The sequence below is a fragment of the Brachyhypopomus gauderio genome, chromosome 17, assembly GCF_052324685.1.
Source record: "Brachyhypopomus gauderio isolate BG-103 chromosome 17, BGAUD_0.2, whole genome shotgun sequence".
Classification (NCBI taxonomy): domain Eukaryota; kingdom Metazoa; phylum Chordata; class Actinopteri; order Gymnotiformes; family Hypopomidae; genus Brachyhypopomus; species Brachyhypopomus gauderio.
In genome coordinates, this window is record NC_135227.1 from 15,010,337 (window position 1) to 15,152,796 (window position 142,460).

Below are 142,460 nucleotides of genomic sequence, written 5' to 3' on the forward strand. Positions count from 1 at the left end.
CAGCCTATGATGGCCCGGGAACCCCATGACCTGGCCCAGTTCTGAAACGCTTGGAAAGGTTTCAGAACCGGCTTGTTGACCATTGCAGACTCCTAAAGACAATCTTTAGTACACGCGTGTGTGATTTCTGCAGGAACGGCCTCTTTTAGACTGTTCTTTTTATAAACATGATACAGGAAGCCTTTAATTGTGTGGAGTGAAATGAGAGTTTGAAGAGGGTGTTCAAGAGCCAAACTGCCAAACACCGTCTAAGCCTACTGCATATACACCGTCTGCTTTCTGTCTGCCTTCCTGTGTGTGAAAACAATGGCTGTGTGCTTGGAAAGTGCACGTCTTGTTTTGTGTGTTTCATGACCTAATCATAACTACTGATTTAATCATTGTGATGGCGGGGATTATCTGCCTAACTTGTAATCATAGCACCACGCAACTCAGCACAGGCCAGTCTGCCAACAGGCTAATCAGTTCACATCATCCCCTCAAGGAAATAGTCAGTGAGAGCTTTTAGCCAACTGCTTCAAAGCTATTGTTACTAAATGATGAAGCCCAAAAATTCTTAAGCCTGAAAAGTACTCTCCTTGTGCCTTAGCCAGTAAAAAATGTAAGAATATGGAGGAGAGAGATGGGGTCCTTCACATTATTCTCCCCAATGCCATGAAATGTGCAGCCAATTCATCAATGAAGACTGTACAGGAGAGCAGGACCTGCTCAGTGCATCACTGACCTTGTAGAAGGGCAGCCGAAACCAGAGTGAGAACACTCCAGAGCAACAGGGTCACTCTGCCCAGAGACACTCCAGAGCAGTAGTGTCACTCTGCCCAGAGACACTCCAGGGTCACTCTGCCCAGAGACACTCCAGGGTTACTCTGCCCTGAGACACTCCAGAGCACCAGCGTCACTCTCCCCCGAGGCGCTCCAGTGACACTTGTCTGCTTTTCCTGCTGCTCATCTCACAACTGGCCTTTTGTCACTTTCCTTGTCCTAACTCCGCCTCTCGTGAACAACTGTGGGAACAATTACCAAGCAATGCAACCTGGAGATAGAAGAACAACACAAGTGAATTGAAGGCAAGACGGATTAAAGGCTGAATGAAGGGAGATGTACATTTTTTCCAAACTTAAGTGTTAAATGAAAAAATGTTGCTTTTGTAACGTCTCAAATTTCTAATGTGATCTGCCTCATTTGGGCTGTGTGGAAGTGCTTGTAAGCATTGTGGATGCACAAAAGATGCAAAGAATGGGGGTGGAGCCCAAAGACAACCGACAAGCCCACAATTTAAGGAGGCACTGAGTTAATGGACAAACTAATGGAAGAACATTACGTCCTACTTTTTGATATTGATACTGTGAGAGTTTTGTCAATTCATGTGAATTGGATTTTCAAAAGGTATATATGTCATTTAGCTTTGGTGTCAATAAACCAATATTACCATAGATCTTAAGGACACTTCATCCATGAGATTCCATAAGCATTTGGAAACAAAGCATTAGCAGGTTTTAGACTGTCAATATTTCAACGGCTGTTATTTGTTATAGGTCACACAGAGCACTCTGTAGTAATGAATTATTACTGCCCGGATCTTGCTCTGTACACGGCTCCAGTTGAAGACACAACATTACAGATCTCCGAACACACTACAGACAGAATCAAGGGTGTAAAATTTGAAATTAATCAATTAGGGTTGTAAAGGTGGAAAAACTCTTACCTAACACCAAACATCTTGACAGATGGTGCTTCCCCTTTAATGCATCCACGATAAGGTTTTCACTTACTGCCATGTGTATGCGTGGATGACTGTGCGTGTATGAGAGAGCTACACATGGTCCCAGAGAGGGAGCTCTCAGTACTGTCAGTAAGGCACTGGTAAGTAAAAGAGTCTGAAAGACATTCATTGATTTCCAGATTCTCTAGCATGTTCCAGGGTTGCCTGGGTAAAGCAAAATTACAGCAATGCAAATCAAATACCAGCACATTAACTGTGGAAGTGCTCCCCCCCTGGGAGCCAGAGACACCTTCCCCCAGGGACTGTACATTCAGTGCATCCAATCAACCTGGTCCTCTACCCCCACCACACACACACACACACACAAAAGCACATTCTCACATGCCAGCACTGTGGAGGACATTTTGGTCACAGACCAAAACATTGTGGAAGCATTTCTCTGGTCAGTATGTACCACTGCCTTCTGTTACCTCCTGTCAGTTCTGTAAATTCGTAATCCCACCTTAACTCACATCTTTTAATGCACAGTGTATAAAACCTCCCAACACGCTGCTCCATTGTCATAAATATAAGACAAGGACAGTAAAGACAAGTACCCACTACACTCCATCAGAGTGCTCATGGGAGCACCATTTTAATCATGGTCGAAAAGAAATTAAAATCTACTCCCCCTACATCCAATCAGCAATCTAATAATCATACATTATTCATTTTTCATAATGAAAATATTTAAATTTAAGCAATACATGCATACTACTGAACTAATAATAGAAAAAAGTATTTTACTTATTCTCTTTAGTGCAAAGTTGTGAAAAGCAATACAGCATATTGTTTGTTATAACCACATGAACCGATTAGAAATAACCCCCAGTGTTCATTATTGCCATTCTGAAACCTCTACAGTAAAACATCACATAGTCAACAACCAGTGAACACACTGATGGAGTCACAAGCAAGAGGAAGTCTGGGAGATTTTTCACCAAAGTCCCAGTACATTCATTAAAGTGTGTTTTCATTCAACTCGCTTGCTGACGCCTTCAACATATTCAGTATTACACTGAAGGCAGCCAAAGACTTCACAAGCTGTCCAGCTCACGGTATTTATACGTCTTCCCTAGAGTTCACAGTGGTGTGAGAGACTAATAAAGTAACACTGACAAACAAGAAAAATCCCCATTGTGGGTTAGCATTTGATGTCATTATGCTTACACCAGAAGTGGAACTATTTATAGAAAAAGACTGAGCATGGTCAAAAAGGGTGGTTAAAATGCATTTCCTTCGTGCCTACTTCACAGTAACTGCTAGGGCTGGTTCTGTGATACATTAAAAATACATTATACACGATGCATTGATGAAAGGAGTAGCTAACTATGCTAAGCGTTGTCCCCCTCACCCCATTCAGTTTGGAAGATAGCATATGTTCCTATTATCTCTGTTATTATTAAGCATTAGAATTACCTATTATTTATTTTGTCTTAGTATTACAGAAATTGTTTTGTGGTAGTGACAGTTTTGATGCATCTCATGTCATTACCAAAGGCCAAAACAAACACACCATTTGGATTCAGTATGCTTCAGTCTGTGCTTGTGTGGGGATGAGTGTAGTTCACAAATTCTCCCCTCACTTCCAGAATACATAGAAGTCTTGAAACAGTAACTGGATGTGCTATTATAACTACAAATCTCTACTCAGCATCTGTCTTCTTGCCACCATGGCAAAAAAGACTTTTTTTGTCTGCTCAACAAAAATGGATACCTCTCCCCACACGGTTCTCAATCAGCATTTTTGTGGAAGCTAAAGTGCCGACAAGGAATTCCAAATTTACCTTTGCCATTCAGTGTGGTCATTCATGCGGCGTATTCAGTGACAGAATAATGCAAGCAGTGACGGCTGCTCACGGTGTGCTGCTCGGAGTGTGCTGCTCGGAGTGTGCTGCTCGGGGTGTGCTGCTCGGAGAGTGCTGATTGGGGTGTGCTGCTTGAGGTGTGCTGCTCAGAGTGTGCTGATCAGGGTGTGCTGATCGGGGTGTGCCAATCAGGTTTTGCTGATCTGGATGTGTTGATCGGAGTGTACTGATACACTTTTGCTGATCAGGGTGTGCTGATGCGGGTGTGCTGATCGGGTTTTGCTGATCTGGGTGTGTTGATCGGGGTGTGCTGATTGGAGTGTTGTGGAGTGTGCTGATCTGGGTGTGCTGATCTGGGTGTGCTGCTCTGTATGGCAAGGGGGTTCATTTGAATTTCTTTTGGCTCCGCGTTAAGGAGGTCTGCTGATGCTGCTCGTGTGAAACCTTCTTCTGTCTTCAGAAGCAACTGACTTATCTGGCTGTTGGCTCTCCTGCCGGCTCTCTGGATGGCAGACGTTTCACACCGAGCAAAGCTGTTTTCTATACGGCAGCCACCGATCTCTTTGTGGATCACCCACTTGAAAGCTGGCGGCTGAGGAGAATCCACACAGGGCCTTCAAGAGGGGACCAGCACACAGGGCCTTCTAGAGGGGACCAGCACACAGGGCCTTCTAGAGGGGACCAGCACACAGGGCCTTCAAGAGGGGACCAGCACTCAGGGCCTTCAAGAGGGGACCAGCACTCAGGGCCTTCTAGAGGGGACCAGCACTCAGGGCCTTCAAGAGGGGACCAGCACTCAGGGCCTTCTAGAGGGGACCAGCACTCAGGGCCTTCTAGAGGGGACCAGCACTCAGGGCCTTCAAGAGGGGACCAGCACTCAGGGCCTTCTAGAGGGGACCAGCACTCAGGGCCTTCAAGAGGGGACCAGCACTCAGGGCCTTCAAGAGGGGACCAGCACTCAGGGCCTTCAAGAGGGGACCAGCACTCAGGGCCTTCTAGAGGGGACCAGCATGGCAGCGGGTTTAAGACTTGGAGCCGGCCCGTGGTCCCAGTCTGCCTCTGCGACGCTATTTATAACAGCGGCTGGAGAAGAACAGGCTGGGTTTTCATAGCACAAAGCACAGGAAAAACACAAGTGGCCCACCAGAGACACACTGAATTGCTTCTTATAGTCTGGCTGCCTCACCCACCCCCCAGAAAAGACTGGAGCCGTCATGGGAGACTACAAAACTACTGAGCATTTTGATACATTATATGTAAAACTGTTTTGGAGTAATCTGCTTAAGCAACAGAAACAGCTCTCAAAACAGCTCTCTCTCTCTCTCATGCTCTCTTTCTCTCTCTCATGGTAATGTTGATATGCATGGATATAGGCTTGAAGCAGGTTACCATTCTCTTACGATTGATATTTTAATGAGTCTTTTGTTCTGATGGCCTCTCTCCTGTAACAAGATTCACCCACTTAGACCGGGCAAGCATTAGTCCCTGGTATAACCCAAGAACTGGTTCACATCACCAATGTGAGCAGCGTTTTTAAGGAAGCAGAGACAAGGCTGAAGTAAGCGATTTCCAAACATTTTATATACATGCATTGCACATAACGGTCTCATTTCACTGTATTCGCATAAAGTGTGAAAACAGGTGACAGATGTGGCGGAAAGAATAATACCATTCTCTCACTGGAGTATGACTGGAATTTGGTTAGCACATCTGACAAAACCTGTGTGTGATATTCCCTAGCTTTGAACGTGTTTTACATTCAGTTTTTACAATTCGTGAAATCATGCATGAATAAAAAAAAGGAAAAATTTATATATCGTGGATGATTTTAACATAATCTATCTATATATCTATCTGGCTAAAAGGTGCCTATAGGAAAAGCAAAACATTATAAATGATGCCCTGTCTTCTAAAATCAAGTAATGGACATGTAATTTTTTTTGTTTGCGGGAAACTGGGATTTCGTCTCTCTCAATGTCGCCACCTTAAAATAAAACACGCCCCACGGCAACGCTGATTGGGTGGACGCTCGCTGCTGCGTTTTCCTATTGGTTAGTGCCGTTCCATTGATGCGCCCTCCACCTTTACTTTGTCAATTTTCTGGGCTTTCATTGAACTGGCCGGTGAACTGTAAGAGTGTCGGTCGGTCCGAGACGGCGCGAAACGGCAACTTTGTGTGCACGAATGAGGCAGACGTCGTCGGCTCGCTTCACCGTCTGACAACCCGAGTGTTTGGCTCTAGAACTGGACGGACGAGGGGGGAAAAGCCGCAGCTGCTACCGCAGGAGAACCGTACCGTGGCGCCGTGGGCACTTGACTCGTTTCCCACTGATGTTCCCGGTCGAGTTGATATTTCGATACATTGTTGAGCGATGATCGCGCTGCAGGACGCTCGTCCTTTTATTTCGTGAGCTTTGTCCAGATTTCTGATTTTTTTTAACATCACAGCTGTGGGATTTATCTGGGAGTTTTAAACAAAAGGAATAAAAATGCCGGACCAGATTACCGTGGCGGAGTTCGTGGCCGAGACGAATGAAGATTATAAATCTCCCACCGCCTCTAACTTCACCACCCGGCTGTCTCACTGTAGGAGTACCGTTACGGCCATGGAGGAGGTGAGCAGCGGCGTAACCCCCCCACCGCCTCGACACTTTAACACTCACTAACATGGCACAGAATTAATAATCATTTCATAACCGCATTTACTCTCGGAACTTCAGAGTTGTTGAATAAAACGGTTCATACTCTTTTATCTCCTCAGAAACGGTGGTGCTACCACACAAAGGGAATGTCCTTTGGGTCCTAGTTTTAATCCCACGCAGGTTAAACCGTTAGTTCGCACCACCTTCGTCTCGAGTTTAACGGGTTTAACTCTGAATAAAGTCACTCGGAGTTAATGAAGCCTCGCCCCGTCAACGGGTCAAAATAGCGATTCTCAGCGCAGTCGGCGGTACTGTTATAAGACTTTCACTGATCCGATCCTTCCTGGTGGCTCTCCATCTTTTTAAAGCTGCGGATTCAGACGGTGGTGCTCCGAGGAGGGTGAGGAGGCGACTTGGCGTGAACCTCCTCACTGTAGCAGGCAGTATGTGTCAGGTGCTACACTGGGCGGACACCTACCCCAGTTGTCTCATGAATGACCACATTTACTCCTCATTCAGAGTCTTGCTCATTCTTCCCGTTGACAGTTTCCACTGGTTGTGTCTTTGTTTGATTTTGAGCAGAAATAGGACTGATAGTCTTATGTTTGGACAGGTGTTTCTAAAAGCCATACTGAACCATGCCAGTAGAGTTGTTACACCAGTGTTGGTCTTTAGTTGGTCATGTACATCAGCGTGAAGCTTATTCAACCATTATTTAATTATTTCAATAGAAATAATTTAAAGCTCTTGTAGCTAAATCTTGACATTTGTTTTTGTGGAACCATCAAAGTTGCTTTCCCATAGTACCTGATGTTGAATAATACACCCACGAGACATATAAATAAATTAAGCCAAAAACCAAGTTTGCTATTTGCTGTGTCTTTCCACTGAGGCCCTCAGGAAGTCCGGCCTGGGGTGAAACGATTGTTTATGCCTTTCCTCCTCCCATGTGCTGTGGTTTCAAAAAAAAAAACAATAAAATTTTCTTTTTTGTGCTGTGGGCAGGGACGTGACGGGCATAAATGCAAACTGAAGCAAAGCCAGTTGGTTTGGATTTTCACTTAAGCACTTGTTTCTGTCCCCGTCCAAAGTGTCCCCCTGACCTCGCTCTGGAACGGACCAGGCCGGCCGTGTCGTAGGAGAGCGCCGGTGCCTGCCGGTCTGCTTATGCAGTACTCCATTAAGGACATGGGAAATGCTTCCGCATATTGTGCAGACGTAGATCCCTGGAATCCCAGGAGCTTGTATAATGTGACACGCATGAGTAAATCCTGCACTGGCTGTTAGGATCTGTGGCTCCCTTCTCTTTTGTCATTTAAAACTCCGTTCCTTTTAGTCTCAAAGGACCTATCTGCTTCTTTCATTCTTGTTCACTCTCTCTCCCTCTTTCTTTCTGCCCCCCTGCACTGAATCTAACCCCCTAAACCATTTAAACTAAATGGCCCTAATGCACTAAGTGTTTACTTTTATAACATGCCTACACCAGTTGACGGGCTGAGGTTTGATGTTGTAAAACGCATTCTCATCAGGGGCCTTTTAGTCATCTCCCAGATGAATGTCCGATGAAGGATTTGGCTTGTCTGTGAGGATGAACGTTGGCTGAGCCATTCACTAGGTCTGGTTTCAGAAATGTCTCATTCTAAAGTCACCTTTCAGAGCCTGTGCAGATGACTGAGACTTGAACGAACAGACACTCTCTTGTAACACTGCATTGATGCTGGTCTTTGTTTTTCTCCTCTCGTTCTCTGTGTGTGTGTGCTGGGACTTCAGGAAGAACAGTGCGGCTATACTCTCGATCATGCCGTCCACTAGAGGGTCCAACATGTGAGGCTGTCCAGTAGAAGGTCCAGCCTGTGAGGCTGTCCAGTAGAAGGTCCAGCCTGTGAGGCTGTTCAGTGTTCTTTAGGCATGGCAGGCGTCCTTGTCTTGTTGCAAGGTGAATTAGGGTTAAGTGGCCTCTGGATCAATAGTCATCTCTGCCTAACATGATTTATAAATCATCCCTTTACAGCAGTGCAGCTTGAGAAGCTCTGGTAAGATGATGCTCCCCACATCCCAGAGGCTTTAGTTTCATTTTATTGCATATCGTCTGAGGTGGCGGGTGCTCGAGGTGGTCAACAGCTATATTTATTTATTATTTATGAATTTATTTTTATTTTAATGCTGGAGGACTTTTATTAAAGATTGTCTAGGAATGATCATCATCCTGGCTACCCCCCAGCCAGTCAGAGCTACTGTTCGGGCAAGCGCTCTGCTAGAAATACAATAAGCGTTTCTTCCTCTTGTCCGCAAAGGTCTACAAAAATATGCTTCAGATTACCAATGGAGCAGAACAGACCAGGGAGGAGTGAGCATTCATCTGCTGCCCTGGAACACGGGGTCAGATGAACAGCTTTCAGACCTCCATAGAGGCTTTCCAAATGTAGACTCAATCTACACCCCCCACCCCCCTTTTTAAAATTATCACTACAGGACGTTAAAGGGAGCGATGTATCTCAAAGTCACCTTCATTCGTTCCAGAACGATGTTAAAACTTGTGTTATATTTGCTGCTCTTCTGCTGATGTGACTCTGGGTTTTTTCCCCCGTTTGCCGGTCACAAGGCGGTGGGATCCTGGCATCTTCATGTTGACGGCGGGCCTGCGGGCCTGCGGGTTTGGGGATGTGCCTTATCAGCTGCTCACACCAGCTGCGTGGCTCTGCTGCGAGACAGGACGCTAGCAGCCGTCCACCACCTACTTCACGAGGAACGCCTGCTTCACACCTGCACTCCCTGCTCACTTTATTAGGTCCTTCTGTATCGTAGGGGTCATTCATAGTTAATTACTTACTTGTCGGGTTCTGACCACAGAACCACTGCTGACCTTGTATTGCACGGTATCGACCCAATCAACATTTGTGATCAAGCGGGTGGTGCTTGCGGATTCATCAGGACCAAACTCCAAGTGACCGCCATGGGTGTTCCTAGGGGCTTAGGGTTCCAGTTGAGCCTCGGTCCTCAGAAACCTCAACATGCAGGTCGCTGGCCGGTCAGGTGGGGGACACTCCCCCCCCCCGGGGTCAGTCTGGGCCCCACACCCTGCAGCGGGTCACGGGAGCTGGAGGAACAGCTGCTCCCTGGAACAGGTGGTGGTGGGGGGGAAAGTTTTAATGAGCACAGAGGACCGGGGCTTGAAGAATGGCTAAGCAGTTCTGAGTCCCAGTTCTGAGTCTGAGAGCATTGTGACCTCTAGTACCAAGACGGACATGATGGGAACCATGCCCCCCCCCCCCCCCCCCCCATCATTCTCACTGAATCCTGACTTAAACACTGCTGTCCTTACTGACACGTACAGGTTTCCTTGGAAGGGGGGGGGGGGGGGGGGGGGTACTAGCCCCAAAGATTTGCTCACAGACGGACTCCCCTGACTACATGCTATTGGATACAAGGCATCTGTATCCAAAGAACCCACTGGAGCTGTGGGACTGTGCAAGTCCTATGAATTTGTGGGCATAATGGGCATTGATCTGGGAGGGGTCAGGAGTTCAACTGACGTAATGTTAAAACGGGGCAGGGAAGACGTCTGATTGGGTTGGGGTTTGTCACAGATGATCATTGAGGAGTTCTGGGCCGTCAGACAGAGCCTCTTCATTAGTGAAGCCCTTGTGTTGCCTCTCTGCAGCGTCTGTGGAGAGTGTACGTCCCACAGGTGCCCTATAATCATGTTTTGTCACTTTGGCTTACGGGGGCAAAGTGGCGAGGTCAGGGAAAGGTTACAGAGGTCAGGGACAGGTTACTGAGACACGGCACAAGGCTGTGGCAGGACTTTCTGAAAGGTCTGGTTTGCTATGTTTAAGAAAAGGCTCGTTCTCGGGCTGGTGACTTGCAGAAATGCTTACAATATGACACAGGCCTTTTCATACGTTTTCAGTTATGTCAGTACTTGTGTCTGCTGTATTTTTGTGTTTTTTGCGGCTTGGATTGGCTGATTTCCTTGTGTGCTGCAGCTACAGTATCAGCTGGTGTTGATACAGGTGCTTCACCTGCACAACTGACGGCAGGTTGAACGCATTTCGCTGTTTTACAGACAAATGAGCAGGTGTTCCATATGCTTTGGCTTATCCTGGACTTCATGGTTTTATCCAACACCCCCCCCCCCCCCACCCCCCCAACCCCAAACCCTCCAACAGGAGAGCAGATGCGAGTTCATCTCAGTGTTGTATAAAATAGCGCACCTATCACCTGCATGTCTCCGGGTTTGGCAGCTCCCCACTGCAGTTCAGCAGCAGGGCTATTTTTAAAAACGCTTCTGAATTTTTTATGGAAGTGGTGAGTCTGCAGTTGTCTGCCGGGCGCCGAGGCCCCCAGCCCCTGTGCTCCTCCCTGGGCCCGGGCGCCGAGGCCCCCAGCCCCTGTGCCCCTCCCTGGGCCCGGGCGCCGAGGCCCCCAGCCCCTGTGCTCCTCCCCGGGCTCGAAAGCAGGTTCTCTGGGGCGTGCGGTGGCCGTCCGACTCCCGTGCGACTTCAAAGGGCCGGCGGCTGTGCGCTGTGCTTCAGAAGAGTTCACGTGTAATCGCTCGCACGGGCCTGGCTGCCAGACATCCGCTCTCGTTCTCGAAGAACCTTCCCAGGTAAGGGCAGTGAAGAGGGGCCGTCTGAAGCGTCTCAAGGGGAGCCCCACCCCCAACACAGACTCAAGGGGAGCCCCACCCCCAACACAGACTCAAGGGGAGCCCCACCCCTAACACAGACTCGCTTGCCTCCTCAAACCTCTTGCCCAATATCTGTGTGTGTGCCGATGTATCATGATAAATGCCACAATTTTAAAGTGAATTTGACAGCTGGTTTTTCTAGTCAAAATAAGGGATCCTTGGCATGGGTCTGGGAGGAGGCCCTGTAGCTCTGTTTACTATGTCTTGTTGTTTTGGGAATTTGCCAGTGTACGTTTACTCTTGGATTTGTTGATGATTTACTTGGGGGAGGGGGGGTGTTAAGGAGGCGGGGCTGAGAGGTGCTGAGAGCTGTGGTTTAGATGCCTGAGTGCTCTCATCCAAGCACATTTGTTCTTCATTTCCTCACTGAGTGCGTTTTCATCACCCCCCCTGCTGTTTACAAACTTCAAGCCACAGTCGTGCAAGACTAGTGCATACTGCTGAATGGCTGCTTGTTCTGACCACACTCCTGTCCCTGCCCCACGCCACTGGTCTCAGTGCGTCTGACACACTCTGTGTCCAGTCTATGGGTATAGGCATGCACATGTCAGGTGTTCAATGGTTGGGTCATATCTTATATCAGATTCAGTGGGAACCCTCTTAACCAGCTGTGCCGGTGTGGTGTTTGTCCACGTGGCTAATAGTTCCTGATTGCTCCTGTCACACCCTGAACTTTGGCAATGCGCAAATCTTTAAAGGTTTTATTTAGCCACTGGAAAAAAGCATGCGCCATCATAAATATAAAGTTTTAAGGGAATTATTCAGTGAAAGTGGGATGGAAATGATGTAAAAACCTTCCCAAGGAGGCACGTTTGGTGAGCTTCACGTTCAGGTTCTCTCACTGACGTGCTCATGCATGTTGGCTTTACGGTGTGAGGAGCCGTCCGGACATAAAAGAGACGTTTCCCTTTGATGTGGCTCCTGGGGGGCTGAAGGTCTCCCTGACAGTTAAGTTTCTCTTCATCCCAAATGGAGCTGGCCATCGATGTAAGACCATGTTGTGAGTGGCGGGGAGCACCCGAGGGGGCGTCGCCTTCACCAAGCCCCTCCTCCTCCGCTGCTTAATTGCTTCACTGTGTGAACGGCGCAGATGTACTGAAATAGTTTCCACAGAAAAGCTCCAATGCAATGTGTGTTTTTTCTGCTTCTCTCTCTCTCTGGCACTCTCTCTCTCTCTCTCTCTCTCTCTCTCTCAATCTTTCTTTTGCTCTCTCTTTCACTCTCTTGCTCTCTTTCGCTCTCTTTCGCTCTCTTTCGCTCTCTTTCGCTCTCTCTCTCTCTCTCTCTCTCTCTCTCTCTCTCTCTCTCTCTCTCTGGTCAGACAATGGTGTCTTTGTTGAGATTAACCGTCAGAGCTCCACTGAAACACAGGCCAGTGAGTTCCAGTCTGTGGCGTCCTCTGTCCTTGGATGTTAGTGATGTTCTAAAGATGTGACATTTGTGTAAGTGTGCACACATACGAGGGAGAAAGTGACGGGATGTTAGGAGTGTTGGAGGGGTGGAGGGACAGATTTGAGCTCAACTGAGCACCACGTAAACAGCAGCCCCCCCAGCCACAATCCCACGCAGCACCTCCACGTGTCCTTTGTAGCACACGCACGAGCAGATGCGGCACGTGAGTGGGCCACTACCCCGCTACCCCGTGGCTGCATTCCCCATCACACGTTGGTTTCAGCGGTTGGACCGGTCGTGCTACGCCTAAACCAGCTGTGGCTGAGGTCATGGTTTCAAAAACAGAAATACATTTTAAAAAAAGCACAGATGAGCTAAGAGTATGATAAAAGGAAAAATAAACCAACAGACATTTCGTCCCTTTGAGATCCGTCTTTTACGGTCGCTTGGTACAGCCGAGGCCCGTTGGACTTCCAGGCCAAGCCTGCATCAGCCAGCTGCAGGAATGAAGCTGTGTGTACTGAGCAGTGTGTTTAAATGGGCTACTGTGAGCTAGAACCCCTTGGCATTATTGTTGGCCAGTTTTCAGTGCACCAGAGATGTTCTTCCCAGGAGATGGTGGGCCGGTACCATGGAAGGTGCAGGAAGGGGCTGTGGGTTTGTGTGAGTGGATGTATGGATGCATGAGGGCAGATCCTTTGTCGCTGCCCTGTCGAGCGTACCTGGTGTTGACAGCCGGGTCTGGGCTTATGGAAATGGTGGTGTGTGTGAGTGTGTGTGTGTGTGTGAGTGTGAGTGTGTGTGTGAGTGTGTGTGTGAGTGTGTGTGTGAGTGTGTGTGTGTGTGTGTGTGTGTGTGTGTGTGTGAGAGAGAGAGAGAGAGAGAGAGAGAGAGAGAGAGAGAGAGAGAGAGAGAGAGAGAGAGAGAGAGAGAGAGACAGATCGAGATCAAAAGAGACAGGGAGTATTAGATCTAAATAGACCTCTGCTGTCAATTCAATCAACCTGATGGAAGGTGTGGCCCCAGAGTGGATGGGTGGGGAGGTTTTAGCAATCACGGTAATGGACCATACACACACACACACACACACACACACACACACACACTCCACATCTGAGGCGATACCATTCTTTGCTGTCAGTAGCCAATGTAAAGCATTTTGAAATGTCAAGCCTGTATTTGTTCTGAAATTCATACGGTTCTCCCACACCATGTTATGGCTGACCCATATCCCACATGTACTGGTCAGATAAACCCTTGGTCACCTCACCGGACCAGGACAGACAGGCACTTTCCTAGACTTCCTGGACTGGAGAGAAGTGGATGTGTTGGAAGTGGATGAGAAATGTCAGCTGTTTAACCATTAACTGACACCAGGGGTTTTGACCGATCAACACTGTTAAACAGTCAATAATCAGTCAAGTCAATCAGCAGGAAAAGACAGATATTCAACATTTGCTGAATAGTAAAAAAAAAAATATATATATGTATATATATAGTACTTCATGGGAGCATGTCAAAATATGCATGTTTGAAATGTAGTTACTATTTATTTGAATAAGTTATGCAATATTTTCCTACGTGGGAGATCTTCGCCATTCTGCTGGTTCTGACCAGGACACTTGGTGCCGCTGGGTTCAATGTGAGCTTTGTTCTCCTCTGTTCTGTTGTTGATGCTGTTCCACATGTAAAAATAAACCCATTCTTCTGGAAATAAAAAAGCCATACTGGTTTTGTTTATAATGAGACACAGACACCTGTCCATTCTAAATAATACATTTTAATTTGGACGGTTAACAGATAATGATTTGTTAATGATTGGTTAATTATCAGTTAATTATCGGTTAATGAGCGTTGGCTATTGGTCAGCAAATATAATTGGAATGGGCATCCCTAACGTAAGCTGCATTTTGCCATTAAATTCCACTTTATGCTTCATTATTGCAGCTGAGCCCCATTATAGCAACTCTTTTACAACAACCGAGAACGTCTGCGTCTCTGGTTGTGTAGACGGTCGTTTGGCCCAACCAGAGAGACCGAGCTGCAACTCACACTGAAGCACATCGTCTCATTACACTTGCTGTTCTGATGTGGCTGGTCAAAAATAAACACATTTGTGCTTCGCAAGCAAGCCCAGCCAGGGACGTTCCTGTTGGTGGGACGGCTGACGAGCCCCCAGGATCCCAGCATGCCCTGCTAACGAGTCCTCCCCTGCTGGGTAATGTTGTGGGCCTATACTGCCTGGAGGTGCGACACACACCCTGTCCCCTCTGCCGCCGTGTTCCCTCCTCTCCAGTCGGCCCCCCCTGCTGGAGGCTGCCGGGTTTCCCTTCTTGCCTGCCGGGTGTGGAGCCGTGTCTCTGGGACGCCCGGCTCCTGTGGTCTTCAGCCCCGGAGGCTACGGCGGTGCTGGACGGCTCTCACGCTCCACAGCCGCTGCTTTCTCACGCTGTGGGGAAAGTTCTCCACCCAAGCAGAACATCTACCCAACTCGCTGAACCATAGATGTTAATCAGTTCTGTCTCTCTGCCTGTACTGCAGTGGGTAATTACATTTTGGGCTACGGTTCCTGTATGCGGTTCAACAACATTCAACACAACAACAGCATCGGCCCTCGGCGAGATGTTGTGGGCAGAGGGAGTGGCCACGTGTTGCTCCGAGGATGAGAGGTGGGACGAGGATGGCTGGCATACTGATGCAAATCGGAGGTCAACCCCGCCCCCCACACCCCCGACCCCGCCCACCGACCCCACCCAGGTTCAAAGGGAGCGGCTCCGCCTCTGGACCGTCGCGTGGTCTGAGGGGGAAGGAAAAGCATCCAAAATATTTCCAGCTGGCACGGCCGCTCGGTTTCCTCGGCACGATCTGAAGGGGCGGGGAGAGCCGCGCTAGACATGATGTCATCGGATAGCTGCGAACAATGGGGGCTGGGCTATCTCAGACCCCCCCACCCCCCCACGGCCAGAGGCCCCTGGCTCTGTTTATCCTGGGGAGCTTTCCGTCTTACTCGGAGAATAACAAATGCAAGACCAGACCTGACACTTGAGTGGGTCGGCAGCGATTGTGTGGAATTCGCCCCTGACGTGTTAAATCGAAACGTGTGAATAAAAATTGCGAGGCAGTGCGTAGAATGGTGCTCGGGTGTCAAATCTCCGGGCAATGCGGCCATATGCAGTGCCAGGCGGCACACACGTGCGACCTGCTTTAGCTGGCTGGTTCAGAGCTGCTAGTTGTGGTTGGCTGGTTTCACTAGGGCTGATGACCAGAGGTTGAAGCAGGATGCTAGCAACCCCGCAGACAGGATGTCTGCTGGCATGTGTAATGATGGCTGTGGAGAAACGCTTCCTTCTAGGGAAGTAGAAATGTATTTGTAAATGCCCAAAATAAAAACAACGCGCATATTATTTAAGGGCGCAAACTTTCCAACATCGTGGTGATTTTCACGGGTGCGTAAGTCGGCCATTCAAGCGCCGTGTGTCCAATTTAATATGTGCCAACATCTGCCAGGCTATAAATGACCAAATAAATTTGGTCATAGGATGGTGAATTATCAGCACAGGAAGCCTGTTCACGTGGAGGTATGGAGCGACCCCGTGACCTCTGGCTGAGCCATGGTCACCTCTGTGATGCTGGTCTCTCTGGGCAGCAACAGCACAGATGGCACCTGACGTCACACATGCAGGACCTTCATATACTCATCCGACTCACCAGAGGTCAGCTTCTTCTAAAAACACAAAAGCAAGAATACTACGAAATCTGCTTTTTTGTCTGCAGTATTAGTTCTCTGGGTGAGCTGGTGGCCAGCCCTGGGAATGTAATTCTCTGGCTAAACAGGGCAGTCCTGCTCCTTCACTGTAGGTGTGGGAAGCTTTTAGAACGAGGTGGGTGGGAATCTGCTTTCATTGTGTGACCACAGAAGAAACGCACACACATTAAAAACCCACAACCTGAGCATAAAGAGAACGCGAAACCCCCCCTTCTCAGGAAGAATGCCAGTGTGTATGTGTGTGGGAGGAAGAAAGAAACGGAGAGGTGGCCCTCTAAGCTATTGTCTGGCTCCTGACTGATTTTGACCCGACTTGACACGCTTGATGGATATTAATCATGTCTGCTTAATCCGTGTCTGCAGGGTGGGAGCCCTAGCTCATGGGTCCCTTGGCCCTCCCGCTTATCCTCCTGTCTCTCTCTCTGTCTCCCTCTCTATCTGTCTTTCTCTCTGTTCCTATCTCCCTCTCACTCTCTCTGTCTGAGTCTCTGGCTCAGTTCTGGTCAAGCTAGCTTTATTGGCATTTATACTGCATCAGGTACCGTTTGCCAAAGCAAATAGAATTGGAGCTGAACACGCTATTTGGAAATAACAAAAATGGTTTTAGAATGTTTTAGGAAGTAACACAATAATAAAAGTAAATAATTGTGAGGATAAATAAATCACAATAACAATAAATTAGATTAAACCAAATAATTCCTAATCGTAAGTCTCCCTCTTTCCCTCTTCCCCGTATGTGTATGTGTAGTCCTTAGTGAGTTTTGCCTGGTGAGACGGTTCTTCTGGTATGCTCTCAGCGCAGGTTTCCAGGGTGAGAGCGTCATGTGGAGATCCCTGGCTCTGCTCCACAGCCCACTGGCTCCAAAGATCATCTCAATCACGTCACTATGGAGACTGTGAGCACACCAGGCAGAAGTGTCCGCTTTAAGAGCTGCACAGGTCATGCGGTACTAACCTGTTAAGTGCTAACCTCAGTCCATCCTGTCTGCCTCAGCATACAACTGACATGTCATGACTTACAAGTGTGGAAAAGTAGATTAGTAGTGTAGGTACTGAAATCATCTAGAGTCATGAATGATTCAGCGGCTCGTAATTTGACAATATTTTTTCCTGTGTTGAAGAGGAGGTGGAGATAAACACTTGATTCTCAACTGTGGGCAACATAGTGTAACATACGTACCCTTGATACATTAGTACATAGTGTAACATACGTACCCTTGATACATCAATACATAGTGTACCATACGTACCCTTGATACATTAGTACATAGTGTAACATATGTACCCTTGATGCATTAGTACATAGTGTAACATACGTACCCTTGATACATTAGTACATAGTGTAACATACGTACCCTTGATACATCAGTACATAGTGTAACATACGTACCCTTGATACATTAGTACATAGTGTAACATACGTACCCTTGATACATCAGTACATAGTGTAACATACGTACCCTTGATACATTAGTACATAGTGTAACATACGTACCCTTGATACATCAGTACATAGTGTAACATACGTACCCTTGATACATTAGTACATAGTGTAACATACGTACCCTTGATACATTAGTACATAGTGTAACATACGTACCCTTAATACATTAGTACATAGTGTAACATACGTACCCTTAATACATTAGTACATAGTGTAACATACGTACCCTTGATACATTAGTACATAGTGTAACATACGTACCCTTGATACATTAGTACATCTATGTTTTTTTGTGGAATAACATTTTTAGAATTTGCCCGTGTGAGATTTTAGGGCACATTGCTCATGTAAGAGTTGAGACGGGACTTTAGGGTGGGTCCTTCGTTAACTGGTCCAGACTTACTGGAGAAACTTCTCACCATTGATCATCTGATGAGGCTTTTAGCCGGTCTTGCTAGGTAGATAAATGGATTGGGGGGGTCGGGTAGCCCTCCAAGTGCCTGAGTGGGTACAGTGTGGAGGTGTAAGATGATGCTACATGAGGTCTCGGTCTCGGGTTACAGGGAGACGGTTGCGATGGCGTCATTCTGTCTTGCAGCACTCTGAGTGTGATGCTGTGTGGGGCTCTGTGTCCTCTGAGGGAAGGGTTAGAGCCGGCAGGGAGACTCTTCTACACACAGCTGTACTGCAGCTTTAATGAGAAACTTTACATTTCCTTTGTCATCACTTTCTCACCAAGGCTTGGAAACAGAATGTGTGTGTGTGTGTGTGTGTGTGTGTGTGTGTGTGTGTGTGTGTGTGTGTTGAGAGTCAGTGATATTGTTGCAATGTATGGTACAGCCAGATGGACTGAATTTATTCCAGCAGCCTGTGCGACGTTCCCCATCTCATCCTCATCAAAATAGAAGTGTTAATAGTAAAACAGAAATCTAGATCTAATCAATATTTGATATGACCATCCTCTGCCTTCCAACAATTCTTCTGTGAAGACTACTTCTGGCCAGCCTTCTCTGACCAGTAGACAGGTGTGTCTGGGTCCCACTGCTTCCTGTCCGGTCTCAGCTGAAGGCGTAGCTGGACATAGCACAGTAGACATGGTGTATCTTTCATCTGCTACACTACGCTTCCTTGGCCCACCACTGCAGACACCAACATGGCCTGTTTCTTTGTGCTTCTTCCAAAGAGCTTGTGCAGCACATCTTGAAACTCGTCTGCTCCAGTCTTTGGCTGGGAGAGACGTTGCTGGTGCAGGAACCTCCTGGTTTTGTGCGCGCAATGCTGCATTACCGGTGACATGAAACTGTTTCCCACACCCTCACCGTTGCAGCAGAGTTTTAAGCCTCCTACAAAGCTGTTTCTGTTTCAACTGTGTTTCAACCTTCATATGAAAAATGATCATTATCACCTCTTTGGTATAAGTGGTTAATCATACACCTGCCTATTATCTTACATAATCCCTGACAAGTGTACACAGAAGAACTGGTGCTGTTCTCAAGGTAAAGGGTGTTCACACCAAATATGAACTTGATCTAGATTTCTCTATTGCTCATACACTTTGCATTTTGTTTATTGACAAAAATAAACAATTACCACTTACACTTTTGAAAGCATTCTTACTTTGCAGCATTCTGTCTGCTTAAACCTTTTGCACAGTGCTGTATATGTGGCATTCTCTTTACTGTCATCTCTGGGCTGTTGTTTATAGTGGCACCTCACAGAAAGTTATCTTTGGGTTCTTTGCTGGGTTCTGGGTTAGGTTCTCTTTGCTGGGTTCTGAGCGGTGAAGGCTGGAATAGGGGGGTCTGGGTTTGTGGCTGTGGATGTTCGCTCAGGAATGTGGTGTTTGGAGGAATAGGGGGAACTGTGTGTGTGTGTGTGTGTGTGTGTGTGTGTGTGTGTGTGTGTGTGTGTGCAGACTGTGTGAGGGGCTGTAGGACAGTGAGTGTGGAGACTGGGATGTGTGTGTGACTCTCTGCTTGTTCTCTGAGTGCAGTAAGGATGGTGATGGGGTGTGGAGGGGGGTGTGTGATGGGGTGTATTAAAGACAGGCCTGCATTATGTCCCTCAGATAGCTGAGCAGCACAAGTTATTTTTGTAGAGTTACAGGAAGCTCTTTTCTTTGAGGGTTTGCATGTAACGCTGAATTTAAGAAACGTGTTCGTTGGGCTCATTTGCATTGCAGCCTTTTAGCAAAGACCCCGCACCCCCGTTTATTATACACAAGGCATTTCATGATTTAGAATTTATATAGAAATTATATAAATTAATAAACGATCGTTCATTTGAACTTGATAATTGAACCCGACAGATACACATGGTGGACTCATTTCTCGGAAAGAATGAAACTACGCCTTTTGTCTGTATGTATTATCTTTTTCATGAATTTTCTCTCTCTGTCTCTCTCTGTCTCTCTCTCTCTCACACTCACATTCTCACACACACACACACTCTCTCTCTCTCTCTCTTCCACTGCGTAGGCCCTGGATGTGGATCGCAGTGTCCTGTATAAAATGAAGAAGTCGGTAAAGGCCATTTACACCTCTGGTCTAGGTGAGTGTCTCCACCCTCCTCCACCCTCCACCCACACCACCCGCGGGATTTCTAGTCATTCTCATATCGCTGTGGCATGTTCCCTCGGTTCTTATCGCTCTGCTGCTAACACTTTGAGTTCACGTGCGTGCGTGGCCCCATACACGTGACCCAGGCCGGGTACGCTTGGCTTGGGGAGCAGCGGTGTTCTGTTTGACAGGTGTGCTCTTCAGGGAGAGTGGGGGTGTGGGGTGTGTGTGTGTGTGTGTGTGTGTGTGTGTGTGTGTGTGTGTGTGTGTGTGTGTGTGTGTGTGTGTGTGTGTGTGAGTGAGTGAGTGATGCAGAGAGCTGGCGTGAGAAGGCTTTAAGATCCTTTCAGCTCCATCTGCTCCTCATATGGTCTGTGGAATCATAGAGGAACGAGAGAGAGAGAGAGAGAGAGAGAGAGAGAGAGAGAGAGAGAGAGAGAGAGAGAGAGAGAGAGAGAGAGAGAGAGAGAACGTGTAGGAGTGATTTTTTCCTCACTCTGCTCTTCACGGTGATAGTAAGGCTTCTAATGAAGTTTGAACATGCAAGTCTGGATTTAGGCGCATTGTACCCACCATGACACCCTTGAGGTCTGTCACAAGTGTGTCACTCTCTGTGGTATGTATGCATGTGCTGTGTGTATACACACACACACACACACACACACACAACAAGACTCGACTCTACTTGTGCTGAGTTAGCTGGTGATGTGTCAGTGCTGTTTGTTACAGCTGTGTGAGTGCGTCCTGGAGAGGAAGTTGTCCTCCCAGTCCCTTTAGTCCCTTTACACCAACACTACGTGTACTGTTGAGGCCCGACACTTGTGCTCAGACAGCTGAGCGGGACCCCGCCCTCCACCTGTGTGTGTCTCACACTTCTGTGCCCTGCAGTCGGGATTCCCGGAGCTGCTGTCGTGTCATTACTCATTTGCTCTTCTTTGGAGATTGCGCTCTGCCTTTGACTCAGACGAGACAGAGGAAGCTCGTGTGATTGGGTAAAATAAACAAACAAACATAAACAAACCCGGAGCCACGCTGTAAGTCATTTTCCGCTGACTCCTCTGTCCTGAACTGCCATTTAAACTTCACTAGTGTTAATTTCACTGGTGTGAATATCACTAGTGTGTTGGTGCTCCACTGTGGAGCCAGGCCGTAGGTCTGGTGTCATTAACATTCCTGCAGTATTTTCATATCCGATGGTTCCGCTTAAAGCTTTACTCACAAAGCAGAAAAATCCTTTATAGTCATATTAGGTTTCTGACCACTGTAGCTAAGATGCTTTTTGGACTTAAAGCAAGTATTTGAACAGTTGCTTAAGAACAAATGCAAGATGAGAGCCTGTTGAGTAATGATTTAGAGGAAAATAAACTTCAGTTCAAAAACTGTGGCCCTGCTAAAAAAGGACTTTGTACTGGCTATCCACTTCCTGCTGAAATAACCCAGGACCCTACTAAATGCAGACCTGAGCCATTTGGGTGTGAGCCTGGTCCATTTTACTGGGCACAATTATCAGGGTGGGTGCAGTTCTCCTGTTCCAGCCGAGTGCCGTGGGCTGAAGTGAGGGAGAGGAGTTGCCCAGCTCAGGAGAGGCGGCTCAAAGTTGTTTAAACCTGGCACCAGATGGCCAGGGCCATCATCCCTGACCCTGTCCAGACTGACTGTGCATCTACGGCCCTGGTTATCAGACTCTGCCCAAAGACGAGGAGTCTGATGGCCCCGCAGGACTGCTGAGGGGGTTGGCGGGCATGCAGGCGGGTGTGTCAACATGCCAGGACTCCCACGCATCATGCTGCAGTGCAGCCGGAGGATACGGGTTTTCCGTGGGGGGAATGATGGACACGGCCCGAGTGGATCATCAGGAAAGGCTCGTTTTCAACAGGGCTTACGGCGCCCTGTTTGAATAACCATAATAATAACCGAAATGGATGAACCTCAGAAAGGATGGAGGGACGCAACCCTAAATAAGTCCTGGCCCATGGAATAAGTGTTGCCCCAAAATCTCAGTCGAATTATGTAGAATCGGATTACAGAGATTGCAGGGAAACAAGAAAATGACCCTGCATCTGTCACTCTGATCCTGCTGAAATTGAAGTGCTATTTAATCCTTTTAGATATTTTTAGATAGGTATAGTTGATATTCATATATCTGAGGGAAACATAAGCTGTTTCAAAAGCGTCTAGAAAATGGGCCCCTTTTCCACAGCTGCTCTGAAAGCTTTTCTCGCTCTTGGCTGTTTGTCATAGACTCTTTAAGGAATATCGAGTCACTATCACTTCAGTTGAACGGCAGAATGCTGTGACTTAATTGGGTTTGGCAGGTGATAAATTCTAGCCTCATTCCCAAGCCTCTAGACTGCAGTAGATTAGATCAAAGGGAGGCCGCTTCATTGAGTTGAAAGCTTCATTTCGCTGGGCTGGTTTGGTATAAGCTTCATCCTGTGAACCTTCAAAACTGGCATTGGGTCAGTAGGCAAGCAAACCTCTGCCCGGACGTGACATGGAAACGCTCATCTCGAGAGTGGCGAGTCACTTCGGCTGTGCGAGCAGGAGTCGTCCTCATCGTGGTGGGAGTGTGGGCTTCACTGCTCTGTCAGGAGAGCCTGGCGTCATGTCTGGTCATAGGTCATCTGAAGATAGGTCAAGCTACCATGTGTTCTTTCCATCTGGGAGGCTGTCTGTGGGCTCGTCTGCTTCTTGAAGGATCCAGGGCGTTGGGAGTGGAGCTGTGAGCTGAGGAGAACTTTCTGGACTCTCTTCGTCAGCAGGAGAGCTGAAGGAGGTTTTAGACCCGTCACTCCAGCCCAGGGATTCCCGGAGCTGCTGGAACCTAAACATTAAGCTATGAAGCCGGTTTCCCAAACCCAAATTAACCTTAAGTCTCTTTTTACATAGCAAGCAGGTGAATGACTTGTGAGTGATGTTGAGGAGAAGAGAACAGCTCCTAGTCCAGAAGCAACAGCAGGAGCCCAAAGGGCACAGTGTGTGTGCTGTTGATTCAGTGCAGAAGCAGCCAGTGTCAGACGGACAAGGACACTTGGGCAGGGTAAGGGAGAGAGACATAGAGACTGGAGCACCACCATTTTGTGGCCCGGGTGTGGCATGTGTGGGGGTGTGGCCTGCATGGGGATGTGGCCTGCATGGGGTGTGGCCTGTGTGGGGGTGCGGCCTGCTGGATGTGCCTGCCCAGTGTGTCAGCCCAATCACGGATAGCCACACAGGTTGGCGGTTGGCACCTAGTATCTGAGGCCATAGGCTCACAGATAACATTAGACCTGTCATGATTTTTACACAATTGATTGCGATTCCTAATACAGGTAACAAAAAACTTGCAATATATGAACATGATTTCATGTTGTTCAAGCTGCAAGCCAATTTGATCTTATATGTGTCTTTATGACACTGTCTCAAAACGTTTTGATTTATTAAGTATTCTCAGCTTTCACCTAAGACGTGTGGCCGTGGTGTTAGGTAACCCTACACATCACTTATGTGTACAGCAGGAGGGAAGCTCCCTGCACAGCACGCCATGACACTTCTGCTTCCGAACACACACTTTTGTTTTTATCTATCATACATTTTGATAATGCAGTTTATTGTCCAATTATAATTTAAGCACATGAATTCCATTTATTCTATTTTCCCACTTTACTGTTCAGTTTGTTGATTAGTGTGCATGTTGTTTGTGTGTATTATTATATTATTTATAGGTGCACAGGCATACTACAGTAGTTGAAAAAATATGTATAAATTGTCAGAAGCACTTACTTGTATGGCGGTTTGTAAGAATGCACTGACCATGACCGGTGTTGATGATGACGATGGGGGTGATGCTTACTGACCTGCTTTTGTGTTGAGACAGAAGCCACATGCACAAATGTGCTGCAGAAAGCTGCATGTGCTTCTGGGAAACGTAGTCTCTTAGGGGAGTATTGACAGGACGTGGGCTGTGGGCCCCCATTGTGCACAGTTTCTCTCCCACACATCATTATGGCCCTCGTTTGCACTGCCCCTATGCACAAGCTCCTTTCTCCTGCCTCCAGAGATCCTCCCTAAGGATCATTTCTGTATATGAAAGGCCTGAGGGGGATTGGCGGCGACTGTGGCTCGGAGGCTGGGTTGTTTGTTTTAAACACGGGCCTCTGGAGTGCACCGCAAACAGGTGTCGTGTCCACATTACTTACACAGGCGCCCCTCCCCCACCGGGTGCGGAGTGATTTAATGGCCAGTGCTGCTAGTGTTTAGTGCCTGTGGTAGTTCAGGTTTAGTTAAGGAAGTAGAGCCCAGGAAACGTGCACCACTTACTGCAAATGAATTGATGTGAATGATTATTTAACGTGCCTGTAAATTCCTCAGGGCTGTGCTGTGTGTGTGCACGTTCTTGCGACTGCATCCGCGTGCGCATGTGCACGTGAGACAGAGAGAGAGAGAGAGAGATAGACGCTCGAGGCAAAAAATGTTGGACCGAGGCAACGCGCCCGCCGAGCTCCGATCACTTAATTAAAGACAGCTGAGCCTCCGAGAAGCAACGGGCTCGTCTGTGCCAGGAAACGGCGGCTAGCGCGCACGTGCGGCTCCCCGAGGAACGATGCCGCGCCTCGCGCGTGATGGCAGACCTTCGAGGGGCGCTTGAATAAACGAGATAAAAAACAAAAGTTGAGTTTAGCTGCTCGCTGGTCGTCAGGTGTAACGCTAAATCTCGTCCCGCCTGGTTCATTTTACTAGAATTAAAGGCAGTTTGTCCTCCCTCACAGGTGACCTCGTGCGTTAAGTCACCTTAGAGGAGAAGGGATTAGTGGCGGTCAGCACGACACCTGCTGCGTTTGCAGATCAAACAGAGCCACTGTTGAAGCTGTACACATCGCTCGGTTTGCTTGCATGTTTCAATAATACAAGATGTTTTTTTCCCAGCTGAGGGGTGGTAAGTCATTATCTGTGTTCATTCTAAGATGGGACGGTTTTAGTTTCCAGGGTTCTGAGATGGCCCAGAAGCACTACATTCTGCCCCATTTCACTAGCTCAGTTTGTTTTTTCCAGTTTATTTTTTTCCTCTGGACACACCCATGTTTTCCTGCTCTATACAAATAAATAGAAAGATGAGGGTGAATGGGGTGTGTTCATAGAAAGGGAAAACCTGCTCTGTGCACCGCTGTTGTGTCACGGTGCCTGCACTGGGCTCTCTGCTGTCCTCTTAGGGGGAAATAAGGTATTAATTTATTTATATGTACTACTTTTCTAAAAATTTCATTTGGATTCTTTTTTTAAGTCCTGCTGGAGCCCTTGAAGCGCCTGACGCCCGCGTGCTTGCGTTCTGAATGCTTCCGCGTGACTGAAGTCTGCGGAGAGTGACGTGTTTGCCGTTGCGTCTGGCTTTTAATGAGCTGTGCGCTGACTCAGAGCAGAGAAGCAGGTGTTGAAGGGAGTCAGGCCGCTAGCTTGTTCACTCGCCGTGTGGAGCGGAGCAGCGTCCCAGTTCTTCATCTCGCAGGAATGGCTTCTGCGGCTGTGCATCACACCTCGTCTTGCCCTTATTTGAGGGGATATTTTAGAAGAAATCTTAACTCATTCCTTCTTCTGAGGATTTTTAACCCCAGACCGATTCACAGGGCCAGACCCACTGGGTTTATGGCCGTGTTTATGGTCTCTCCCCAGTCCCCTGGAGTTTTTGGGGATGAGTGAGAGAGCGAGGGAGGGAGTGAGTGAGGGAGCGAGTGAGGGAGGCAGCAAGCAAACCCCAGACAGTGATTGTCACTGAACCTAATGAATGTATCATTCAGCCTGAATGAAAATCCTGAAGACCATTAGCATCAGGGTGAATGCTGTAAATGGCTTTATCAAGGTCCATCTCGGGAATTGGCAAAGGTGTGTTAACTTGAAGTGGTAACCTCTGTAAAGGACATTGATCCTACCTGGTGATGGAGAATTCTGCCTATTACTAAGCCGTTCTTATTATATGTTAATGAAGCAGACGTAGAGTGCACATAGCAGTACTTGTGAATCCTGCAGGTGTTGTTGGCACCTATACACACACACACATGCAGTGTGCTTCATGCCATGTTTGGGTGTGAACATTACACCGTGTCCTGGGGAGAACCGAGAACAGTTCATTATTAATAACACCAGAACATTTCCAGGGCTGAAGGGCCTTTGGAAAGTTCTCTTGTGTTAACACTGTGAACACAGGAAGTGGGATGTAGACTACGTTAGTTCTGTTTTCCTGGACCCAAGGAAGTTCTGGAAGTTTTTTTGGATGTAGTTTTCAGTGTCCACTGGGCTCTATCAGGGACATTTAGTCTCATATCATGTTAACAATGAACAGAGGGAGTAACAGAAGAGCCTGTGATAATAACCAGAGCTTCTGACCCCTGACCCCTGACCCCGAGTGCTGGCTCCACACAATAAAGGTGAGAGAAAAGAAGTTGAAATGATGAGACGATAAGGTCCAAGAGCCGTGATATTGAGAACACTCCAGCTTTCCCCTCAGCTGTCTGGTTGCTCACGTGGGCTTGGTGTAGTATTCAGACGCTCTGATGTGCTGAGCACATCAGTTCCCGGTATTCTTTTTCTGTTTGGATCTCAACCATGGCTGTGCAAAGTGGGCTGGTGTTGTGGTATATGCGTCTGTAGCAGGTCAAGCCAAAACCTTAAACACTCCTTCAAACCCTGTCCTGCAGATTTTCAGTGCACTGTGCTAAGGGCAACAAGGGGCTCCTGCAATGTGTAAGGGCTGAGGTGGGGGTTCTGACTGCCTGTTTCTGACCCCCCTGGGGGGGGGGGTTCTGACGGGCTGTTCCACCTGCTCTGCCCTCAGCCCATGTGGAGAACGAGGAGCAGTACACTCAGGCGCTGGAGAAGTTTGGTGAGAACTGCGTGTACCGAGATGACCCCGACCTTGGCTCCGCCTTCCTGAAATTCTCCGTGTTCACCAAGGAGCTCACCGCCCTCTTCAAAAACCTGGTGAGAGCGGGGTGCATGTGTGTGTGTGTGTGTGTGTGTGTGTGTGTGTGTGTGTTCGCGTGTGCGTTTCCATGCGTGTTAATGTGCTTAGTGTTATTTTAGCCCTAAAGAACAAATGCATTATCTGCATGCCTCCTTCCTGCTGTTAGTGCACTGGGGCCCGTGAGCCCGAATATGATCCTCTCTGATTGGTCGGTGGGGCAGATCACCTTTCAGGAGCATCTCATCTTTCCTTCACTTTCCTTCACATTCATTGTGTGATCGACGATCTAAGCACTTCCAGACACTTCCAGACACTTGATGCACGTAGAATTTCATAATGGCGTCATAATTTGACTTTAATAGAGTAATCGTTCTATAGTCAAATTGATACTCAAAATGGATTCCGCTGAACTGCATGTCAGAATCCTGCTGAGAAACACCTTAGTTTCCCTGGGCTGTTTGGTCTCTTTCCCTCCATATAATGTCCATCACAACTCCGAGTGAGGAGAGGACATGTTCATGCTCTTCTCTTGCTCTTCTTCTAGTTTCAGAACATGAACAACATCATCACCTTTCCACTGGACAGTTTGCTAAAGGGGGACCTGAGGGGGGTCAAGGGGGTGAGTGCCCTTTTGAATGTTAACTCCATTTTGAATGTTAACTCCATTTTGTGCCATAGATGTTGATTTCACCAGGTTCAGTTTGGTGGCGTTTTCTTTTTGCAACATTCAGTTTTTATTTTGTTTTCATTATCCACAAGTGGATATAATAAACAACTGTAATAAACAATTGTAGCAAACGGGGCTAAAAATATCAGGAAATAAACATTGTATGAATAGTAAAACACTTGTGCATAAATAGCAAAGAATGGTAAGTAGTAAAAATGGCATGAATGGTAATTGGTTGGCAGTGTGACTGGGAGTGCTCCATAATTACACAGTACATCAGGTGTGTGACAAGAACTCTCAGAGAATAACAGACTACAGAACAGTACAGTGCAAAAGAGCAAAATGCAGAAAATAGCCAAAGGCATAAATTCTCGGAGTCCGTGCAAAGATTTCAGACTGCAGTTCCAGAGTGTTCTACCTGCCTACAGTGAAACACAGGTTTGTTACCACAGCCTGTGTTCTGTGGGTGGTCAGCAGTGAGCAGTCAGCACGCGTGGACTCTGCCGGGTTAATTCTGGCTTCTTCGGTCTGGGGGGAGAAGGTTTCACACCAGCACTGATGCGGTTAAAGACCTGGAGCACGTTGGGAGCACGTTGGCCTCGGTTGGCTTTCTCTGACTCTGCCAGTGTGAGTGGCAACTGGGCGTGTTTGAGTGTGTGCGCATGAGTGTGTGGTGGAGACAGACTGGCAGATGGAGGGTGTGGATGAAGCTCTTTTAGCTCATCTTCCCGGGTTGGATGTCTGTCCTGACCTCCTGACCCCTCGCCCTCCTGGGGAGTGCCAGGCGTTTGGCGCTTAACGAGGTCACTTCTCTCCACTCTCCCTCTTGTCTCCGTGGAGACTTCCTCCTCCTCCTGCCTCTCCCTTTCATGCTCCCTCCGTCTCCCTTGGTGATGAGGCATGGCTCCCCAAAAAGCAAAGCTCTCTCAGAGACATGATGTACCACAGCTATGAAGGATGTAGTCGCTGGGATTTCTGCCGCCAGCTGTCAGCTAGATACCCCACGGGTGCTCTAACTGGGATCAAGTCCAGACCCTACACGGTGGAACCTTCTCGCTGTCACCAGGCTTTTCCAGTTCCTCTCTCTTGCGTAGAACCTCGGGGCCAATTATAGCTGCAGAGGCAGGATGACTTATCAGCTGACTAAGCAGTTGTGAATCTTTCTGAGCGGGAAGAGCACAGCGGAGGACAGGAAAGAGACACGGTGACAAAGTAATCGTCTCTGTCCACAACTGCTCAACCGCGATGGCCATCGGGAAGATTAAACTAACAGTTCAGCAATGCTAAAAGCTGCATTTCCTGTGGCCAGTTTTGAGCTGGCCGGTACCCATTTTAATATAGACTGTCTGAACAATCCCTTTGTTTATTAATTTTTTGTCATCCCCTCATAGAGGTGAGTAAGAGGTCGGAGTCTGCAATCGGAATTCACATTTCATTTTACATTCTGTTTACATTTAGAGCGTTTGTCAGTCTCTGAATCAGAGCGACAGCTGTGTTTATCTGTATGATGGGGTGTGTTCTTATCGGGACTCGGCCCCATAACGTTGGTACTGCCAGCACCAGGTACCACCAGTGCAGTAGGGAGGAGAGGAAACGGGGCGAATCCAGCGGCCATGGTTTTGCCGTATTGGCTCCGTCGCGTCGAGAGCGGCACTAACGGCTGGAGATTACGTCTCTGCAGCCGCTAACGCGTCCGTACCTTTCACGCTCTGATCACCGTGGTGCGTTTGACACCGAAGGGGAAACCACAAACCTCACGCAGCGAATAGCTTACGTGTGCCACGATGCTGGCGATTAGGAACGCACGGGTCCTTCTGCTGTCGGCCTGCTCCAGAGACGGCTTTGAATTTCCTTCACGCCTTGGGAACAAATACGTTTGAATGTGGGTTTGTCCCTTTGGTGTTTGGAATGGATCTGGCTTGTGCGCATGCAGAGACGTGTGAGGATTGATGTAAGACCTCGGCCTTTACCCTGACCCTGCAGTGACCCTCCTGCTATGGGGGCTGGGGTCAAACCAGCAACACCTCTACTGCCTCACGCTCTCATGTACGTGTACTTGTGCGTGTGCCCATGCGTGTGATTAATTCCACTCACGCACGCCTCTATAGAAGTGGCCCGCGGAGCTCCAGCGTCCCCAGACGCTCCTGCGTGTGGTGGTGCCGTTACAGCTCTGTGTTGACCCTCGTAGAAACCAGTAGCACCAGCACTGCACCAGCTCTCTCCGTATATATGAGATTTTTTGAGACCAATAAACGGCGTTATGTTGGACTCATTACAGCTTTTCAGCTTTTCCCACTTGTAGCATTAGGTCATTATTGAGACTGAATATGACCTCACTATTACCTCACTCCCAAGCGTGTGTGTCCTTTGTAACCATGATGTAATGCTTTATAGGGGCAGTGGTGGGCACTTAGTCCAACATCAAACATGGAGTCCGTCGCTACTAGTGTACTGCTCCCATTTCAGGCCGGGGTCAGGGGTTCTTCTCACGTTCTTTCTTTTGTTTGTTACAAGGTGAATGTAGCTGTTTTGGTCATTAGTTGGAATCTGTTTTCTTCTGGTTTATTACCGTGGGAGGTTGAATGTTTTGTGTTTGAGGTGTTTTTCCCTTTTTTCTGCCCCTTGCAGGATCTGAAAAAACCTTTCGATAAAGCCTGGAAAGACTACGAGACCAAAGTGTAAGTCACGTTAAAAGTCATCCTTCAGCCGCTGAACTTCACCTTTGACCTGATCATTGCCATCGTTGATATCAGGCCCGTGTCTGCTTAGCATAACTCGGAAGAGTTCAAGACCTAAACCAGGTCATCTGATATTAACTCTTTCACTGATACATCAAGGAAACGGAGGTCAATGGGTTGTTCATCCACTGAGTCCCATAAATGTTTTGTGCCACTGATTCCTGAACCACGCTTAGCTTTGTGCTCATGAACCCTCACTGTCATCACATCATCTCCTCTGCTCTGGTTTACTCTTGTTGACTATCAATATTTTTGTTCACCCTTCACTATATGAGGCTTTTTATAGCATTTTTATATATTTTCCAAGCTGCAAAGGACATTCTTTACTAAAAGGGTAATCCTTTTTCTTATACCGTGCCATGTGACTAGGTGAATGGATGCCAGGGTGTTTTTTTATGTGCTATTTGGTTTGATACCATAATTTCCTGCCATTTTGCTTGATTTTGCTGAATCCAACAAGTGCTTAATTGGGGACCCCTGCACCCCACACCCCTCCCAGTTACACTGCCTCTCAGTCCCCCCGGGGCTGTACACTAAAGCTCCTGGCTAATCCCTGGTAAGTGTTGACAAGCGACTTTACATTTCCAGACCAAAGGGAATGTAATGCTGTTTTGAGCGACATGCCGGTATTTGAGTACATGATCATCAGCGTAAGCGTCCATTTGTATCTGTGAAAAAGCTCTTGGCTGTTTGGATAGTGTCTTTCATGTTGTGGTCTCTTAAGCACTCAGTGCTTTAGATGTAATTACAGTATTTTCAATTATTTAGCGTTCCTGCTAAAAAAACAACAAGCAAAAACGCTAAATAAAGGAAAATAATCCGTTGATAACCCACTTGCCTAAAACATTAGTAGTTTGCAGAAAGCATTGGGTTCTAATGACTTATTTGACTAATGAACCTTTTAACAGCATGGCTGGCTTCACGTCACCATGCAAAAATGTAATTTCCGTAATTGGCATGATGAGAAATAAGGTCTTTCCTCTGTGCTGCTTTGTTTCTGTATGGTACATCTAGCTTTTGTTATTTACAAGGTTTTTAAATGACAGGTGGAATTCTTCCTCACAGACATTTTTCTTCTCATTGCCACAAAAAAAAAACTTTTTTGCTGACACTGTAGCTGGGAAAACACGAACTCAATGTCAAAACCAACAACAGTGGATGACTCCTATTTTAGGTTCTTCAGCAGGAAGTGATGTGGCAGTATGTGTGGCGCTCTGGTTTAATTCTCCCAGCATGTATGTCTACTGGACAAAAAATCAGCTTACCCTGTTCAACAGTGCTACCACATGCTAACACAACACTTCTTATTGCCTGAATCTGTTTGTCTTTTGTTCAGCGCCGATTCCACGCACCATGTCTAGTTTTTGGGTTTGAGGAATGGCTTTGGGTTTTGTCAACAACTTGACAAAATAAAGACCCACTCAGCTTTACTCACCGGCACAGGTTCCAGAGGTGGCCATTATAAACCTGCCTTCTGATGGACATAGAATCGGTAGTCACAAAAGGGCTTTTTCTGTTACTCTTTATCTGTAGGTAAATAAATTTAGGTAAAGTTTTTTTTTCTTGGGCTATTTTAGGCCCCCAAACAGCTTAGCGTAATGGTGATATATGGCTTTGTAAAAGTGCCAAAGATATCCCTGATGTGGTAAAGGCTCATCTCTAGTTTTGTAGTGAGATCTAGCATCATCATCATGGTGTTTGCAGCCATTGCAGAGGTAAATTGGCATAATTAACAACAGCTGTGCCTCCAGACGAGGTGGCAGGGAGGACACAGCGGGGCCGCGGGGACCTGGCTCCTCGCCATTCAAACCCAGGAGCTGGCGGCTGGTTAGAGGAGGACCAGGGCAGCATCCTGCTGCTTCCATTCTCTTCTGCTCCAGTGCATGAGAGCCTCCTGGACTAATGAACTGGGGCCTCGTCCTGAAGAGCAGTGATCGACACGCTCTCTCCGGGGTGGCCTCCTCCCACGGGCTGGATCTGTAGCAGCATGACAGCCAAATAGCAACAGCACATGTGGAGAAAAATTGGTATTGATGAATTCATCTAGAAGTGGTTAAGGAAGAATAATTTCTTGGCTGAGGCAAACAAGCCATAAGTGGGACCTATGGTGGTGGCTCTGGAGCTCTGTGCATGTGATGGGCTTTCCTCCCAAGGAGGAAACCCTGCATTCATAATCCAGGGAGCAGTATGCTGCAGGGGCTTATGGGTAAAGAATGCCCTGTTGCATGAACGGTGCTTTTTGAGTATGTGGGTCTCTGTTTGTGGGTGTGTGGAATATTAAAGGGGCTGGTTTTCACCTCTCCCACAGCACCAAGATCGAGAAGGAGAAGAAGGAGCATGCCCGACAGCATGGGATGATCCGGACGGAGATCAGCGGGGCAGAGATCGCAGAGGAGATGGAGAAGGAGAGACGCTTCTTTCAGCTGCAGATGTGCGAGGTGTGGTTGGGGGGTGGAATTGCTGGAGAGAGCACGTCAACATATTGCTCCACACAATATTAAACTTTCCATCTAGGGTTATGATAAAATGTATTGTGTGGGAGCTATGCTGCCAGATAGAGGTCGTAGATAGAGGTCGTAGGCGGTACATTGTTCGAGTCATGTTTGTTTTGATTGATTTGGTCTGCACTGGTCCTCAGTCTGGTTGGTTGTTTTGTTTCAGTACCTTCTCAAAGTAAATGAGATCAAGATCAAGAAAGGGGTGGACCTGCTGCAAAATCTCATCAAGTATTTCCATGCACAATGCAAGTAAGACACCTGATCTACTCTGCATTCATTTTGCAATTAACATTACAAGGGATTTCAGAATTGAAATGCAACATCTGAAGAACTTACCAAACCCATGAAATAACATGAAACTAATGAAATGCACCATCTTCTACTTTTAGACTAGTAGCTTTGGTCTCATGAGGGGTTTGTGCAGTCTTTGTGTTCTCTATACCTCCTCCATGAGGTAGCCACTTGGCGTTCTCTATACCTCCTCCATGAGGTAGCCACTTGGCGTTCTCTATACCTCCTCCATGAGGTAGCCACTTGGCGTTCTCTATACCTCCTCCATCAGGTAGCCACTTGGCGTTCTCTATACCTCCTCCATCAGGTAGCCACTTGGCTTTCTCTATACCTCCTCCATCAGGTAGCCACTTGGCGTTCTCTATACCTCCTCCATGAGGTAGCCACTTGGCGTTCTCTATACCTCCTCCATGAGGTAGCCACTTGGCGTTCTCTATACCTCCTTCATGAGGTAGCCACTTGGCGTTCTCTATACCTCCTTCATGAGGTAGCCACTTGGCGTTCTCTATACCTCCTCCATCAGGTAGCCACATGGTGTTCTTTATACCTCCTCCATGAGGTAGCCACTTGGCGTTCTCTATACCTCCTCAATGAGGTAGCCACTTGGCGTTCTCTATACCTCCTCCATGAGGTAGCCACTTGTTGTTCTTTATACCTCCTCCATGAGGTAACCATTTGGCGTTCTCTATACCTCCTCCATGAGGTAGCCACTTGGCGTTCTCTATACCTCCTCCATGAGGTAGCCACTTGGCGTTCTCTATACCTCCTCCATGAGGTAGCCACTTGGTGTTCTTTATACCTCCTCCATGAGGTAGCCACTTGGCGTTCTCTATACCTCCTTCATGAGGTAGCCACTTGGCGTTCTTTATACCTCCTTCATGAGGTAGCCACTTGGCGTTCTCTATACCTCCTCCATGAGGTAACCACTTGGCGTTCTCTATACCTCCTCCATGAGGTAGCCACTTGGTGTTCTCTATACCTCCTCCATGAGGTAACCATTTGGCGTTCTCTATACCTCCTCCATGAGGTAACCATTTGGCGTTCTCTATACCTCCTCCATGAGGTAGCCACTTGGCGTTCTTTATACCTCCTTCATGAGGTAGCCACTTGGCGTTCTCTATACCTCCTCCATCAGGTAGCCACTTGGTGTTCTTTATACCTCCTCCATGAGGTAGCCACTTGGCGTTCTCTATACCTCCTCAATGAGGTAGCCACTTGGCGTTCTCTATACCTCCTCCATGAGGTAGCCACTTGTTGTTCTTTATACCTCCTCCATGAGGTAACCATTTGGCGTTCTCTATACCTCCTCCATGAGGTAGCCACTTGGCGTTCTCTATACCTCCTCCATGAGGTAGCCACTTGGCGTTCTCTATACCTCCTCCATGAGGTAGCCACTTGGTGTTCTTTATACCTCCTCCATGAGGTAGCCACTTGGCGTTCTCTATACCTCCTTCATGAGGTAGCCACTTGGCGTTCTTTATACCTCCTTCATGAGGTAGCCACTTGGCGTTCTCTATACCTCCTCCATGAGGTAGCCACTTGGCGTTCTCTATACCTCCTCCATGAGGTAGCCACTTGGTGTTCTCTATACCTCCTCCATGAGGTAACCATTTGGCGTTCTCTATACCTCCTCCATGAGGTAACCATTTGGCGTTCTCTATACCTCCTCCATGAGGTAGCCACTTGGCGTTCTTTATACCTCCTTCATGAGGTAGCCACTTGGCGTTCTCTCTACCTCCTCCATGAGGTAGCCACTTGGCGTTCTCTATACCTCCTCCATGAGGTAACCATTTGGCGTTCTATATACCTCCTCCATGAGGTAACCATTTGGCGTTCTCTATACCTCCTCCATGAGGTAGCCACTTGCCAACAGTGCTGAAGTTCCCGCACATGCTGAGCACTTGTTGGCTGAAAAACAGAAGTTCTAAACCATGGTCTACTTTTTTGGGACATCATTTTGACACATAGTATCTTTCGGAGATAAATTCATGCATAGACATATCTTCAACATTTTTATATATGTTAGAAACATATGTAAGCAGTAATCTTTAATTCACCTTGCCTTTAGGATTAGGAATAAACATACCTTCAGTTAAGTTAGTCCAAATCATTAAAAGTACTTTTGTCTGTGGATCTACATTTCAACTTGCTAAAAATACGTTTTGGTTTCCCAAAATGGTTTCCCAGTATGACAGAGGATGTGCACTTACCATATTGAAAGGTTAGATATGACCTCATCATGTAGGTTTTGCCCAATTATTTCTGAAGGTCAGGTGGAAATTGCTACTTGGAGAGATGAATTTAGATGGCCCAAATGGCGGCTCTGCATGTGTATGTATGTGAGTTTGCATATGGTGTGTGTGTGTGTGTGTGTGTGTGTGTGTGTGTGTGTGTGTGTGTGTGTGTGTGTGTGTGTGTGTGTGTGTGTGTGTGTGTGTGTGTGTGAAGGTCAGCAAGCTCTTAGGGAGATTGAATGGTAATTTAATGTCTTTTTAAAGCCGACTAGACATATCTCCTCTCAGTTTCTTCCAGGATGGCCTGAAGGCAGTAGACAACCTCAAGCCGTCTATTGAAAAACTGGCCACAGACCTCCATACGGTGGGCACGCTGTATAGGTTACATGGGGTCATACCCCCTCCAGTTACACACAGTTCTTATACACCCAGTCTCTTCATTGTGATATGTACATTTTATACAGCCCTGAAAATGTCTGTTATCGTAGGCCGTTTTTGGCCCCAGCTGACTTGGTATCTTCTGCAGATCAAGCAAGCTCAGGACGAGGAGCGCAGGCAGCTCACTCAGTTGCGAGACGTGCTGAAGACGGCTCTTCAGGTGGAGCAGAAGGAGGTAGGTCTGGCCCAGGATTAACTTCAACCTTAATGATCTGCCAGAGATCTCATCTCACCCTCAGTGAGCCCAGTTTGATCTCCACAAATGACTGAAGAAGAAAATGAACCGTTGGTAGTAATGGTTGACTCCAGTTTCACGCAGTCCTCAGACGTTCACGAGTTTTATGCAGACTTTGTGCTTTCCTTCAAGCAAGCAGCTCTAGCTGTTCTAATCCATGAACATTAAGAGATTGTGTGCTCTTAATCCATTGCAAACAGTTTACATTTAAGCCACTTCTTTATGCCACATTAAGGCGGCGGAGGACAGGCGCTTGTGAGTAGTGGAGAGGTTGTTTATCTTAGCAGTCGACAGCTGCGTGTGCTTTGGCGCTTGCTTTGTTTCTCTAGCTGCTGTTGTAAACCATGCGGTGCTTAACATGTCTGACAGAATGCTTTTCCACTCTTCTTTAATGCTTCCGTCCTTTACCAACGAAGTCTAGGAGAGTAAGTGTCTTCTTGCCGTCTGCTTCACATGCTTTCATGCTTAGGCAGTGGGAAAGCTCTTTACTCAGATATTGAATTTGACAAAAAACTCACTTGGTATAAAAAAAGAAAAAAAATGCAGTGCCTGGCCCTTTAAATTTCCCATCATTTAAAAAAGAAGTTACAAAGCTTCATTTGCGACTTTGTACGAGGTCATTCCAGTTCATATGCCCACAGGAGCACATATCAACCTTCATGTCTTTGTTGCTGGTTGATGAATTGGCTTACCTCACATGTTAAGATATTTGACAGTGCTCTCCATTTCAAATGTTCATTTGGTATGGACTCAAAAGTAGCAGCCACAGAGGGCAGATCTGACCAGCTTAAAATGTCCTAGTGGTTCATTTCTTTAAACATATTTGAAATCAGGCTCCTGCCATCTCCAGGCTTTTCTAGTACTTTTGGTTTGGGAATGTGTTGCAAAACAAGGTCTTCTCCCTGGTGGCTCTGTAAGCCACTATAGCCATTTCCTCAGAGGAAGTGACTTCACTGGATAGCAAAAACAGATATTTTCCTTTCCCCACACACTGTACGACTAGTCACTTCCTGCATTGTTAACCTGTATGTGTATGTGAATATACATGAACTCGTGCTTATTGGTAGGATTCACAGGTGCGTCAGAGTGCCACCTACAGTTTGCACCAGCCCCAAGGGAATAAAGAGCACGGCACAGAGCGCAATGGGAATCTGTACAAGAAAAGTGATGGGTGAGTGGTGTTGGGGTGAGTGGTGTTGGGGTGAATGGTGTTGGGGTGAATGGTGTTTGGGTGAGTGGTGTTTGGGTGAGTGGTGTTGGGGTGAATGGTGGCGTTGGGGTGAGTGGTGGCGTTGGGGTGAGTGGTGGCGTTGGGGTGAGTGGTGGTGGGGTGAGTGGTAATGGGATGAGTGGTAATGGGATGAGTGGTAATGGGGTGAGTGGTAATGGGGTGAGTGGCGGTGGGGTGAGTGGTAATGGGGTGAGTGGTAATGGGATGAGTGGCGGTGGGGTGAGTGGTAATGGGGTGAGTGGTAATGGGGTGAGTGGTGGTGGGGTGAGTGGCGTTGGGGTGAGTGGTAATGGGGTGAGTGGCGGTGGGGTGAGTGGTGTTTGGGTGAGTGGCGTTTGGGTGAGTGGTACTTGGATGAGTGGCAATGGGGTGAGTGGCGGTGGGGTGAGTGGTAATGGGGTGAGTGGTAATGGGATGAGTGGCGGTGGGGTGAGTGGTGTTTGGGTGAGTGGTAATGGGGTGAGTGGCGGTGGGGTGAGTGGTAAGGGGGTGAGTGGTAATGGGATGAGTGGCGGTGGGGTGAGTGGTAAGGGGGTGAGTGGTAATGGGATGAGTGGCGGTGGGGTGAGTGGTAATGGAGTGAATGGTGTTTGGGTGAGTGGTAATGGGGTGAGTGGTAATGGGATGAGTGGCGGTGGGGTGAGTGGTAATGGAGTGAATGGTGTTTGGGTGAGTGGTAATGGGGTGAGTGGTGGTGGTGTGACACAGTATGTGTGTATGGGGACACAGTAGGATGACGCTTCCTGTTTCCTGTCCCCAGGCTGCGGAAAGTTTGGCAGAAGAGGAAGTGCACGGTGAAGAACGGGTACCTGACCATCTCCCATGGCACGGTGAGGAAGTGTGGTACTGACCTTTCACCTTTAACCTTCTCCCTGCTCATATCTATCTCTCTCCCCTTATTTTCTGCTCTCCCAGCCGTGTGGGAGCAGTAAGCTCTGCTGGCCTCATCAGGTGTCTACAGACATGACCCCGCCCACCTGTCCATCATCTACAGACATGACCCCGCCCACCTGTCCATCATCTCCTGACTCATTATTAGGAAGCCAGGCTAGCTAGTGATGAAGGCTGCTTGGTTTACTTCCAGTGAGATGGAGAGAGAGAGAAGGTGCTCCAGCTTCACGCTGTCCTGTAGGGTTTATCTGCATGGGCAATAAGAAGAAGGTTTTTAATACTTCATTTTTCATTCTTGGTAAAAGAAAACAAGTGATTGTCAACAGTAAACATTGAAATAAGTTGGTCCAGGATTAAAGGGCAGGGTAATCTCAGGAACAGAGTAATGCTTCACATCACTGGAGTTAAAGGTCAAAGTGTAAATGGATTACAGCACAGCTTCACGGTCCACGTGTCTCATGTGCATAAATGTCTCTCCATCTGTTTCAATATTTTTATCCAAATAACTGAAGTAAAGAAGACTTGTTTCCCCAAATCGTATATTTCAGTGAGTTGCTGAAAGGTGTCCAAGCCTTTATTTGAGGATGCTAGTAGTAATACCCATATTTGTTCATTATTTAAATCTTTCCATAACAGCTGGTTTAAACTGTCATATGCCAGCTCTACTGTCCTGGAGACAAGCAATAATTTCAGTGATCCCTAACATGGGTAAGGATGTGAAAAACTGTCTTTAACATGCATTATAGACTAATTGCATCAATTGTTGCAAAATGATTGGAAAATATGATCTCGGACCCTACTGACACATATCAAACTGGTTTTGTGAAAAATGGACAAACCCAGGACAATGTGAGGCAGAAAAAAACATTGTTTATTCAGTCTTGATGCTGAGAGAGCATTTGATTCAGACCAATGGGAATATTTGTTTGGTTCTTAAACATTTTGGTATTTGAATGCCTGAAACCTCAGTACAGTAAAAATAAATGGAGACCTGGCTAGTCTGGTACAACTCAGAAGAGGGTGCTGTCAGACTCTCGCTGCCTGCATGTGGATAACAGTCTTCTGACTCTTCTGACTAAGCTTATCACAGCTTTCCCCAAATTCCCAAACCTACACAAAAGCCAAACCCAGGAAAATATTTGTAGGCTGATTCAATTGGACTTATTGTGTTGGTTTGTTAGATACGTTTCTGTAAATAGCAAATGATTCTCATAAAAGCTGTTTTGTTTTCAGGATCTTGTTGAATTAATATCTCAAGATGTGTCAGTGTTTCTGTTGAATTAGTTTCGTTTCCGTTTTTCCAAGCTGACTTAAACCCTATAAGTTAAACCCTGATGACAGTGTGGAACGCTGTAAAGGCTTAGAGACATCAGTCCATTGCTGGTATAGGTCATATACTCTTTGACTTCTCTGTGTATTAAATCTCCATAAAGTCTCCTTGAGTTTTATTGTCGAGGTATAGGGTTGGGTAAACGGGTAAATTACAGATACTTCCCTTACAACTGTATCACAGCTTAGTGATACAAATGATCTAAATTAAATGTTGAGAGAGATCTGATTTTATTCATTGAAATGCAGTGTTGTCCAAAAGCCAAAAGTGTAGTTCTTTCTTTCTTTCTTTCTTTAACTTTCTCCATCTCTCTGTCTCAGGCGAACAGACCACCGGCCAAGCTCAACCTTCTGACCTGCCAGGTGAAGCACAATCCAGAGGAGAAGAAAAGTTTTGACCTCATCTCACGTACGCCAATCTTCAATCTCTCTCTCTCTCGCTCACACCCCCCCCCCCCCCCCCCCCCACACACACACACACACACACACACACACACACACGCAGCTTTGGCCTGAGACGTCAAACACCCCTCTCCACACAGTGCTGAAAGTGCAGCTCCTCTGTAAACGTGGTGAAGGCACTTTTGTGTACAGCATGGGGACGGCAGGCTGTTGAACAGGCTGGACAGCACTGAGGCCCGGCTGTAGCTGTGGGAGTCCTGCTCCCGCCCACTTTCCTGGAATGGGAACTGAGGAGACACACACACACACACACACAGGACGGTAGGGGCGGAGCTTTGGAAGACGTGTACTGTCCCCGTCCCTTCTGTTTCTTTGGTCGTGGCGAATAATTGGTCCAGTGTTCGTTAGGGAAGTCCATTGCTGTCCATCCTGCTAGCAGACACTGCAGCCAGCAGCACTGTTCCCATGTTCACGTACTGAAGGGTTCACGTATGTGAAGGTCATAGGTCATATACACCCACAGGGATGTGGCCCCTGCGTCCACATAAAGCTGCTTAGATTCTCAACCATGTTTGTAGGACATAAACGTTTTGATCTTTCGGGTTTTGAGGTTGACATAAAATAGTTTTGTCTTCCTACCACTCCCTGAGCCCACTGTGTCTGTAGTCCACAAACAGATGTTCTACAGCTGTGTGTTTCACCACAGACAACATCCGTCATGCCAGCAGAGCTTCGATTGTCTTTAAGTGTTCTGCTCGCACATTATAGTAATCTGGGTGGTCAGAGCGGGAATAGGGAGCCTAATCCCACAGGGACTCAGGGCTGCTGTAACCCAACACCCCTGACTGCCCCGTCCGATCGATGCCATGCGCCAGGGCGTGGCCTGTCCCTGCTGACTCCACTGTCGTGTTGCACAGAAGCTGGTGGGATGAGGAGTGTGTTGGGCTTCGCTGTGCTAAGGGCGGGATGATGTGTGCTTTGTGTATGCCGAAGTGATCCTCAAAGCCCGAACAGGCCTGCCATGAACGATGTCCTTATGTCCTCCAATTGTTCTGGTGTTCAGAGCGTCCAGATCAGAGTCCTCCTGCTGGACGTCTCTTTCCACTTCTTACTTTGTGTCCCTATCTCTTTCTCTCTCTGTCTTGCAGATGACAGAACATATCACTTTCAGGCAGAGGACGAGCCAGAATGCCAGATGTGAGTGTGTGTGTGTGTGTGTGTATGTGTGTGTGTGTGTGTGTTTCCTCCACAACAAGGATATCTTTGAATACGCAGTTCCTTTTTCCTGAACTTACTAATTGACTCCTAAACCCACTACTCATGTTTTCCTCCCCACTCTCTCTTCCTGCACCTCTTCCTGTCCCCGTGGTGTCTGGGCTCTCCTCTCCTCGTCCTCCCATCGTCCTCTCCTTGTCCTCTCTTTGTCCTCTCCTCGTCCTCTCTTTGTCCTCTCCTCGTCCTCCCATCGTCCTCTCTTTGTCCTCTCCTCGTCCTCTCTTTGTCCTCTCCTCGTCCTCTCCTCGTCCTCTCTTTGTCCTCTCCTCGTCCTCCCATCGTCCTCTCCTTGTCCTCTCCTCGTCCTCTCTTTGTCCTCTCCTCGTCCTCCCATCGTCCTCTCCTCGTCCTCTCCTCGTCCTCTCCTCGTCCTCTCCTTGTCCTCTCCTCGTCCTCCCATCGTCCTCTCCTCGTCCTCCCATCGTCCTCTCCTCGTCCTCTCCCATCTTCAGCTGGATCTCGGTGCTCCAGAACAGTAAAGAGGAAGCTCTCAACAACGCCTTCAAGGGCGACCAGCACGTGGGTGAGAACAACATCGTGCAGGAGCTGACCAAGGCCATCCTGGGCGAGGTGAAGCGCATGGCGGGAAACCACGTCTGCTGTGACTGCGGCGCTCCGGGTGAGTGTCCTCACGACGGGAGGGAGGTCGGGGGAGGTGAGGAGGGGTGGAGGGAAACAGATCAGTGGCCCCAGGCTGGTTCAGCCCGTTTGAGCATGGTAGATGCGTGTTTTGGTTGGGTCCAGTAAATGAATATTTTAGTCAAATGAATCATTTGACGCATGAATGACTACGGCTGCTGTTGAGTGGAGATCAAAATGGGGATCAAACGTTATACTCGACTCAACCAGGAACCATTATGATGTGAAACTGAAGCTACACAAGCTAACAGATGTGATCACAGCAAAGTGTAGTAACGTCAAACTCGTGGTGTTGGGTTTCACCAACACACCAGACTGGATTCAGTGGATCTTTTCAACACTTACACTTCAGGTCCAACATGGCTCTCCACCAACCTGGGAATCCTGACCTGCATAGAGTGTTCTGGGATCCACCGGGAACTGGGCGTCCACTACTCCAGGATCCAGTCCCTCACCCTGGACGTCCTCAGCACGTCCGAGCTCTTGGTTGGTGGACTAACTTCTACAGACCCGCTTGATCTTTAGAGTTCTATGTGCTCTGGATCCTTTTGGATTCCGTCTGCGTATTTCCAATTTTTGTGGGACCATTTTAGAGCATTAAAGATCACGTGTGTTATTGCATGTGAGGGTTTTGGACATTCTGAACATTTCTGAATATTACACAGCAGCAGTGCTTATACTAGAATGTAGAAACTGTTGGTCACAATGAGACATTTTTACATTTAAATCGGTTTGTTTGGTGATTGGTGCGTGTTGAAAAGTCCTGTGGATGAAATTGTCCATGGGTCAATATATTATGATGGAATGGGCGGTTGGTTTTGGAAATGTAGTGGTCTTCATGGGTGTGTGTGTGTGTGTGTTGGGTGTGTGTGTGTGTGTGTGTGTGTGTGTGTTGGGTGTGTGTGTCCTGCAGCTGGCCAAGAACGTGGGGAACGCTGGCTTTAATGAGATCATGGAGGCCTGTCTGAGTGCAGAAGATACAGTCAAACCAAATCCAGCCAGTGACATGTAAGTCCTACTCTGTCACCATGTCCTCTCTCTCTCTCTCTCTGCTTCTCTGTCTGTCTGTCTGTCTGTCCGTCCACTCATCTGTTTCTTTGTACGTATGTACAACAAGTTGTTGTGGACTCCTCTGTCTGCTTTGGGAAAGTTCCCAGTGGATCAGAGGTCAGGATCAGAGGTGCTGGGTTTTAGTGCTTCCTGCACATGTCCCGTTTTTGACCCCTTTGCCTCTGACCTCACCGCCCATCCCTTCTGGCCCTCAGGCAGGCGAGGAAAGACTTCATCACGGCCAAGTACACGGAGAAACGCTTCGCCCGCAAAACGAGTCCCGACGCCACCTCCAGACTGCGCACGCTGTGTGAGGCAGTGAAGGCTCGCGACATCTTCTCTCTCATCCAGGTCTACGCCGAGGGGTTGGACCTGATGGAGCCCATTCCTCTGGCCAATGGCCACGTGAGTCTGCTCACCGTCGCTCTCTTATTGGATGAGTGGGTTTCTCAGTGTTTGGCTGTTAAAAATATCAAGCCTCATCCCACCATGGCATTTGTGTCAGACATAAGGAATACATTTGGTTAGGAACATGAAAGTCTGAATAAAATAGTCAAAGACCTAATTTGAAAGAGGTTCTTTGTGAAACTTGAGGCACTTTCATCCAGGGAGCCGCCTTCTAAATCACGCAGTTCTCAGAATCTCTCCTGCAGTCACTGCATTCTCCTGCAGTCACTGCATTACCGCATTATCATCAGCCCACAGCTAAAAGGCACCAGTGTGGTGTCTCTGTGAGAGTCTCCGGGTGTCTCGTTACACGTGTGCTGGTTAACTCCCGCAGGAGCAGGGTGAGACGGCGCTGCACCTGGCCGTGCGGCTGGTGGACAGAACCTCGCTGCACATCGTGGACTTTCTCACCCAGAACAGGCAAGTTTTCCCCGGACACCCCTGCCCCCCACCGAACTCTGCAGTCTTATTTGTTGTGGAGGTGTGTAGGGCGCTAGTGTGGCGAATGGATGTTCTGAGTCGTGCGTTTCCCACCCTCAGTGTGAATCTGGACAAGCAGACGGCAAAGGGCAGCACGGCGCTGCACTACTGCTGCCTGACGGACAACAGCGAGTGCCTCAAACTCCTGCTGAGGGGGAAGGCAGCCATCGACATCGGTAAGAGGCCATCACCACCTCCCCCAGTGGAGTCCTCTTCAGGGGCAACAGGCCAGGGTCTCGCACGGCCCGGGGTCTCGCACGGCCCGGGGTCTCGCGCGGTCCGGGGTCTCGCACGGTCCAGGGTCTCGCACGGCCCGGGGTCTCGCACGGCCCGGGGTCTCGCACGGCCCGGGGTCTCACATCTTTGGGCCTGTCCCCAATGTTGTTTTTGTTGGTTTGCGTGCGTCCACGTTCCTGGCCTGTCGGATGGCTGCTGCGAGGCCAGTGAGGCTGGACGTGGTGATAAGAGGCCAGTGAGGCTGGACGTGGTGATAAGAGAGGCGCTTCACCACTGGCTGCCTTCCTGCTGCAGTGTGGGAATCACCCAAATTACAGCATGCTGTAATACAACTGAGATCTGCCCGAACCTCACACAGCACAGGGTTTACGCTTTGTGTGTGTGTGTGTGTGTGTGTGTGTGTGTGTGTGTGTGTGTGTGTGTGTGTGTGTGTGTGCGTGTGTGTGTGTGCGTGCGTGCAGAGTTGTATAGTAATGAAGTAGAACTACTTCACTACTGTACTTAAGTACTAAAATGCTGTATCTGTACTTTACTGGAGTATTATTTTTTTCTCCTACTTCCACTTTTACTTCACTACATATTTTCCATCAGTTTAATACTTTTACTCCGATACATTTTTTACGTGCTGTATAGTTACTCGTTACATTTATAAACATGTTAGCTGGCGCTGTTACCGTGTCAAGCGATCAGGGTGCATGCTCCGGTTGCGTCTCCTTTACTCTGCTGCTGCCTTCACTCAACACTTGAGCTTCGTAATCTAGGTTCACTTGACTCGTCGTGATTGCCGCAAGGGTCCGCGCAGCAAAAATGATGCAATCACGGTGGCTCCGCTCATGCGCATTGACCACGCGCGCGGTCGCGTCGCGAGGTCGTGCACCTCTCAATTTTTGTGCGTGCGAAGTTACAAGGTGGAATTCATGCACTTGTACGGCACTTTGAAGGTCCATTTTCAGTGTTTTCCAGCACGTTCAACTTAATTTACATATTTATACAACTACACATATACTCGAAATTATTCCAAGTAATTCGCTTTTTATCTCATTAAAAGAGATGGTACCGTGTTTGGTAACAGAACAAGAGTGCAGTAAGCACTAGTTAGGTTAGATATCTTCGCTAACTAACCTAATTATGTTCATGACGTGCTAAAGTATTCAGTTAACATTAGCTGGCAATAAAGGCGACGTCACGCTGAGTTGTGTTTTTAGCAACAGTAATCCGTGTCTCTTTTCGTGCTGACTAATCATGTGCACGATTTTTATAGTGTAATGCCCCCATACTGAAATAGCGGCCCGCGGGCCATCTATTTCTGGCCCGGGAGCTGTTTTGAAAAGTGGGGGGGTTTTTTTTTTTAGGATTTTTTTTTTCAATCGCGCTATCCGCTCTTATTTTGAAATCGCGCACCGCGATCTCAAGACCATGCTGGGGATTGCTTCTATGGCAACAACAAACAGGTAGCAGACGGCCAAATGCGTTCGACCCCCCCCCCCCCCCCCCCCCCCCCCCTCGACAGTTTACATTCGCCATCTCCCCTCCCCCCCCGTAACTGGCCCCTTCAGTGATAAAAAAAATAAATAAAATGTGGCCCCTCATCATTTCTATTTGAGTACCCCTGGTGTAGTGTATTTATTGAGGGTAAACGCAGGGCAGTAGGCTCACCCTTAGAATCCGACGGACGGATTTTTTACGTCCAAAATACATCTCGCTTTCTCAGCTAAATTAAGGCGAACTTATACTTCTGCGTCAAACCTACGACGTAGCGGGACATAGGTTATCTGTTTTTTTTTGTACGAAGTGTTAAGCCCAGTTTTTAAAGTACATACAGAACACTTATATTTGTGGGCTTTGACATCTTTGATTTGTAAGTGATATATAAAAACAATTGATAATCAAACTTTGATGGCTTTCTTTAATTAATTCAAAACACAATACTTTTTACTTTCAGTACTTGAATAATACATTTTAGAATAAACTACTTGCGATACTTAAGTACAAAAAATGCTGAATACTTCTGTACTTCTACTTAAGTAAAGTTTTAAAAGAACACTTCAACTTCTACTCGAGTCAATTTTTTGATAGAGTACTTGTACTTTTACTCAAGTATGGGTCTCTAAAACTTTATACAACACTGACCACCACCACCAATGTTTTTAACACACTGGTCTTCATTCATGTCTCATTGTCTTCTTTCCTCACCACTACAACCAGTACCACCACCACTTTCACCACCAATGTTTTTAACACACAGAAGGAGTTGTCTTCATTCATTTTAATGCTTCTGTGTTGTGTGTGATTGTATGACCAGACCAGATCCTGTCCCAAGTCTGTGTATTTCTGCGTGTTGACTGCCGTAAAATACTTCCACATTTGGGATTTCACTGTTTTGTTGAATCATTCACAGACAAATGCTTTCTGTCCCTTGCTGGTGGAAAAGTGTGAAATGTTATGTTTTTTTCATCAACGCTCAATGCTTTTGTTGAAAAGCTCTTTCCCTTGATCCGTTGAAGCTTTAGGTACTCTACCTTTGTTTTAAATTGATTCGAAGTCCTTGGTAGCCTCGATCCCACTTTTATTTTTAAACCACTCTGGACATGATGGCGTATAGTAAATATTTTTGAACACTCGATCGGTCATGGTGGTACGGTAAATAGACAATGATCAGACCTGTTAACGATCATTCTTTTATTGATACAAACAGAAGGATAAAACAATAACATCATTAGATCTTGCTTATTTCAACATGGGCTGTAGCACTGTAGCTCACGCAGGTGAAGAATTTCACACAAGATTCTCACTCCGATTCAACGCCTCATGAATTTTCCAGTAGTCCGTGACGTCCTCATACACGGCCTCACTACAGACGTTGAGATGTTTTTCTCGGTTGTCTCTGAGAGCCCCCATAATGTTCTGTTCATCACTAAGCTCAGCCACTATGGCCTCTGCAGCACCCTGGATTTTCTCCAGCGATGGAGGCTTGTTAATGCCGCACATCTTGAGAGCTCTGGATAGCGTGTGACTGAACCATGGCTTAAACAGCTTCTTTAGCAGTTTAGGAGCGCCAACGCTGAAGCAGAAGTCTTCAGGCTCATACAGCCACGCATGTTGATGCTGGATTGGGTGATCCATCTTGCAGCCATAACAGTTATCTTTGATATCTTTGTTGATAACCTGGCTCAAAAGATCCACGGTCACCGCTCGAATAATTCCGAGGGCCGCTCTGTTGATATAGCCGTCTGCTTGGTCCAGACCGCTCTCCTCACTTTTCAGACTCATTTTTTCAAATGCTTCAACAAACTTTTCCATCTTTGCGTCGTCAGCATCTTCAAACATAGTGCAGTCTGCTCCGTTCTCATAAAATGTCATTGCTGAAATCTAACACTTACTGTTTTCGCGACAGAATGTGTTGACCTGAGTCTCTTGATGTCTGCTTTTATGTCAAAGTAGCTATGGTAGCTGATTGGCTGCTGGATTGCTGCATCTGCTAAATTGCTGCATCTGCTGGTTTAGTGAACATTATCACTATGGCCATAAACACTACTTCCACCACCAATGTTTTTAACACCAAAGGAGTTAGTCGTCTTTATCACCACTACCACTACGACCACTACCACCACTGCTACATCACCACCACCAGAGTTGTATAGTAACGAAGTAGAACATGTTAGCTGGCGCTGTCACCGGGTCAAGCGATCAAGCTGTCTTATGAGAAAACTGCGCATGCTCCGTTCACATCTTGTTTACTCTGCTGCTGCCTTCACTGAACACTTGAGCTTCGTAATCTAGGTTCACTTGACACGTCGTGATTGCCGCAAGGGTCCGCACAGCAAAAATGACGCAATTGCGGTGGCTCCGCCCATGCGCGTTGACCACGTGCGCTGTTGCGTCGCGAGTTCTTGCACCACTCGATTTTTGTGCGTGCGAAGTTACAAGGTGGAATTCATGCACTTGTACGGCACTTTGAAGGTCCATTTTCAGTGTTTTCCAGCACGTTCAGCTTAATTGACATATTTATACAAATACACATATACTCGAAATTATTCCAAGTAATTTGCTTTTTATCTCATTAAAAGAGATGCTACCGTGTTTGGTAACAGCACAAGAGCGCAGTAAGCGCTAGTTAGGTTAGATATATTTGCTAACTAACCTAATTATATTCATGACGTGCTGCAGAATTCACTTAACATTAGCTGGTAATAAAGGCGACGTCACGCTGAGTTGTGTTTTTAGCAACAGTAATCCGTGTCTCTTTTCGTGCTGACTAATCATGTGCACGATTTTTATAGTGTAGTGCCCCCATACTGAAATAGCGGCCCGCGGGCCATCTATTTCTGGCCCGCGAGCTGTTTTGAAAAGTGGGTTTTTTTTTTTTTTAAGGATTTTTTTTTTTCAATCGCGCTATCCGCTCTTATTTTGAAATCACGCACCGCGATCTCAAGACGATGCTGGGGATTGCGTCTATGGCAACAACAAACTGGTAGCAGACGGCCAAATGCGTTCGACCCCCCCCCCTCGACAGTTTACATTCGCCATCCCCCCCTCCCGTAACTGGCCCCTTCAGTGATAAAAAAATAAATAAAATGTGGCCCCTCATCATTTCTATTTGAGTACCCCTTGTGTAGTGTATTTATACCGTATTTATTGAGGGTAAACGCAGGGCAGTAGGCTCACCCTTAGAATCCGACGGACGGATTTTTTACGTCCAAAATACACCTCGTTTTCTCAGCTAAATTAAGGCGAACTTATACTTCTGCGTCAAACCTACGACGTAGCGGGACATAGATTATCTGTTTTTTTGTGTACGAAGTGTTAAGCCCAGTTTTTAAAGTACATACAGAACACTTATATTTGTGGTCTTTGACATCTTTGATTTGTAAGTGATATATAAAAACAATTGATAATCAAACTTTGATGGCTTTCTTTAATTAATTCAAAACACAATACTTTTTACTTTCAGTACTTGAATAATACATTTTAGAATAAACTACTTGCGATACTTAAGTACAAAAAATGCTGAATACTTCTGTACTTCTACTTAAGTAAAGTTTTAAAAGAACACTTCAACTTCTACTCGAGTCAATTTTTTGATAGAGTACTTGTACTTTTACTCAAGTATGGGTCTCTAAAACTTTATACAACACTGACCACCACCACCAATGTTTTTAACACACTGGTCTTCATTCATGTCTCATTGTCTTCTTTCTCACCACTACAACCAGTACCACCACCACTTTCACCACCAATGTTTTTAACACACAGAAGGAGTTGTCTTCATTCATTTTAATGCTTCTGTGTTGTGTGTGATTGTATGACCGGACCAGATCCTGTCCCAAGTCTGTGTATTTCTGCGTGTTGACTGCCGTAAAATACTTCCACATTTGGGATTTCACTGTTTTGTTGAATCATTCACCAGACAAATGCTTTCTGTCCCTTGCTGGTGGAAAAGTGTGAAATGTTATGTTTTTTTCATCAACGCTCAATGCTTTTGTTGAAAAGCTCTTTCCCTTGATCCGTTGAAGCTTTAGGTACTCTACCTTTGTTTTAAATTGATTCGAAGTCCTTGGTAGCCTCAATCCCACTTTTATTTTTAAACCACTCTGGACACGATGGCGTATAGTAAATATTTTTGAACACTCGATCAGTCATGGTGGTACGGTAAATAGACAATGATCAGACCTGTTAACGATCATTCTTTTATTGATACAAACAGAAGGATAAAACAATAACATCATTAGATCTTGCTTATTTCAACATGGGCTGTAGCACTGTAGCTCACGCAGGTGAAGAATTTCACACAAGATTCTCACTCCGATTCAACGCCTCATGAATTTTCCAGTAGTCCGTGACGTCCTCATACACGGCCTCACTACAGACGTTGAGATGTTTTTCTCGGTTGTCTCTGAGAGCCCCCATAATGTTCTGTTCATCACTAAGCTCAGCCACTATGGCCTCTGCAGCACCCTGGATTTTCTCCAGCGATGGAGGATTGTTAATGCCGCACATCTTGAGAGCTCTGGATAGCGTGTGACTGAACCATGGCTTAAACAGCTTCTTTAGCAGTTTAGGGGCGCCAACGCCGAAGCAGAAGTCTTCAGGCTCATACAGCCATGCATGTTGATGCTGGATTGGGTGATCCATCTTGCAGCCGTAACAGTTATCTTTGATATCTTTGTTGATAACCTGGCTCAAAAGATCCACGGTCACCGCTCGAATAATTCCGAGGGCCGCTCTGTTGATATAGCCGTCTGCTTGGTCCAGACCGCTCTCCTGACTTTTCAGACTCATTTTTTCAAATGCTTCAACAAGCTTTTCCATCTTTGCGTCGTCAGCATCTTCAAACATAGTGCAATCTGCTCCGTTCTCATAAAATGTCATTGCTGAAATCTAACACTTACTGTTTTCGCGACAGAATGTGTTGACCTGAGTCTCTTGATGTCTGCTTTTATGTCAAAGTAGCTATGGTAGCTGATTGGCTGCTGGATTGCTGCATCTGCTGGTTTAGTGAAGATTATCACTATGGCCATAAACACTACTTCCACCACCAATGTTTTTAACACCAAAGGAGTTAGTCGTCTTTATCACCACTACCACTATGACCACTACCACCACTGCTACATCACCACCACCAGAGTTGTATAGTAACGAAGTAGAACATGTTAGCTGGCGCTGTCACCGGGTCAAGCGATCAAGCTGTCTTATGAGAAAACTGTGCATGCTCCGTTCACATCTTGTTTACTCTGCTGCTGCCTTCACTGAACACTTGAGCTTCGTAATCTAGGTTCACTTGACACGTCGTGATTGCCGCAAGGGTCCGCGCAGCAAAAATGACGCAATTGCGGTGGCTTCGCCCATGTGCGTTGACCACGTGCGCTGTTGCGTCGCGAGTTTTTGCACCACTCGATTTTTGTGCGTGCGAAGTTACAAGGTGGAATTCATGCACTTATGCGAACTTATACTTATAGGCGAACTTATACTTCTGCGTCAAACCTACGACGTAGCGGGACATAGGTTATCTGTTTTTTTGTGTACGAAGTGTTAAGCCCAGTTTTTAAAGTACATACAGAACACTTATATTTGTGGTCTTTGACATCTTTGATTTGTAAGTGATATATAAAAACAATTGATAATCAAACTTTGATGGCTTTCTTTAATTAATTCAAAACACAATACTTTTTACTTTCAGTACTTGAATAATACATTTTAGAATAAACTACTTGCGATACTTAAGTACAAAAAATGCTGAATACTTCTGTACTTCTACTTAAGTAAAGTTTTAAAAGAACACTTCAACTTCTACTCGAGTCAATTTTTTGATAGAGTACTTGTACTTTTACTCAAGTATGGGTCTCTAAAACTTTATACAACACTGACCACCACCACCAATGTTTTTAACACACTGGTCTTCATTCATGTCTCATTGTCTTCTTTCTCACCACTACAACCAGTACCACCACCACTTTCACCACCAATGTTTTTAACACACAGAAGGAGTTGTCTTCATTCATTTTAATGCTTCTGTGTTGTGTGTGATTGTATGACAGATACACAGATCCTGTCCCAAGTCTGTGTATTTCTGCGTGTTGACTGCCGTAAAATACTTCCACATTTGGGATTTCACTGTTTTGTTGAATCATTCACCAGACAAATGCTTTCTGTCCCTTGCTGGTGGAAAAGTGTGAAATGTTATGTTTTTTTCATCAACGCTCAATGCTTTTGTTGAAAAGCTCTTTCCCTTGATCCGTTGAAGCTTTAGGTACTCTACCTTTGTTTTAAATTGATTCGAAGTCCTTGGTAGCCTCGATCCCACTTTTATTTTTAAACCACTCTGGACACGATGGCGTATAGTAAATATTTTTGAACACTCGATCGGTCATGGTGGTACGGTAAATAGACAATGATCAGACCTGTTAACGATCATTCTTTTATTGATACAAACAGAAGGATAAAACAATAACATCATTAGATCTTGCTTATTTCAACATGGGCTGTAGCACTGTAGCTCACGCAGGTGAAGAATTTCACACAAGATTCTCACTCCGATTCAACGCCTCATGAATTTTCCAGTAGTCCGTGACGTCCTCATACACGGCCTCACTACAGATGTTGAGATGTTTTTCTCGGTTGTCTCTGAGAGCCCCCATAATGTTCTGTTCATCACTAAGCTCAGCCACTATGGCCTCTGCAGCACCCTGGATTTTCTCCAGCGATGGAGGATTGTTAATGCCGCACATCTTGAGAGCTCTGGATAGCGTGTGACTGAACCATGGCTTAAACAGCTTCTTTAGCAGTTTAGGGGCGCCAACGCCGAAGCAGAAGTCTTCAGGCTCATACAGCCACGCATGTTGATGCTGGATTGGGTGATCCATCTTGCAGCCGTAACAGTTATCTTTGATATCTTTGTTGATAACCTGGCTCAAAAGATCCACGGTCACCGCTCGAATAATTCCAAGGGCCGCTCTGTTGATATAGCCGTCTGCTTGGTCCAGACCGCTCTCCTGACTTTTCAGACTCATTTTTTCAAATGCTTCAACAAGCTTTTCCATCTTTGCGTCGTCAGCATCTTCAAACATAGTGCAATCTGCTCCGTTCTCATAAAATGTCATTGCTGAAATCTAACACTTACTGTTTTCGCGACAGAATGTGTTGACCTGAGTCTCTTGATGTCTGCTTTTATGTCAAAGTAGCTATGGTAGCTGATTGGCTGCTGGATTGCTGCATCTGCTAAATTGCTGCATCTGCTGGTTTAGTGAACATTATCACTATGGCCATAAACACTACTTCCACCACCAATGTTTTTAACACCAAAGGAGTTAGTCGTCTTTATCACCACTACCACTATGACCACTACCACCACTGCTACATCACCACCACCAGAGTTGTATAGTAACGAAGTAGAACATGTTAGCTGGCGCTGTCACCGGGTCAAGCGATCAAGCTGTCTTATGAGAAAACTGTGCATGCTCCGTTCACATCTTGTTTACTCTGCTGCTGCCTTCACTGAACACTTGAGCTTCGTAATCTAGGTTCACTTGACACGTCGTGATTGCCGCAAGGGTCCGCGCAGCAAAAATGACGCAATTGCGGTGGCTTCGCCCATGTGCGTTGACCACGTGCGCTGTTGCGTCGCGAGTTTTTGCACCACTCGATTTTTGTGCGTGCGAAGTTACAAGGTGGAATTCATGCACTTATGCGAACTTATACTTATAGGCGAACTTATACTTCTGCGTCAAACCTACGACGTAGCGGGACATAGGTTATCTGTTTTTTTGTGTACGAAGTGTTAAGCCCAGTTTTTAAAGTACATACAGAACACTTATATAACACCCATTTTAAAATCCTTACACTGGCTTCCTGTAGAATTCAGGATCCAGTTCAAGATTTTAACTTTAACATACAGAGCACTACACAACACAGCTCCTGTGTATGTCGCTGACCTGCTCCACCCCTACACTTCATCACGATTACTCAGGTCAAACAACCTGAGTTTACTGTCTGTGCCACGCTCATGTCTAAAGACTCGTGGAGACCGAGCATTTAAGGTGGTTGCTCCAAAACTGTGGAACACACTTCCTCCACATTTAAGATCAGCTGACACTGTAGATACTTTTAAAAAACAGCTAAAGACTTTCCTTTTTACGCAGGCGTTTAGTTAGTGGTGGAGGTTGCAGCCGTTGACCTTGTACACTGTATTTTATTTCTGTTTTATAGTGTGTGTTTTTGTGTCTTTGATTTATTTTATTTTATTTTCCGTTGTAAAGCACTTTGTGGCTTGTGCCTGTGAAAAGTGCTATATAAATGTATTTTACTTACTTACTTACTTATATTTGTGGTCTTTGACATCTTTGATTTGTAAGTGATATATAAAAACAATTGATAATCAAACTTTGATGGCTTTCTTTAATTAATTCAAAACACAATACTTTTTACTTTCAGTACTTGAATAATACATTTTAGAATAAACTACTTGCGATACTTAAGTACAAAAAATGCTGAATACTTCTGTACTTCTACTTAAGTAAAGTTTTAAAAGAACACTTCAACTTCTACTCGAGTCAATTTTTTGATAGAGTACTTGTACTTTTACTCAAGTATGGGTCTCTAAAACTTTATACAACACTGACCACCACCACCAATGTTTTTAACACACTGGTCTTCATTCATGTCTCATTGTCTTCTTTCTCACCACTACAACCAGTACCACCACCACTTTCACCACCAATGTTTTTAACACACAGAAGGAGTTGTCTTCATTCATTTTAATGCTTCTGTGTTGTGTGTGATTGTATGACCGGACCAGATCCTGTCCCAAGTCTGTGTATTTCTGCGTGTTGACTGCCGTAAAATACTTCCACATTTGGGATTTCACTGTTTTGATGAATCATTCACCAGACAAATGCTTTCTGTCCCTTGCTGGTGGAAAAGTGTGAAATGTTATGTTTTTTTCATCAACGCTCAATGCTTTTGTTGAAAAGCTCTTTCCCTTGATCCGTTGAAGCTTTAGGTACTCTACCTTTGTTTTAAATTGATTCGAAGTCCTTGGTAGCCTCGATCCCACTTTTATTTTTAAACCACTCTGGACACGATGGCGTATAGTAAATATTTTTGAACACTCGATCGGTCATGGTGGTACGGTAAATAGACAATGATCAGACCTGTTAACGATCATTCTTTTATTGATACAAACAGAAGGATAAAACAATAACATCATTAGATCTTGCTTATTTCAACATGGGCTGTAGCACTGTAGCTCACGCAGGTGAAGAATTTCACACAAGATTCTCACTCCGATTCAACGCCTCATGAATTTTCCAGTAGTCTGTGACGTCCTCATACACGGCCTCACTACAGACGTTGAGATGTTTTTCTCGGTTGTCTCTGAGAGCCCCCATAATGTTCTGTTCATCACTAAGCTCAGCCACTATGGCCTCTGCAGCACCCTGGATTTTCTCCAGCGATGGAGGCTTGTTAATGCCGCACATCTTGAGAGCTCTGGATAGCGTGTGACTGAACCATGGCTTAAACAGCTTCTTTAGCAGTTTAGGGGCGCCAACGCCGAAGCAGAAGTCTTCAGGCTCATACAGCCATGCATGTTGATGCTGGATTGGGTGATCCATCTTGCAGCCGTAACAGTTATCTTTGATATCTTTGTTGATAACCTGGCTCAAAAGATCCACGGTCACCGCTCGAATAATTCCGAGGGCCGCTCGGTTGATATAGCCGTCTGCTTGGTCCAGACCGCTCTCCTCACTTTTCAGACTCATTTTTTCAAATGCTTCAACAAGCTTTTCCATCTTTGCGTCGTCAGCATCTTCAAACATAGTGCAATCTGCTCCGTTCTCATAAAATGTCATTGCTGAAATCTAACACTTACTGTTTTCGCGACAGAATGTGTTGACCTGAGTCTCTTGATGTCTGCTTTTATGTCAAAGTAGCTATGGTAGCTGATTGGCTGCTGGATTGCTGCATCTGCTAAATTGCTGCATCTGCTGGTTTAGTGAAGATTATCACTATGGCCATAAACACTACTTCCACCACCAATGTTTTTAACACCAAAGGAGTTAGTCGTCTTTATCACCACTACCACTATGACCACTACCACCACTGCTACATCACCACCACCAGAGTTGTATAGTAACGAAGTAGAACATGTTAGCTGGCGCTGTCACCGGGTCAAGCGATCAAGCTGTCTTATGACAAAACTGTGCATGCTCCGTTCACATCTTGTTTACTCTGCTGCTGCCTTCACTGAACACTTGAGCTTCGTAATCTAGGTTCACTTGACACGTCGTGATTGCCGCAAGGGTCCGCGCAGCAAAAATGACGCAATTGCGGTGGCTTCGCCCATGTGCGTTGACCACGTGCGCTGTTGCGTCGCGAGTTTTTGCACCACTCGATTTTTGTGTGTGCGAAGTTACAAGGTGGAATTCATGCACTTGTACGGCACTTTGAAGGTCTAAGTGTTTTCCAACACGTTCAGCTTAATTTACATATTTATACAAATACACATATACTCGAAATTATTCCAAGTAATTTGCTTTTTATCTCATTAAAAGAGATGCTACCGTGTTTGGTAACAGCACAAGAGCGCAGTAAGCGCTAGTTAGGTTAGATATATTTGCTAACTAACCTAATTATATTCATGACGTGCTGCAGAAGTCACTTAACATTAGCTGGTAATAAAGGCGACGTTACGCTGAGTTGTGTTTTTAGCAACACAACTAAAGTGTAGGCTACTCGTGTTCAACGGTTTATTCAGTTAAACATGAATTTGTAAGCCTACATACTGTACATTAAAAGGGGTTGATAACATGTTTATTCAGCTAAACATGATATTTGAAATGTAAGCCAACATTTAGTACATTTAACCTGTTTTCGGCGGCGGCGGCGACTCTTCCCCTGGGCTGCATCAGTGCTTGACCCAGCGTCAGCATTAGCAAACGGGTGCTGTGGGTTTAAATCGGGGTGGGCAATTAATTTTTACAAGGGGCCAAATGAGAAACCTGAATTGTGTCAGAGGGCCACACAAACAATAATGACGTCATCACAGTGGCTCCGCCCACCTCACGCAAACTTCCGCGAACGGAGGAGGCACTTATACTTGCCGCGTCACATTCTGTGCAGTGTTCTCCAAAACGATGTGTGTTGGTATAAAGAAACACCCCTCAAAAACAGGGGAAGGAACATTACCTGACCAATTTTAATGTTGCTTTTTGTTTCAGATTTGAAAAGTGCTGGAATTTAGGCTAAATACTTGAAAATGTTTGAAATTGTAACTACTTCGTTTCACAACAAATAGCCATCTGAATGAACAGTTTTCTTGTATTATGTTAACAAATACGAGCCTCTTGTAATTCTAGGACGAAACATGAGAGAACGTGAAGATGTTAAGATTGGGCGTTTTGAAAATAAACAACAATTAAATAATGTGATAAAAAAGCGAATTATTTCGGATCATTTCGAATATATGTATAAATATTTAACTTAAGTTTAACGTGCTGGGAAATATTGAAATGGACCTTGAAAGTGACGTATATAATAATAATAATAGAATTTTATTTATAAGCGCCTTTCAAGACACACAAGGACACTTTACAAGAGAATAAGCAACAAGAGTTTATATAAAACTAAAAATGATTAGAATAAATCACCAACAATTTAAAATAAATTATTAAATAACCAAAAACATTAGAAAGAAGCAGCAGATGAGAAAAGAGACACACACATACACACATAAACACATACACATGTATAAATGCTTTAATTTCACCTTGTAAACCTGCAAACATGACTTTGTTCATTGCGCTGAAGCTCGGCGCGCGTGCGAAGTTACAAAATTCGAGAGGTGCACGACCTTGCGAATCAACAGCGTGTGAGACCCTCCGCCACCGCGATTACATAAATTTCGCCGCGCGGACCCTCGCGCCGCTCGCCTCGCGTCAAGTATAAACCTGGCTTAAACCTAGCTTTAAAGCACTTCTACGGCACTTTCAAGGTCCATTTCAATATTTCCCAGCTGACTCAGGTTCTCTCTAAGCTCAGTTTCTGGAACAGAAAACCTGAGCTTTCGTTAACTCTGAGTTTACTTACCCGCTTTCTGGAATAACCCCCTGTTCAGTCAGCTATTTGTTGTGAATCGAAATACAGTTACAATTTCAAGCATTTTCAAGTACTTTAGCCTAAATTCCAGCACTTTTCAAACCTGGAACACAATGCACAATAAAAATTCGTCACGTAAATTTTCCGCCGTTTGCGGAGGTTCGCGCGAGGTGCAACATACACTCCCAAAAGCCTTAACTTGTCGCTGATCACCTACAGTGTTTCTCGCACAGCTCACACACACACGCAGGTACGTCCACACGGAATTAACACAAACGTAGCCCTTTCAAAATAAAAGCGTCACAGTTGTATTGCACGCACGACATAGATATTTGTTTCATTTATGATTGGCCTTCGCGACCTTCGAGGGCCGGACAGGGACGCACAACGGGCCGGATGTGGCCCGCGGGCCGTGGTTTGCCCAGGTCTGGTTTAAATGGTACTTCAGACTGGTAGAACTCCTACAATAAACGAATTCCGCATTGCAGACAACTTTAGTCTTGTCAATGTCTCCATTAGGAAGCTTCTTAAAAATGAATTTTCCATTAAGCAAACCTGGCGACTTCATGGCTGCATCCATGTAAATACACGTACGATTTGTAATTCACAGGTTTGAAAACTCGTTCTCGCCCCTACTGTGCAATTTGGTTAGGAATACACCCGAGCTAAACTATCAAGGTGAAAGTCATCAGTTTGCTTACCTATTTTGTCCCAGTTCCCAACCCAACTTTAAGAATAGATTAACGGCGATAATTTTATTATATTATATCGCCCGATAAGAGTATCAAATTAACGAACGCCGTTAACGCCGATAACGGCCCACCACTAATAAATATTTAACTTAATTAAGTTTAACGTGCTGGGAATTATTGAAATGGACCTTGAAAGTGACGTACAAGTGTTTTAATTCCACCTTATAAAGGTGTATGAACCCTGCAAACATGACTTTGTTCATTGCCCTGAAGCCCCGCTAATAGAAACGTGAGTCGCAGGATATGACGCAAATCTTCAGTGACATAAATGTTGAAATTTAATTTAATTTATTCTACACATTCTTACAGCATTGGAAAACGTTAAGAATGTTGGTGTCATGTTTGTCTCCTACAAAAACTATATTAAAACAAAAAATATATTTCTTTCCCCCATCTTTTTACATTTTCAAACATTTTTGAAAAAGCTCCAGGGAGCCGCTAGGGCAGCGCCAAAGAGCCGCATGGTCTATGGTCTATGGCAACAACAAACAGGTAGCATACGACCAAATGCGTTCGACACCCCCCCCCCCCCCCCCCCCCCCCCCCCCCCCCCGACAGTTTACGTTCCCCCACCCTGTAACTGGCCCCTTCAGTGATTGAAAAAAATAAAATGTGGCCCCTCATCATTTCTATTTGAGTACCCCTGGTGTAGTGTATTTATACTGTATTTATTAAGGGTAACGCAGGGCAGTAGGCTCACCCTTAGAATCCGACGGACGGATTTTTTACGTCCAAAATACACCTCGCTTTCTCAGCTAAATTAAGGCGAACTTATACTTCTGCGTCAAACCTACGACGTAGCGGGACATAGGTTATCTGTTTTTTGTGTACGAAGTGTTAAGCCCAGTTTTTAAAGTACATACAGAACACTTATATTTGTGGTCTTTGACATCTTTGATTTGTAAGTGATATATAAAAACAATTGATAATCAAACTTTGATGGCTTTCTTTAATTAATTCAAAACACAATACTTTTTACTTTCAGTACTTGAGTAATACATTTTATAATAAACTACTTGCAATACTTGCAGTACAAAAAATGCTGAATACTTCTGTACTTCTACTAAAGTAAAGTTTAACAAAAACACTTCAACTTCTACTCAAGTCAATTTTTTGATAGAGTACTTGTACTTTTACTCAAGTATGGGTCTCTAAGGGCGTACTCACACTAGGCTCTGTGATCCGGTCCCGGATCAGTTAACCGTGCTCGGGCCCGCTTGAAGAGGTGGGCCAGGGCACGATTCATGTGGACTCGGGCACGGTTTGCTTCTAGTGTGAGCGCTATCCGTGCCCGGGCCCGCTTGGTGCCTCGTCTGATTGGTTCATTTCGCTGGAACTCCCAAAATGACTCCAAAAATACAATAAAAAGAGAATCGTGAACTCCATAGTGACGTAAGCGTGCTCGGGCCGGGTTGATGAAGGCAGTGTGAGTGCAGTCCAGAGGGGGAGTGTGGAGGGGGGATAACCGGGCCCCAGCACGAAACGAGCAAACCGTGCCTAGTGTGAGTACGCCCTAATACTTTATACAACACTGTGTGTGTGTGTGTGTGTGTGTCAGACAAAATAATGTCTCCTTTATTACAGGAAAACATTAAAGTGACCTTGCAGGAGGATTTAATTTTATGTTCAGATTAATGCATACACCTATTTAACTGCAGTCATATAATGGACCCCTCTACCCTTATGATTACAGTTTAGCATAAATGTTCTTCACTGATCCTGTGTGTGTGTGTGTGTGTGTGTGTGTGTGTGTGTGTGTGTGTGTGTGTGGGGATTCTCTTGAATTCTGTGAACAGCTAACGAGGTGGGCGAAACGCCACTGGACATCGCACGGAGACTCAAGCACCTGCAGTGTGAGGAGCTGGTGAGTGTGTGTCCAACACCCACTCTTGGCTGGAGATTAAAGCCTCTCAAAGCCCCCGTGTAGACGTGAACTCTGCGTGTGTCTCAGCTCACCCAGGCACTGGCGGGCAAGTTCAACGCACACGTGCATGTGGAATACGAGTGGCGGCTCCAACACGAAGACCTGGACGAGAGCGATGAAGATCTGGACGAGAAGGTGCGCCAGTTGATGGTCTACATGCCATAAAGCTGCCAGTTCAGGGCTGCAGGCTAGAGCACACGTGTCTCCGGCTGACCTCTCGATGACCTTTGACCCCACAGCCCAGCCCCTTGCGGCGAGAGGAGCGTCCGGTCAGCTGCTACACGCCCCCCAGCTCCGCACCGCAGCCCACGGCGTCCGGCCTGCCCAAGGACAAGCAGGAGCGCCGCTACCTGCCCAGCGTGGTCACCAACGAGACGTACGGGACCATCCTGAACAGCAGCCCCGCCTCTGGGGTTCCCGTCACCGCCTCGGCCCCGCCCCTACCGCCCCGCAACCTAGGTACCCCTCCTCAGCTTCAGCACTTAAGATGGAAACGATATAATGAACAGTGGGCACAGTTTAAGGGGAGGGGGCGGAGACTCTTTGGGCCTATGAAGAGAGGGGGCGTGGTCACCAGGAAATCAGTGGTTTTGGGTCACTTTCTAGAAGTCTAAAAAGACGACTGGCACATCGATACCATATGTGGTAGCTTGGCGTCTGTTTTCACAAAACTGCTGGTGGCGAAGAACGGAATTCAACAACTGTTTCCTCGTTTGAGACGTGCCATGACACCCCCGCAAATTCTTTATCTCCCTTTATGGATGGGAATCGTGCCAAATATGACTGTACACAAGTATGATGACAATAATGGCTTCTTAATCTTTCTGAAAGCACGTTGAGTGAGTGTGAGCACTTGTCGAGCCCTGAAGGCTCTTTTCATAGTGCAGTGCAGTTGCATGTTAATTCACAAGGCTGTTGTATCAGTGGCCACTGCAGTGGGAGGCTGTTATGAGATTGGGTCATTGAGCTCTCCTCTTTGTGGAGGTCATGTGGGGCCCTGTCCTCTCCGCCTCTAATGTGATTATGTCCGAGTGGTGCACTGCTGGCCTGGTGCCGAGCCAGAGCCCAGAAAAAGAAACTGACGCATATTCCGGATCTTTCTTGAGAAACCCAACACAGTGTCCTCTGTGTGGTGGTGACTATGGGAAAGCTGCTCTTCCTTTGTGGATAATGTCTCACTAGCGCTCTTTCTCTCTCTCTCTCTCTCTCTCTCTCTCTCTCTCTCCCTCTCCCCCTCTCTCCCTTTCCCTCTCCCTCTCCCTTTTCTCTCCCTCTCCCTCTCTCTCTCTCTCTCTCTCTCTCTCTCTCTCTCTCTCGCTCGCTCGCTCTCTGTCTCTCCCTCTCCCTCCCTCCATCTCTCTCTCCAGCACAACTGGCTAGTCTTCAGGGTTCTCCAGTGTGGAAGCCCGGTTCTCTGGACCTGGCGGGCCGGCAGCGGTCCTCCTCTGATCCGCCCAACATGCACCCCCCTGTGCCGCCCGTACGGGTCACCTCCGCCTCCCGTGAGTAGAGCCTCGTCCTCTGTAATCAGCGATGCTCGTGTGTGTCTGATGGGCTCGGCCTGACGGGCCGAGCGGTACCAACGCTCTGCTCCCTGTAGTCATAGCGCCGGCCGCTCCACCGCCTCCCGTCACTAAGACGACCGGCATGATGGAGCCCATGAATGTGCAATCGAAACCGGGACAAGTGGCGGTGGGACAGAACATCAGGACCGCAGGCTCCAGGTCAGAGTGGGGACACACACACACACACACACACACACACACAAAATGGCTGAAAATCCTTAAAGCCATTTAAATCCTTCAAATCCAAAAGTGTTGACCCCCTGTAACATCCTTTTGTTTCACAGCCAAAATTCTGGTTCAGGTCCAGCAGATAATCTGTATATCTGTACATATAAACATATGAATGTACTGAAACAAGTTTTAGGTCCCCACATATACATACTATCACACACAAACACTGACTCATTCTTTCTAACCCCAGCTTACTGTGTTAGCATTAAGAGCGCCTCCTACCCTTCACACTGAGAGACTGCGGCTAAGGCAGAATTGTCCAGCTGTACGCCTCTTTTCCACCGTGGGGACAAACGGGGCTCTAAGGTCGGGTCAGGCCAGTCCATGCTGTCCTGGACTTTTGAGCCATGTTCTGTTTGTGCTGCAAACCAGAACCAGGAAGTATTTGAGGACGGTGGTGGATTCCAGCCATGATCACTAAACAAGTGCTAAACAACTCCAACTGTTTGTAGTTGTTGGGACAGTTTTTAGTGTTACTTTTTATGTGTGCAAGGCAGCACAGGACACATTTAGATATTCAGATGCTGAACGGCTCCGTTTGTGCTAAAAAGGTGGAAAAAGCCCACAGGGCATTACGGCTCCACCACGGACATTAATTCCTCTCAAAGACCCGCTTTCACACACATTAGGGTGGAGGGTGTGTGGCCGTAGTCGAGGCTCTCTAGCGCTGTATCGTGGACGTGATGGAACTCAGAACACTCTGTGAAGTAAATCTTCTCCATCATTGATTGCAGCACCGATAAAGGCTTCAGCAAGGGCCCCCTGGCACGCTCGGACTCCATCGAGAGACCAGGTAGATGTGCAAGAAACAACCCGAACTGTAAGTAGATGGTCTGCTGTTCCAGTCCAGCCGGGGGAATCCGTACAGTGCGTGTGTGCGTTAGGAATGAAGGTGTCTGGCAGGTTCGAGAAGTGAGCTGCCTGATCTCTGATGGCCTTTGCTTTGTTTTCACTGCCATGTCATTTCCTGTTTGGGTGAGTAGCGAGGGAAGTTCCTGGATGCCTTCAGAATGCGAGCGCTCAGCCCCTGCCTCCTGGACACATGCCCAGGAAAGCGTACCCGGTGAGTCTTATCGCATCACCAGGAAGTGCACAAAGTGAGAATGCGGAGGTTGAGCAGGGACGGTTCTGTGTGTAGATATATTCACCAAAGACAAACAGTGCCCAGAATGCAAACCTGGAGTTTCTGTATGCCTGACAAACAAGTCCTGTGTGTGTGTGTGTGTGTGTGTGTGTGTGTGTGTGTGTGTGTGTGTGTGTGTGTGTGTGTTAGAAACAGAAGCCCAAGCGTGTGAAGGCCATCTACAACTGTGTAGCGGACAACCCCGATGAGCTGACCTTCACTGAGGGGGAGGTTATAGTGGTGGATGGCGAGGAGGACCAGGAGTGGTGGGTGAGTGTGTGTGTGTGTGTCGTGGGTGTGAAGGACAGGCCTGCCTCTGTGAGCACCACCAACTCAGTGTTGACAATGGACAGCCAGAAAGAGAAAGGGTGAGACAGAGACGGAGTGTTTTATCGAGCTCCAGTTACCACGGCTGCCGGGACGCACGCGATGACCTCATCCTCCCCCTGGTGTCTGTCCTCTCCTCCGATCGTCCGTTAGCAGCGTTTTGGCCGTTAATCCTCCAGACGGCCTCATCAGGCGGGTTGGGCAGATCTTCAAGCCCAGCCCGGGAGGCCTCGTGAAGCATCTGCCTCCAGAGACGCTGGGACAGGCCTGGGGACGAGCGTCCTCGCGTCCTCGTGTCCTCCCCGTGCGCCTTTTGTTTATCAGCTGCAGCAGCTACACACGTCCTTAGTACAGGAAGTGCACAAGGGGTCATTTGTTTCCAGTGGAAATGCCACAAAGCTCGTTTGCATGTTTCACGTGGGTCCCTGGCGCTGCTTTTGGTAAAGCGCTACAGTAAACACTGATCCACTCACCCCGAGCTTGTGTTCCTCACTTAACGTCTTGTCGGTTTTTTCCCCAGCTGGGCCACATAGAGGGGGAGCCGCTGAGAAGAGGCGCATTTCCTGTCACCTTCGTGCATTTCATGGTGGACTGACGTTCGAAGGTGCCCGATACCGGCCCGGCCCGTGCGGCCCGCCTCCCGGCCTCGCCGCCTTGTCCCTTTGTTCCCCTCGTCCTCATCACCTTCGCCCTAAAGCTTGTGCCTGCACCCCGTAGCTTCCAGCAGCCTGCAGCTAGGGGGCGCCATTGGGTGGCAGTTTGTGCTTCCTGTTCCTTGCCTCCTACTCACCGTCTATAATACATACTCTCATCGCTCCACAGGGACTGTACAACTTGTTCTGGAAGTTTTTTGGGTTGGACTTTCCCTCTTTTTTTCCGTTTTTCCACTGACCATGAAGACTGGGGAGAAGTGAATGTAGTCAGCGCCTTTGATGCAATTACTGCACTTTTAACTTTAGCTCTGCTGGATGTGGTGTGAGAGGGACACGCTGATGACGATGATGAAGGCTCCGTCCACAATGCACCGCTCTACAGCGTCCACGTCTTCACGCGCGGTGCTGTTTTTACCCAGCTGAACAAACCTGTGTATCCGGTTCTGCCCACAAACATTCCACATCAGGCACGGTTGAAGGTGACGTGTTGAAGGAAAACGGGGGCGGAGCAAGCCGGCACTAACTCGGGGGGTTGGAGCAAGCCCCGCCCCCTTGTAGGGGTGCTCGGCTGTTCCCATTTCTACCCGAGTCGCCCCACTTCAGAACATATAAATAGACTTTCCACTGTTCACACCTGGGAGAGCTCTTGTCCTGCACTACGTGCCTGAGAAAGGGAGGCAGGGCCAGTGAGAGAAAACGAGAGATAAAGAAGGGAATAAGGAGCAAAAGTGTGTGTGTGTGTGTGAGAGAGAGAGAGAGAGAGAGAGAGGTAGAGAAACATTGGAAACGTTTTGTTTGTGTGAATGCTAGAGAGAGAAGCTTGTTATTTGACTAACAAAACTAAAGTTATTCTGCTGCTTAATTTCATGGGTGGTGATGATTGTGATGACTAGCAGTTCATGGATTCATTGAGAGACCCACAGGAAAAGTGCAGGGTCCCAGGCTCGGTACTGGAGCCCAGGGAGGGTCCCGGGCTCGGTACTGGAGTCCAGGAAGGGTCCCGGGCTCGGGATTGGAGCCCAGGGAGGGTCCCGGGCTCGGTACTGGTCTGTTTGGCCACACCAGGCGTCCTGCTTGCTGTTGTGCATATTCAGTTTAGGGCAATAGGGTGAATAGTGAACCTTATAGACCAGTTAATATAGTAACTTAAACGTAATATAGTCAAGTTGATGTTTTAGGTTAATGTGGCCTGAAGTTCCCTTAGTTTCATGAGATCTCCGTGTATTTGAAGGATGTTTTATTAATGTTGGGGAATTCATGTCTGACCAGAGTGTAGGATGTGAGGGACAGGACCAACATTGACCTCTCCTCATCATGCACCTGCTTCAGGGAAAAAACAGATCCATTCCTCAAACACACTTAACATTTCTCAACACAGTCCTGCTCAGAAGGGGAGATTGTAGATGTAACATTGTACAGGAAGACATTTTATGTGATTGGAGTTTTGATGTGGTTGCAGAGCAACTCTATAGATTGTGTTATATATAACATTTAATTAAAAAAGATGCGTAGTCTCTGTTGAGCACAGAACACAGTGACCTGTAACCAGTAAAAAGGGCGGATATGTAATTAATTTCCAGAATACTCCTCTGACTTTTAACTCACTGGAAACAGATACTGTCTGTCTGGGACTGTACAGAACTGAAGACTTCATATGTGCCTATTTAATTGTAAAATGAAAAAATTAAACATCGGTTTTGATGTTGTGTATCAATCCAGGATGGCTGTGTAGACCTTCAGAGAACACTTTTAACACCAAGGCAACAACACTACCTAGATTCACTCTCATTTACCATGTCCTGTTGACTCTAATACTGTACAAATAAATGGGAAAACTGGAAGTGAACCAAACCAATGAGTTGTCTTGCAATGTTCCCTTTGAAGTTCCGTAAAATATATATATGCTTAATGTCAGTTTATGCTGGCTAAAACAATTGTGAAATAAAAATACAGCTGTTCAGCATGCTAGATGTTTAGTACTATTTTGTTGTTGCTATCTTATATGTGTGCAGTCTTCATGCCCAAGTCACAAAATTAGAATAGCACTGCCATCTAGTGGACAACCACGACAGCACAAGTCGCATACCTGGACTTTATATTGAATATTGTTTTATTTTTTCCCCACACTTTGACAAACTATACCACAAAAACAAATCATGAATTCATCAAGTACAATATCAAAAAGGATTTAAAAAGCAAGAGGCAAAAGGTTTTCAATAAATTCACATCAATGAAAAGTTCAATTTTATTGTACCATGGTAGCTGATCCGATCCCATCTGGATCAGGAGGTTGGGTTGTACAGGGGTGGGTGAGGTTTGCAACAAACAGCAGGGGGGAGGGAGACCCCCCCACCCCAGCCATCCACAAACAGGGTGTTGTGCAAGAGGAATTTACAGCATTTCAGATGAAACCTTCATGATCTGCCACACTGAAAGTATTTCTTGTACCACCAAGAGCATTAATCCCATAAGGTGCTACTGGGCTACAATAGCACAACACTGAGCTCAATGTATATTTACATTAAATAACATTAAATAAGGTTAACACAATGGAGACGGCCCAAACCTGCTAAATGGATCTTTGGATATAAGTGGTGGTGGTGCTAACAACAGGGCTGCTGTATAAGACTGATCACTGGTGTAAACACTGCTCAGAGTCCCTTACACACTGACCTGGGAGCAGACGGACTTCACTTTGATCCTACACGTGTAAAAGAGGAGCAGCAAGGCCTCACACCAGTGTGACAACAAGGCGACTTCTACACACACCGTAAACATTGGCCAGGACCTCCGGAGCCTGAGGGTCAGTGTGTTGCCACTGAGCTCTGCGGTAAAGGCCTGGTTTTCCAGAAGAGAGTACAGGACCTCAGGATTTCTCTGAGGCCAGGACACAGTCAAAGGATGCTGACAGCACTTTACAGATGGCCTGGGCTTGCTCCTGCAGTGGACAAAACAACATCTCACAAAGGGTAATGCAGTTACATGGGCTAAATGTATTTTCACATAGAAGCACTTTGCTTCTACGAAACGCCCCGTTTCTCTGGAGACTTTCTGCACTCTACAATATTAAATCTCTCTCATTATATATATGTATATGTAGAAAATTCTCATATCTCCATCTTTAATCCATTTGAACCATGCATTCCGGTAAGACCAGATCACAGGATTTTAAGATTGCTCTACAAAGCTCCATTATATAATCAGGTGTGCAGCTCTGACTGAGCCGCTATGCACAGCCCATGTTTGTTCAGTCTTCCCACCTCTGACCCGGGGGGCTTAGCACGCACATGGCTAGTACCACACCCAGCCCAGCCCAGCCCAGCCCAGCCCAGCGGAGCGGAGCGTGGCACCAGGGCCGTGTGGGTTCGCCCACACACTCACCGCACTGCTGCACTGGTACACCCAGATGCTGCAGTCCTGCTGCTTCCTGTCGGTGGTGTTGAGGGCCAGCAGGTTCTTCCCGGCGCCGAGGCCGTCGTCGTAGCACAGCATACGCACGATCAGGTAGAGCGGGTGCCGGTGCAGCACGGCCTGCCAAGGAGGCGGAGTCAGAACAGGAGAACATAAAACCAACCCTGTAAAAACCAGGGTTACATAAAACCAACCCAGATTTGTCTTTATTATAAACTCCTACTTTATAGTATACTGTGGGTGCCGCTATATGAAATGTGTTGACGGACTATACTGATGTCCAGCACCCTGTGCATCTAAATACTAGGTGACTAGGTGTACCTAATGAAGGGCTCCCTCCATGTGTATGTAATGTGCACTGAATAATGCATTTGAGCACATGCACCCAAGTGTTTGGAAGGGAACTGTAATGTAGGAAACTGCAGAACCCAGTGTTTCCTGTTCCTACGGCTTGCTGTACCAAGGCCTTTCTGTTGTGGGGAACCTGATGGTAGCGCGTCATGGTCACTCACACACTGGTCCAGGGATGCGACTCTGACTCCATATTTGGACACGGCCAGGATCATCTCCTCCTCCCCAGGCACAAACGGCAGTTTTCCATCTTGCTTTGGATTGAACGCAACGATGGATAGTAAGAATTAAACATGGCCAGCAGGAGCTGAATGTGCTCCGAACTGAGTTATTGTCCCGAGACCAAGCAACCAGCCCAGCCACTGAACCAAAGCCTTGAGTCACTGCAATAAACGTATGACTACCTGAGCTGCATCAATATAGCTGACCAAGTCTAATGGCTCCTGCAGGGTCTTGCTCATCTCGAAGTGCAGCTTCCCAATACATCCCACATATTTCACCCTGAACTCAGCACATGCCTCAGATGTACTGTTACCTGTGCAGTTGGGTGCAAAAGAGTTATTAATGATTAATAACTGCTGTTAACAACAGACTTTTAAATGAAGTGCTTTGTTCATAGCGTGTGTGTCCACGATGGCTAACCTGAACTCTTGTTGGAGTCTGTGTCGAGACTGGCAACCGTGCTGGACCTGGACAGACCTCCCAGACTGGAATCTACAGACTTCACAAGGAGGAGGTGATGGTTAGTCGTGCGGCCCCGGTGCGGCCTGGTCGAGGGCCCCTGTTGGATCTCACCTTGCTCTTGGTGCTGATCTCACTGCTTTGGGAGCTGCTGCTGCTGTGACGCTTCTTGACCTTCCGGAACATTCTTCACCATGACGCCGGCACTCCGGGCCCCCAGTGTTCCAGCACACAGGACAACTTCCACTGCCGGGAATGTTCACGCAACCTATAAACACACAAAAAATGAATTTAAGGAGACCTCACTTTACTATCTGTCAATACCTAATAGAAAGATCATTTCAAAACAAGTATACTAACTTTTCTATGATACCATATTTCAAAATACTATGCATTCAGTGCAGAAACAGGCATCATATCTAGATCTCTATCGAACTGAATTGCAGTTTTATGCCCATCAGCACACCCACAAGAACCGTGTTTCTTAAACATAAATACTGGTCATCTGCTTTCTGAGTGGCAATAAAGATACTGGGATGCAAGCATGCCTCAAAATATTACTTCACAGTGGTGCTACCTGTTGAACTTGCAGCAAATAAAAACCGAAACCTTTAAATAAATGGTGCCTGGGTTTCAAGCCGACACCCTTTTAGAGTGCAGCCAGTAAACTTTGTGCAGATGAATAAGCGAACCTCCCGACACCCTTCTGCATCCGAACTGGACTCCACACACATCCACTTATAACAACCTCGGACACACTAAAAAACCCCCACTGTCCCGAACTTGTTCATGAAATCCCCAGTGGAAGTAACGGAACCGCGTTACTAGTATAAACACTGCGCCCCACCCGCACCTCCACTTTAACCACCCAGGGGTTCGGCCGTTTGTTTCTGCACACGTTTCAAACATGGACGATTTAAACAACCGCGCAGGGCCCAATACCTCCGTTTTGAGTTTGCTCTGGCCCAGTTTAGAGGTTCACCGAGCAGCACCAACACGCCGATCTCTCTGGGTCTTTCTGTTTTGGCGAGACTTGCGTTGACACTTCACTTCCTCCCCAGCGCCGCCCAAACCCACTTAAAGGAGACGCACTGACGGAAACAGACCAGAACCGCCCTACAGATCCCGGACTAGAACCGTGTCCTGGGACCAAATGACCTTTCCGGTCTGTCCACGAACTGACGGTTTAGTTTTCCTTCACAAATGGAAAATAAACCATATAATTGAGATTGCTGAATCGACTTTTTAAAGATTTGCTGGAACTCATGTACGCCTGGAAACGACTAATACTCTTAAAGCAGAAAATAAAACATTATATTAGTAATGCAGCGATAGAAGAAGTGATAATCATTATTATCGGATACTCATTTGCGTGAAACCCCTCTAAAAGTGTGGTTAGTGTCCAGCTCATGGCGACCTCCTCACAACAGGAGGCGCAGATGAGGGACTCTAAACCGAGCTGTGGTGAAACAGCCCGGGCGTTTGTACAACATGCCGTGTGTCTGATAATGTCTCAAATAAAGAGCATTACATGGCCTCGGGTCGTGCTGTTTGGAGACTCCATTACACAGGTAGGTTGGGTGGTGTGTTCACATAAACACCTGGACGATATTTCCACTCTAAAACTTCAACCTTGGACTGTTTCAGTTTTGTTTTCAAACGAACGGATGGGGCTCGGAAATAGCAAATAAGCTTGCGAGGTTCGTATTTAACGTCCGTGGCTTTTAATGTTTGACGCTACACACGTTGGTTTGAGTCCTACTAATTCTGTTTTTTTGTCAGGAAATGTGATGTGGTGAACAGGGGTCTGTCGGGCTACAACACGAGGTGGGCTGCAGCGGTCCTCCCCCGTATTATAACACACTCCGACCCTGTAGTCGCCGCCGTGGTCGTCTTCTTCGGTGCCAACGACAGTTCCCTGGAAGGCAGGACAGCACAATTCCTTTAACTTAACTCTTGAGTACCTTATCAAAATACGTCTACTATAGTTAGCACTTTAAGTATTTTAAAAACTGTTCTTCTTTGTACCTCAGATAAAAATCCACAGCAGCACGTCCCGTGTGAGGAATACAAGGAGAATTTGAAAGGAATAGTTGGATACCTGGCCTCGGCTGGGGTACCTAAGGACAAGGTTGTGTTCATTACCCCTCCACCACTTCACGAGGCGTGCTGGGAGAAAGAGTGCATCCTCAAAGGTATGTCTCGTCTTTCCTTTCAGTTTTACTCACTTGTAATTGTGGCTGGTGTTCTAATTTCCTTTATTCCCATTTGCCAGGCTCGTCCCTGAACCGTCTTAACTCTGTGACTGGGCAGTACGCCCAGGCCTGTGTCCAGGCAGCAGGCCACTGTGGAGTGGATGTGCTGGACCTCTGGTCACTCATGCAGAAAGATGGAGAGGTATCTCTCTCCTTCTCTCAAACACAATCTGCTTAATTACGTTGCACGTGCAAATAATACAGTGAAGATTGATTCATGTAACAAAAAGTAGGTGGAAGCTGCAATTGTGGGCACCTAATGTGTTAACATTACACCAGGCCATAAACAAATCCAATTCTCTTCTCTTAGGACTTCTCAGAGTATCTGTCGGATGGCTTGCACCTCTCCGAGAAGGGCAAGCAGTTTGTGGCCGAGCACCTGTGGACACTCCTGGAGAGTAGAGTGGCTGACTTGCCCTTCATCCTCCCTCACTGGGCAGATGTAGACGCCAAGAACCCAGAGAACAGTCTGTTGTGTGATTAGATCCAGTAGGCTTGATGTCTCCCTGAATTGTACTGAAGCTGGACTGTACCTATGTGGTTGGTACTAATTAAGCTGTATTTGTTTTAGAGAGCAGGGACAGGGTCATTAATAATAAAAGGGGGGTATTTTTAAACAGGTATTTCAGCATTCCCAGGAGCTTCTTAGGTTAATCCTGTAGCAGCACAGAGGGCAGTATGTGGCTGGATCTGTGGAACACATCACTGATTACTTATGTTGACAGCTGATGGTCAAGATGGTTACAGTCCAAGATGGAGACATTAGACTTTTATTAGGTAGTGAATTGTCCTTGTCGGCTTTTTACGTGAGAAACCACTACGATTTCCTCACACCTAGGGACATACACGAAGGCTGCTTATCCAGGGCTTTCTCATTGCTTGGTTGATGAGAAATGACAGTGTTAACGATGATAAAAGTCTTCATTCACTCATCTGGAGGTTCAGTATGCCCGAAACATTTTGTGAAGGGTTGTGTTTATGATCTTAATAAAAACTTTGTTGTGGTTTTCATTAGTCACATTGAGATCATTCATGCAACCGTGTACTGTTGCTAAGATACTTTATTCTTGTAGGTTCATAATTGCCAGTAAATTTATATATAGCAAGAAACATGGAGATAAAGTGCCCCATAAAAATGTGAACATTTCAAACAAAAAGCTTCTTATTAAACTATTACGTTCTATAATAAAGGGTTTTTTTTGTAGTACATCATACTTATGGCACATTTAAAATTCTATAAACTTTATCAAGCCATATTCAAATGCTCAAATAATTACAGTCATAGAAACCAGGGATAGCATTTCCAAATATATATAAACAAAGAATATAAAATACAGTATCAATGACAGTGTACAGGAACAATCTAAATCTTACAGCTGTGCAACATAAGAAATTCAATATGGTATGCGATCATACTAACAATGGAAGTACTTCACAAGATATTTCTGATGCAACATTTAAATCATTCATATTACTTGAACATACATTCACAAGTAACCCGTCTTAGAAAACACAGAAGGGTCATTATGGACCAATTACTGGATGCCAATGTTATTGTGGTCTTAAGTTCCACTGATAACATCCACAACCAGGGTGCCATTTTGGAAGACATGTTCAGTAACAGTTCACTCTTAATGCTAATGTGGGGTTGTAATACTGTTCAACAGTGTTTACCATTGAAGGTTTCCAGTTTTTCTTTTGAAACATTTAGAAGACGCAAGAGAAACAACTATAGCAGAAACAGTGTAAAGCCCAGAGTCCTGCGAGATTTTGAATCATGTATTCCTGGTGTACAAAGATGAATGCTTTACACTCATTTAATGTCTGACATCATATCCATACAAACTGAATCCCATCATGACCATGCAATGAAACTCTTTCCAAAATCCTACACTAGAAATATCATGATTTAAGACAGTAACAGGGCACACAGTTATAGAATCTCTGATGGCTGGTATCAGACTCAGATTAAGCAGAGTCTAGCAGTAGATTACCGGCAATGAGGAATCTGCCTCTGGAATGGTCCGTGGCCCAGACGTGCTCTAATCTGCGTGTGGAGAGCTTACCTTCTAAAACCATTCATGGGAGAGGCAGGAACTGTTGGTCACATTTTGAAATAGCAGTGTGGTTTGACAGCACCAGACTCCACTGATACACACACACACACACACTGGATCACACACCCTGCCACCAGTCCAGCATGGTCTATATCTCCAGACCTTCTCTATGCATATTTATTTCCAATTACCTTTTTTGTTTGTTTGTTTTTGTTTGCTGCAGAATCAAGTGTGACTTGCGTCCTGTCACAACAGGATGCGATACACGGTCGGGCATGTGCATTTCCTGTCAGGGGACCCGTGGCCACGGCGAGGTCCATTGTAAAGGGCCGTCAATGAAGTGGCCTGGGTCCCAAAATTGAATGGGGAACAAATACATCTTATCTGTCTGATCAGAGAGCTAACAAGTGTGTGTGTGTGCACATCAACATGACCTGAGCTCTGCAATAACTCCCGTAAGTCCCACTGAAGTGTCTTACCCTGGGCTTTATCAGACAGCAGTCATTAAACATCCAGGGCCCTACACTGCAGTCTCTAGCATTTACACATTTCTCCATTAGCAAACAAATACGTGTTTAACCCAAAATATTCAGCAGTCACCATGGCACACCTGCACCAAGTGTGGGAGCGTCTCCAAGCTAACTCATCAGGAAGTCAAAGTGCACAGGTGAGGAGTGAGTGTGGAAGTGTGGAGGGGCCGTGGGAGCCCCCCCCCTCAGCACTCCGTCTCCTTACTGTCCAGCCGCGGCTGCCTCTGCAGCCTCCTCCTGTCGGGCTGGTTTAGCGGCGTCTGCTCGGTGAGGTCCTCGAACGACCTGGCCGGCGAGCGGCTGGGCAGGAAGTCTACCCCCAGCTCGTCCCGCGGCGAGTCCCCGGTCGGGACCTCCGCGATGGTGTCCATTCGCTGCGGATCCGCTCTTGGTTCGGCGGAGGCCGGGGCAGGGCCGCGGGCTGGGGACGGGCCCGGTGCCGGCGGCGAGGTGCTGCCGGCGCTGGGCGGGACCGGCGGGGGCCGGACTGGCAAAAGGGAAGGCGGAGCAGGGCCCCTGACAATGCGCTTGGGACCCCCCTCGTGTCCACTCAGCATCTCCACGTTCTAGAAGAGGGAGGGGCGAGTGCAGTGGTGAGAGAGAGAACACGGGATATCCCAGCATCCTCCAGGCACACAGCGTTCTGAACGGAGGTGAAGCGGACATGTGAAAACAATGTTCTTTGATGGTCTGTATGTTTTCTGTGAGAAAATGTTAAGCAGAAAAATCCCCAGCGATGTCTTCAGTAAATTAATAAAACACATTGAGCGTGATATTGATCCAATTTTGAAAGGAGCACCAAACACATTTTCCATCAATTTGTAACCCTCCCCCAACCCCCCTGACTATTATACCAGAAAATACTGTTTTCACAGATGTTGACTAATCATGGTAAACATGCTATAGTCGTACGCACCTGCGTGGACATATGCAGGCCTGCTTGGGCTATTAGCTACATGACAGGCTCAGGTACCGGTCACCAACACACCCCCATGCCCCAGTGAGCATTCATGGCAATTGTAACGTATTTCCTAAAAGCCATGCACTCTGAACACTCAAAAACTGCCATTCAAAGTGACACTGGGCCCACGACGGCATGAACGCCATCAACGACAGCACGAGAACACAAGCGCTACTCTAGTCGTGCTGAAGCATTCTACACACCCACCGCACGACAGCTAGCCCCCGAGCGCACAGCGACTCCGCCACTCTCCCTGCTACCCATGCTGCAACACACACTCCGGGGCAGGAACACACACACACACACACACACACTCACCTGAGGCTTTACTACACACCTCCACCACCATCTGCTGCAGTTCCACGACACCCAGAGCAAACAGTGGAGCCACAGGTCATGTCTTCAGGCAAAGCTCACCCACAAAACACGTTAGCCTTACCGGAGACGCCCGTGAGAACCGCAGCTACTTACAAACCCTTTCACACATGTACCTCATTAATGTGCTACCTGGCTGTCTTGGGTGCCATTTTATTAGAACAGTAAAAGATTCCTATTTCTGGAGTATACGAGATGGGTATGGGGCATCACTCACGCTGGGAAACAGACTCTTAGAGTTCTCTTCGAACTGTCGATCCAGCTTCTTGTCCTACAAATAAGCACACAGAAGAAGCCATTACACGTCTTCTGCTCCACGTCCAGGAGAGGTCCTTCACACAGGAGCTGTCCTATTGCTGTAGGAAGCTCCTGAGTGATATAAAGCGACCTGAAGGTCCACTTACCACACAGTGCACCAGAATACTCAACGGGATCCAGAAGAGGAGAGAGAACACCACCACTGAGCCCACTATGTTATCAGCCAGGAACTTCCCTGCAGATTAGAGAAGGACATTCAGCAGCCGCTCGGTGCCCAACAAGCCAAGGAGAAATGTGCAGATACACATGGTCCGCTACCGAACGTGTTGATGTCGAGCTTGTCGATGAAGTCCCACAGTCTCTCGACCACGTCTTGCACTTGCTTCATGCACTTGCCCTGTGAAGAACAAACAGCAAGCACAATCCATCACGGGGGGGGGGGGGGGCTCTCAAGCCTCTCCGCGTGAAAAGCGTGTGCCGGTGAAAGTGAGACGAGGGCAGGGAGGACGAGAGCGCTCACGTGGCCGTCGCAGAAGCCCACGGTGCACGGCTTGCCCTTGCGCAGGTACAGATATTCTCCCTCGTGGCGGTAAGGTGAGCACACGCCGTTCGCGCTCCTGCAGCACACTTTACACGAGTGGTCCGTGTCTGGAGGCAGAGCCGCGAGGAAGCATTGAAGAAGCATTTCGGGGTGGGCGGGGTTTGAAGCTCACCAGGACTCCGCCCCTGTACAGGGCGGGGTTTGAAGCTCACCAGGACTCCGCCCCCTGTACTCACCGTTGCAGGCGCAGGAGCGGCCGGCCCCCTTGGCCTCGCAGAAGGGCACACACTCGCCCTGGCGACACACGCCCTTGTCCACACACTCCGTGCCATTGGGCAGGTTACCCGGGGCGGGACACTCACTGCTCTTGCCTGCAGGGACAGCAGCACATGTTTTAATTCTTTGTTAATTATTATGCATTATTATTATTATTATTATATATTATATAATATATAATAATTATAATAATATTATTATATAAGAAATTCTAAAAAATATCTATATGTCAGCATAATGCATGCATGACCATGCGTTCCCCTGGACGTAGGGCAAGGGCTTTCTAATAAAGGGTGGGATCTCAGTTTTCCATCCTGAGGAAATAAGGTTGGTCTTCACTAAGCTGAACGCAGCTTCTCATGTGCGTAGTCTCTGGGGAAGCTAGTGGTTTGTGGCGGGAGACCCTGGTGGGGCCGGGCTGCTCACCGGTGCACTTGGACAGGGCTTTACACGTGGCATTGATGGACTCCTGGCACACCTTCCACGCTTCCTGGAACCTGCAGTTGTTACAGCAGGGACTGTTCCTGTCACTGCGTGGACAGAGAAGACGGATGAAGCTAAAGTAATGCGTGATGAGAGATTCAAGAAGCAACACGTTAGACATGAATGAACGTTGACCTCACCACGCACCTGCACTGGGCGCCGGTCTTGAACATGCAGCCGGCGGTGCAGCAGAGGTCGTCGTGGAGGTGCAGGAGTCCCGGGTCACACTGCTCGCCCTCCTCCACCCGCGAGTTCCCACACAGCTTGCTGCTCCGCACACGGAAGCACACGGGGGCCTTGACCCGCAACGTCCTGCTCACCGAGGCCTTGCTGCAGTTGGAGAAGCGCTGGGGAGAAACGGACACGGGGGTCAAAGAGGAACCGCACGATGTACCGCTCGCTGGTTATCGCAGTGATCGCCTTTGCGAGAATACGGACGGCTGCAACATGCAATACATCCATTGAATGCACTATAGATTATTCCACTGTAGCCAACAAGTCCAACAAACCAGTTTAGCCAAAGTAATCCAGGCCGGTGTCTAACAGTCATGTCAAGGGTTAATCCAAGCGCTTTCAATGTAAGGAGCAACTGCACTTCCAACATGTGGCAATATGATATTTTTGACCATTTTGTGCAACCCTAGGCACGTCAGTCTAAAAACCCATTATACAGCAGGCGCATGACTTCCCCTGTGGTAATGGCACTTCTAATTATTCTTGTTGCAGAACACTGAGCTACAGTGTCACTAATGGGTATACTGCTGTATTTCCCTACAATAAGAAATGTCAATAGAAGTAGGCTGAAAATGACCTGCTGTGTGGATGAAATGTTTACATTTAGTACACCTCTCCAACGCTCGGCAAGCTGGAGAACTACGTATCTTTATTTTGCGTACCGTTTGGTTTCGTGACCCAACAGATCCAGTTTCCCCCCATGTAAATCAGGCTTATTTTAGTGAGTGTTCACATGGCTTGTGTCTATAGGAGAGTGAGTGGAGTAACTGTTCCTAGATCAGCACCTTGTTGTTGACATGGTCTCCGCTAACAGCGATGGGGTACATGACGAACTTGCCCCCCTGGTCATCGCCTGGCGCGCAGTAGGCGATGTTGTCTGGGTCGTGCTCCGCTCCAAAGTTGTGTCCAAGCTCGTGAGTGGTCACGAGATCTGCTTCCTGGACATTGGAGTTAACATATAGTCATGCGGTCTCACTGGGCTATAAATAGTCTACAACAAATGCATCTTTGAAGAAACGTGAATGAGAATCAACAGACATGTTGCACACAAACCTTCGTGAGAATGGTCTTGCCATAATTCTTCGTGCTGGTTAAACCGGTGTTTAGATAGCTGGGCTTCTCCACAGACTTGGATGGGTAGTAAGCTGCAAGAGCGGGAAAAACGTCTGTATTGTCATGAGGTCACCGTGTGAGGAGGCGTGTCCCGACATTTGTAGGAGCCGTACGTTTGGAGCAGAGGCCCCCTAAGGCCTGGTCCCTGGAAGAGGCCACGTAGGCCAGACCCAGAGTGCCCTCATCGAAGTCCTGGTACGTGAAGAGGTGGGCCAGGCAAACACTGGAGGCGTTGTCCGCAATGTCCAGGCTGAATTGCTGATTGGAGTTTTAAAGTCAAAAGAGAAAACGATTAGCATCCGTTGACTCGAATGGTCACTCAAATAATCAAGGCAGTCCCGTATCAGAAATCATCAGAACCGAGTTCACTCATAACCAGTACATGCGATTAGGCAGATCACTTACTTCTAGAAGCTTCTTCACATCCCACACTTGGAAGTCTTTTGGTCTGGGGCTACCCTCCATATTATAATGAAGCTGTCCTGAAGACACGTTGGTCGGATGCTTGTTTATGATGATCTGCATGAACATGGGGTTGACATTGCTCAAAAAGACACGGACACGCACAAATCCAAAATATGGCTGACTGCTCCCGAAACAGTCACACTCACAACAGAAAACAGCATGACGACAGCTAAGCCAACGAAAGCCGTTGCGTTTTAACCACAAGGCATTCATTAGTTCATCCTTAAAGAGGGCATGTTTGTGTGTGTGTGTGTGTGTGTGTGTGTGTGTGTGTGAGTCAGAATCATATGTGGAGTGACTCAGCACAGACTGCTGCATTGTAACTTCTGATGGAAAATGGAAAGCGTACTGAAAAGGTGTCGGGAGGGGGGGGAGCACTGGCTTTGAGGATTAAAAACCGAGAAGTAGGTCATGTATGGTTGCTATGCTGGTCTTCTCATTAACCTTTCAGAGGACAGTGGCTCCATATTGAAGCAGACTAGAAAACCATAACACACTACAACAGAAGGCACCTGCTGAATCTGTACGCCATAGCCCTTAAATTCCTCATCCCACGATGTGTTCCTATAGATGTCATCTACACGGTCAATCAGCTCGATCTGAAAAGAAGCAAATTTGCTCCACATGATACGCACATCAAAAACACCTTAAATGTCTTTACACCAACTGTAATCAAGAAGCACAAGCACCATGTTTCACATAAGAATAACGGAAATAATACACAAAGCATTGTCCATGTGGGTAGCGAGGGTGTGGGAGGCAGTTCAGGCCCAGTGCCGTCCCAAACGAGACTGCACGTTTCCCCAGAATATGGCTCGTTGGGCGGGGCCTCCTGTGCTCACCAGATAGTTGAGGGTGGTGCTCTCCTCCCCGCGGCCCATGTGCTGGAAGAAGCGATAGTCGGCCACGAGCAGGAGCGTGCAGGTGTTCTGCTTATGGTTATGGGCCTGTCTCCGTTCTCTGCGACTGGGCTCTGAATCATCAGGAAGGCAGCTTAGCGAGAAACCGTTCACACGCGTACGCAAGGTTGGATGTTCAAGCAGCACGTTCGACAACTGAAAACACTCGCTGACTGAGTCAAACGATCCTTTAGCAGTTTATGTAGATCCATACACCGACAACAAATCTCACAAAGCGATGAGCACGAGACTCAAGTATGACGCTTTTTGCTTCACGGAATCTTTGAATGACATGCTATACTCTACGAAAAAAACAGAAAGCACAAGGAATAGGAGAACTGTCGTGACCTTTTCCTGTTCCGATTTAATCAGTCATTTTGTGATTTGGATAAGGGCTCATTTGCATAAAGCTGACCGAGGTCACATGCCAGGCATGATCTAATTCATGAGCATAATGACAGGACAATTGTCTGTTCAACTCCACCCGAGGGCAGCTACCCACCCCTGTCCGGCGAGGCGGATCGGGCCTGGTCCGGCAGCAAGCCCCCCGCCTCGGCCCGTGTGTAGCCGCACACTTTGGGCGAGGCCAGACGGCTGATGTTGCGGATGTCTTCCGAGCGGTAGACCAGCAGACGCCCGTCTGGCACCGTCTCCGTGAATCTCCACAGTGGCTGGTGGAGAGGGAGAGAGAGCTGCTTCAGAGTGGGACAACGTATGTGAACAGAATTATCGAACTTCAGTTAAAGGGACATGAGGAGACACAAAAACGTGCTTCATGTGTTTTGATTTAATGCTGTAAAATGAACAGGTATTGAATCCTCATTCTCCTTTTCCTCGTTTTGTATTGGCTCCTTTATATCTGTACCAAGTTACAGTTACATCACTCAAAAAGGCAGCTAGCCAAACCATCCCAGCAGACAGGGTCACAATTTACACCTACAGCTTCAGTTTTCAGGCATTTTCCAGGTTACTGCTGAGACTGGCGCTCACCTCCACATTGTACTCAGCTTCATCCGTGAGGATGTGGGCTGAGAACTCCTCCCCGTCCATGTGCGCCTGCACACGGGAGTGTTCCTCGCCTGGAAAGGGCAAGAGGAGTGTATTTGTCCCCACACCACTTCATTCACTGTTCACTATACCTCTGCTGCTTCCAGCTCCTCCCCAAATGAGCCTCTCACCTACAACGTGGCCTTTGAAGTAATTCTGCAGCTGCACGTCATAATTCTCCTCCCTCCCGTGCTCATTTAAAACCACGGCTCTGAAATCGTCTGTGAAAAGCTCCGTGTTGGTGGTCAAGTATAAACTGAAATGCCTTAGGAAAAAAAAAAAGACAGAATAACTGTTGAGCGTTTCAGTACATAAGCATTAGGCCGTATTTCTGTAGTACAAAAGATTCTCAGATGGCCTTCCCATTTCATTTCGTCCTCAAGCCTCTCGGGGAGGGGGGGCTCTTTACCTCTTCAGAGCCGTAAAGCTGACCAGGCGTTCCACGTGGCTTGGTGATTCCGCGTCCCTCTTCCTGACAGAGTGCCGCTGGAGACTAGAGGCAGGCAGGACGTCGAAGTCTGCCAGGACAGAGCTGAGGGCTTCTGCACAGGGGAGGAACACACAGAACTAGATACTTTCACCACCACCCACTGCCTCACATCACATCTGCCCTGGGCCAAAGACAACTGCATTCCCAATGAAGCAACCAACTTAGTAAGCTTAGGTTGTCTGTCCAACCCTCTGAGGCATTGATGACCGGCAATGAAACGTTGATGTAAACATCACACCTTTGCGGTCAGAGGCTGTCGACTCATTTGAGAGAAAAAAAATCAGCAAGTGCCACATTTGAGTTACAATGCACTGTGTAAATCATTTGAGTTACACAGTGCACTGGCCACTCAGCTAGCCAGTTATAAGCAATGAATAGCTAGTCATAGGCAATCAACATCTATGAAGAGTGACGGGAAGTGTGACTTAAATGATTTGTGGAAATGTAACTTCTAACTTTTGCTGGTTCGTTATTTTGCTAGGTTGATGATCCTAGCCAACAATTAAATTATTGGCTCTAACTTTAGCAGAATGAGAATGGCACGTGATGGTCATAGTAATACAAGCTGAAATGTAGATTATAACATAATATAACAGGATGAGGGTTTTGTTCAGGCACATGGGCTAGGGGTAGTTAATCAGAGCATAGGAAGTTAAAAATTAATGAATTATCACAAAGGATGTGTGGTCACGTAATTGACCATCAGGGTAATTAAATACACAAGTAGGCTTGTGTTGATGTATTTATTTACATTAATTATTTACAGTTGTTCAGCCTGTACCATTAGTAGCTAAAATGTATGAATTAGGAGGAAGATCTGATGACTGCCAGCATTGGCACGTGGAACTGAACTGAAGCCATCAGCTTCAGGCACCACCCACAAGTGGCACCAAGCACTTCAATGTCATCGGGAACTGTCCATCGCTGCAGCCCTAGTCCATGAACAAAAGTTGCTATAAATCTCAAATGGAACTGTCTACACTTACCATCACATAGCATTTGTCTGAAGTCAGAATTGACAACTTAACTGTTGGCTGGAATAGCCCATCCAGTCAGGAGCACTCGCCAATTCGTGGCATTTCCATATGGCGTTATACTCCACTACATACTACTCATGTTCGGACTGGGCCCCAAATCAAGCATGCTGTATGCAGTGACCAAAATAAATCTTTCCAGTGCGTGAAAGATACCCTGATGACGTCCTACATCCACCCAATATTGCAGTACGCGACCAGGGCTGCGTCCCAAATGGCACTCAAACAGAACACACTAGATTTGGTTCAGTATGCACTGCTTAACCCGTAAAGCAGTAGGTTCCTTCAGAACAATAATGGTGCACGCAGTTTGATACTTTACTCACAGCAAAAGGCGGGTCTCAACTTAACTATTAGGTTGCTGTAAAAACAACTCATTAGCGTTGTACATAATCAATAGTACAATTTTTTTATTTTAAAAGCATAAGATAAAACCATAAACAGCCAACTCCTCATTCTGTAAACTTTTTTTTCTCAGCTTCAAGTCTTTGTTTCTCCTGTTGAATCACGGGACAGGACAGTGAGCTGTGCTATCTGGAAAACATAACACTTTAGCCCAATTTTCCAGTATGCAACAGGAGCTGTCCTCATGGTTTACTACATTCCATTCCAGATTCTTTCCCAATCGAGCAGAACGATACCTCATAGTATGACTTGCGTTTTGTCATTTACTGGATACTTATCCCCCGTGACAAAGGCTAAAGGCAGCCACTCTATCCGGGACTCAAACCCAGGTCCAAAAGGAGGTAGACAGGAGCTGTGACCACAGGACCAAAAAGCAAAGCAGGCACAGCACCCATTTAACCTACCTACGTGACCTAGTCTTCATGCCCATGTCCCCTGAAACTGGGGTGGGTTCATAGGGCACGTTCCCTATGGCCTCACCGCCATTCCACTTCTGACACGATGTGTGCCAAAAGCTTAAGTCGCCCTACCCGGGACTCAACCCCAGGTTTGAAAGGAGGTCAGAGCTCCCATGTGCCTCCTTTCAGACGTGGGTCTGAGTTCCGGGTATGGTGGCTGCCTTCAACCTTTGCAGCAGGGTACCAGTATATCGTATATACTGACAGCAGAATGTGGTAGGCTATTTTGAACAGAGCCAACACATCAGTTCTGGAGCCCAGATCCATCTTCGTGGTGTACTGCATCTTGTCATGCACCGGTGGAGGAAAAATCTTTCCCAAGTTGCTGGAATCTTCATACGTTCACATTACCTCGTAGTATGGTTAGCGTTCATCGCACACCAGATACTATAGGTTACTGCATACTACTACGGAGACCAGAGACCAGTATACAGTATATACCAAATGCAGGTGTCATGGCCTGGTGGTAGGGACCTGGTTTTGTGACCGGAGGGTAGTGGGTTAGATTTCCAGACCTGAGGCCATGACTGAGGTGCCCTTGAGCAAGGCACCTAACCCCAACTGCTCCCCGGGCGCCGGGCTAGGGCTGCCCACCGCTCTGGGCACGTGTGATCCACAGCCCCCTAGTAATCACTAGTGTGTGTGTGTGTGTGTTGTAATTGCACAGATGGGTAAAAAGCAGAGGACAAATTTCGACAAATATGGCACATTTACTTTTTTTTTTTTACAGTATACAGTATATATGCATGATATTTCAGAGCCAGGTGCCGAGCCATTCTTTCTTTTAAAGTAGGCAGATTTCCTAAGCTCTTTGTGGAGAGTGGTGTTGAAAAACTGCCCTAGTTTGACATTTATTTATTTGTAACCATCCGAGTTCTTTATTGCCCACGATATGAGCAGGCTTGATAATCCAACAACTAGTGGTTACTTACGTGTACACGAGACGGACACTATCTGGTTAATTTAATCAGCTAACCCAGGCTGCAAAGGACGTCAGCTGGACATATATCTAGTTAGGGACCCTAAGTAGGGGAAAAACCTCAAATAACGTTCAAGTCTAGTATGGAGTCGCAATATGAAACTCTAGTTACCTCACATTCCCAATTTTACAATGTTAGCTAGCTATTGCTAGACAAGCCAAAACGAAACAACTGCCATTATTTTGACTAGCAAATTCCGTCGCTAAATACACGAATGTCTTGCAGTTGGAGTGAGGAGCTGGTTTGCTGTTGAGGTCGAGACATCTTAAAATGTGATACGTTTTTGTTTTTAAGACATAAAAACAGCGAGCTGGTCCAGTTTGCTAAAACCAACTCACCAAATTCTCCACCGTCTTCCTGCTTCGACGAGTGTTGCTCGACGTTTCTCGGCTTAATTGCACAAGTCACCCAAAAAGGGAGTAATGTGATCGTAAAAACGACGAAGGATCTCATCTTGACCGTGTTAACAGTAAATCTGCGCTCAACAGATATTTCATTTAATACAAACTGACATATGCCGACAGCCGTTTCGATTTCCTTAGCGAGCCTGCACAGAAATATCCCCGCGACTCGTCAGCCAAACTCATGGTATAAACGGCGAAAAACGTCAGTGTGTCTTCGTCAGTAAGATTGTAGGATACCGACAAAACATACTTAAAACTGTCTACAATAATTACTAAAGACAAATAGGTAGGCTAGCTGATATTTCCGAGCACGTATCCCGATTGTCAGCGACAAAAGTTCTTCTGTATGCGTTTCCGGATCAGACTTGGAGAAGAGAAGCTTTCTTCACCGAGGGTCAAGGAGCTGGAAATACTGCCCTCTTAGGAAATAAAATACTGCCCTCTTCGGGAAGACTGGTGTCTTTATGATCTTTTGGGGGCTGTTTTAACAGGTGTTCAGAAATGACGAGATTAGTCAAATAGAAAAAGCTTTAAAATTACATTCACACACACTCTCATACGTCATTTTCAGTGCTGGTACAGAAAATACGAGTACGAGTTTAGGGATAAATGTTGTATTTATGCAGGACTTTTTTATACACACATGCAAGTTTGAGTTTATATCTGTACATTTTCCCAATACACAGAAAATACAGTATATTTTTTTCTTTTGAAGTATCAAAATCAACTTACACATTAAAGGCCATCTAAAGAAAGAAAGGCAAACCCTGTTTCAGGAGCAAAGAAACAACACTGCCAAAGCCCCCCCCCCCCCCCCCCCCCCCCAATTACATGGCAATGGACATACATTCCATCATTTTTAAAGCAGATATACAGGTCAGAAATATTTGGAATAGCCAAGCTGGGGAGAACACATAACCTTACAAACAAACCACTGCAGTATTAGGGAAAAAACAACACCAAAAATAAATCACTATTAGACATGCATAAACAAACAAACAAAAAGCCTAACCATAATTGTAAAACTATACAATTTATCGATCATAGTTATCAATTGATCAGACAGGTATCAGATAGCTAAACAAATAAAAATTACTTAACCACCCCAAACCCTTTTTTCGTTTTTAATACCAGAGACATAAGTTGGCAGTGGGAGGGATGACTTCTGGCTATTTAATCTTGTGGTATGTTTGTTTTTCCCCCCCATTTACTCTTGTCTAGACAAAACCCCTTTCCAATGAATGGGAGACTATTGGCCTTTTAAAGAGGGTGCTAAATGTGGTCTTGCAAAACAATCTAGTCCCTGAAGTGTATAAGTATTGGGAAAATACATGAATGCATAATAAAACCCAAGCTCCATGTACATGTTCTGTACATGAAAGAACCATTCAAAAATATGCAGTTCAAGAGGCTAAAGTACTACAAACACAAATACGGTGTTTCTTCACCTCGTCAAAAGCGACCTCTCACCAGAGTCTTGATAACCTGCTTGGCACGATTGTCATCCTTGAACTTTAAAATTTTATCTACATACAATGAAGTATCAGTGACCGCTTAATCTAGGAGGACCTGAGAATAAATGAAAAGGGAGAGAGCTACGTAGAAAACAAAAGTAAGGTGCTGAGAATGTAAGGCTCGATGCAGGCAGCTACTCAGGAGTGGAGTTACAACCACAAGGTTTCAACACAGGGACAGTAAAGATGGAAATTGAAGGATAGTGAAGAACACAAAAGGAGAGATGGACTCCCACACACACACACACACACACACATACTGGTCCTCCATACTACATAACATATGCATAACATGCATAGTATAGGGACCACAGGAAGGATTCTAATGGACTCCCAGTCAGCTACATATTGTCCAGCTAAATCAACACAATCTCTGCGGCTCTTGATGTGACAAACACGGTGGTACTGATTTTCATTATTTTTTTATCAGATGCTAAAATGGGAGTCCAATAACAAATGCACCCACGCAAGTGTTGTAGATTTCGTTTCCAAAATGAGATCAAACAATAACCTTTTAATATACATCCCTTGATGGATTTTTTTGGATACATCCCTTGATGGAATACTGTCTGGTTGGCATGATTGCTGGACAGAAAGTTACAGTTGAGGATGACTGGACATCATTAGACAGCAGTTATGATTGCAGTATGTTTTTCTGCCCTTAGAGGGCGCTGCTCTTGCCTACAGCATTTCTAAATGCACAAGACTGCACAAACCACATTTTCTGCAATCTTCAAGTTGTACAAACTTGCATAGATATAGTGCTAGGCTTTAATGAGCACAAACTGAACAGTCTTGAAATCAGCCAGAGTTGAAAATCCCTGCCAGAAATACAGCGACTGCATTATCTTTTTTTGATCAAAATCTGTTTCAAGTTATGAAAGTGGACATGAGTGAAACAAGACATGCAATTTTCCAATTATCTGAGACAGAACATATAGAATTTGTGTAAGGTACATTGTTATGTTGTATATAAACATCAACTCAAGATACACTGCATTTACCGAGAGTTTTTAACAAACATTTAGACAGATGACTATTGGGACATTAGTGAGGTTTCTTGGACCGCATTGTGCAGAGATTTCTTTGAATGGGGACTGGAAGGGAAGGACAACATTGTTTTAAAATCATTATTTAGGTGCTTGATTTTTAAGTGCTTGTGTTTAGGCTCTTAAATGACTACAATATAGCTTCCATAGAATCGAAACAAACGCTCAGTGATTCAATGAGATAGTAAACCCATATATAAAAGGTGTGTCAAATGTGATGTCACTGCTAGCCATTCGGATCTAAAGAATGACAATCTTAATAATTAAGTGCAATTTGATAAAGTCCATGTTGGTTCTAGTACGGAACAGATAACCTCAACAGCCTACGTAATTCTGCCAATAGCACAAGATTACTCTGAGTGTTCAAGGACATTATCGTGTCCCTGGACGAAAAAATGAAGAAAAAACACCCCTAAACCTTAAAACAAGATCTAACTTGCTGTAAAAGCCCATCTCCAACGTAAAGTCTAGCTTTAAATAAGTAGAAATCGTGCTGTACAGGTTCCTGCTTACACAGCAGATCTTAAAGTGACAAAAGAGCCCCTTGTGTGTGCAAGAGAGAGGACTAGGGAGAGTGGCGGGCGACCCCAGTGCTACTGCGCACACTGAGCTGTGTGAACTGCAGTGTGAATGTGACTTCTGTTGAAGAGCCCTCCAGAAGCAGCAAGAAACCAACCCAGCCCTCACAGAGAAAGACAAGGATCCAATCAGTTCACCAGTGGCTCGCACCCACGTTACTGAGGGCAGGCTTCAGCATCACACCTGTCCAATCATCCGCACGAGGCCGGTCACGGCTGCGAGGCCTCGCCCCGGCCGGGCCGGGACCCGGGTCGTCCACACGTGCCTGGGGAGCAGAGCCGGTGCGTGGGATGGGTCGCGACGTGGCCCTGTTGGGTTGATGAAGAGCTCCAAGCCGGAGGGTGGTGGAAGGTGTGGAGAGGGAGAAAGAAAAGAACCGAGGAAAGGAGATGGCCGGGGAAGTGGCCCCGCCCCCCCAAGGCGGAGTCTCCCCGCCCCCCTGCCGGGCCATTAGGTCGGCAGGGGGTCGTCGTCACCTTTGCTGCACTTGCACTTGCAGCACAGCACGAAGGGCGTGGCCAGGAGCAGGAACGGAGAGGCTACCAGCAGGAGCAGGCCGAACCCGGCGAAGATGCCCACCACCTGGGGAGAAGAAGGGTAAAGCAATACCCTTAGTTCTGGTGTTCTCCACAACTTGGATTCTGTGCTCCGGGCCCGAGTCTCAGTGTGTCTTGTGTACCTTACTGGTCATACTCATTTGAACTCTCACTCCAACTCGTCCAGGAAACAGCGTTAGTCACCAGAGGCTGCGATCGATTAAAATGTGCAAAAAAATTAATACTCGCAAGAGGGCTCAGAATTGCTTGGTTAGCCAAAGACTGATACGAGTGTCATTTCATATTTGAGCACATGGGGGCATCAAATGTTAAACCTTCATAAATTGTGCAAGAACAGTTCCAGGAACAGTTGCAATATGCCATTACTGCAAAGAACTGTAAATGTGCCCACTTGTTTCGGTCACCCTGGGCCGTTGTGCTCTGTACACGAGTCATTATCAAATGACCACAGTATATTTTGGTTTAGTAAACCAGGACAGCACAATTGGCCTACTTTTTTTAACAAAATCCTCAATGGTTCAAACTCCTTCTTGAGTCGAAGCGTATATTTGGGGTATTTGGGGGTAGCATGACAGAAGTGAGGGACATCTCCAAACCCCACCCCCCCCGCCCTCCGAGGCACGCCCAGGCCTACCCACATGCCTTTGCGGCAGGAGGCGTGACCGCTACCTTGCCGAGAGCGCGGCGGTGGGGGTCGGCGCTGGCGACGTGCTCCGGCGAGGACGACTGACTCAGCCTTCCTCGCCCTCCCTGCCGAGTGGCAGATGTCTCTGTGCAAACGGAGCGCAGCCCGGCCCGGGGCCAGAGAGCGCCAGCGTGTTTTAGCCTGGATGAAGTTTAAGCTCCTGTGTGTAAGTAGCAGTGCTGCTTTAGCCTGGACGTCCCTCCATGTTGTTGCGGTGTTCAACCTGACCTCACCTTCCTCTCAGCTGACAGCTTCACATACAGGGCTGGTGGAAAACCTTCTACAAGTGAGAAGGTAAGAGACAAAATACAGAATCCTACGTGGCAGTTTTCTTAAATGAAACTTGTGGCTAGCTTTTTACAAACCTCCTCCAGTAACAATTAACCACTGGCACCAAGTTTAAACTTTTTTTTAAAACAGAAGAGAGGCACATGTTCGGATATTCTGTACAATAATCTATTAGCCTGTGTATAATTAAAATCAAAACCTATTCGGCTATGAAATGTTCCAATGTAATGTACATGAGAGCACCATGCTATGGACAATAAGGGCCCACTTCACTTATAAACAGGAAGTCCTTAACCAAAACTCCAGGACAGAAACAGAAAAGGAGCCATTTTAAAACGACGACTGTCATTTCTGCAATCTGCAAGTGTCAGTCCACATAAACCAGTATGAACAGTGGGACCATCGGTTCCTGCATGAAGAGACTCAGATGAGTGTGACTGGCTCCTACAACCCTACGGCTCACAATCATTACATTTGCATTACATTTATGGCATTTAGCGGACACTCTCAACCAAAGCAACTCTGAGCAACTGAAGGTAAAGAGCCTTGTTCACAGGCCCAACAGTGGTACTTGGTGATGGTTGAACTTGAACCGGCAGTGCCTTTACTGTTGAACTACCACTGCCTAACCAATGAACAAAACACAAAACGTATGCAGACCCGGGTCAGACTACGTCTCCACAGGAAAAGGGCGGAGGAGAACAGGGAAGGGGGCGGAGTCAACGTTGGGGGGTTGGAGGGGAAGAGGGAGGTACCCACCTGCGTTCTGTGCCAGATCACAGAGGCTCTGGAGTGTCCCAGTTTGTTCCTGCAGGGCCCTTTGTCATAGTGGATCAACAGGAAGTCGTCCTGTCAAACACAGACGAGTGTTAAGGAGAGAGCGGAGTCAGCGTGGCACGTGCGTGGGACCACGGAGCTGAAGGCCCTGCGACAGGCACATGGCCACCAGCCAACAGGCTCAAACAGCCCAGCGGAGGAAAAACAGGAAACTCAGGACTCAAGGTACAAGAGAACCCCCACTGAAAACCCAACAACACATCACTACGGGTGTAGTGTTGTACTTTAGCTAATGTTAAAATGTATACTGGAATCATTCTAGGGTCTTTTGAAAAATGTTAATAGATCTTTTTCGTGTTTGTTATTAAATGTTTGATTTCCATTTGTTAGCGATTAAGGGAAAGACACATAGACACTCACATCCAGAGACTCCAGGCAGTACCAGCAGAAGGCGTGTTTGCAGTTCTTACACATCATCTGAGCACAGCCCTCGTCTCTCTCAATGTACACTTTACATTTGGGACAGCGTTTGATAGGGGCGTCGTCTTCATCACTCTTAAAGAAAGAACTGCACCGATCCGGACGGACAAACACAGAGGCAGACAGGCAGATTAACACCAACGTCAGTACAGTAGCAATAAAATAATGTAGTTCCACCCATCACTACTTTAATGTAGAATATTCAGATGGATGTGTTTTATGAACCCGACATCACAGTCAGGGGACTGTTAGACCAGTTTGTAGATACACACCTCTATTGTGGAACTATTTACAAAAAAAAAAGTTTGATACACACAAACACACACTTCTATATTTCTATTCAGTTTATTATGTGTGTGCGATTTTATATTATATATATATATATATATATATTTATTTCTTTTTTTTTTTACACACACACACACACACACACACACACACACACACACACACACACACACACACACACACACACACATACATATTTGCGGTAATGCAGCCCACCCACAATGCACCTGGCTTGGCAAGTTTCAGGCAGGAGCCTGGGGCAAAGACAGATGGAGACGTGTCTGTATTCAAATCCCCAACACCTCATGTTGCAGTGAGTGCAGAAGGTGGAGTAGACAGTGCACTCCGACACCACCCTTCACTGGCACGCCAGCGTGTGGCAGGAGCTTGTTTGGGTGGTGTGAAGCGAGGCCTGCTGACACGGTGGGAGTGTGTGGCAGGACGTCGGGGGGGGGGCGTGAGCGGGGAGGAGGGGCGGTGCGGTACCTGGTCTCCCCGGGCAGGAAGGCGGTGCTGGGGGGGTTCTCCTGGCAGTCCTGGCCCGGGTGCCAGACGGCCTTGCAGGCGGAGCAGAACTCCAGCGCGCAGGTGCCACAGTGAACCGGCTGCGGCCGCGAGGCGTCGGGCTCCGTCAGCTGACACACGGCCTGGCACGACGAGGACGGGCACCACGTCCGGCACGGGTCCAGAAGCACCTCTGCCAGAGCACACACAGGGAGGAGCTTGTGTGTGTATGTGTGGTCTCTGTGTGTGTGTGTGTGTGTGTGTACACAGATTCTGCCCAGCTGCTAAATGGATATAAGGATTCACAGATCACCATGGTTACACGCATTACTGAACTATCCTGACGTGTCGTACATGAATAAACAAGTCACCGTCAGAGAGCCCGTTTGGGCTCTGATGTATTCATTAGCTGCGTAACACACGGGCACACAGAGGACTGTGGTAAGAGGACACCGTGTCAGCCTTTAGAACCACTGACGCTCAGGAAGCATCTGACTCCCTTCAGAGCTGAGCTCCCAGAATGCACAGCAGTAATAGTCCCCCCCCCACCCCCCCCATACAACATTATTCTCAGTCTCACACAGATTTAAGTGTGTAGTTTCACTTCAAGTATGAACTCTGCATTCATATATGCCAAAAGCTGACTGCCACAATCCACACACACACACACTTTCTCTCCTGTCAGGGGTGAGAAGGTGTGTATTTACTCTGCACTCCCTGTTTGTTTGCGTGTTTACTTTGCATCAACACTGTTCATCCCGGTCCCCAACCCCCCTACACACACACACACACACACACACACACACACACACACACACACACACACACACACACACACACACAATTCTACATGAAGCCCTGGCTCTAACAGTGCTTGGAAACGTTGGCAAACTAGATGAGTGCCTTTTAATCAGGCTTTGTGTGTGTGCGTGTGTGTGTGTGTGTGTGTTCTCTCCCCTCTCTCTCTCTCTGGGCTGACTCATTTATGAGAACTGTCAAACAGTGGCTCTCGCATGTGGGTGCAGGGACGTTCGAGGTAGACGCAGCGCGGTGAGAGACTCACACCCCACTGTCCACACACACACACCACACACTCGCCCTCACACCGCACACTCACACCACGCCCTCACACCACACTCGCCCTCGCACCGCACACCACACCCTCACACCACACTCGCCCTCGCACCGCACACATTCTATACACACACACGAGAGATGGAAACACTTGTGATCATGTGCACAAGCACTCGCACATAAACAAACATTCTCGTGTTTACTGTCACAAAATGGGAAAAATAAGCAATTAGCTTGCAGCTGCTGATGTGCATAACACACCTGCAGAAGCCTCCGCAGGCCAGACACCCACAGCTGAGGCTCACAAGAACTCTTAACCTGCACTGAACATCCACCTGAATGAGGCACGAACACTTGCAGTTCATCCACCATTCCCAGAAGCTCAATTTTTATAATGCAACAAACATATTTTGCAATGAAACCAGACACACACATACAGTATGTCTGGTCTGGGGTTTGGGAGATATATATATATATATATATATATACACACACACACACACACACAATGGGGCTTCTCGGATAATTCGGATATATATATATATATATATATATATATATATATATATAAAAATCCGAATTATCCGAGAAGCCCCATTGTCTCTTGCTAAATAAAACAGTGGTATTGATGGACAGAGGCGTGGTGATTCAGTGAGAGAGAGAGAGAGAGAGAGAGAGAGAGAGAGAGAGAGGCCCCCGCGTGTTCCGCCGCGGACACCGATGCCGAAGGAGGTGGCAGATGGCAGGTGTGATGGTGCGGGAGTTACGGGACGCCGGGGTGGAGGGAGACGGCACTCGGCCAACGTGACGTCCGCAGGACGCGCGAGTACCCGTGTCTAGCTGCTCTCGCCTGCTTGCGACAGTGACTCAGCCAGCAAGAGACAGTTGGGAAATGGCTCTCACACACACACACACACACACACACACACACACACACACACACACACACACACACACACACACACACACACACACACACACACCACAAGTGTCTCCTGCATTTAAATTTCTTAAAACTACATTACATGCATCACTACATTCGATCTTCCAATAAATCACACTTGGACATAAAGTTACATGTAGCCTTCACATGAACAACACCTCCAGGTTCCCCAGCACCTTAATGTAGCCTTCACATGAACAACACCTCCAGGTTCCCCAGCACCTTAATGTAGCCTTCACATGAACAACACCTCCAGGTTCCCCAACACCTTAATGTAGCCTTCACATGAACAACACCTCCAGGTTCCCCAGCACCTTAATGTAGCCTTCACATGAACAACACCTCCAGGTTCCCCAACACCTTAATGTAGCCTTCACATGAACAACACCTCCAGGTTCCCCAACACCTTAATGTAGCCTTCACATGAACAACACCTCCAGGTTCCCCAACACCTTAATGTAGCCTTCACATGAACAACACCTCCAGGTTCCCTCATCTCAGTGTGGAGGTCACTACCGTCATTCATGTTATTGTATCAATACTGTAGCGTCCTACACGTCCCAGAGCACAAACCTCAATCAACCTGGACTTCCTCTGGAAACTTAGTTGGTCAGGAGACGTCATTCTAGCACTTTAATTCTTCAGTCTGATTGTGTGTATTGTGTTTGTATTCTTGTGTACGACACACTTTTGTCCTCTACAAGAATGAGTTGGCACTCTGTTATTGTATTTTTGGTAAACATGTTTCTGAGGTGATGGATATAAAAGGCTTTTTTACTCATCTGTATCCAGTGTGATGCACTTTGAATTGCCGCTGTGCTATACAATTTAACTGGCCTTGCTGTACTTTCCTGTATGTTTTTAAGCACTGCATTTTAGTCAACCAGCAAGCCCAGTGGACAGAGAGCTTCATCACACTTACCTTTCTCAAACTGAAGCTTCCTGTATCTCTGCATGATCTCAGACGCCACCATGCACTCGATCTGTGTGTCAGAGAGACAGACGCCATGTCAGGCTCAGAGAGACGGAGGTCACGTCTCCTTCAGGGAGACAGACGGGCAGAGGCACGGCGAGGTTGCTAACAAGCGACTGCTGGCTAGCGATGGGGAGAATGAAGCGCAGGCACCGTACGTGGGTCCCACCTGCCCACAGGGGCATCAGATGGCAGGCCTTGAAAACCACTTTATCAAAGCAGCAGGGTCACATGTGCTTGCTGTCTCGCCTCATAGCACGCTAGCAGGTTTGAACGTGGGGTCTGAACACACGCGGTCCTCGTCTGTGAGGGAACCTGCCACCATGCGGTCCGAACCGCCGTAGACCGCACAGGGCTCCACACAGGACCTTCCCCACAGCATGTAAATATATCTGCAGCGTCTGGGGTCATGTTTTATAAACTCTGGACGGTCACTTTTGCATTTCAGATTCTAGTTCATATGCTTATGCAAGATAGGAGCTGACCCCAGGTCAGCATGCACGGCCCAATTCTGGACAAGCGGAGGAGTGAAGCCGACTGTGAGCAAACTAGCATCTCCACTAGAAACGCAGAATTGCCGTAAGAGGTAGTTGAGATGAGGATGTTTGAGAGGAGCAGTTTGGAGTAGCTTTTTCTGACCATGTCCACATCTAAGGCTGGGAATCTCATATGCACCACTTCTAAGCCCTGAAATTACAATCTTGGCTAGAAGTGTCAAAAAACGTCTGCATGAAAAATTATTGCTGGTGATATTGTTGATACAAAGCAAACATTTGAAAAGTAACTACATGAAAAAAAAGATTAAAGAAATGAAGCTTGTATATTTCATGACTCAAAATAAATAAATAGCCCGCCTTACCTCATTTTCTAGTAAATGTCCTCTTTTTGGACAGGCAGAGTCTGGGCAGCTAATAGCAGTTTCAAGACCCTCTTTAATGAGAAGTTCCACATACTGCTTCAGGCACTGCAAATAAAGACAAATTAGACCACATATAAACTCATGATGGGGTTTCATCCGAACGAACGTCTGTTAACTGAACTCTACATCATGCACTCATTTGTGTTGTGCAGTTCTAAACACATGTTCAGTTCCAACAATTCATAACAGATCCTCAAAGCACGTTGTAGACAAAGCCACAAAAGAAATTCTACTAATGCAATACAATCTAATTATAATATATTATATCGTGTTGGTTTTCCCCCTAAATCGGGCCGTGTTGTACTCGAGTGCTCTCTTATCACGACATCTACAATAACTGCTCAGTTAGTCCAGTGCTACAGCTGTCGCATCTCACGAGCTAATTAAACTCCAAAAGAACCATTTGTGGACCTGAGAGAGAGAGAGAGCACAGCAATGAAAGGCACAAATGGGCTATTCAACATTAGCAATACAATAATGAAAATATATTGGTCTATAAATAATGCCTCATTATCTCTGTGGAGGAGAGGACACATCATCCCTTTTGCTCCTCTCTCTCTCCATTCTGCCATCATTAGCCAAGCCATGGTGCTAAACAAAAGGGCTTGGTCAGAGAAATGCCTGGAATCTCGGGTGGGGAGAGAGGGAGAGAGGGAGAGGAGAGATAGAGGGAGGGAGAGAAGGGGAGAGGACAGGCCCTTCCATGAAGACGACGATGCTTCTGGAAACAAAAGTTTTCCTGTGTCTGGCGAGCCTGCACTCACACACAAGGCTCTGCAGTGTTTGAGAAGTGCAAAACTGGGCAGAGCCTCCCCCCCCTCTGGCCTGGGATCAGGTCCGCGCTCATGGAAACTGTGTTGTCTGCTCTGACTGGAACTGCGGACCTGGTCTCAGATCAGCCCCTACCACCACAGCATGACAGAAGGGGAGGCAGGAAAGAACAGGAGCTGCTTCCAATATTTATTCTGGGGTAGTGAATCACACTCGGCCATGTTGGCATAACAAACAGACCATTTGGCCTGCTAAATGCGGTTTCTGCAGCAGTGGACGCCACTGGGGTATTTGGAGACCCACTCTTCTGGCTCTATAAACGCAGGAGGGTTAAGAGAGGGTGCAAAACAGAAGTGAACCCAGCACTGGACCCCAAAACACACACACACACACACGCGCGCTTACACACACCCCCCTGTGGTGGGAGACTAGTGCTGTGAGTGCCGTCCTCTCCTCTGCTCAGCCTGTATGGCTCACACTCACCAGGGTGCAGAACACACATTGGCATTGTGTGATGGTGGTCATCTGCTCCAGGGGGAACTCTCCCAGACACAGCTTGCAGGAAACCAGCGGGTCCAGGGCCAAGTCCCAGGTGGGCCGATACCGGGCCGTGGTCATGGCTGACTACCGCAGAGCTGTGACAAAACAAGGAAGGCAGTCAGAAGGCACGCCTCCACTCACCTCATAAAACACGGCTCACAACCAATGCCGAGAAGACTTTTACCCCGACAAGTGTTTTTGTAATGTTTATGACGTGGAAACGTGCTAAGCTGGAAACTGGAAGCATCTTGTATGGGGAAAGAGCTAATGGACACAGTGGGAAGAGAGCGAAAGACACTCTGCAGGTTGCAGGTGTGTTATGCAGGCAGCAGGATGGGTCTGTGGAGTGCGTCTTAAATTGCTTTCGAGAAACGCAGCATAAATGGACCGAGTGCGAGACCTCGGCCTCCTCCGCTCAGTCGGGCTGGCCCGTAGAGGGACGCGGAGAGGAAGTTCTGTTCTGCTACCCAGCCCTGCTCCTTCTCAGCTCTAAATAAAAGGTAACCACACCGTCCTTGCTGCCTTCCCTCAGACCCCTTCCTCAGATCAAGGGTGGAGGATTATTTAGTCATTGGCAGTTGTCTGCACCCCTTCCTGGTGGGTTTACAGGAAACGCTCTCGCGCAAGTGGACCTCGGTGCTGCAGACAGCTCCCCTGACTGCCATATGGGAAGAGAGGCGGGCCTGCGGTTGCGGTTGGTGGTTTGGGAGAAGGAGAGAATGACCCCGCTTACGGCCCAGCTCCAACACAACTCCGAGGCATCAGAGCGGTGGAGCCAGCTGTCCGGGACAGAGAGGGAAGGCCGGATGAGCCTCCTGAGGGTTCTGGCCTTAAAGCACCTCCAGGTGAAAGTCTCGGGGAACTGATGAATAGCTTCTACCAGAGTGCTGAGTGGTAGCACCAGGGAGCAGGAGCCCGCCAGTGGGGGAGAGGTAAAGAAAGACAAGGATGGGTGTCGGTAAGTCCATTTATGAACGCTTGCCAACACAGTGGTATCCAGCGAAAAGTGGAAGTTGCCTTTCAGGCATTAAAGACCTTTTGGCAAACCCTACGAACATTCTGTTTGCACCGCACTGCGGATACAGGGAAGATATGTTCCAGTTAAGAGTGCATCATCCACAGTGGATGCTAAATAAAACCAGTGAATCACCAAAAGATGCCAGAATAAGGTTTCCAGTTCAACAAACAAAATGTGAAATGGGCCTATTTTCATCAACCTAGTCAATAAACCGGCTATTCAAAAGCAAGGTTCCAATGTTAGGAGGGGGTTAAAGAAAGAGCTCAGCTCTTCTGACCTTACTGGATTCTGATGGGTTCTTTTGCGTCAGCTCACATGAGACCACAGATCTTCCAGTCTCAAATAGAACGTTGACGGAGCGATGGCAACTCTGATGTGTGGACCAGTGGGACTCTATTTATAACCCAGAGTTTCCCTTGCAAGCGTAGCTGGGAGTTCAACATGGAAGACGTATGCTAATGCACACCTACAGAGGGCCCTTTCCTGGTTCATTTCAGTGTTAAAAACCTATTCAGAGTTGTGATGCAAACTCCAAATAATCAAAATTTGCAATTACTAGACCATTACTTGACAAAACTATTTCCACTGCCGATTTGACACTCTTAATGGACCTGAAGTGAGCATGAAATGATTATAGAAACACAGTGGCACTGCCCACATTTGGACATTTCTAGTCTGTTCTACTAATTAAACCACATCTATGTCTCTATGCTTCCCTGTTCCAACTTAACTTCTTAAAACAAAATGATTTGGTGTTCTACATTAACTGTAAAACATCTAACCACATTTCCCCTTATGCTAGGAACAGGGCCTACACAATAGTTTTAGTTTTGTTTTATTTGAAACGATTTCAAATAAATCTATATATAGTAGAGCAGGAGCTGAAACATCTGGCCATGTGTCAAACTGTCCCACTGTTCCAATGTGTAGTAAATTATCTGGGGAGTCTGCCTTTTTCTGCCAACACCGTAAACAAGAAAGATGTTTCCTTAAGCATAAATGGCACTCAGAAGGCTTATTTAAATGTTAATGTTTTATTAACACATAAAATGTATGTTAACTTTTCTTTCATAATGGTAAATGTTATTTATTACACTATTACTTGGCATAACAATGAAAAGTACAAAGGTCAATTATTTGTTATCAAATATTTTACGATCACGACAGGCCTCCATATCGGTCTGTCGATGACGTCATATTAATTTGACTGTATGCAAAGATAATTCAGGACTGGGATACTGCGTTTGTGTAGTATGGACTAGAATGGGTTTTTAATGTGCAAAAATGCTTGGTAATCCCATGATCCATGGCATTCTCAGGCCCCGCCCCCTTCAGCTCAGCTGAACAGTGCTGGCCAGAGATTTCAGCAAAGGCGGAGCGTGTAGGGCTGATTCAGCACTCAGGACTCAGGACTCCTGGTGTCCAGTCATCACTCAGACCCGCTTTATCTTGCCGTACCACATTGGGGACAAGATATGAGAATGCTACAAACCGCAGCTGTGATGTGCCTCGAGATATTAAAAGCTCGCTGACGAATCCTACATAACATGGTAAAATGTATTATGTAAATGATCTGTATTATTTTTTTGTTACTTTCGGCAAACTTTACAAATATTAGTTAATCGTGTGGGTGCCAAGATTAAACAGAGGGGCTCAGTCACAATTCAGTCAGTTCTGGGATATCAGTGCTACAAAGGCAGATACTGATAATCATCTATAGAGGCCATATTGAGCAGCTCTGCTCTCCACACGTACGCTCAGAGACGCTACTACTCTTCACTGAAAGTACGCAGGAGTGGCACACAGTCTGTACAGAAACGAGGACACACTATCAGGCCTATTAAAATTTTACCGCCTTCACACAGTTCTTGCTCAGTCCGCGTCCTAAACAGAATGTTGCGGCATGGCGGACCAGAGCCGTATTTCAGAGCCGTTACGAGAACCTCACGGCCAAGCTGCAGCCGTGCCAGAGTGAGAAGATCTATTAGACTCGACAGCATCAAAGACTCCAAAACAACTCTGTCTACATTTAAGGCCTGGCGCTACAGAAAATCACTAAGGAAGAGACAATAATTTATCTAGCAATCATACGAGCGTCTAGATGAATTGGGCTGGTGCAGCCCCACAAAGAAGCACAACACCTCCCACAAAAGCAATTACTGTTCCATCTTACACCAAGACTACCATCTGCTCCCAAATCTACCCCGCTGAGACACAAAGTGCTTTGGGAGATGTTTCCGGGGGAAAACAATAACTAAGGTAATTCAAACACTCAAAATAATTATCCTAACAGCTTAGCACCAAGAACATGGATTTTAAGTTTCAAAACATCCCCACTGAGAAAGTGAAACGGGAACCTCATCACAGTACAGTGTTCACATACTGCACTGAATGACCACCGCACATCTTTATTTAAAAGCAGACGCGGGTCTTCATCATAAAGAAAATGTATTCAGACACCTCCAATGAATAATAAATGTTCGAATGAATATGGATTTACATGCATATGATTTCAATGTGCATGTACTTTAGAGACACGATTGTGTTTTTTTTAGATACTGTTTAGAGTATTACCATTACCAAGACTGTTCATCAAATTTCACCCACCAACTGCAATTGCAGACCAACTTATGAACCACTCAACAGGGTAAACGTATGATGGCGGCACCGTCTTCGTCCTGCGGGTCTGTTCTCGTTAAGACGCGCGCGGCTCTACCAGCTACATAACATCTACTTTGTGAGCCACCAACAACAACATCAGAGCACCGGCTACAACACGTGCCGTGCCGTTACCAGAGCAACCGGTGTCGCCGCTCTCGAGCCCAGCAGCAGCTCTGATGCGTGCTAACGCTAACGCTAATGCTAAAGCAGTCAGAGGGGCTGCATGACTCTACATAAATCAGCCTGCTCTCATCATGAGGGCCCGCTATCTAGAACACAGGAGGGAGAAAAAAGAAACAAAAAAAAAGAACTCGCTGTAGCCTTACCGGCCTATAAACGGACCTGCTACAGCAGGAGACAGGCCTACTTACCACCCTGGTTTCCCGCCTATATATAGACTCCTCTCCTGAAGTCTCATTAAAGGGGTTTTAAGCTTCAGTGCGTCTCCAGAACATGTGATGGTCTGTCTGCCTCCGAGTCACCCTGCCCTGCTAAACTTTAACCTGCTGATCCTCTTAAAAGCCAAACTCGTTGAAGAAAGGCTTTCAGGAAGCGAACATCGATTGCTGCTCTTCGGTAATGAAAAGATGCAGATTTTAAACTCCCTGAATGAGGAACCGTGAATGCTTCCCTCTCCACTGCGACGTGACGAGATGATTCTCACCCACATTCCCCGGAGCGACTGAACACGGTCGTGAAGGATGTTCCTGAAGGGGCAGAAATAAACTCGGTAGAACAGCAGGGGTTCAAAACCAGGGCCACGGGCCCCTCCGCTGAAGATTACCTTCCAACAGACAATTTTTGCATGGCAGACTCGCCTTAACTGCATCATCAGAGAATGGAACTGAAGAACTGTGTGACTGGAGTTAACGAGGCACACAGCACGGCTTAGAGCAGCTCAATGCTCAAGCTACTCGGTGATGTAGGGTACTAACTGACAGAGAAGGGTCAATGACACGCGTCTCTCAAAGGGGGGGGGGGGGGGGGGGGGGGGGGACGACCACCACCACCAAAACAAAAACGTAAAACCGAAACACACTGGCAGGTGCAGTCATTTAGCAAGCTTGCTGGCTGAGAGTGAGATGGGAGCTGAGGTGATTTTTTAATTGTTACACACAGACTGCAGGAGAAAAACTGAGGGGAGGAAAAAGTTTGAAAGAGGCTTGAATGGGAACTATTTTCTTCCAGCAAAACAACCCCATGAGACTTGGTGGCTTTTATCTACCAATAGTTGATTTAGGGAAAAAAAATTAATAAATCAGCCTCACTGATAATAGCCAAGTTAAACAACAACAATAACAAAAACCAACCACACCATTTCGGTTTCATCTTTGTAGGACTTTAAAAGAACAGGTTTGGGCACTGGCTTCCTAAGCCCTAGGTGCAGTGGAAAAGACACTTGTTTCGGCTGTATTGTCTGTTTCATACAGGACATGTCATGTCATGTCAGTCTTACAGAAAACTGAAATGTGACTGCTCAATTCCACAAGTTGGCATGGGCGAGTGGGCGTTAAGACCCCCTCTGCCTGCGTCACTCACCCCCCCCAGGCGTGCCTCACAACGGTCCACAGTGCCCTACAGTCTCCCTGGCTGCCTGGAGCTTCACCCCGAGCTCCAGGCAATGTTCTCTCGTCTCAGTGTTCAGCACAACTACATCCGTCACTCTCTTTAAAAAGGTCACTCCCGGCCTCCCGCCGAAAGCCCTCGTTAAACCACCTCATTGCCATAGCAACAAGAGGCAAACTATAAAATCTCAGGACAGGTGTAATGGGAGTTCAGCCCATATTTGTAAGAGAGGAACGGTGGGTGTGTGTGGTGGACATCCACAGAGGGGTTTTTTTGTGAGTGTTTGTTTTTGCCGTCAGACCTGCTGCACGAGGACAACCAGGAAACAGGCTTCCATGCAAATGAGTCATTTGTTAAATGAAGATGCCCCAATGGTGCAGGCACGGGATGCCAAACGAGACCCCCCCCCCCCCCCCCCCCCCCCCCATCCGGAAAAGTTGTGCGGAGTTTAGGAGAAGCTCCGGTAAACAAGTTTGCTGACAAGCCAGTAAACCTATTACAATAATTGGCCGTCATGCACAAAAACGGGACAGAACACAGTAGTGCAGGTATATGCCATTAAAGAATCGGAACCAGCTTTAGTGAATTGGCAATTTAAACATGGCGATTTTCAAGCACTGCGGCCATGACATCATCCTGACAGATGGTATGACAGAAGCAGGTTCCCAGCACCCTGCTGCAGAATGAACCTCCATACCTGTTAGTCTGCTCATTGTTCAGTTAGCTGCTTTACCATTGTAACGGCTGTCCCATTAATTGGTTGGTCGACCAATTAATCAAACAATTAGACGACCGATGAGGACCAAAATGACCAAGCCATCACGTTCATCAATTTTATTTCTCATCAGTCATTAAATTGTTGAATTATATATTTCTAGGGCCTCCTGCTCTGTAAATACCCACAGTGGCCATATTGAAAATCCCATTAGTCAACCACTGTACAGTGCTTTCCTTTTGCAGGGAAAACTCTGGCACCAGTCAAAAACGTTACATGTGCACCAACTGACACCCCCCACTCACCAACTGACCCCCCCCCCCAATACTCTCCAACTGACCAGAATAACTGGTCTATAATTTATCATATTCAGTGTACACTGCACCAGTACCAGTAGGCAACAGCAGCAAATGATTTAGGTGGAGGCCGAGAAGAAATCTCAACATTAGTGCTTACGTAACAACTGCAAAAACATCTGAGTCTGGCTACATCTCTTCAACAGGACCTGAAAACTATCAAATCCAAAGGCCTGATCATTTACCTTGAACCTCACATCAACCGAAGCCAGAGATTTAAATAAGAAATTAGGCATTTCAAACTCAAACAGCAGCATCTAAAGAGACAGCCCCCGATCCAGAATCCTTGTGGCATACTTTAATGCCAAAGCAATTAAAGGGATGACGTGAGACTGCCCTGCAGTTCTCCCAAATCTTCACTCCTCAAACCAGAACAAAAAAATCCTCCAACATGAAATCATGTTGAAACACAACACCCATAATGAAAACAAGTTGCCTGGGGTTAAGATTAGACCGTGGAAGACACTCTGGAGTAGTACAACTGCACTGATACGTTTATTTTATTGTAAGTCTGATAAAAATACAAGTTTAAAGTTTCCTTAAAGCCAAGCATTTGTTGCCATTATGATGAACACTACACTCTGGTTCTGAGCAAACTGTATAGATGCTGGACTAGTGATGTTAAGGGCCAAAACTTTGCGCTATAGCCGTTACCATATTTGTCCAACTGGTCAGGTGTTAATAAATCCAAATCTTTCCCAAACTGTAATCCTAGGATAATCCCCTCAGCCTTAACCCAACACAGGTCAGTGGGGTGCTGCACCCTGCACCCTGTGGATTTAAAACACAGTTCGGAGTCACAAAAGGCAACTGCCAAACAAGCTTTGATCCAGTGCTGAGAAAATTTGCCAGCGTGCCTCCGACGGCCCCCCAAAGCTCCCTGCTCTGCTGAGCGGCGTGTGTTTGAGCAGACCAGCTCTCAAACAGCAGTCACAGTCAGCGTGTCCACCACGTGATTCACCCGGTGCCTCAAGACTCGCTTGCCTCAGCCGGACTTGAATTCACACACACACACACACACACACACACACACACACACACACACACACACACACACACACACACACACACACACACACACACACACACAGCAAGTGCTACAAATGCAGGTTCCTGGAACAAACGATGTTGTACTACACACAAAGTTATCCTAATCACCACATCATTTCATTCTGTTAGTTATTTTTTGCAGACAAAACCAATGGCTTTACATGTTGTTGTTTTTTATTTTTTGTTTTTTTGTATCCCTAGTTTGTGTTTTAAACGACAATCCCAGTCAGACAATTTAACCTGAGAGTGGTCATCATTCTAACTTCTCCACAGTAGCAGACACAGGCAGGCCGACTGAGAGCATACATGCTTAAGTGACAGCATGCTGGGTAATTTCAGAGAAGCTTAGACAGCAAATACTTCCTTATTAGTGGGTCTCCGTTTTTTTTTTTTTTTTTTAACAATAACTTTTTTGTATTGACATACAAAGGCATCATAGAGGACTGCTGGTGACTGAGGTGGGATACATTTTAGAATCACAAGCATGTGGAAAAAATCATGATCACTGCCAGCTAGTCCTATAGAGCAACATATTTATAAAGAGAAAAAAAAAATGATGAAAAGCGTTATATATCGGAAAGGCAATTCACCATGAATTATTGAGAACAACTACAGGATCATACAAAAGGATGACGAGGTCAAACAGGGACACGCACTGAAAAACACCAACTGGGAACTCATAAAAACCAGCTGGAATAATCTAAAAATCGTTATTAGAGCAAGAAAACAAACACATTAAACCGTCTCCTAAATAAAAGATGAGAGGCTTTTGAATCCATTATGCACCGTTGTCCTCCATTCTAACAAGCTAAAAATTGAATTTTCTGCTCTCTCGATGCTCACCCCACGCCGAGCTGGAGATAGCGCCCTCACAGTGCACGGCCTGATATCTAACCGCAGAGAGCTCCGCTTTTCAACGTGGAAAAAAAAAAAAGCTTCCCTAAAGCGATGAGCCAGCACCTTTCGGCCTCTTCTCTCGATTCTCACCAGGGTCACGCCGTTTTCTCCCCGGCCGCAGACGCTGACTAACAGAAGCCCGGCTGGCTGTCGCGCCACGCTGAGCCGGGCAGGTCAAAAGGGTCTGGATCTGAGGAGCAGCACCAAGGATGGAAAAGACCAGGAGCAGAGGAGCCGCGTCCTGACACGCAGCCAGCTGAAAAGACCGCACCTTCCTAAGAAGCTTCATAAGAAAAGCGCGACCGTGGGGCCGCTATGAGTAATGGCTTTAGCTCATTACTGCTCATTTCACTGCCTTCTACCAAAGTACAACATGTTTGTGCTGTCTGTACACTTAAATGTAGTCGTTTTTGCTCCTGCCTAGTAGTACACATGTAGTCCCTGAACATTCATTCGTAAATACACAATTTGCGAGCAATTTGTCAACTTGGATCTAGGACTAGACAATTCATACTATGTTATTTGGAAGTCAGAGGTCATTTATTGACAACTATGACTGTTAATGGAGGATCTTGTGTTATATAAACCAGCACATCATCATGTTTCAGTTCTGTAAGGCCAGTTTGGACATTTTTAAACCATACTTTTTCATTTTGGTTCTTGACAGACCCAAGAGACTATATAACGATGACAGCAAATGTTCCTGTTGTTAAAATGTTAAATAAAACTCTGTCTTATAGTTCTTAAGACATATAGTTTGCCATCAAGCCCTCTTATCCAGTGTAACACAGAGAAGGACATGTTTCTCTGATGTCCCTCAAGGTTTCTGTCTCCGAGACTTGCTGCATTCACACTGCTGAATTTGTCTGGCTCTGCTTTGTGACAACATGCATTTATTAGAAAAAAAGGACTATACAAATAAAATTCAGTTGGAGTTTTATCAGAGTACATAGCAAAGCATCAAAGGTTCCCCACATATAGAAAGAGCTCCAATGTATGAACCTGTCTTTGTTATCTCTGTCTGAAGGCTCATGAGAAAACCTGCCATTGCAAGGTGATATGACTCAACACAAACCACAAGGAGTGTCTGGGAAGAAGAAAGCAAGCACACAAAGATGAAGAAAAAAAAGTTTTTACATGTATTATTTTGCTTCACAGGTAGCCTACATATCACTCTGGGATGCAAAATTAAAAGATGTTGAAAAAGAAACGATACACGGTAGAACTGGAATCACAGGTCTGTTAAAGTACTGCTACTATAGCGTTGTAACTTTTGTTTACCTTTCAAACACTGGAAAAGCACTTGATTTGGATTTATATGCCACAGCGAGCATGTGTTATTAAAATCCTTTAAATACATTCTACATAGCACAACCGACTTACTAGCTTGTTAAAACGACAAGCTAAGACAAGCACAAATTTGAAAAGGAATGATAGTCCTCCCACAGGTCTTTTCCCAAACACTTCATGACAGATTCACCAGGAGTTTTGTCCAGTCATCAGCACATGTAGCCAACTTTCACATCATGCCAAGCATCACAGCAGTAGTTATAAAGTAAAAAACAAAGAAAGACAGAAAAAAAAGATTCCCTCTTTCCCCTCCAGGTTAAAGCTTGGCTATTTGAACATTCAACATCAACCTATTGTTGAAACAACGACCTCCCTAATCACCTATTCTCACAGCGAGCAGAGAAGCCTGCGTTCCAGACCTTCTCCAGAGCCATTCTTCTACTGAACGCTGAAGGTCAAATCCACGCTAGCTCCTGTGTTGAGGAAGCGCTGCAAAATTACCAGGAGGCCTTCTACTCACTGAAGCCTTCCCCACTGAAGACGCGCACGGTGCCTCTGTGCCCTGAGCAGCACGGCCTTGTTAGAATGCAGGAAGTGTGGGGGTCACAGCTACACACACTGTAGCTGAGCGCTGTGACACAGTGAAGTTCAAGCTTCCTAGCAACTCTCTGCGTGTAGGCCTGCTGCATATGAAACAGCCACAGATCAAGATTTGGAGGGGTTTTTTTTGTTCCCCACAGCAATGAAGGTGACTAGAATGAGCAATGTAACCGCAAATTATTTTTTTTTAGTGTTAACTGATAGACTGTTTTGAGCCTAAAATATACCTGACAGGACACAGCCTGTGCTTTTTGGGCTTCTGTTTGGATCGTATGTGTCTTAGGAAGATAGTTGATTTAAGTGTCACTGCAAATAAAAAAGTGCTATACAAATAAACTCGCATTCATCTGTATCATGACGAACGGATACAGAAGTAGTTTACCAAAGAGCACAAGGAGACTTTGTGGACTACTCACATCAGCAAAATACACGTTGAAGAATGTGCTGAACGTCGAGCAACCAAACCAGTGTCTCCCAAAGCACATCAAATCAAAACACACAAGTCCTACATCTTCTACAGCCAGGAGGTTCCTTCAATGAGATACGGGATGCAGCCGAGACTCAGCAGCACAACAGCAGCACAGTGACAGATCTCACTCCTCTATCGTGGAGATACATGCATGTGTAAAATAAAGCAGTAGAGTATGTTTAATACACTCACCTTCCGAGAAGAGGCCCGAGTTTGAGCTACAAACCCGCCGTGCGTGGACTCTTTAATCCCCACAGATTATTGCCAAAGGAACTGGACCCAGATTAATATCAGACTGCCAGCCAGAGCGCAGTATCCAGCTAGTCTGCCATGCAAGTGCAATGGAGGTGCATTTTCACAACATGTATCTAGATATGCATCACAGGATGGGTGAAGGCATCGTCTGCCTTGACAGGTCCAGATCTCACGGGGATTATCATCCGATTAGCGACCTGTGGGTAAAGAACAACCGAGTAAACAACACCAGCTGACTGATCGACCCAGTGCAAGAAAGCAATGCGTGTTATTAGGCAGCAAAACTGCTCACACTACACGTCGTATCCTCGACGCTGAGACTGCATGTAGTTTTAGCCCAGATCATATGAAAGACTCACTAGCTTCATCGCTAAGGTAAGTGAACCCAGCTCGATACTAGCTGGGTTTTCTGTTGGAGAGGTGCAGAGCGGATATTTCTTTCCGAAAACGTGACTGTTAAAGCTTCGTAACGTATAACAACGTAACGCCGAGTTGATGTTAAGGCCTTCCGCGTTTATTTTTTGCGATTGTTATGCCGTGAAATGGTTTATTTACCTTTAGGACTCCATGTAGTTTTGAAGAATCAGCTGATTAGTCCGATTTGTTGTGAAGACGCCATTTGTCTGAGCGTTTCCTAGTTGGGGGCTTTAAAGAGTGCGTGTGTGCGTCCGAGAACTGCACAACAGCGCCACCTGCCGGATGTGCTGTGTGTTTACATCCAGCCTACCGATTAACCGAGCGAGCGACGAACCAACATTTTTAATAAATCAAAAAACGTAAATATTACCTTTCTTATTACAACTTTAATTTGCAAACACAAACAGCAGTTATGTATTTTAGTAACTTTACATCACTTGCATCATCATCAATGCTTTTAATTTACAAAAAGGTACATAGAAGTGCATCATTTAGGTGGAAATGAACATGCAATAAAACCAAGTCATAGTAGGTAGTACAGAAAATGAATAATAATAATAATAATAATAATAATAATAATAATAATAATAATAATCTTTATTTGTATAGCACCTTTCATGCAGTCATGCAACTCAAAGTGCTTTACAGAATAAATAAAAGAAACAAACATAATAAAATAATGCAATAAAAACAATATTAGAAGAACAAACATAAAATTTTTCATTTTAATAATGAATTAAAAATTTTAAATAAAATAATCAAATAATAAAGCATCTAAGATCTAAACAGGGAGCTCTTGAAGTTGTATAGGGATTACATATATCTCAATATTTGATCAATGCTGCTGTAGTTATTAATATACTATACACAACGGTTAACAGCATAAGCAACAACAATAAAAACAAACCAAAATAGGTGCAACACAAATGGGAACTATGAACAGAAAATACATTATGAGATGTGTACATAATGCGGTAACAAAATAATCACCAGTCTAGGTTCATATCTGCTTTGCTCCACACATATTTCCCTCCTCTTTTGAGAAACATCCTCTCATCAAACCCACTGAACTGAATGGCGGCCTCTACCCCAACATCCAGAATGGATCTAGATGGATCTTTTCTCCCTGCACGACAATCCAAAAATCTCATCTGAAAAAACAGAAATCATGGATGTGATGTTAATCATCTTAAACCAATCATATTCATTTATACCCAGACAAACATCCTTAGACAAATAAGACAAATGAGAATAATTTTGGTCATTTCTGAAATGAGTCATCAATAGCCCTGCTGAGCCACATAAGTTCAGCTTCATTATGAATGTAAATTTGCACTAAAACACTATTTTAATGCATCCATTATATTAGAGAACTCAGATGACACACAATGACTTTCTGCAGTTTTTAGGAAAAATCACAAGAAAACCTAATGAATGCAGACTTACATATTCATCCAGAATCAAGTAGGAGTCTCTCATCTAGAAAAAAACCCAAATATTTACAATTTATTGCTAGTATAAATACAAAAAGGTCTTTGCTGCATACATTTGTGCATTACAGATGCACATGGGCCTTCACACGCGGCAGAAGAAATCTGATTATACATGGAGTTAGCATTACCTTCTGATTAGATTCGGGGACCAGGCATTCGACGCTGTGGTGGCGGTCTAGGAAATCCTGGAACTCCTGATCAGTGATGACAAATTTCTCTGCCTCTCGAAGGCTGTTCTCCCCCGTATTCTCGCCCTTAATCAGAAGACACTGGAACACCTAAAGCATCGCACCAACACAGGAGGCTGTCAGAAAACAAACAAGCGCAGAACATGTGCAGCCATGTGTTTACTGCTTGAGTGGGGAATGTATAGGGTCCTACCTTCCAGCGCACAGGGTTAAGGGAAGTGATGTGTTCAGTCATGTCTTCGTGAACATTAAATGTGTTGATAACTGAGTTGATTTTGAAGGCCACCTTGTACTCTCGGCACCAGTTGCACACTTTATGCAGGTTGTCCAAGTGGCTTTTTTTGCCCTGACCTCGACCGATGACTTTATTGGTGTCCTCATCAAAGCTGTCACAAGATATTGCTAGAATATCCAAATACTCCCCTATAAAATGAACAGTTTACCAATTTTGTTAATTGAAATCGTAAAGAATGTCATGCATGATTTGTAGACACATTCACACCATTTCATATGACCCAGAAGTAAAGCCAGTCTTCCCCTGTGCTATATACCTGCTACAGGTCTCTCTTGTAAATGAGACGCCAAGTCTCAATGGGACAACATGTATATATAAAGGTCAAATAAATGAAATGAAATGAAACTCATTTCAATGAAATGAAATTCACACAAAACGAAACGTAAACAGTAGAGATGCTAAAACGAGCTCTTGATACCATCTAGTGTTCAGAGCCTCACACACACTCACCGTATTTTCGGAACCAGTTCTCTTTGATCATGCTTCCGTTGCTGACGATGCTCACGCTCGGTAGATCCAGCTCCTGCTTGCAGTACCGCACCAGTTCTCCCAGATAAACTCCCCTTTCATGCAAGAAAGGCTCTCCGCCAGAGAAGTTGATTTTTTCCATACCTAGAAAATAGAAAAAGAATATAATATACAATACGCTATCAAAAACAACTTTTACCTAACACACAATAACTTTTAAAAAGTCTTTTTGTAGTAATAATAACTTATAAAACCTATTTTAATAACATAGCATAACATCTAATCTATTTAGTAACATAACATAACATCTAATCAATAGGGCTTGTGGAATGCCTGAGATGCACCACAGCGTTTTTGTCTGCTCGATTGATTGTTTATTATATATTTTTTGCGCACCTGTGTTTTTCAGAAGCTGTAACCCTCTCTTCGCCTCCTCAATAGGAAGAACGAACGACGTCTTTGCGGTGTGGAAGCAAAACCCGCACTTATAGTTGCACTGGCGAGTAAAGTGGTAATTTACACTTCTTGGAGTCGTCGCTTCTACTCTGGCCAGCTCCTGCGGGGTTATTTCTTTCTTGTGCTGGATCTCATTCACTCCCATCAACGCAGAGATCCACTTCAGTACACACGAGATAATAAAGTGTACATTACGTATCCAGAGTTGCAGGAACATCCTGGCACAGGTGAGCTGGGGAAGCTGCATGCTGACCTGTTTTGGTGTGTGTGCTTTAAATGACCATCTTCCATCTCGTTTATATAGCAGCTTGTCAGCTGGGTGAGGTTGCGAGTGGGAAAGGAAAACGAAACGGTAGAAACCAATATTATTTTCAAAGTTTATGGCTTCGACGTGTCAATGTTTAACGTGAAACAAGTTATGCAGGGCACGTATCTATTGGACTGCAGGGAAATGTTTGACAGTTCCGTTATTTTATTGGTTAAGCTAATGAAACTTACAGAATTGACTTGAGTCACTGGGCGAATACTAGACGCTACTTTCGGTTTCCCGCTCAGTTTCGTTTCTCGGTAATAAAATGTCCGCCGGTCCACTACACCGCACCACTGCTTGAGTGATGGCACACAGGATCATGTTCCGTCTGGCTCACTGGACCTCACGGGTATTTTCACTAGAATTTGATCTGAAGTCAGAACCACTTTATTTTGCCTTGAGCCCCAAGCCAAGAAGTGGCGGTAATGAGAAGCTACAGGCGTTTCTGGGCGCCTTGGGGAGCGGGAAGGTGTTTTCGCTGTACGTTAACGGCGATGACAGGATTCAGAGAGCGAGATCTTACGCGACTCTCAAGAAGGAGCTGTTTGAAGAGCTGCCTCCTGGATGCGAGGTCACGGACGTCGCCTCTTTCCTCCCGGACACCGACAGCTCGGTCGTGAGGGGGTTTTTACTGCGCGGCGGCTCCGCGCAATGTTTGTCGGAGCGAGTTTTAAGACGTCTTCAGCCCGACCAAGTGTGCGTGTTGTCGTACGACCGCAGCGAGGACGGACATTACCGGTGCGGGCTGTGGCGGCCCGACGCAGCAGACGCGGAGGAGAAGCGCCAGGTGTATTACGTCATACCCGCGTCACCGCCGCAGCGTCATCCGTCAACGCTCAACATCAAGAACTCGGACGTGTTCTATCGAATGGAAGACGCTTACAGAGTTCTCCAAGAGGTAGGGGACAGTTCTGATGGGGAGTGGTTCATGAATTAAGTTATGTGAAGTATTGCTTTAAAGTGCCAGGGATTTCAAGTAAGTTCACCAAAACAGGACTTGCAGTTGCAAAGTTGCAGTTCAAAGCAGTTAAGACCTTGGTGGAGTCTTTACACACTAACATTCTCTCAGCCCACATTCAGTAGCCACCTGGGGTCCTAGCCCCACCTGTTGAGGGGCTTCAATATAAATTTCAATAGATTTTTAAGGACGTAGCTTTCCTATTTAGATTTGTCTTTGAAACAAGTGTATTAACCTTTAGCTCAAAACAGCTTTACAAATAAAGAAAAAACACTGCTTCCAAAAGTTTGGGATGACCTGTTTTTTTCCTTTAATAAGTGTATTCAGTAGTAACTTATACAATGTAGGTAATAAATATTTAATTAGTATTAAAATATTAATAACAATAATATAAAAAATACACACATGCCTACATACAGTATATATAATAGAAATGTTATTTTATGTTTTAAGCATTTGGGAAAAAAATATTCTTTTCTGTCTTTTTGTTCATAGTTGTAATGATTAGAAACCAATGGAATTTTATATAATCAAGAACTTCGATTCCAATCTTTTAAGTATAACGTTTTGAACATGCATGTGCATTGAGTCAGGGATGTCCATCATTTTGTTGAGAGTAATTCTGTCCCCAGTGCAGTGACATCATCCCAGAGGCACAAGCTGTGTTAGAGATTTTGGATCACCAGGTGGACGCCAGCAGACATGAGGGAGGCTTCCCTGTCATTGTGCTTGAAGGACTGGACGCCACAGGTGACAAATGTCCTCCATGAAATCCACTGCTTTACTCACCTATAGCAAAATCACATTATACTGTATATAGATCAATATTGTCTCCCATGATTATGTGTAACTCACACGATCACTATCTGGTAACTGGTTTGGTTTAAAGTATACACATATACACATGTTCATAGTTTCGATTGGAGCTGGAGATGAGGCTTGAGCTAAAGTGCTCAGTATATTGTGCTGCACAGAGGTAAAATCAACAAAACCAAGAAACAGAACCAAGCAAGCTACAGGAAATCCAGTTCAGTCTTGGTCAAGGCTCAGTCCGTGTCTAGAAAACCAGGTCGGTTTCTGTTTTAAATATGCCCACAGTAGCAAGCTGACAGGTTGTCTAAATGACTGTGCAGGAAAAACCACTCTCACTGAAAGTCTGCAGAAGGCCCTGGGTGCCTCTCTACTGAAGTCCCCTCCGCAGTGCCTGGCCCCCTTCCGACAGCGCTTCGACTCCGAGCCCCCGCTCATCCGCCGGGCCTTCTACGCTCTGGGGAACTACCTCACAGCCGCTCAGATACGGGACGAGTCGTCAAGGGCTCCAGTGATCGTGGACAGGTTCGAAACTTTCCGTCCGTACACAGATCCACACAGCTTAGGATTTTTGCGAACCAACGGACATGCGAGCGAGAGAAACCGAGACAGAGAGAGAGGACCGGAAGGGAGACGGTGTGTGCGTACGGAACCCAAGTACCTAAACCAAAGTCTGACTGTGTTATCAACTGTTGAATCCCCTCCGACGCCAGGTACTGGCATAGCACAGCAGCGTACGCCATAGCCACAGCGGTCGGTGGGAAGGTGGAGAACCTGCCCCCCCCAGGCTCAGACATCTACGCGTGGCCTGCAGACCTGCTGCAGCCCAGCCTGGTCGTGCTCCTCGCCGTGACCCCCCAGGAACGCCTGCGGAGGCTCCAGCACAGGGGCCTGGAGAAGACAGAGGAGGAGACCCAGCTGGAAATCAATCAGCTCTTTCGCCAGAAGTAGGTCAAACTTCAGTTCCCAAAGATCGTGTTGAAAATTTGTGCGGCTTCAATAACGATGTACAAGGGGCGTCAAAACCTGGATGTTAGCTTACTATGTAAAGACAATGTATTTATCCACCCACTTTTGATAGGTGTGGTTTCTTATGTGGAAATGCATAAATGGATGTGTAATGAAAACAGATATATACTGAATGCTGGACTGTCCCCTGTACCGTTGGGTAAGCAGAGACTAGGTGAACAATTCCAAATACACTGTGACTGTAACAGGTCTTGGTGAAACAGCGGAAAGACTGAAATAGCACCAAAGTACAGAGCTAAACTACAGGGATTGTTGTATGAAGAACAAAAGCTAAGAATGCAATTAAAGTAGATAAGCAACTAATGACTGACGAAGGGAAAACATAACGCAGTGGCTATAAATACAGAGCTAGATTAGGGGGAAATGAGACTTGGGTAAAAGATGAAGAACAGAGATATATAAAACATGAGACAGGGTGGAGACTAAAACATGAAGAACAGAGATATATAAAACATGAGACAGGGTGGAGACTAAAACATGAAGAACAGAGATATATAAAACATGAGACAGGGTGGAGACTAAAACATGAAGAACAGAGATATATAAAACATGAGACAGGGTGGAGACTAAAACATGAAGAACAGAGATATAAAACATGAGATGGGGTGGAGACTAAAACAAAACAGAAACCTAACAAAATCACATAATGCTTGCACAATGGAGACCACTATGTCAGAAGGGGGAAACCATAACACGATATTAAGTTTCATTTCTGTCTTATCTTTGACATTCCTCAGACGGTTTCTGTGCAGATAGGTCACAAGACACTGTGGTTAATCAAAATCAAATTCCATTTAATTAGTTTCATTTCTGTCTTAAATTGGTTTCTGTCTTAACCTGGTTCACATTCCTCGGCCTGTGTCTGTATTTCATTTGACTTAAACTGCTTTACACTTCTTGTAAATTACATTTCTACTGTGTCGTTGTCCATTAGATCACGAAGCAAGCTGATTGTCATATTAATAAGCCACAGGAAGTATCAGGTGTCTCACATGCCAGATCGACTTTGCTTTTTTTCTTCCAGAGTTGACGAATCCTACAAGCGGATCCGAAACCCCGCCTGCGTCATTGTGGATGCCAGCCCCGCCCCGGACCAAGTGCTTCTCCAAGTGCTGTCTTTGATTAGGGGCAAATTCAGCCTGTAAACACTTGGCTTCTCTCAGCGGTTCCTCCTGAATGTTGCAGTACCTCATAGTGCCACTAGATGGTAGTGTCATGCTATAAATGCACCCCCACCCCCAGACAGCAGGGTTTCCCGCTGAACAACGTCCCAGGTCTTTGAGTGCGTTGACTGCACAGGAGGTTGATGGCTGAGGGCCAGCTTGCATCAAAAGCCATATCTGGACATGTCACAACCTGTTCCCTTCCTACCAAGCACCGCTGATGACACGAGAGGGAAAGTTATTATGAATGCTGGGACTAGATGTCAACTCCCATATACCAGGTTACAACCTTGTGAGTTTCATTCCTAGTGTGTTATGTTACCCCCCCCCCCTGCAACACAGGAACTGAACCGAAGGAGTCGGTGAATTCATCAATCACTTCAATTAGATTTCAGCACAAGGGCCCATTGTTGGTCAGCTCAACATTTGCTCCTACGAGGGCCGGGAGATGGAGAGAACACGGAACATTAAGAACTACCAAGGCCTTATGGGCCAGGAAATTCCTCCAGTTGGAGGTATTTCTTTTGAGCATTAATAAAGCGCGATGCCGTAGGAAGGTGGTTTCTTTTTCGCCTGCTGTTCAGTGTCTGATATACTTTCACCTCACCTTTTTTTTAAACAAAATGTGATTGTGAGATTACACTGGTTATGTTGAAGTCACTTGTTTGTTTGCAAATAGTGGAACATTCTTTACTTCGTTTCATAGCTGGACGTGGAAGAGGTGCTCATGCATCAAGCTTGCTGCACTCTGATCAAATGTTCTGTATTCCCCTTTAATAGTGCACACATACAGACACACACACACAGGCATACACACAGACACAAACACACGTACATACACACCAATACAATTAGGGTCATAATTCATTTATATAGTGAGTGCTATAGTTACCCCATGATAGCAAGATTAATTAGAGGTTTTAGTCGTTATGAGCTTGGCGCGCATGTGGGCTGGGGAGGACTGGGTGACCTGTCTCTCTCTCTCTCTCTCTGTCTCACTCACTGTCTCTCTCTCTCACTCTCTCTCTCTCTGAGGTAGCAGCAGTGGGAAGATGAGAGGAACGTTCATATAGCAATTAATGGACTCCTGTAGATCACTGCCAGACTTCTTTCCACGTCACTGCGCAATCACACACTCCCCTCAGCCAATTACCCAAATGCGTTCATTTTTATATATTACACCTGTACATTCCCCCACTGAGGCGAATATGCATGTCCTTCTCTGTAGTAGTAGCTGATAACACCTTCCCCATGGCCAGTATTGGACACATACCAGTCCAAACGTGATAAGATGTAGCATTTTGCTTAGATTCCTGAGATTCTTTTGTCTGATATCCATATCCATGTCTCTCTCTCTCTCTCTCTCTCTCTCTCTCTCTCTCTCACACACACACACACACACACACATACACACACACACAGTAGCACAGTGCCGTGTTGGCTAATTTTTCATCTTGTACATCCCACTGAGGAGACATGGTGTTTTAGGCTCAGTAGTCAGTATAGTCAGTACTGTTGCTTTGTACTGTACTTTTGTAGTCATGTGCACACACATTTCCGCACTTCAAAAGATGTAAAATATGCATGATGTAAAATATACATGCTGATAGTTAACATATCGTCTGCATATTCACCTAATGTAATATGAGTTTTGCCCTGTTCTTTTAACTAATGAACATAGCACATATTAAACATACAGGAATTTATTTTGACCATTTCTCTTCTCACCTGTGATAAAGTGAGGAGAACAGGATCTAAAGAGATTGTTGTGGACATTTGTGAAAGTCATAATCAGAGACTTTTCCAGTAATGAGAAATGACCTCAGGGCTGACCGCTCTGACTCCTGGTCTGGTCATGTAGTCACATGTGTTCTGTGGAATATGAACCAGCTGGTTTGAGGAGACGGACCCATCGTGAGGGGGGGTGGCAGGCCGCCCGTGTGCTCGGCAGTCCGGACTCGCTCGTTTCATTGCCGCAACAAAATGCCGAAGCCTGTCCGGAATTAGAGATGCGGCCTTCAGGTGAAAGCACATCTCTGTGGGGATCCTTCATGATGGACCTCGAAGGTACACATCAAATAGAAGCTGCTCCCCACGTGTGTGGGTGCGTGAAGGGATCGGTGGTGTGGCAGGCCTGCCTCAGACGCCCCCGCCGATGGGCCCCAGGGGGCAGTAGGGTAGGATACATCAGAAAGGTGGGGAAGAACAGCGCAGTCACTGCTAGGGTTGGGTGAGAAGGGACGGGTGGAGGTAACTGCAGAAAGTGGAGTAGGACATCGGGTTTATGGAGAGATTCCCAGACTCCGCAACATCCTTGGAGGTGAGCAGGTAGTTCCTGCTATATGCTCTAGAACAGGGAGGTCAGCAACACACAGTGCTTCACATTAGATCCAACATAGTGCTGGCAACAGTACTTGTGTACAGTAATAACATATATGAAAATAGATAAATCATAATGATCTGTCATTTTAGTTGGTTTTGTTTTCGCTTTAAATCACAAAGCATATGTACTATGGATTGGACTGTGTGATAAGGCTTAATCTAAAGAGCTTTGTTATGATAAGGGCATTGTGGGTAATATGTTAGAGTGTAGCTCTACACCCACCTGTCTTACACTTTGCATTATTCACTTTTTCATTTTTTTCTTTCAGTGCTACTAGTCTAAATTTTAACAACAAAGAAACGAGGCCGCAAGGCAGCAAAGGTACTGCAACATTTTCGTGTAACCTACTTCCCTTTTTATGTGTTTTCTTGGATCTGTAATGAAATTGTGCCGCGTGTTTGTGGCGGTGGATGGAGATGCTACACCAGGAATTGTTGAATATTTAAACATGCAGCGAGATCTCATTAAAGGCTGTACAGGCGGAGCCCATGCCACACCCCACATCAGTCTCCCCGCTAGTCTCCCAACAGCTCGCGCAGCCACTCGGGAGTCTAGTCATAACTCAGCGAAGGGTGACACAACACTTATTATCTAAAGCTTCCTGCCCCTACCACGAGCACAATGTATCATCATTCCCCGTGAAATGAGGCGCACTCTGACTGCAGATTCATAAAATCTCGGAGTGATAGAGCATCGGTTGATTTCTGTCAACCAAACGTGGAAAATACCAAAAGTAGGCAGGAAACCAAAAGACAGAAAAAAAGACCCTGGCAGCTCGATTAGGCTAATAATTCACAACACGGAGACGATAGTGATCCAAGCTCTCCTCTCCCAAATGCTCTCTCGGTAACCAAATCTTAATTCACTGCGTTGTTAGTGTTCCTTGTTTTAGCTGGACTGTCCAGTCAAATAAATTGATTTCCCATGGCGAGCTTGAAATGTTGCGTGCTCCTACTCTCTCTCTCTCTCTCTCTCTCTCTCTCTCTCTCTCTCTCTCTCTCTCTCTCTCTTTCTCTCCACACACACTATCCTTTCTTTTCCCCCAAAGGAATACATCAAAGACCAATGTTGCTGAGTTGCTTCCCAGCTGTGTGTCTGTATTCTAACCCAAAAAAGAGGTTTATTCTTGTTTTAGTACCGCTAATGGTGGGACATGTTTGAAACCATCTTCGTAACAACCGTCACTATCACACACGGATCTTTTTTTTTTTTATATATATAGCTTATTATGATATGTAGCTTTAATTTTTCATAGCATCCAAAACTGAAGTGGCGAAAAGGTCGGAACAAGTTTGCAGCAAACTAAACTCCCAGTGAAAACCACTCCAGCTACCAAAATAAAAGACCGACTTCATCCTGTACTCTTGTTTCAGCGTCAGGGGAGAAGCTAGTCTTTAACGAACCTTAGCAAGGAGACACCGATTGGTCCATGTGCGTGTGTACCGAGCTAGCGGAGGAGTTACACCAACGCGCCTCAGACTGCCCTTTGGACATTCCCTATGCATTATTAACTTCTGCACTTGTACGTTTAACCTCTTAGATCATGTGCAAACAGCTCCTGTTTGAAACACAGATCCTCATCAAAGCGCCCTTCATTATTCCTCACACATCAGCCCACATATTTCCAGGCTCCAGGAACCATGCTTGTTTGTAAATATTCCATGCCCAACCTCTTCCCCCCCACCACACACACACACACACACACACACACACACACACACACACACACACACACACACACACACACCACCACTGCCCTTCTCAGAGTGGCCAGAGGATTTTACAGTCCAGACACTTTCCAGATTTTCGTTTGGATACCCCACTTCTTAGTCACAGGCTGTTGGAAAGTGCAGCACTGAAAGCCCTGGGGTGGAGATGAGACTATCGAGATCCCGGTTCCTTATCCGGACTAAGCTCCATGAATCCCTCTACATCCATTTAGCCTTCTTGCCATGAGCTTAAGACGCAGACGTCTTCCTGTGTTCCAGCTCCCTCACTCCCCCTTAAAATATCGAGCTCATAGTTGTTCATCTCAATAATCAACCATGTGTGTGCTTGACGGGCGACCACGGGACATGCTAACAAGAAAGTGGGCTTTCTGCCAACTACCATGCTCTCCGCCCTTTATTCCCATTCTTTCTTTCTAGTTTTTTTCCCCCAAAGGTAACCATACTGTATGTCCCTGTGAGGCTAAAAAGCCTCAGGAGTTCGCACAGTTTGATATGCTATCAATCTGAAATATGGCCCCCCGTTCTAGACCTTTTAAAGAGGAGCATTCTGTGGTGGGGAAAGCCATCAATATGGTCCGCACAAATATGACACGATATCCCGAGGCCCTATGGCTGCGCGGGGACCGCTCTCGGAAAAGAAATAACGTTTTATCAACGAATCAAGGGCACTGAAAAGCCTTAAAAACCTTAAAAGCCTGACATACAGGTCTGCTCTATAAAACTCTGCGTGCAGTTACTCTCTGTGCGCTGGGCCTCATTTCTGTTGGAACATAATTGACAAACACAGCCAGTATTTATTGAGAGCAACTTCACGTATTCGATTTCTCAGGGGCACAGGACCAGAAATTCGTTTGCGATGAATTCCACCGTGAGCAGGAAGGAGTGTGACTGAACCAGGCCTGTCTAGTCGGCTTCAACCTTCGTCTCGGTACATACTGAAAATATTAAGCTCCATGTTTCACCATGTGTCCACATTTACAGCTGCCGATCCCAAATCATGCAAACTTTTTTGCTTCTGCGTTCTGTCTGTTCCAACTTGCATGTGGACATCAGAAAACCTTAGAACCTCCTGATACATATCCTGTATTTTAAAATGCTTTCAAGGATTGTAATGATATTTTTGCAGCTTTTCTCACCTTTAGTAGAGCATGCAGCCTACAAAGCAATAACCCTTCTGGATAAGGATCACTATATTCACATATGCTAACATCAAACTTGTCTAGCCTCCTTGATAAACTAGAACAATTTCTTAGCCGTGCACTAAGCATCTGTCTTATTTTCTTTTATAATTATATTTTGCATCATTGATCTCTCTAGCTTCAAGGGCCATGTGGACAGCTGTGCAGTGGTTTATGTTTTACCCAAACAAAGCTTCAAAACACTGAACTGAGATACAGATACAAATACTGGAAACAAATAACATCACACCAACCCTATAGTTCAGGCAAGGCCAACCACATCTGTTTTGAATATGTACTTCATTTTCTGATGGTCTTGTCAAAAAAGAAAAAGTGAGATGTCCTTAAACATTCTACAAGAGTCTTTCTAAAGATTCCACGGGAGCCTGTATAGAGTCTACAGGAGTCGTTCTATAGAGTCTACAAGAGTCGTTCTATAGATTCTACAGGAGTCGTTCTATAGATTCTACAGGAGTCGTTCTATAGATTCTACAGGAGTCGTTCTATAGAGTCTACAGGAGTCGTTCTATAGATTCTACAGGAGTCGTTCTATAGATTCTACAAAAGTCGTTCTATAGATTATACAGGAGTCGTTCTATAGATTCTACAAAAGTCGTTCTATAGATTCTACAGGAGTCGTTCTATAGATTCTACAAAAGTCGTTCTATAGATTCTACAGGAGTCGTTCTATAGATTCCACGGGAGCCGTTTCTTCTCACTGGAGAGAAGAATATGATCTCTGTGGCCATTTGATCTACTGTATAACCAGTTCTTACTTAACCCTTAGCTCACAATTACTGGAACCGATCCCATATCCCATCACGCACACATGGCCACCTTTTCACAGATACTCCTACGTTTCTCTCTAGCTCCATCTACCTCAAGCATGTTCAAATAAATTTTGTTCAGCTAAGGTAAGCAGGGGACCTGGTCAGCAGGCAAGGTGTGATACTATTATATCACGAAGACACCATTATATCATCACTCCTCTGTGCAGTCTCTAAAAAAGACATCTATGTGGGTATGATCTCCCCACTCCTAAAGGAGCTAAAGGAGGAATTGTCTCCTCTTTCCCTTTCTGTCCTGTTAGAAAAATGTTCGTATCTCCAAGGGAGGAGCTCCCACTCCGAGCACTGCTGTGTGATTTAGTCAGTTGTCCCACGCACTCTCTCAGTCTTATGGTGTCTCTCTGTTACGGCTCAGTGCGGTGGCTCATGGGAGTGTGGTCCGACACGGTAGAACCTCACACCCGCCCCCGCCTCCACCCCCACCCCCGCCTCCAGCCCCACCCCCGCAAACCGCTCCCACCCCCACCCTCTACTCAGAAGTGTGTGAGCTTGTGAAAGGAACAGCAGCAGTGTGATCCAACCCAAAGAGGGAGGATTTATGACCGGCAGCGAGGGAGAGAGAGAGAGAGAGAGAGAGAGAGAGAGAGAGATGGAGAGAGAGATGGAGAGAGAGGGAGAGTGAGCGAGAATGAGAGAGAGAGATAGAGAAAGAGAAGAGAGAGTGAAGAGAGAGAAAGAGAGATGTAGTGTAAGATGAGTCTGCTGCAAATATCTCTCAGTCTGACCTTCAGTAGCCAGGCCGCATCTGCAGTGCCAGGGCAGGTGGCCAGCAGACAGGGGCAGGTGCCCAGCAGACGGGGGCAGGTGCCCAGCAGTCAGGGGCAGGTGCCCAGCAGACAGGGGCAGGCAGGGGGCTGTGGTCTTCCCACCGGCTCACCAAGCTCAATAAACAGATCGATACGACTCAAGAAATATTAGCAGCACCACACGGGGCACCTGGACTTTCACTTAGAAGATCTGGTGATGAGGGGAGTGTGTTGAGGTTTTCTTAAGGAGTGTGAGACTGCAGGTGGACTCCATCCCTGGACCTGTGACTCAGAGGAGTGGTGTGTAGCGGCCAGAGTGGAGTCTCCTATAGAGGTCACTCATCACGCACGCACAGCCTGGACACCATGGTGCTTTATAACCCCTGCTGTCTCCACTGAATCTGCCCTGCATACAGAAACCAGATAAGATAATGAATGGTTATGTAAACGTGTCTGTGTGTGTGCCTGTGGGTGTGTGTATGTGTGTGTGTGTGTGTGTGTGTGTGCTTCTGTGTGATCTATACTCTTCACATGATCCCATAATGTAGCATGTGTCTGGATGTGTCTCACGCTTTGTGAAGGGTGTTTACAGTTTACCACCGAGGCCCAGGGCACCGTTCACACTGGCATCAGGCGAGCCCTCCAACTGGTTGGCCAGCAACTTCCCCCACCCCCACACCCCGGGGGCCCGCATGGACAGCCAGGCTTCACTGGGCTCTGTGGTTCTGCTGCAGCGCTCGAGGGCCTGGCCGGTGCACTGTCTGTCCGCCTTGCTCGCCCTCCATGTCTTCCAGACCGGCTCGGTGACCTGCTGGTGACGACCGGGCCTGCATGAGTTGGGTTAGCCCCGTAGCTGAAGCAGTGACGACACCATACAACAGTCAGACTGGGATCCTTCCCACGAAACGCAGCCCTCTGTCAGAAAGGAAGCACGTCACAGGGCCACATCACTTGACACGTTCCCCCGCTCTACAGGCTGTAGAACTCAGTGGTTTTGGCTTCATGCATACCATCAGCTGTGGGGTTTGTCAGGATAAAAAAACCTTTCTGAAAAAACCTCTAACCTCCTCAATGACTAGGAGACTGTTATGAAACATGGCAGGTGGCTGGTCAGACGAAAAAACATCTCCAGTCTGTCGCATCGCACACTCGCGTGTGTGTGTGTGTGTGTGTGACTGAGGCCCAAACTAAACTGTAGGAGCGCTCCAGCGAAACAGCTTCGTTATAAGAAACACTGACTAACCATCTTAATGGTTTCCATTAATTCAAACATGGCTCATGTTTGTGCTGTGATAGATAAAGTTTGCATAATTATGACTCTACATGTTTGGACCATGCGAAGCAAGACCAGGCATCAGGAAGCAGTCATGGGCCTGAGGTTCTGAGGAAGATCAGAAAGCGCTCCAGCCGGGCTAAAAGATGTGAAGACGAGGCAGCAGCCCCTCCCCCGACGGGGGATTGAAACACTCAGCTCTGCCTTCTGCTTGTCAAGACAAATGATGAAACTGTTCCATTACACAATGCAGTGAACTTATTAATTCATTAATTGGAGCTCTGAAGATTTAATCAGGCGTACAGATATTTGTTGTGCTGCATTCTCCCACAGTAGCACTGCAGACAATTTATTCAAGCATAAATAAATGATTTGGATGAAGACGTATACAGGGACACAGCTGCCACACGCCGTCCTCGTTTTTGTGTTTGCTTGTTTGTGTGAGACTGATGTTTTTTTGTTTTTTGTTTTTTTTGGTGAGACTGATTAAGTGAATGATACCAAGTATCAAGCAAATATTATTTTCCCTTCAATTTTGTAGTATGCAATATTTACAGCAATTTATATCAATTACTGTTACACAATTGCATTATTGATTTTTTGTGAATATTACAGCCTACAATGCTATGCAGTAGGTAAACGCAGTAAGGGACTCTTGCAGTGCAATGAGAATCGACAGCTCTCGCAAGCCTTTGAGATAAGAACACGCTGCTTCTCCAAGCTCTGTGTTCAGCCAGGAGCAGCAGACTGATAAGAGGAGACCCAGACAGAGGAATGTTTCTGAAAGTGTCTGTAAAGCTCGGCTTTCATCCACCTACTCAAGCTTAACTGCTGTTACCGCTGAGTTCAGTCATGTGAAATCCGCCACGAGGTAATCAGACCAGTTCAGCGTCGTAAAATGCTGAATAAATGCATGTGGAACTTTTTTGCGCATCATTCACACTGAGCTCAGAAGTAATTGACACTGTATGATGGATACGTGTGTTGGTAGTTTTGAGGGGCCAGGTCTTCAGGCTAACAGGTGTATGATGTCCTAACCATAAGCCAGACCATCTTCCCCCATGAAAGAGTCTTCCTCTACCTTCTCATTTCTAACCACCCCCCCACACCCCCACCCGCCCTTTCCTCCAGGTAATGTCTTGTTCTCCAGACTAGATAAATAGCAGTGAGAAACTCAAAACCAACACCAGGCTTTACACTTCCTTCCAGCCACAACTCTAATATTCCTCTCTCCCCTTTCAACTTCCCTCTTCCAGTGTGTTGTAGTTCTCATCTCAGATATCTTCTCTCTCTCTCTCTCACTCTCTCTCTCTCTCTGCCCCCCCCCCCCCCCCCCCCCCCACCCACACACACACACACACACAAACATACATTTGACCTCCCCTCCTCCTACACCAACTCTCTGGCCTCTTGCTACCTGATCCACTGGTGCTGTCTCGTCCTGGCCACGGTGCTGCAGGGGTGAACCGCAGGATTAACCAGATGCTCTCGTCAGCGGTGAAGCGAGAGGTGTTGCGTGCAGCTGTTCTCGTTAAAAACGCTGGGCAGGGAAACTGTCTTCAAGCAGGCTGCCACGCTGGGTCTGTACGGCCTCACTCCTGCGCTGAACACACTCACACACCTGGCTTGTCCGCATGGGTGGACAAGTCTTTGCAGCAAACTCACAATGTTTAGCCTTTCTGTCCTCTAAAAAACAATGGACTCTCTCTCTCTCTCTCTCTCTCACACTCACACACACACACACACACACACACACACACACACACACACACACACACACACACACACACAAACACAGCCTGAAGAGCTTATGATATTGCATGAACTACTCTGCAGTACAAAATTTTCCAATGATACAAAATGCAGACAGTCTAAACTCTCTTGATTCATTTTCTTGTGCCTCAGAGCCAGAAACATGTGCGACACGTAGCGAGTTCCCCCACGTTCTGCTGACACACCAGAAACGCAGTGAAAGCATGTGCACCTACAAAGCAAAACACCAACCAATTGCACAAAAGTGCAGCAGGTGGTGTGCGTCGGCCAGCACATCCATCAGCGGGTGGAGCAAAGCCCTCCGCAGGAACTTCACAGAGAGAGCACTGCCGTTGAGGCCCAAAACCCCGCTCCGAGATAAGCCACCACATTACATATTGTCAACACAGGATGCGGTTGCCGTCGGAGTACCCCGCGGCCGAGGAGCTGAAGCAGGGATGTCTGCTCAAGACGGGCAACCTCTGGTTTTCTTCAAACGGATGCTAAATCTGAGGCTTAGAGGAGGTTGGCGTTGGTTGGGGCGACATATGACGAATCGCGGTTTTCCACCTTTGAACCTGGCCCCATTAGCATGCCTCCTACACACACAGGGGAGCGGTGCACAGAGAGCTGCCCTGCACCGTGACATTTCTCACTCCAGCCTGCATGCAGAGAGAATTCGTGACACGTGACGGCTGGATGAATGCGACAGGCCCGCGGCAGAACCATCCACGTCCGCGGCCAGCGGCCCGGGAGCTTGTGCGGGCCCGGATCAGCCCACTTCCCCACGCGTCCACCACCCCGAAGGAAGGACACAGCCTACGCACTTCTTTTCTTCGCCATCTTGATACCTCGTTTGATGTTTTAAGAAAAAACAACACACAAACGTCTCTTTTCAGTGGACTGCACGGACACGACGAGCCACGGTCACGGTCGAGGACGGATTGTTATTCCACGCTCTGAAAAAACCGAACGCCCTTGTGAGTCGTCTTAGTAAGAGCACACCCTCTTGCAAAACGAGGCGCCCGTCCGCATATTTCACAATTTCATTACCTCAGCAAACCAACACGTCGCTGGCAATGGATAACGCCGGGCTTTATTTACATTTGAGTGCCGTGCTTTAGTGGATTAACGTGGTTTATAGAGGAAGGCTGCAGGCCTGGCCCTAATGATCACGTCTGCGGGGAGAGCGCCCGTGTAGTCGCAAGCCCCGCTAAATTGATTTACGGGGAGGCTCCCGGTTCCTCATAGGGCCGCGCCGTGATTTACTGCAGCAATATCAGGTGAAATGTCGCCAAATGCTTTACATAATTCACTGTACGGACCTCCTCAAACAGGCACCGGTGTCACTCCGTAGATTATTGGAGTTGGAAGCGTTAATTACCGTCGCCGTGCTATCTGTTGCCCGCGCCGGCGTGCATATGAAACGTTCTGAGTCCATAAACCAAACGGCTGCTGGGGCTGGGGGCGAACAGATTGCAGCTTTAAAGCAAATGTTGTTTGTGACACGGCGCGGCGAGTGGGATTTCCGGTTTAAAAAATGTAAAGAGCAATAACAGTGCACACGGCGACGATTTATGCGGCCCCCTCCACGGCCGGCTTGTGTGGCGCGTGGCAGATATTGCTAGGCGGTAAACAAAAACAGTTCCTGTCTTGTTCTTGAGTCTGACTGTGGATGTGAATGAGGCCGGACACTCAGATGGACAGAATTAGAAGAGACCTCCTGAGTCAACCATGTGAAAACTCCCAGCAGTGGACATTAAGACTTACGATGACCATCACCAGATGGCTGGTGGTAAGAAGGGCCTGCAGACTGTAAGGCTAATACAGAGATCAGCCTGTTCTCTACTGCTATGAGAGATGCAGAGTTCAGATTCATAAAGAAGAAGTCTTAATCATGGCTTTGATTCAACCTCCTAATTTGCTAATTTGTTCAATCTGGTAGGTAGAATTTGTATGGGAAATTAGTGATCCTACAGAGCAGGACTTTTATTCTTTGGGATTCACCCAACACACTTCAGTTTGCTAGCTAATGGTACTGTAAATCCCAGCATAAAGCTCCTGTTGGCAATCATTTTTGCTGGCATACTTTCAAATTAATAGCACTGTTACAAGATTGTGACCCATTAATGGTTCAATATGTGCCTTGACTGAACTCCGTGCTAGCAATCATGGAGCTCCTTCTGGGGCAATTGTGATGCTATTTGAGCAATCCTCTTTTGAGGTTTCTCATAAGCTATGCTACGCTTATTGACTTCATGGAACAGATGACCACGGCAGGCCATTTACATGTATTTACGCAGATGTGGTAGCCATTTAGCCTGGTGCCTATAGACTAGTTCCGCTGTACCCTATGATTTTCCTTTAAAGCCACGAGCACTGGAACAGTGAACACAGTGTAGCAAATAATAAGAGCCATATAGTGTGTGTGTGTGTGTGTGTGTGTGTGTGTGTGTGTGTGTGTGTGTGTGTGTGTGTGTGTGTGTGTGTGTGGCAGGGAGCCCCAAGAACAGCAGCGGCCAGCTTCACTGAGCATCACCCGGTTGGAATTGCGGGGCTTTGCTGCAGCAGACGCTGACCTCTGACCCCACAGAGGGAGGGCATCACCACAGGATCCCCTGCACAGTAAATTATTTTCCCACTTCTACTAAGGGCAAAATCATTCATTGTGAAAGAGATGGAAATGCTTTCAGGGTGAGTTCTGTGGCCGTGTGCATGTATTTTTGTTGGGCTAACCTGGGCAGAATCGCTGACGCACACACACACACACACACACACACACACACACACACACACACACTCACACTCCTAAACACACACAAATACACCCACATGCACACACATACACAAACACAGTGTGAGCTTCACCTCTCAGCCGCGCGGAGCAGACAGCTGGCTGGTATTAAATTGGATCCCTCTGTCCCTGCAGTGGCTCTGGGAGGCAAACCCATAATAAAACCATCTCTGCTGGCCCTAGACCAGGGGGAGATGATGGCCCCCAGCCAAGCCAAGCAGCCCTCTGCCAACCGCACCCCTGGATCTCAGCACATCCTCTACTCCTCACCCCGAGCCCCTCCTGCTCCTCGGTGGTACGTGCAAGCTCCGTGCGGACGCATGTTTGTTCCTGTTCTCACAACCCACTATATGTACCGTAAACAGAACGCATCCTCTACCGTGCGCGGTGGCCGTCACGAGCTCGCACCAGCCAACGTTTGCTTAGGGTCACGTTCAAATAAGAGATTTCCATGGGTGGAGAGTGGAGCCTCGTGCACCGCCCGCTCCGCCCCGCACCGAGAGCCCGTCGGAGGCTTGACTCCTGCTGAGGTTCCTGAAGCGATGTCCCTGCTGCTCCCCAGACAGGCAGGATCTCCCAGAACGCACACCTGCACATCAGAGCGGCATCAGCATCTGTTAAGGCCAAAGAAACGCTCACCTTGTCCCATGACATTGCTTTGTAGAGAAGACAAAGGCAAAGCAACCACTCCATTAAACAGATAACGATTTCCCCTATGTCTCGTATAGGGGCGGAGTCTGCTGATGGAACATGAGGGCAAACTGCCCAAGCAGACACAGCCATGAAGGGCACGCAGGAAAACACGGAGAGATCCACCAACTTTGTTTTGCGTGTTAGTCTAAATGTTTCCTCACAGAGCTAATGAAGCAGCAGCGCCTGGGGGATTTTCTTCAGTTCCTCACCCACACCTGTTCGTTTGTTCAGTCGTTCTCTCACTCTCCACCTCTCTCCTCCAGCACTCCGCTCCTGTCGTCTGGCAACTGATGCGGAGTGGCTGGCTGTCTGCTGCTGGCCCGAGGTGCCTTTCCTTCGGTGCCAAACACACCGGTCCCCGAATTCCTCCTCACCTCCCGCTGACAGCACTGAATCGATCCCAGGGGTCGTGTGCAGCGGTCGGGGGTGGAGCTCTGCTGCTGAGGAGGAGTTTTTTTTTCTTCGCAGGCTTTCTCCTGGCCTCTCTCAGCACCGCTGCTTTCAATGCCGGGTCCTCGGATTACAGAGGCATTCTGGACGGAGCGTTTTACTGCGAGTCTTAATGCCACTGCTGACGTCACTGCGGGATGAAGAATAGCACGGGCTCCGAGGGCTCTCACAAAAGTTACGTGCTAGCGCGTGAAATCATTCTGCCATGATGCATCCCTTCTCTGGAGCTAACGTGGGAGATTTAATCAGCGTCAGAAGAAAAGCCGGAGAAAATCAATACAGCCTGAGCTTGTTTGCTTTGGCGCTTAGCGGGTGAATAACGGGCCCTGCTGCATAAAGTGGACTAATTGAAGTGCGCACTCTAAAGGTGGCCTGCGAGAAGCCTATCCATGTCAGCATGATGCACTGGACGCTAATCGCATAATTGAGCCGCTCTGATCAAGAGCAACTGAGCTAGTTGCAGTAAGTCTGAGGTAAGGGGTCCAGACACCAGTGGCACCAGTACCTCTAGACTTCTGGGCACCGCTGACGCACGTCGAAGCAAGCACATCTTTATTGTAAACACATTGGGTCTAAACATGTTGAAATTGTTGATGAGTAAGAACTGGATAGAAAAACACCCATTAAAGAAAACATCCAATCAGATCTCAGATGTCAGGAAACAATAGGGTACAGTGGACTTTTGCCTCCTGCACAGACATGTCAAAGAACTTATTCAAGTCAGTTTTAGAGGAAGCTGAACTCCCTGGGGAGCTCCTGGGCCTTAGCTTGAGGTTCCAGCTTAATTAATAAGTTTGGAGGTAATAGTCAGAGCAACAACAGGTTTTAACCCGGCGACTTCTGAGGTGTGTAGTGTTCGGAGGGGCCGGTGTTGTAATGAAGCTGCTGATCGGGAATTAAAAGATCTGTGCAGGGATTGCCTGGCTGCCACAGGAAGGAGATTTAAACCTGAATGAAATGATTGTATCGGATAGAAATCGATGGCTGTCCATGGTTCCCCTAATCCAGCTGCAGCGTCCAGATCAGGCACTGATTCAGGCAATCTGCTGGCCATCATTACGCCTGGCCAATCGATCGCGCTATTCCACGCCTCAGAGCGGCTCAGAACGGGCCAGCTAGCTCGCGCCCGGCACAATGGGATGTGAATGGCCTACAGCGCTTAGGTTCTGTGGGGCCAACATGATACAGAGCTGTTTGTGGGAGGTAATTAATACACACACACACACACACACACACACACACACACACACACACACACACACACACACACACACACACACACACAGAAAAAGAAGATATACACACACACACACACACACACACACACACACACACACACACACACACACACACAAACACACACAGAAAAAGAAGATACGCATGACTAGTGTAAACCATGTAAGCAGTAGTAACCAGTTGTATGCTACATAAAAAATGTGAAATGTGTGAAATGTGCCATATTTTGTCAATTGTGATTTTTACACCCCAATCGAAATTTGTCCTCCGCTTTTAACCCATCTGTGCAGTCAGAACACACACACACACTAGTGATTAACTAGGGGCTGTGGATCACACGTGCCCAGAGCGGTGGGCAGCCCTAGCCCGGCGCCCGGAGAGCAGTTGGGGTTAGGTGCCTTGCTCAAGGGCACCTCAGTCATGGCCTGTCTGGGAATCGAACCCACGACCCTCCGGTCACAAGTCCAGTTCCCTAACCGCCAGGCCATGACTGCAGAATGGCTTTGTGTATTGTCTGACTCCTATCTACAATCAAATGTTATTATACACAGGCAGAACTAACACAGACCACACAGACTAAACTGCTGTAGTTCGACTTGAATTAACCTATACAATGTTGGAACCATATTGTCTGTAATTATTAAACTGAGCACGACAGAACGATTTCTCATGCCAGCCAAAAGAGTCCCTGAGTCAGACCCGAATAAGACAAACCGTATTTCGAATATAACATTTCTGTCTGCAGCACAGCACAGAGCTGTTCCACCAGCGGCTCTAATTGTAATCATCGCTAAACTCAGACCTCCTCCCAAAGCACATATCAGCTTGGCTCTTAAAACCCCATTCTAATTTCCCACCTCCATCAAAGTCTGTGCAGTTCCCCGAACTCTCTCCCCCCTCTGAGGGCTTTGTCTGGATCTATGTAAAACAAGTAATTAATTCCAAACATCAATATTCTGCTCATGAGGTCTGATCCGAATGTGGGTGCACACGGGTGAGGGAAAAGCCACGCGGTTAAGCCGGGGAGCTGCAGCTGCGGAGTTTTTCGAGGCTTTTCCGTAACGAACCCCCGTCTCTCTTGTTTATCTCCAACCCCCTACTCCAAAAAAAAAAAACCCCTACCGGCAATGAAGAACTTTCTCACAGCAATTAGGAAGCACGGGCACACTGGGTAATTACAGCACCATAGTGGTGCTGTCACAAAAAGCTGGATTTGCCGCCGGTCATTAAAAGAATCACACTAAAGAATATCTAGAGATGAATTATTTAAAATGATTGCTTGCTTCTCATTATTCATGTGCTTTGGAGATGATTTGCATTGCCATGCTGCAAATAATATTAATCTTGCCAATTACAAAACTCGTTTCCATTCCAAATTCAGTGAATGATTACTCCAAAGTGTATGCCACCGGTTTACTTAAATGTTTTAAATATTTAGGGTAAAGAATGCAAGGAAGAGAACTGTTAAGAAAACAAATGGAATCTTCTGTTTAAGAGCACTGGAAGCATTTAAGATCATATCATGAGAAAAACAAAATGCTTATGAGAACACATGTGGAATACACACACATTATACACGCACACAGTCCTATGTAAATGTTTGGGCAGAAAAGCCTAAACCAAGCAGATCAAACTCTCCTCAGATCACTCTCAGACCACCACCATCTGGTATTTCTTGCACGTCCAAGTTCTTAAGGAAGGGAGTTTACATGCTAACTTTGACATGCAACCATACAGTAGAAAGGAATTGACTAATTACTATAATTTAAGGGTTTTTTTCAGTACAGTTCAAGGAATAATGTAATAGAAACATTACAGGAAGTGTTGACTCAAGCACTGAATTTTGGACACAGCACCTGCAATTAAGAAACTCAAAGTCAGCCAGCGTCTATCAGACTCCATTAAAATGTAGCAAAATGACATAATTAAGAGGTTCTGTGGTTGGGTTCTAGATGCATCACATAATTCATTATCTCTGAACATTTTGTCCCCTAATAGCTTATTATGGTTCTGAAGAACCATGACAAACGAGACCTTTTCTAATGTAGAATGATGGCAACCTTGGCTCAACCAGGCAAGATTTGAATGCGCAGATAAAATGTACCCTGATTATCACTGCAAGATTTATGGCTTTGAATTTTTAATCAGGCTCTATTGTACCTCAAACTCAAACAGCTCTAAACCAAAGTTATGGAGCCATATCGTAATTGAAGCTTCATCGCAGGCCGTGAACTACAGCGTCTGCTTCCCAGCTCTGAAAATACTCTGAAAAAATCAGCGGCACGAACAATGTGTAGTAGCGGTTCGGAATTTGTGGGCAGTCCAAGTGACCTTCTGAAGAGCCACTGTGAGTGAATAACAACCCCCACGGCTAAAGGAATCGGTGGGTTTGCTGCTGCCTGTGGCTACTTCTCCACAGCAGAGGAGCCGAGGAACCAGCTGTCCCCCCCGCTTCTCATCACACTGTAAATAACATGGCCCATCTCGAGGAATACGTAACATGAGTTCCAGACATAAATATTCTCAGGAATAACAATGTTTGAACCGAGTCATTTTGGACGGATATTTATGGGTCAGTTTACATAAGTGACACAAAATGCCCTGCCACAAAAAAATAAGTGCTCCGATTTCACCTTTATTAGTACTTAGTCTAAATCTCACAGACTGAAAATAGCTGCATTCAAACCCATGAATGGACACTATTATACGTACTTACATGCAGGCAAGCAGCACGAGCTTAAGGTGTTGCTTACCAACTAGACTCTCTCCAGCCCCGAGCTCCCTCTCCTTTGCTGGGGAGAATTACTTTGACAAGTTTACTCACACACTAATCTCATAAACGTGCTCCCCCCCCCCCCCCCCACTCACTCTAGAGGACGCGGGCTTATGCAATAAAATCACTAACATAAACTCCTCTGCCGAGACGCCGCCGGGGTAAAACCAGCTGACATATTAAAAGTTCCACTCCAGGCCTCCGTGAATGTGGCCCGCTGATTTCCTCCAGGAGTGCTTTTCCTCCACTCTTCATCCCCAGCCCTGTCCCATCGTCTGAGGAGCCGTTTTAATGAGAGACAGTATGGAGAGGACTTAATGCGTCCCCTAGCCCCGAGCATTCACTGCAGGTGAAAGACACCGCAGCTAAAATATGAAAAACACATGCATGTCTGCTCGGCTCAGTTTTACCCCCAGCCCCCCCCTCCCACCACGCCCCCGCCCGTTGTCAAACTGCGTTGCCACTGTGTTGCACATGAATAGACAGCTACCTTGGTACCTTTTTATGTTCTGTTCTTTAGGGGGGAAAAGAGGTTCTGATTCTGCAGGAATCTTCATTCTTCATGAACAGCATGAAGACCTCCGTAAACAAATCGATGTAGCCCTTAGGAACCATGGTGTAAACACCCTCACAGAGGCGAGTAATTTACACTGGTTTATTTTTACATGGTTTCTAGGGTCCCCCGCCACCAGAGAGAGACAGTCAGTGAGAACGTTAAAAAGGGAGAGAGGGAGAGAGGGAGAGGGCGGAGGCACAAGTGCGTGTGGTGGATGTGTGTGTGCGTGAAGGAGTAAGTGAGAATGAGAGAAAGAGAGATCAGGAAGGACAGAGATAGACAGGAACAGATAGACAGAGAGACCGAGGGAGGGAGAGTGAAAGGGAGAGAAGTATTCAGACAGTCTGTGTGGAAGAGACGGAATTATGCATTCGGCCCCACACCTCCCCGTACTCCCTTTACGGGGGAGCGTATGACGCGCCATCATTCATGCCCGCGTGTCATTCTTCCCCACGCAGTGGGATCATAATCGGCCCAGCTTTGCTTTTAATAGCCAAAGTGACAATATGCTAATACCTGGTGGGGCGCACTCCTCAATCTGACACCTCTGTGATTCCCGTTTTTAGCGTGGGCAGATGTGCCCGGCGGAGCGGAACCGACTGGGCCGGCAGAACAGGCTTACTCATTAACGAGATGCTGACAAACTGCGCGAGCGCGCCAATTAACGCCGCCGAACAGACCCTCCGAACGGCGGGATCGCGAACCGGTGAGCCACGATGATAGGCTCTCAGCTGCAGACGTATTTGGGGCGCTTGCGCAAACCCATTGACAGTAATGCATTCGTACAGGTAGTTTACAGCGACGCCGTCTCTGGCTGGGCGCGAGACAACACACACACAGGTGGCGCCTCGCACCAAGGTGTCAGGCTTCTGGTAGGAATCAGTGGTGGAATGTCCCCGAAACCAAAACTTCCCTTTTCTGCAATGAAATGAATGCACGTGACAGAATAGGCTACTGGGGTAAGCAATGCTAGAAGTTGCGTGGTGCAGGACTTAGCAGGGCCCTGAGGTGCACTCCTGCCTGCTTTGCTATTGTCCGTATCCTGGACTTGGAAAAGGCACCTGCATCACGGTGACTGATGACCTCCCTATACGTTCCAACATCTCATCCACTGTTGACAAATCTCACCTCCATCTGCCAGCAGATGTGCCTTATTGCACTAGTTAGCTGACCACTGGTGATTGTGCTTTTCTTCCACCCCTCCCATCTTGAGCAGTATCCCTCAACCCTGACCTGCCTCCCCAGTGCTGTCTCCCCAATCCAGTACAGGCTGGTGAAGGTACTCTTGAGGAGCTGAGGTGGGGGTGGGGTGCAGAATTCATCTATGAAGCAGCTAGAGGTTGTAGAACATTGAGAAGCGGTTGCAGCAGCGAGCGGTCTGACACGGCCTCTTGGCGGAGTGCATCGATCGCGCTCCGCTCACCCACACCAGCCCCACGACCCCCCGCCCCACGACCCCCCGCCCCACGACCCCCCGCCCCACCACCCTGCTCCCCTCCCCCATCGACAACCCCCGACCTCTGACTGGAGCTGAGCTCCCTGAAGCAAAACACTGGTAATTGATCCTACAGTGGACCTGCACCCCCTACCCTGTGATGTACCAGAGCTGTGGGGAAGGTGTGAGCGCTCACGTCTACCAAGAGTCCAGCCCAAAGCGCCCATCTCATGTGGAGATGTCTGCAGTTAAGAAGCCACGGAGCCCAGGACCTCTGCCTGCTCTGCAACTGATGGTGCCCTCTTCAACTGAGGACATGCTTTAAAATCACTGCCCATTAGGAGCCAGTGATCATTTGGGCCACTGCCCCTCATGCATGTAGGTGAATCGCCTCACTTTCCAATTTGTTCCATTGTCCTGCTGCAATCAATGGCTTTGCTAAAAAAGTGCTTTCACATCCCAGTGACAGCTGTTCTCTTTCCTTTCTCATTCCCGAACAAAAGGAAGAAACTCACCAAAAAAAACTGCCAGGTGCGACGGTTGACTCGCTTTTGTTGGGAGAAGCTTTTAACGGTGTGAAAGCCCGTTGTAACGGGGCCACAAGGAACATTTGGATTCTGAAGTCGTATATCTGCAGCTCCCGACGCTGAGATCTCTGCACATGCCAAATTACAAGCTTCATTGGCCAGGTTAATTAATGGTTCATAGCACTGTCCTGAATTTATTAATGCCGAAGAACACTGTGTAATCAAAAGGAGGAGACCTCATAGACGATCGTTAACCTGTTATGGGTCTGTAGAACCTGACACCTTGAGAACCAAATATGTGACAGAAATGTGCTTTCTGAGCGTTGCTCTCTGACACTGAGTGGCTTCACAGTTCCTTTACAGTCGGTCCACTCCTGGTTGTCTATATGAGAGGTTTGGTGTGTATCTCCACTGGCTGAAAAATGGTGTTGTGTGCCTTGCAGCCTCAGGGCCTTAATGCCATTATGAGACTGCCTTCCAGATATCCATTTTGTAACACTGCATGCTACCTCTGACTACATGTCAGCACCTCATACTGAAACTGCACAGGCAATACAACCCTTGAGGATACATGAAGAAAAATGATAATGAAATAATACTATATGATTAGCTATGGATACATTCATACATTGATAGATTCTTGTATGGTAATTATCTGTGTTTGGTGTATTTAGGACGTTCGAATAAGCTTGACAACTATTTCTCATTTGTAAAATAAGTCAATTGATGTTGAGTTCTATAAGAGCGCCATTGTCAGGCCACTGGGAAGAGAGTGTTTCTTTTTAGGGCTTTAAGGACAGTAACTGCAGTTCAAACATCCTCAGTCTCTGAAACGCCTTTCTCTAACACCACCCCTGAGCCTAACAAAAGCAAAAAAAAAAAAAAAGTGCAAAAGGGCTGAAATGGGTCTCGCATTCAGGAGAAAAAAAAGCTGTCTGGTGCGCAGCCTTGTACGCTGTCATCAGCAATCAGGCGCCCGTCTGTGGGGAACGCACTATCTCTGTTGACAGACTCCTAAAGTGAGCCTAGTCTGCCTGGCAACCAGTTGCCTGGAAGTTCCAATCCAGGAAGCACCAATTGCAACAGTGACTGCGCCTGGTCCCTGACGTGACCAAGGTACCACGAGTTGTCAGTGGTGGACTTCTCTCTCTTTCTCTCTCTCTCTCTCTCTCTCTCTCTCTCTCTTACTGCCTCTCACGTTCTTGCATCATGAGGTGAAGACAGAGTGTGTTGTCTTGTCTACAGACGGATGTCCACAGTTGGCTTCTGGAGTCTAGGACCACAAAGTGAGAGAGGTAATTGAGTATCAGCAGTCAGTCCCCTCCAGGCCTTGTGGGGGATGGAGAGGGTGCCTCCACATACTTTTAAGCGCAGTTGAATCTGGAGCACATTAATCTTTTGACTTCCCACTGTTAAAGCAGTACAAATTCGGGGAGATTCACTTTCAGTATAGATTTATGCAGTTTGATGATCTTGACAGAATATCATTTCAGCTAGCACTGAAAGATGCTGCCACTGTAAATATTTCTGTATATAACATATTCTTATGTGGTAACAATCATATGGCAGATATCACTATATGTAACATCTGTTTTACTAGCACTGTAAACAAATGCTGTAGACAGTACACAAATCTATCTATCAAATTCTATCTCAGTACAACACACAGTACAATGTTATCACAGTTTCATTCATACCATGATGCAAGTGAATACTACAAAAACATCAAAGGGTCCAGGGTCTCAATAAACAGACCTGTCGGTGGGCCCAGGCTCTCAATCCAAAGCCCTGTCAGTGGGCCCAGGCTCTCAATCCAAAGCCCTGTCGGTGGGCCCAGGCTCTCAATCCAAAGCCCTGTCCGTGGGCCCAGGCTCTCAATCCAAAGCCCTGTCAGTGGGCCCAGGCTCTCAATCCAAAGCCCTGTCGGTGGGCCCAGGCTCTCAATCCACGTACTTCGTTCTTTACTCATGTATACTGTTCTTACTAGTTTCAGTGTAGTTACTGGATATTTCACAGCAGTTACTGAATCACATGTCACATTTATAACTTATTATTAAACCCAGAATTTAAATAGCTTAATGGATATAATTATATAAATATGTGTTTCTTTATAGGTAAATGTGAAGAACTGAGTCATTATTCTCTCACCCCAGCTTCACAGTTTGAACTTGACTGCAGCCCTTGAAATTGACAAACAATGGAAGCAGAAATAGGTTTTGAAGAGTGAAGCACAGTTCAGTACTGTCACTGCCATGTCTGCGATTGCCTTTGAGTTGCACCATAGCGGAGAGCCCCCTGCTGCATCCGTTACCTTCGCAAAGAGCTCCGAAGAAATGAGGGAAAGAAGATGATTCCTCCGTCTTTTCTGCTCTTGTGTGGAGCGGGAAAAAGAAAACCCAGCCTGTGCCCTTCTCTTGGGACTGACTTTTCTTCTTGCTGGTATCAGTGTATCAATCAAAGCGCACTGTAAATGAGACACAGAGGGATGCGAAAGGAAGCTTTGTTTCTAATTGATCAATGGCTTGTTCAAGGAATTAGGAGCCTGACTGGCCTCATTAACTCAAATGTAAGGCATCTTTGACTCAGACACCTCTTGGCGAGAAACAGAGCCAGAGGGCATGATTCTTCTCTCACCAATAAAACCCTGTGATTGAAATTATACCAGACTTTTTTGGAGGGTGGGGGTGTGGGTTGGGGGGTGGAGGTCACACCTTCATATTGAGTGCTGTTGGGGAACAATCGGAGGCTTTGCGGCTTGCTGTGGGTGAACAGGTTCTGCGTTCAAAGCGCCGGGCCTCCGCCTTTCTTTCCTCTACCTTCATGTAGACGATCAAGGGTTTAGAGGAAGACCGGTCTTATAATTCCCTGACTATCATACAATTGTGATGCTTGAAAATGAACAGGCTTGCACACCGTGCCGCTTCACGTGCCTCAGAGGGTGGCTATTAGCGTGTGGAGAACTGGACCGGGTTTAACTTGTCAGACGACTTCAAAGCTGCCTGTGCTGCCCTCTCAAAATCCACTCGCACTGATTGGGAATTATCGATTGCAAACTAAAATATCTCGAGGCGCTGGTGTATAACACTGGGCTTTAAGACGAGGCCCCTTACGTGCGGGGCATGCATAATTTATTTGGTTCCCATCAAAAAAAAAAAAAGTTGGTGGGGTTGTAGGTAGCAATATTGGAAACAGTGAGGCTTTTCTGAGAATTTTCTTCACTTGTTGTGTTTGAAGTTTTGCTCCAGAACTGCCACAGGTGAGAACGCTGTGTTTTTCAGCCAAAGGCAGGGGACCCCAGAGTCCCTGGATTTTGACATCATGCAGTGTTTTGTGTTCTACCCATTTCTGCTGCTGGCACTTTCCGGTTTCGTTTTTATGACTTCAGTCCTTGAGTTTGACCATGCACCTCACTTCATCACCCATCAGCGCCAGAGGCAGAGACTGTATCTACAGAAAACGTCGACGTGTCCTTTGGTCCAATAAGAGGCAGGCTAGCTTGAAGGTACAGACATGAAATGTAAACAGGCGCAGTCAGGACTCTGTAAAACTACTGTAAAAGCTACACTAGTTTGCACCCTCATACTCATCTTGCCTGGGCTGCCAATTTGAACATTGTCCATTTGTTTAGCAATTCAAATATCAGTCCGTTTGTCTCCACCGGGTTCTGCTCACCGTGGACGCGTTTCTGTTGACCCCAAGTAAATACATATTAACCAATAACCATGGTGACATTGAATGTGTGAAGCCACACATTCATGGCAAACAAGCATCTACATAAGAATGCGTCCGACGTAGATGGGAGTGTGACGACCATAAAGAGGGTGTCTCCCGGAGCCATAAGGGGCACTGAGGCCCTCAGCACATCAAGCTCATAACAGGTGCAGAAACCGACCCGCCTCCTTCCTTTCCTGTCAGTCGGCAGAGTGTGCGTGCAAATGTGTGTGTGTACCATGTGCGTATACGGATATTCGGGATGACAGCACCTGTCCTCATTACCAGTGTTGTAACACCTGGGGGATGAGATGCATCCTGATGCCGGGGCCTGATTTCCACCCCATTATCGCCAACAGGGGGTCACCGCCGGCACATTACCGATGAGGAGGGTGAACTCGGAGGGGACTGGCAGGGTTGCCTACTCTAGGGGCTGCAACAGTGGAAACACGGGCTTAATGACGCTGGTGTATATGCTATTGCAGTCCCTGCTCACCTCTGCCTGTGTGGCCAGGCTTAATCAATACCACCTGATGAGGTGTCTGGCTGCCACCGGTGTGCATCAAAATAGGGTTCGTTTTTTTTGTCGCTCTTCCTAGAATCGATGGAGAGTGTGTGTGAAACTAATTGGGCAAAATTGCAGGGTATTTATTGATTAATCAAGTAAAAAAATGACAGCGCTCTGTGGTGTGTGGGGTAGACGTTTGAAGTGGGCGCTGCATGTTTTTTCATTGGCAAAATAATTCAATACTGCAGGACCACTGCGCAACAAATGGTGAAATGAGGCCTGTCAGTCACACTTTATACAGCTCCCTTGGTTTTCTTCTCTTCCAATTCAGAATGCATTACCACCACTAGAAAGCAAAAAAAAAAAAAAAAATCAGCAAAAGAGACACAATTTAAATAAATTAATCCAACTTGTAGAACCACCGGTAAAAAGTATGATAGATAGGAGTATAATAGACAGGAAAATTCATGGTCAGAAAAATATGTTTTAAGATTGTGTTTAAAAAGGTCCACAGACTGAGGTGCCCTCAGGCCCTCTGGCAGATTCTACTACAAACAGAGACCATAAAAACTCAAAATGTCTCCCTACAGATTTTGTATCTGACTCTCGGTACATATGCCAGTGGACTTTAGGGGTTGGGTGGGATATAAACCATAAAGCACACCTACCGTAAACACACCAGCAACCCATTATTTAATAGAGCCACATACTTTACACCTGAAGTGCCTGGTCACCTTATTAGGTTCACTTATTTTATAGGGGAAGTTGATATGTGAACGGTACCGTGACCCATCTGTTACCATGCAGAGTTCTACCAAGCAGAGCTATCCCCCCCACCCCACCCCCCATTCCTGTGGGATCACTGTGAACTGCTCTTATGTTCAAGACAGAGGTAAACACCAACACTAGAATGAAGGCATTTCATTAGTAGAGGTGCTGTAGCATTTTGAACAAACTGTACCTCATAAAGGGCTTTACGGGAAACGTCAGCCAAGAAGGAGGGACAGTATCCATGCATATTGAAATAAATCATATATTATGTTGACTGAGGAAAAGCTGAATATTGGCAATATTCATCAGTGATGTCACATTGGTGACATAAATAATGTGACTGTGTTAAAAGTGTATTTATATTTTTTTACCTTTGTTGGTAATGAAGTTTATTGTATTTTAGATGGGGACTAAGCACTTGTCTCTGGAATCCGATAACACAAAGTGCTATTATGATCCACCTTAACTGCAAGGTCCCCCTTAATTGCGAAAGGTTTAGATTTATTCATTATTATTTTGTTGATGCACATGATTACTTAATCAATGGGGAAACATATAGCTGTGTCATTCACAAAGTTATGAAAATAAATCCTGTGCTGTCTGATAATCGCTCTCAGAAATTATATATGAATTAAATGTGGCTGGACTCATAATTGAACCCTGAGGCATGCCACACTGAAAGTTAAGAGTTTGTAGATGATAGCTCACCAAGTGCTACCTAATCTGACAGTGGGGGAAGAGCAAATTGATGAGTGTGGTAGTCATGAAGACACACTGCAAATAAAAAAATAAGCTGAAAATACACAAAGTGACACGAAAACACATGCAGTTTCAGAAACACTGCAACCTCAGTCACAGCACAGTAGAAGAGAGCCACAATACAACTGCTGTGATTGTGATGGACATGTATAGATCGCCTCCTATGAGACCAGCGCTTACTGAAGCACTGCACTAAATGCATCACCTAGATCTACCAGCAGTTCAAATGAAAGGCTCATTCATATCTATAAAAAGGAGCAAGGATACTGATTTAGATTAGTAGCCATCTTTGTTGTTTCAGCTGGAACCCTTGAACTGGTTTCCTAAGCAAAGCTTAGCAAAACAGAAAACCAAACAACGTTACACATTATGATACATGTAAAATGATCTTAATTGTAAATCATAATTTGCATTTAGAAACTTATATAAAGCAATAAAGCAAAAAATGGTCTATAACAATATTTAACACATGCAGAGGTGGGCAGAGTTGCCACCTATCTCTGTGCTGCTCATCTGTCTCTCTCTCTCTCTCTCTCTCTCTCTCTCTCTCACACACACACACACACACACACACACACACACACACACACACACACACACATATACACGTACGCACGCACACGCACACATGCACACATGCACACACACAAATATGAGAATCATATCTTTCATAATTGTAATCATTTGAGTCCCACACCAGAAAATATGCCTGTTCACTGTTCATTATGTCAGTCTTTGTTCTAGTTGTCTAACTTGCTGAAGCAGATCGGTGGCACTTATTGAACATCTTTAGGGATTTCACTAACCCTCCCAGACATGACAGGTTGTGGAAAAATGTAAAAACAATTTAAAAATATAACAGGGGGAACATTGATGAATATACAGTAACTGTCATGGTTTCTCCCCTCGCCGTGGGAACCTCGCTGTGATGTTCTGTTTTGGTTTTCTTCCTGGTTTTACTTCCTTGTTTTGGTTCTGTTCTGCCCCTTGTTTCTCTCCCTGTGTTATTGATTCACCTCTTCCTAGTTTGTTACTTGTTAGTCAAATATGTGTTTGGTATACTTTTTGTAGATTAATGTAGGTTATCGTTTTGTGTCTGCCACGTGCCCAGGCTGCATTTTGAATTGTAGCAGAGCTACAAGTGAAAAGTGGCCTAATAGGTTTAACAAAAGTGAACGTATAGATTAAAAAGTCTGTGAAGTTATTTGACAAGAAATGTCAGTCAGTTAGAGGATCTGGACATGAATAGTTTTATCATCTAAGTAAACAATTCTTAGCTCTTTGTCATATAAATGGGCATATGGCAAATGCAAGCCTTCATGTGAATGGATGGCACCATACATCATTTTGGATTATGTATTGACCCCTGCTATAGTAACCCTTCTGTCACCAGCGAGAACACTACCCCCTTTATTCGTCCTTTGCAAACTCTGCATGGCCTGCTGCACTGGCTTGTCCAGTCTGGAACGACTCTTTCAGACGGTGAATGGTGTTAAAGAGCAAGGCTATTAAGGCCAGGAATGGTGTGACCATAATCCGCAGTCTGGTTGGAGACTGCCCTCTTGGGAGGGTTGTATAATGCCACTTAGACTTGATTTCTGCCTCGCTGGCATGCTGTTTCACACACGGCACGCTCCTGGGGGCCGGCCGAGATCCCTGTCTGCAGCCCGTGTAGATGGAAACGGCAGTTGGTAAAGCGATTGTGCGTCCACAAGTGCTCCCTCCACATCAGGAAACATTCAGATTTTCCTGCCCTCAGAGCACATTTAAAGCTGCTCTGTAAAAAAAAAAAGAAAGAAGAAGAAAAAAACAAGATTAATGAGATTGCGAATCCACCCTCTTGCCTTCTCATACCACAGTCTGTTTCTTACTGCTCAGTTATGCTTAAAGCCCTCTGACAGGATGAGAGTCATTATAGAGGCCTTCAAATATTTTGGGGTCTTAGAACAGCCTTAAAAAACACATAGAAATGCCTGAACAT

General features: G+C 46.4%; 7 protein-coding genes across 17 annotated transcripts; 3 read left to right on the forward strand and 4 right to left on the reverse strand.

Moving 5' to 3' along the window:
- The first annotated feature begins 5,658 nt into the window (after window positions 1–5,658).
- On the forward strand, window positions 5,659–66,206 carry asap2a (ArfGAP with SH3 domain, ankyrin repeat and PH domain 2a). 9 transcript variants are annotated; one of them, XM_076977958.1, is made up of 28 exons: window positions 5,660–6,185; window positions 19,982–20,054; window positions 26,868–27,013; window positions 27,541–27,615; window positions 30,292–30,341; window positions 32,710–32,839; window positions 33,063–33,148; window positions 35,713–35,788; window positions 35,951–36,037; window positions 37,165–37,268; window positions 38,089–38,158; window positions 39,870–39,957; window positions 41,099–41,147; window positions 41,678–41,844; window positions 42,217–42,350; window positions 42,778–42,872; window positions 43,130–43,319; window positions 43,696–43,781; window positions 43,902–44,017; window positions 60,217–60,284; window positions 60,372–60,479; window positions 60,584–60,803; window positions 61,712–61,846; window positions 61,945–62,068; window positions 62,875–62,960; window positions 63,124–63,203; window positions 63,414–63,533; window positions 64,111–66,206. In XM_076977958.1, exons 1-28 carry the CDS (start codon window positions 6,060–6,062, stop codon window positions 64,183–64,185), a joined length of 2,964 nt encoding a protein of 987 aa, XP_076834073.1. In that variant the 5' UTR covers window positions 5,660–6,059; the 3' UTR covers window positions 64,186–66,206. The 9 variants fall into 9 exon arrangements, with proteins under 9 accessions (XP_076834072.1, XP_076834074.1, XP_076834076.1 ...); XM_076977960.1 differs by having other exon boundaries at window positions 63,420–63,533; XM_076977962.1 differs by having other exon boundaries at window positions 62,875–62,933.
- Window positions 66,207–66,416: 210 nt separating this feature from the next.
- On the reverse strand, window positions 66,417–69,823 carry itgb1bp1 (integrin beta 1 binding protein 1). The gene is made up of 7 exons (XM_076978122.1): window positions 69,629–69,823; window positions 68,801–68,954; window positions 68,648–68,726; window positions 68,410–68,540; window positions 68,167–68,259; window positions 67,625–67,774; window positions 66,417–67,181 (listed from the first exon to the last, which is right to left on the reverse strand). Exons 2-7 carry the CDS (start codon window positions 68,870–68,872, stop codon window positions 67,110–67,112), a joined length of 597 nt encoding a protein of 198 aa, XP_076834237.1. The 5' UTR covers window positions 68,873–68,954; window positions 69,629–69,823; the 3' UTR covers window positions 66,417–67,109.
- A 136-nt stretch (window positions 69,824–69,959) lies between these two features.
- iah1 (isoamyl acetate hydrolyzing esterase 1 (putative)) lies at window positions 69,960–71,955 on the forward strand. Its single transcript, XM_076978121.1, has 6 exons — window positions 69,960–70,257; window positions 70,334–70,386; window positions 70,469–70,611; window positions 70,720–70,881; window positions 70,962–71,083; window positions 71,252–71,955. Exons 1-6 carry the CDS (start codon window positions 70,096–70,098, stop codon window positions 71,423–71,425), a joined length of 816 nt encoding a protein of 271 aa, XP_076834236.1. The 5' UTR covers window positions 69,960–70,095; the 3' UTR covers window positions 71,426–71,955.
- Window positions 71,956–71,984: 29 nt separating this feature from the next.
- adam17a (ADAM metallopeptidase domain 17a) lies at window positions 71,985–84,375 on the reverse strand. Of its 3 annotated transcripts, XM_076978115.1 has the most exons (20): window positions 83,886–84,375; window positions 80,590–80,722; window positions 80,312–80,445; window positions 80,124–80,212; window positions 79,636–79,804; window positions 79,077–79,207; window positions 78,747–78,833; window positions 78,175–78,288; window positions 77,883–78,027; window positions 77,710–77,801; window positions 77,442–77,594; window positions 76,570–76,769; window positions 76,366–76,469; window positions 75,900–76,034; window positions 75,643–75,770; window positions 75,441–75,519; window positions 75,269–75,357; window positions 75,082–75,135; window positions 74,808–74,841; window positions 71,985–74,094 (listed from the first exon to the last, which is right to left on the reverse strand). In XM_076978115.1, the coding sequence occupies exons 1-20, from the start codon at window positions 83,998–84,000 to the stop codon at window positions 73,730–73,732; spliced, it is 2,550 nt and encodes an 849-aa protein (XP_076834230.1). In that variant the 5' UTR covers window positions 84,001–84,375; the 3' UTR covers window positions 71,985–73,729. The 3 variants fall into 3 exon arrangements, with proteins under 3 accessions (XP_076834230.1, XP_076834231.1, XP_076834232.1); XM_076978116.1 differs by lacking the exon at window positions 74,808–74,841 and having other exon boundaries at window positions 83,886–84,374; XM_076978117.1 differs by lacking the exon at window positions 74,808–74,841 and having other exon boundaries at window positions 73,943–74,171; window positions 83,886–84,372.
- Window positions 84,376–84,762: 387 nt separating this feature from the next.
- rnf144aa (ring finger protein 144aa) lies at window positions 84,763–106,845 on the reverse strand. The gene is made up of 8 exons (XM_076978120.1): window positions 106,707–106,845; window positions 95,836–95,987; window positions 94,522–94,626; window positions 93,612–93,672; window positions 90,655–90,865; window positions 89,821–89,968; window positions 89,383–89,472; window positions 84,763–87,675 (listed from the first exon to the last, which is right to left on the reverse strand). The coding sequence occupies exons 2-8, from the start codon at window positions 95,968–95,970 to the stop codon at window positions 87,544–87,546; spliced, it is 882 nt and encodes a 293-aa protein (XP_076834235.1). The 5' UTR covers window positions 95,971–95,987; window positions 106,707–106,845; the 3' UTR covers window positions 84,763–87,543.
- A 778-nt stretch (window positions 106,846–107,623) lies between these two features.
- On the reverse strand, window positions 107,624–110,333 carry rsad2 (radical S-adenosyl methionine domain containing 2). The gene is made up of 6 exons (XM_076978119.1): window positions 110,027–110,333; window positions 109,613–109,774; window positions 109,061–109,290; window positions 108,808–108,957; window positions 108,633–108,665; window positions 107,624–108,337 (listed from the first exon to the last, which is right to left on the reverse strand). The coding sequence occupies exons 1-6, from the start codon at window positions 110,331–110,333 to the stop codon at window positions 108,173–108,175; spliced, it is 1,047 nt and encodes a 348-aa protein (XP_076834234.1). The 3' UTR covers window positions 107,624–108,172.
- Window positions 110,334–110,390: 57 nt separating this feature from the next.
- Window positions 110,391–116,062, forward strand: cmpk2 (cytidine monophosphate (UMP-CMP) kinase 2, mitochondrial). The gene is made up of 5 exons (XM_076978118.1): window positions 110,391–111,294; window positions 111,987–112,104; window positions 112,488–112,689; window positions 112,878–113,111; window positions 114,218–116,062. Exons 1-5 carry the CDS (start codon window positions 110,701–110,703, stop codon window positions 114,336–114,338), a joined length of 1,269 nt encoding a protein of 422 aa, XP_076834233.1. The 5' UTR covers window positions 110,391–110,700; the 3' UTR covers window positions 114,339–116,062.
- The last annotated feature ends 26,398 nt before the right edge of the window (window positions 116,063–142,460 follow it).

Bases quoted from the DNA above. Each gene is read 5' to 3' on its own strand.
- cmpk2 (XM_076978118.1), top strand. From the start codon at position 110,701: ATGGCACACAGGATCATGTTCCGTCTGGCTCACTGGACCTCACGGGTA. The intron at 111,295-111,986 runs GTAGGGGACAGT...TTCTGTCCCCAG, and splicing joins CTTACAGAGTTCTCCAAGAG to TGCAGTGACATCATCCCAGA. The intron at 112,690-112,877 runs GTTCGAAACTTT...CTCCGACGCCAG, and splicing joins GCTCCAGTGATCGTGGACAG to GTACTGGCATAGCACAGCAG.
- rnf144aa (XM_076978120.1), bottom strand. From the start codon at position 95,970: ATGACCACGGCCCGGTATCGGCCCACCTGGGACTTGGCCCTGGACCCG. The intron at 89,473-89,820 runs GTGAGTGTCTAT...TGTGTTTGACAG, and splicing joins ACTGCCTGGAGTCTCTGGAT to GACGACTTCCTGTTGATCCA. The intron at 87,676-89,382 runs GTGGGTACCTCC...TCTTCTCCCCAG, and splicing joins TGATCTGGCACAGAACGCAG to GTGGTGGGCATCTTCGCCGG.
- iah1 (XM_076978121.1), top strand. From the start codon at position 70,096: ATGGCGACCTCCTCACAACAGGAGGCGCAGATGAGGGACTCTAAACCG. The intron at 70,612-70,719 runs GCAGGACAGCAC...TTTGTACCTCAG, and splicing joins CAACGACAGTTCCCTGGAAG to ATAAAAATCCACAGCAGCAC. The intron at 70,882-70,961 runs GTATGTCTCGTC...CCCATTTGCCAG, and splicing joins GAAAGAGTGCATCCTCAAAG to GCTCGTCCCTGAACCGTCTT.
- asap2a (XM_076977956.1), top strand. From the start codon at position 6,060: ATGCCGGACCAGATTACCGTGGCGGAGTTCGTGGCCGAGACGAATGAA. The intron at 42,351-42,777 runs GTTGGTGGACTA...TGTGTCCTGCAG, and splicing joins TCAGCACGTCCGAGCTCTTG to CTGGCCAAGAACGTGGGGAA. The intron at 60,480-60,583 runs GTGCGCCAGTTG...TTGACCCCACAG, and splicing joins ATGAAGATCTGGACGAGAAG to CCCAGCCCCTTGCGGCGAGA.
- itgb1bp1 (XM_076978122.1), bottom strand. From the start codon at position 68,872: ATGTTCCGGAAGGTCAAGAAGCGTCACAGCAGCAGCAGCTCCCAAAGC. The intron at 68,260-68,409 runs GTAGTCATACGT...TTCAATCCAAAG, and splicing joins GCTATATTGATGCAGCTCAG to CAAGATGGAAAACTGCCGTT. The intron at 67,182-67,624 runs GTGAGTGTGTGG...TGTCCACTGCAG, and splicing joins TGTACCAGTGCAGCAGTGCG to GAGCAAGCCCAGGCCATCTG.
- adam17a (XM_076978115.1), bottom strand. From the start codon at position 84,000: ATGAGATCCTTCGTCGTTTTTACGATCACATTACTCCCTTTTTGGGTG. The intron at 79,805-80,123 runs GTGAGCGCCAGT...CCTCTCCACCAG, and splicing joins AAGCTGAGTACAATGTGGAG to CCACTGTGGAGATTCACGGA. The intron at 76,470-76,569 runs GTGCGTGGTGAG...CTGTCCACGCAG, and splicing joins AAGACCGGCGCCCAGTGCAG to TGACAGGAACAGTCCCTGCT.
- rsad2 (XM_076978119.1), bottom strand. From the start codon at position 110,333: ATGCAGCTTCCCCAGCTCACCTGTGCCAGGATGTTCCTGCAACTCTGG. The intron at 109,775-110,026 runs GTGCGCAAAAAA...TCTATTTTCTAG, and splicing joins ACAGCTTCTGAAAAACACAG to GTATGGAAAAAATCAACTTC. The intron at 108,958-109,060 runs GTAGGACCCTAT...GCGATGCTTTAG, and splicing joins TTAACCCTGTGCGCTGGAAG to GTGTTCCAGTGTCTTCTGAT.